Here is a 144,179-nt window from a genome sequence, read left to right on the forward strand (position 1 = left end):
GTGCACGGTAGCTCTGGATGTTTCTACTCCAGACTCAGTCCACTGCTTCCGCAGGTCCCCCAAGGTCTGGAATCGGCCCTTCTCCACAATCTTCCTCAGGGTCCGGTCACCTCTTCTCGTTGTGCAGTGTTTTCTGCCACACTTTTTCCTTCCCACAGACTTCCCACTGAGGTGCCTTGATACAGCACTCTGGGAACAGCCTATTGGTTCAGACATTTCTTTCTGTGTCTTACCCTCTTGCTTGAGGGTGTCAATAGTGGCCTTCTGGACAGCAGTCAGGTTGGCAGTCTTACCCATGATTGGGGTTTTGAGTGATGAACCAGGCTGGGAGTTTTAAAGGCCTCATGAATCTTTTGCAGGTGTTTAGAGTTAACTCGTTGATTCAGATGATTAGGTTCATAGCTCGTTTAGAGACCCTTTTAATGATATGCTAATTTTGTGAGATAGGAATTTTGGGTTTTCATGAGCTGTATGCCAAAATCATCCGTATTAAGACAATAAAAGACCTGAAATATTTTAGTCAGTGTGCAATGAATCTAAAATATATGAATGTTAAATTTTCATCATGACATTATGGAAAATAATGAACCTTATCACAATATGCAAATTTTTTGAGAAGGACCTGTATTATCTTCTTTTCTTCAAAGCAATTTCATTAATTGGGGCTTTGTGTTTTAGCAGATTGCGCTGCTCTCCACCCAAGCTCTCTTCTCCCTCTTTATTTGTCGGCAGCTCAGTTAAAGGACCACTGCCACTGAATGATGTCCAAATGTGCCCAGGGCTTTGATGGGCATTGACAGCCATTGTCATCCTACACACAGCACTGACCAGCTGCGTTGTGTGCGAAACAATGGCCCGAGTGTTACGGCGGAGGCCAAGTACTACATTGGACACAAGTCTCACCTCCTGCGCAATGGCCTGTAATCCATCAGTCCAATTTCTTTGCTGCTGCAGCAACTCCCGATGTATGTCATATCAATTGGAACGCCTTCGGGGCTCTGCTGAGGCTTTTGGTCTGAGCTGAGTTGAGGAGTGCGGTGGGGATTGTCATGACGAACAACTTACAAAAACAGTTTTGAAAAAATTTAAATTACGTTTTGTTTTTATTCTATATTCAATGAAACACACAAAGCATATTTATGTTGAATTAAATAAATGTATCCAAAATCTCCATGCTGACAGCCAGTACCACACTCAAAATCATTTAATTAGGGCGCTCTGCACCACTTTTGCACCTGTTATCAATTGCGCACGCAATCTTAGTAGATTACCCACAACACAGCCACTAATGGCACGTGAGCCTTTTGCCCACTGATAGCACGTGCAATTTTTTTTAGTTTGAACACGCTTTGAAGAAACGTCCACAGTCAACAAACTGTTAGCTTTCCGCTAACCTCCGTAGCTGTGGGGCGGTTGAAGGTGCGGCCGCTGTGTGAACAAAAGGGGTTAGCCTCCAGCTAACCTCCGTAGCTGTGGGTGAAAGACGGCTCATTGTGTCCGCCAACCACACTGCATGTTAACACGGTGATAGGGTCTCTGCTGTCTTCCTTCCAGACTGGGAGACCGCATCTCTGCAGGGGCTTCTCTGGAACACCGTTTCCTTCTGCAGGCCTCAGAGAGAAAGTCAGGCAATGCTTATACCTTAATTTTCCCTTTTTATGAATGAATACTGGGTACACAAACAGTTATTCACTCGTACTTAACTGGTGCATATTATCGCGTGATCTTATGAGACTCTTGGATCCAGTTGAAGAGTTATGTCTTTTTGCCAGCAAAGAGACATCAGCGCACTATGTCCCCCTCCTATCCCGATGAACACCGGTGTGGAAGAGATCGGACCATTGGAAAGGGGGTGCTTTTATTTGGCCAGTGATGTCACAGGAAGTCCGCTGCTACCCCCCTTTCCTCAGTTGCTGGAAGTCAGCTAAATGCAATTTATTGCACGGTGGCGCAGTTGGTAGCACTGTTGCCTTGCAGCAAGAAGGTCCTAGGTTCGATTCCCAACTGAGGGTCTTTCTGTTACACCACCATCAATCACTGTTACACCACCATCAGAGACGCTTATTACGCCGTCCCACGTGCTGCACTGGGCCAATCCGACCACATCATGGTCCACCTGATTCCTGCATACAGGCAGAAACTAAAGCTCTGCAAACCTGTTGTGAAGACGACAAGGAAGTGGAGCAGTGAGGGTGTGGAGAATCTCCAGGCGTGTTTAGGATGTACAGACTGGGATGTGTTCAGGACTACTACCAACAGTCTGGACGAGTACACAGAGGCTGTGACTTCCTACATCAGCTTCTGTGAGGACAGCTGTATACCATCATGCACCAGGGTGAGTTACAACAACGACAAACCCTGGTTCACAGCTAAACTCAGAAGGTTAAGACTGGATAAGGAAGAGGCCTTCAGGAGTGGGGACAAAGACATATACAAAGAGGCAAAGTACAAGTTTGGCAAGGCAGTGAAAGAGGCCAAACGACTGTACTCTGAGAAGCTCCAAAACCAGTTCTCAGCCAACGACTCTGCGTCTGTCTGGAAAGGGCTCAAGCAAATCACTACAAGCCGAAAACCCCCCACTCCATCAACGACCGACGCCTCGCCAACGACCTGAACGAGTTCTACTGCCGCTTTGAAAGACAAAGGGACAGTCCTGCAACCATCCCCCACGACGCCCCCCAACAGCTGCAGCCACAATCCACCACCCCCACCTCCCCAACCTCAAGAGGGGCCTTGGCACCTCCAACCCCCACCCTAAAGTTCCCCCCCACCAGCCCCCTACCCACGCTGAGGACGGCTCTTTCCATCCAGGAGAGGGACGTCAACAAACTCTTCAGGAGACAGAACCCCCGGAAAGCTGCTGGTCCGGATTCTGTCTCACCAGCCAGCCTGAAGCACTGCGCTGATCAGCTGTCTCCAGTCTTCACAGACATTTTTAACACCTCACTGGAGACATGTCATGTGCTAGCCTGCTTCAAGTCCTCCACCATCGTCCCTGTTCCCAAGAAGCCAAGGACCACAGGGCTTAATGACTTCAGACCCGTCGCCCTGATCTCTGTGGTGATGAAGTCCTTTGAGTGCCTTATGCTCTCACACCTAAAAGACATCACCGACCCCCTCCTGGACCCCCTGCAGTTTGCCTACAGAGCCAACAGGTCTGTAGATGATGCAGTCAACCTAGCCCTTCACTTCATCCTCCGGCACCTGGACTCCACAGGAACCTACGCCAGGATCCTGTTTGTGGATTTCAGCTCTGCCTTCAACACCATCGTCCCAGTTCTGCTACAGGAGAAGCTCTCCCAGCTGAGTGTGCCCGACTCCACCTGCAGGTGGATCACTGACTTTCTGTCTGACAGGAAGCAGCGCGTGAGGCTGGGGAAGCACGTCTCTGACTCCCTGACCATCAGCACCGGTTCCCCCCAAGGCTGTGTTCTCTCTCCTCTACTCTTCTCCCTGTACACCAACAGCTGCACCTCCAGTCACCAGTGTGTCAAGCTTCTGAAGTTTGCGGACGACACCACCCTGATCGGACTCATCTCTGATGGTGACGAGTCCGTGTACAGATGGGAGGTGGACCATCTGTTGGACTGGTGCAGCCAGAACAACCTTGAGCTCAACGCTCTAAAGACAGTGGAGATGGTTGTGGACTTCAGGCAGAACCCAGCCCCCACCTGCCCCCATCACCCTCTGTGACTCCACAATTGACACTGTGGAATCTTTCCGCTTCCTGGGAACCATCATCTCCCAGGATCTCAAGTGGGAGCCAAACATCAGCTCCCTCATCAAGAAAGCCCAGCAGAGGATGTTCTTCCTGCGGCAGCTGAAGAAATTCAACCTGCCAAAGACTATGATGGTGCACTTCTACACAGCCATCATTGAGTCCATCCTCACCCCCTCCATCACCATCTGGTACGCCGCTGCTACAGCCAAGTATAAGGGCAGGCTGCAGCGTGTCATTCGGCCTGCTGAGAAGGTGATTGGCTGCAGTCTACTGTCGCTCCAGGAACTGTACACCTCCAGGACCCTGAAGCGGGCAGGGAAGATTCTGGCTGATCCCTCCCACCCCGGTCACAGACTCTTTGAGACTCTCCCCTCTGGCAGGAGGCTGCGGTCCATCGGGACGCCACAGGAACAGTTTTTTCCCATCTGCCACCAGCCTGGTCAACAAAGCCCGGAAACCACCCTGACACTCTCCCCCATGACTCTCTCCCATTAACGCTCAGCATGGACTCCTGCTTTACTTGCACTGCCATACTTGCACAATGATCACCTGCACTGTTGTATTGCTCTTGCATCTTATACTGCTCTATATTTACTGTCACTCACTTAAAACTGTGCACATATATTTATATTATATTGTAGATATGTTTATACTGTTTAATTTGTACTGTATTGCACCGACTACGCCAAAACAAATTCCTTGTATGTCCAAAAACGTACTTGGCAATAAAGCTTTTCTGATTCTGATTCTGATTCGGTTTGCATGTTCTCCCCGTGCATGCGTGGGTTCTCACCGAGTACTCCGGCTTCCTCCCACAGTCCAAAGACATGCCTGGTAGGTTAATTGGTCACTCTAAATTGCCCTTAGGTGTATGAATGAGTGTGTGCGTGGTTTGTGTGTTGCCCTGCGATGGACTGGTGACCTGTCCAGGGTGTACCCCGCCTCTTGCCCATAGACTGCTGGAGATAGGCACCAGCTCCCCCATGACCCACTATGGAATAAGCGGTAGAAAATGACTGACTGACTTATTTTGAAAGTTCCAGAAAAGTTTGTACCGGAGTTTTAGTGTTGTTTCCATGGCTGGGTCCCAACAAGATGCATCAAGGGGTAGGCATGAACTAAATCTAAAGCTATAAAAGTGCGACTCAGGAGTTGCTTTTGTCAAGTGGCAAACTAAAAAATGAACAGGCTACCAGAACTAATTTGGTCAGCTGGTCTCTCAACACAATTGATCAAATTTTCTTGACGGGAAGACAGGGTAAAGGGGAACTGTCTTCTCCGGATACGCAATGGATTCCTGGCAGCAGTGGAAGATTGTGTGCCTGACAACAATGTCAGTCGAGGACGTGGAAGATTTGTACATAATTGGATTTCTGTTTTTTGGAGTTGGCGGTTACCTGGCTTATCGAACGATTTGTAACACATTGGCAGTTGTTCAAAGCACTCCAAAGCTGCCTGGGATGTTTGAAGGGATCTTTAGAGCTCTCAGCACTCTGACTGATATGTTAAGAGAGCAGAATCACAAGCCGGACGCGATCCTTCAACAGAATAGCAGGCTGGCTGCGTTTCCTGGACTCAAAGGTGATATGATTTAATCTTGGAGAAAGTTGTTTGCTCAGGATCAACTGAAAGTACCAGAAATTTGACTATTTGGATTTGAAATTGAGAATGCCAGTAAGACTTTGAAGGCAGGCAGAAAATCACAGCCGGCCTGAACCAAAACATTTATTGTTTGTCTAATTCAAGCGCCCCGATATGGCCTTCACAGGCTTCTTATCAAAATATTTCTCCTGGATGTTCTGTAAATACGACGCTCTGCCCCAGCAACCCCCCTCATCTGTGAACTGAACTGTATGGCCGTTTGATAAAACTTCCATCTCTTTTTCAAGGACAATGGCACCTTTGTCCGTGTTTACAGTCTAATTCTTTGCACACATGATCATACTTAATTATTGGCACCCTCACCAGTCCACCATGCCCCTGCAAAATCTTTGCTTATGTGTGTTGCTATCCCATGCTCCTTATTTTTACCTAAATGTGGATTTCATCTCTTTATTTCTTCTCCTTTTCATAGATTTTTAGATTCACCAGTGAAAGGAAAATAATACTAGTTTCTTAAGAATTTGAACAAAAGCTGTTTTTACACCAGTGACTCAGCTTCCTTTGTAGGAACTCAGTGATTGCTTAGTTAAATTTCAATGGATGCAAATGACTGCATCCACTGAATGACTGCATTTTACCAGCGAACCCAAGGATCATTCTCTCTTAGCAAAAGATGCTTTCCCCTACATAGAGGACTTAATAATATAATTACCTCTTTAGAAAGATTGGTTTAGAACCAGCTCTTACCAGTAAAACCCAAAGGATTATTGATGTTATCTGTATCATTGTAATGTTGGCCAGAGATTTTTAGATTTCTCAGAAGGATTCATAGATTTTTAGATTTCTTAGAAGGATTGTAGTATCATTTGATTAGTTTTTCTGTGTCTGTATCTGTGTTTATTTTCTTTGTGATTGTGTTGTAATTGTATGTACAGCGCTTTGAGTGTCTCGTTACTGAAAAGTGCTATATAAATAAACTTACCTTACCTTACCTAATGTTGGAATGAAGCTTAACACATTGATTTTATCAAGAGAGCGTCCAACACCTCAAAGATTGTGGTTCATTCTTTTAATATTTTTCAACTTTGTTTGGCATTTTTTTTATATATGTTAATACTCATTTTTATTTAACCATTTCTGACTGGACAGTTACTGTTTTGGACATGGGCGCTATGTGTTTATGGTAAAATACCTCCAAAGAACTGACACGGCACATGCATAGATTATAGATGTCATCTGAATCGCATTATGATCAAAGAAACACATTGAGTGTGTTGGGAGCTGAGGGGTTATGGATTCTAAGTATTGATGGACCTCTCTTCTCTGCCTATGCAGGTCCATTTAGCAGAACGCTATAAAGATGCAGGGTAAATTAAAATGCATGACTTAAGTTCCTGTTTCCTTTATTCAAGATCTGAGCTAACACCATCAGGAAGAGGAGAAATGCTAACAAAAATAGCAGCACAGTAAAAAAAAAGAGAGACAGCCCTGGACAAATGGTGGCCAGTTTACACCACTGACGGAAGCAGAAGATGCTGCTGGGAGCAGAGGGTTTACCCCTACCTCCATTACTCACATCTCACAAAAAAGCTCTGTTGATCAACATGCAGGAGACAATTTGTATATTTTCAACCTATCAAAAGCACCCTCATTTGCATGCCAGCGAGGTTTTTAGAGCTTCTAATTTCTTCAGCTGCAAATCCCCCAATGAGAACTATTATGAATTCAAACGCACAAGCATCTTACTGCTCAGATTGTAGGCCAGTTGCTACATGCATTACAAGAAGAGTGAGCCCAGAAACAAAGATGTGAAGGCGAACCCTAATAGGCACAATAGCACCCACTCTAAGTCTCTGTTTACAGGAACAGAGGGAGAACACACAATGAGGAAAAGCCTCTAGAAAAAGCAGCGATCTAAACATAGCTGAGCACATAATGTGTTTGAAAGCAGAGGCAATTTTACCGCTGAACTTTGGCGTGATTAGAACCAATCAAGTTTTATCCCTGAGTGAAGTGTCATCTCACACACACACACACACACACACACACACACACACACACACACACACACACACACACACGCACACACGCACACAAACACATGGCTTGACCAGACCCGCAGTGTTGTCAGTAACTGTATGTCAAATGTGTCCAGGCAAAGCTTGAATAAACATGCTGGAGCTCCTGTTTCACATGCAGTCCGCAATAAATGCCAGAGCTACACCACCGGGATCGTACATCTAGAACGGGGATTTTTATCATGCCTCCCAAAATTAAATACAGTGCCACACAACAACAAGAGGACTGCTGAACTCTCAGAGCCCATGCCAAAACAATTCTCTGAATTGAACCCTGCTTTTTTTTTTCCTTTCCTGCAGTGGCTGAAGTTAATCTTGGGAATTCAGAGTATACACATTATGCCTGGGCTGAGGGAGGGAGGGCAGAGTTAAAACTGATTCCTGTCATCTTGCAACTAAAACAAGAATTTTCTTACACATCCAAGTGAGCAAAGCTGTATATTCCCGATATTAGTGGTTAGATGATGTCTGTCCCACACAATGCTACAATCCTTAACCGCTCTGCTGGGAGTAGAGCCACTGATTATCATGTTGTGGTGGATGGTTTGATGCAAGGAAGTTTTCTAGATTCTGATTTCTAATTTTTGTGAAGCTCTGACCTGCTAATTCTCCTCTTAAACCTTGTTAATATTAAAAGTAAAAATTAATGCCTTGCCGAATCCTCTCTCTTCCCATAGAGGTCATAGAGGTCTATGTTACTATACATGCATACAACATTATTTGTACAAAAAAAGCCAACTATGAAAGAGTTCCTGTATATCTCCAATATAATCCAAAATAAAGGTCCTTATACAAGTACCAGTAAGTAAAATTTTAGTCTTTTAAAAACCAATATGATTTAGGTTTAGGACCTAAATGAATGCTGACGGTAACATGTAATAACTTCTAATTCACTTAAAACTTTCAGAATGTTAATAATTACTTCAGGTGTATTCACACCTGCCAATTTTGGTCTGTTTTAAACAGACCAGAGTTCATTTCCCCATTGGTCCGGACCTTTTGTGCAGGTGTGAATACACTCAAGCGAACCCTGGTCCGGACCAAACAACCAGAACGAGACCACCTCAAAAAGTGGGCTTCCTAATGGACTCTGGTGCGGTTCACTTATGGTCTGAATACAAACCGGCCCCGATCTGAACCAACTACAGAAAACGGACTTAACAAGCCACCGTAGCCGGTAGCAAAGGTACTGAAATCATAGCTGATAAGATGTATGTTGCTTAGCAACGCTACTGGCATGTTGTGGGACAAAAAACATACATTCTTCGACCCCGTTCCAATATTATAAATATAACTTCTCAAAATCTGTGTTGAATGAGCTGCTCTCACAGTAATATTGCAGCTGTAATAACGGCACAAATATATGAGGGGTCAAAGTAATAAAGATTAACTTGAAATAAACTAAAGGTGTGAAATACTGAACATGGTCAAATTGAGTCCCATAAAAACCAACATGATTAATTTCACCTCAGTGAAAATTAGAATCCATGAATTAGGAGGTCATTAAAATGATAACATGGCAAATATTAATGTTATAAATATTAAAGTTATCAAATTTGACGTTGCCTGTTTTAGTTTACTGGCATGATTTTAGCCCCTCCATTTTTACCACTTCAGTTTCATCATTCATCGCGTTCACAGCGTCATTTTTGTTACCTCCAGTAGATCGGAATACTGGAGCAGCCCCGGCGCGACAGCGGAATACTTGTACTGCCTGTGACCCATAATTTCCCATGATTCATTGTGGGTCGATTGGTTGCAAATGCATGCGAATGGCTATGGACTACAAGTAAATTTACCTTGTTTTCATGTTAATGACCTCATAATTCATGGATTGTAATTTTCACAGAGGCAAACTTAATCACATGTTGATTACTCAATTTTACCATGTTCAGTATTTCAAACCTTTAATTCTTTTCAAGTTAAGTTTTGTTATTCCAACCCCTCATAAGAAAATGGAGAACAGAGGTGCTGCACGCAGCACGTCCAGTTGTTTTCTTAAATTTCTGGGTCTGTGCTCTGTCCCGCCCCCGTCGTTTCTTTCCAATGGGAGCAATGATCGTCACCCGCGTGGCTTTGTTTACAAGTAATAGTTTGATTGCAAGAAGAGTGTTCAATACAAATGGAACCTAGATTGCTTTAAATCATCTATCCCTTTCTTTCAGTTCACAATTACTGTTAAAGTTATTGGCTTAATTTGGAGATTGTTTCATATGCTTTAATGGATGTTGCTTACACTTTACGGGAAAACTCTAAGTTACTGAGACATATCGGTACCTGCCTTAATCATTACCTTTTATTTTAATGTTTGAACACCTTACAGATAAAACATATAGCTAACTTTATTGTTCCACAATGAGGATATGTAATTAGGCTACTAGGAGATCTCCAAGGGACATGTCCAGCTGCTCCGGAAATCAGCCGATTCCAGTCAACTGATGAGCAATCTGTGCATTCCTTCATATAACCAGGTTTCCTATCAAGTCAGATTAGTTACTTGTTACTTTGTTAAAAAAAAAAAAAAACTCCACTACCTTCTTGCTGCACAGACAAATTCTACACAGAAGTCCAAAGCTGAGCAAAGAGATTGGAGACGGATTTTCATCATATATTGATCAGTTTATTCATTCAGTCGGGACATGATTTCTTTTTTTCTAGATGTCCCACAGTCTTACACAAAGAAACCATTGTGAGACATCCAATTGGACCGGAAAAATCAGAATGTGAGCATGAAAACAGACACACATTCAAAGACTGCTCGAGGACTGCCAATTTGACTTGCCGACCATCCGATTTCCTGAATAAATCCCAAAAGGTACCACATGTATAATTGTTTTTTTCACTTTTGATATCATTGTACCTAGAAAAGGGGAAGGTGTGGGAGTTGGGACACACTGAAAAGGTAAAAAAATAACAGCATTTTTAAGAGAAAAGTTCCTTCAAAGAGGGGTTCTGAAGTCACGTAGAGCAGAACCGGTTATTTGTACAGTAAATGCTTGCATGCACGTTGACACAGGCACTGATCTTGACTTGTCTCACTTTGTGGGTCCTACGCTGTGAGACAAAAAGCATTCTGGGAACTCTGAGCTCTCTCAAACAAGGCAGTCAACTTTAAAAAAAGAAATCTGTTTACAGATGACCTCACAGAACAACTATTTAGAAAGAAACAATCAAACTGAACGGAAAGAGCAAAAGACAAATTCAGTGAGACAGAGGCCACCATCAGCCTGTTTTTGTCCTATGGAAGAAATAAAAAAATGTATCAGTAACAAATATCTTAACACAGAAATAGTGGCTTTACTCCAGAACCTTCCAACAATACAATACGTTAACCGCAATACAGGCCGAACCTACTGTATACTGTGTCCAGAATGGCCCAGCAAACCAGTGCTGATTATTCTGCGTAGTGTAATAAAATCCACAAAATCCCAATCACGAGAAGCACTTATTTTAGCTTCTTTACAAACAAACAAAATTAAAAGTAATATACAAATAAAAAATTAACAGACAAGAACAAGATAAAAACCATGAAACAGTAAAACCAAGCACAAGTTTTATGCTCTATATTTAAGGCGAGTTAAAATATTGCAGAATGATTTGGCCCCTGTGTCTCAAACAGACTGCCACAACAGTCAGAGCTCCCGACTCTTAAACGCTGCAAGGTTCCAGAGAAGGGCAAGAATCAACTAAAATGAGAACAACAACAAAAAATGTGATCCTCTTTGGAAAGAAATTAACTTCTTTTGGTTTAGTTTGGTCTCAGGAGTTTCTTAAAGGGACAGCTGAGGACTTCCATTCTTTAATTAAATCAATTTCCTCAAACCATAAATTTAAAAAACTCAAATAAAGGAAAGCGTTTGATGACTGGTAACAAGGTGATACGGTTCTTGAAGGGGAGATTTGGGAAGTCCATCAAGGGAATAGAAAATTGCTGTTTTCCCAACAACCTGATATGAGAGATGACAATGCAGTGTCCTGTGGGAAGAGTATGTGTCCCCCTAAATGCCCTCCCTCTGACTGTAAGCAGATAGGGCAAAAAAATAAAAAAGGATGGGGTTAGGAAGTCAAGTTTCAGAGATACAAAGTGATGCTGACCCTCTTGCTTTGTCTTGTTCTTTTTTTCTGTGTTTTCTTTTTTTTTTTTTTTTGTCTGGGACCAAAGGTCTGTTCTGGCAAAGATCCCTCCGGCTCCCGTGTTGTTAAAAAGGCTGGGGGCTAACAAAGTCAGTGTTACGTTCTGGGATCCCCTGCATCACAGTCAGAATGTCTGGCTATTTCTGCAGGTCTGCACAAAAGAATCAGACCACCAGAGAGAAGGAGGCATGGCTGTGGTTTTTAATAAAGCGCTCCAGAGTCAGCTGCCCTCCTTTTATAAAAGTGACGGTAGTCCTGTTTTTTTTTTTCTCCTGGTAGCGTCTCATCTCGCCTTGCTCTCTTTAGTCTTTTTACAGCTCAGACCCATTCCTGCATGGAGCGTTTGCAGTACAGTATGTGGCGCGGTGTGCCCTTCCTTTTGAACTGCACTACAGTGTAGACCAGCACCAGCAGGCACAGCGCCAGCACGCACGGGATGACGATGGCTATGGCCTTCACTGTGCTGGCCTCGTTGTCCAACTCGATCACCACATCCGAGTTGCCGTCATCGGCTGGTGGACGGCCGGGGTCCCTGGGCATCCGGTCGCAACCCATGAAGTCCTTGACAAATGAGCGTGGGTATCCTGGCTCTACTCGTAGTAACTGGTTGTTGAACTTCCAGTACTCCTTTCCTTTATAGAAGTAGGTAAAACCTGAGGGGGAAAGGAAATAGAAAAAAACATAAGTGCCAGGAATCAAACGATTTTCAGGTTGTTCATTCCTGGCCAGTCTGATATCAAAAAATCCGTTTTTCTGATCTATGAACCCATCATACTGTATGTAAGTGCTTACAAGTTGTGGCAACAAAAACACTCTTTAGTGATGTTGCCTCTACTAGCAATATTAATAATTAATGACGGCTCATTCTTAAAGAGGAATCAGAATCATCTAAAATCGCTATCAGCATGCCAAGCTATACAAAAACCGGCAATCAAAAATCGGACAAAAATAAACTCTTAACTTCACAAAACAAATATATCTAAGACAGTTTCCAACACACATTGCATTGCTCTAACTTTGATCTGTTGTTTGTCTTCTAGCTTTTCTGCTCTGGCAAGAGGTTCTTACTGTCCCTAAGGTTTAATTAACTTGGTCATAGACCCTAATACATACTCAAGCAGGAGCCAGCACCCGGAGGAAGAAACACACAACAGTACACAAAATGCCGTGATTTACCCTTTACAGTTAAAAAATACACAAACTTTAGCAGACATTTCCAAAACATAATTGTTGCTGCTACATATCAACATATTGATAAAAGGTTGTGTGTTTTGGGCTGACATTAAACTTTGCTTCATCTCCTAAGTCCCTGAAATGCTTGAATGCTATTTATTAAAGCTGAGCCCAAAAGCATGGCTGAAATCTTAAGTTCTCCCCGTTCTCTCTGGCCTCCTTCACACTTTGTGCCTGTTCATTGATTATTCATGCACACATTTTCTTGGGGAAGATGAGGGGAGAAATGGCCTAAATTTCAAGCAGGGAAGGGCCTGGGCTTATTTAATCACTTGTTAGATGGAGATGTTCCTGCTGAAGGAGTGAAGAAACACAGGGTGAGCTTTTCAAAGATTTATCTTGGAGTAAGACAAAATGATCAAAAGGCACAAAGAAGAAGAAGAGCTACAGATACAACACTGGACATGTTTTATTTAACTGGCACAAAGCCTGTGCAACATTCAAGGCTAAACATGCTAACAGTGTTATAGTAGCCAGCGAACTGCCAAAACTTCCTGAGCAAAACTGGATCTCCAAACTTTGTTTCATGAGCCAAACGTGTAAGACATAAATCAACCACTCACAGTTATTGACGTAGCAAGGTCTATTTTAAACCAAACCAAACACCACGTACAAAACTATAGGAAGCAGTTAGCTTAGGTGAACAATTAGTCTAGAATGAGGAGTGGACTCAGGAAGGGAGCTACCCAGGCTAAACTGGGGGATTCTATTAAAATGTCAAAATAGTTCTCGTCTATTTCAAATCTGAGTACAAAGTGCAATTCATCTGGTAAGAATGACTTTTTCTTGGAAAGTATTAGCCCTGAATATCAGGGTGAGTGCTTTAACCTTAACCTGTATCTGTGTTTGACACTCGTATTGTTAGGTAAGATAGGAGGTGGTTTTTGTGTTGACTCAAGATTCAGACTTGTCATGGGGCTAGCTGCCAGCCATCCATTACATAAGCACTGAAGAAGCTACCATCAGTATAAAATTATCTGTATGGCAGCAGTTTGGGTACCCAGTTTAAAACTGAAGCATTGACAAAATGAAAGACAAGCACTGTGAGAATATCTAGACTAGCTAACCATTAGCCACTAACAAAGCCAAAGTTAGCATCTTCTTGCCATTTCCTTTTAGCACAAAACTAAACGGTTAGTTTAGTTTTTTCATGAGCTTGCACTTAATTTGGTCACCACTAGTTAAAGATCTAAAATATTAGCAAAATTTGAACAGAGATTTTGTAACACAGTCTTAGATCCATTAAAACTTTGTTCTTTTGGTGAAAACCTTCAATACAGACTAGATGCAAATATTTTGGAAGCACTTTGAGAATACCATGACAGGCTAACCATTTGTCGCTTACACCATTAAAATAACCAATGTAGTTTCCCATTGTTGCCAAAGTTAAGGCTCATTTCACAGTTTTTTAATGAGTCTAAAAACCTAAACCTGATGATTCTACACTAAACAGAAGGTCTTCAAAACATTTACAATTATTTCTATCCTGAAACCCCATTTACTGAGACTTTCAATGCTTTGTCATTAAGACCACGTTAGAATTAGAGAAACAACAAAATCTGCAATTTATAGACGCATTCCCCAGTAGAGATCACAGTTTTTAATTGGCTAAAACATTTACTTTATTTGTAAATACAGAAAAGTGGAGATTGGCGTTGGAAGAAGGGTTTGCTTTTAAAAGTTGCAGGATAGTGGCTACCAAGGACTGTACTTGGGAAGCTCTGCACTAATGTATCTCACATGAATGCAGTTCAGTATTCATACAAGATATTATCTGGCCAAAACAACTGTGCAATATAGCTAGGTCATCAATACCCTCAAGCGCTAAAAGCCTGCTGTCTCTCTCATGTTATCATTGGCTCCAGGATAGACATTATGTCTATCTGGGTCAACGCTGAGAACGTGATACTTGACACACAGAATCCGCAATCTGACAGACGGGCTAATAAACGCATTCTGACACAAAGACAAGCAAAAACGCACACATGTATAACCCTGCTGGATACGAATCCATCCTTCACGCTCCAATAGATACCTGCTCCATGACCTCGCTTGGACACACACAAAGCTACAAATCTGGCGGCAGATACTCGGCGCAGATGGGCAGAGCTTTCAACACCACCTGCCCTTCTTTTTCCAACTGTGTTGCTGCCAATGTCATACACCAAACACACCTGGCATAGCGTCTGAAGGCAAAAGCTTTTCCCGTTCCCTAACATTATCTCACTGGATTATAAGTGATTTCTGTGAGAGTTAGACTTTCCACCTCCTAACAGCTGAGGGCCAGTTGGCCTAAACCAGTGCCCAGCAGGAATCATGTCCTTTGTACTTTAGTTCTGCTCCAATTGGGTCTTACTGCATTATGGGCTAATTGTGAAACAGTTTCCTTTCAAAAATATTAACAAACAAAGCAAGATTTTGAGAATACACTTAAGCTAAACTGTTTGCAATGGGCAAATGCTCTCTATCTCCATTGATGTTACATGGAAGTATACCACCAGCTAAAAATCAGCAGATAACTGGGGCAAATTTCAATCAATTCTAGCCTGGTTTAGATCCCACAGAGAATGTGCTGGTGATCAACTAAAATCAATGCTGCCTTGAACATACTGGTGCTGTTATTGCCACCGAACAGTATTGGACAGGACAGATCGTACCATGGGCTTTGTCAACAAAGGCCCCCTGTGTTGAAGCAGGGACCCCCTTCCACACTGAGATGGGCTTTGGATACCCAGGGTCCATGGTTCTCTTCTCCTCATTGTAGCGCCAGTACCTAAACAGAAACAAATGATGAGCCACAGGAGGACAAAGCAGAAGCTGGCAAATATACAATTTAAACTGACAACAGATGGTGTAATATGGTGTCTTAACACATGTTGGGTTAAGTGGTTGTTCCATCGGAGAGCATTTCAAACCCAGTTTTGAATATGTTGGATCTTTACAAACACATATGTTCCAAATCTTTTTGTATCTCTGCTTTCTCCAGTGGTCCTCACCTGTCTCCTTTAAAGAAATAGGTCTTGGCCACATCCTCCCACCACACTGCCGTCTCGATGCTCTGGGACGGCATGCCATGGCTGAACTGGGTGATGTCTCTTGGGTAGTCAGGCTCCAACTTTGTGTCTTTATATACCCAGAACTGCTTTCCTGCATATCAGGAACAAACAGAAAGATTGAATAAATAAAACAAGGCAGACAAACTACAGTAAAAATCACTGTACAGCAACAAACACTAGACAAGAGCAGAGAAAGCTTCATAGCAAACATTAGGCAATAACCTGGTGCTTTGTGTTACTCTTTTGGATCTGGATATTTCCCTGATTTGAAACAGGACAAGAATATGTTAAAACGGTCTCTTTCCCTTGCTTAAAGCTACTCTGGATTAGGCATAGGCTGGTATGAGATTCTCCGAGGATGTTAACCTTGAGTAAAATGGCTTTGCTTCACAATCCTATCAAGGCTGTGTGTTGTGCACCTTTTTCCAAAACACTGTCCTTCCACTCAATTTTCCAATATTTTGTGTGGACACAGCGGTGAACAAGCAACTTTTTTAGCAATGACATTTTGTGGTTTAGCGTCCTTGTGGAGAGATTCAGTAACTACTGGACAACTGTCCATAGTCCCCCATTATTGTGTAGGCATGAATATAACATTTCTTTTTTAAAAGTACTTTTTGATTTGTCCTTTCTGATATTCACATTTTCTGAGAAACATAACTGGGTTTTCATGATTTGTAAGCGACTATAATCAAAACTAACAGAATGAAAAACTCTTGAGATGCATCACGTTGTATAAAGAATGTGTATATATATATACTGTATCTATATTTATAACTATATATCTATAGATATAGATATATAGATATATCTATATCTAGATATATCTATATGATTGTTTTTTTGATACAACAACTAAAATACATTTAAGTTTCCATGTTATTTTAATTGTTCATGTGCACCCAAGCCTAACCCTATCCTAGTGGAGGTGGCTCTTTAATTAAAACTCCCGTGACTTGTTTTTCATGATTTAAAAATCATGATCTTTAAGAAGCAAGTAAAATGAGTAATAGTTTGTTTTGACCCTCGCTTACTGCGGAACCTGTTCAGTGCTTGCAAACTGAACTAGTCACAAGTCAATTGTGATTTTAAAAAAAACAGCAGTGACACTGGAAGAAAAACCAATGACAAAACGGACACTTAAAGCCCTTTTTTGAGAGTTTTCAACTCCAACCAAACTCCCACCCAACCAAATTTCTCCATACATGTTCCAACCTAAAAATTGCAAGTGTTTCACCGACTCCTGTTGCCTGCTTTTCCATGTATTTGGTCTCCTTCCTGTGAAGTAATTGGGTTAAACAGCACATTTTGACACAGTGTGACCCCAGGAAATGCATTTCTGTATCACTGGAGGAGTTAAAGGGGTGGGCCAGGAAGAGGTGCTAGCGAGGGAGGTGGATGTTACAGGAGAAAAAGAAAAATCGAAGGCGAGATCACAAAGGAAAAGCACAATCCTGTCAACAAATTGATAATATTTAAAAACATTATATCTTTATTAGTCTCCTAGCGGTTTTGGTTTATCTCAGGTAGGGAAAAATCCACAAGGACTGATTTTTCTCCACGTTGTATCACTTAACCTGCTCCTTTTGGAGTATTTAGGTTAAAGGGAACACTTTGACAGCTGACTAGTTGTTTTTGTACCAATCTAAGCAAGGTCTTTCATTTGGCTTTTACAGTTTAATTAATATTTCAAGGCATAACATGTCTTTGCCAAAGAAAACACAGAATCATGCATTCAAAAGGAAAATATGAGAGTGCTAACTGAGGTTGTTGTATCTTTATTCATCCCAAGCTCAGCAATCAGATGCCCTGAGCTCCTTTCTTCAAAAAACATGGGAAATGGTTGGACAAAGTCAGGCAAAATCCTGGCCCTTTTCATAGCTGCTCTCTGCCATTGTAAAGTCCAGAAAAATGTAGATTTAACCAGAAAAACTAAATCTGCACTAACAGGGCTTAAATGAAGGAACTGTAGTACAGGGTGTTGGTTGAATATTAACAGGGATAGATAGCCTTCTGTTGGAAAGGAAATTCCTGTCATTTCATGTTTTTCTCATACAGTTCTCCGCTCATTGTGGGTCAGGCTTCCTCTGACATTAACAGACCACACCCTGGGATTTATCCAGTCTCCCAGCCCCCATAAAGCAGTAATTTTAAGATGATTCAAATACTTCCCCTAAACATACTGGATACCCTTTCTCTCTCAGTCAATTTAATGCAAAATATGACTTTTCTCCTTAATTTAGATATTTTTCGAAATGGCAGCCAACACGAACCAGCCTGCAGATTAAAACTGAGATTTGTCTAAAGAGCTGTGATGGTTGCTTTGATGTTTTGTTGGCCCAGGCCGCTGCTGAAGAGCAGAGAGCCGTTACAAATTCCCCCTGCTTGACCATAGCATTGTATGGAATGTCCTGTATGTAATGACAAAATACCCATACAAAATTATTAACACCCCTTGAACCATTCCATTCCCTTTCACATTACAACCACAAAATTCTCTGTATTTTAATTGGTATTATAGTAAAAACATAATAAAACATCCATCCATTATCACCCGCTCATCCATGCAGAGTCACGAGGCTGGGGGGCCTGTGCCTATCTTTAGTGTTATTGTACAAGAGGCAGGGTGCACCCTGGACAGGTCACCAGGATAAGCGACCATATATGCACATCCTAAGGGCAATTTAGAGAAACCAATCAACCCTAACAGCCATGATTTTGGACTGTGGTAGGAAGGCAGAGTTTCAGAAGAGAACCCACTAATGGACAGGGAGACCTAATTCCTTGCAGAAAGACCCCAGGCCGGGACTCGAACCAAGGACCTCCTTGTTGCAAGGCAACAGTGCTACCAACAGCATCAACATGCAGCCACACAATAAAACCAGTTTTTTTTTTTCTTAGAAAAGAATAACCCGAAATGGGTAATTTTATCTCAGTATATATCCAGTTGTTCTATGAAGGCCTCAGAGGTTTGTTAGAGAAGAAAACTGCATGATAAAGACGAAGGAACAGCAAACAACTGCTTTTCAGCTGTCTTTCAGGAAGACCGTTGTGGAGAATCCAAAGGCCTTGGTGATAAAACAGTCCAAGCTTTGAACATTTAAATGCACTATTCAAATCATCGAGGCAAAAACGGAAAAAGTATGGCGCACCTAACAAAATATATCCGTCCACCAAAACTGACAGACTGAGGAAGGAAAGCATTAATCAGAGAAGCAGCCAGGAGACCCATGGTAGCTCTGAAGGAACTCGGGATTCTTCCAGTGGAAGAAAGAATATGTTAACAGGACAACTATTTGTCCCACACTGCAAATCTAGTGTGGCGAGAAGAAAGCTGTCGTTGAAAGAAAGCCATAAGAAGTCCTGTTCACAGTTTGCCAACAACTACACAGGTGACAAAGCAAATGTGGAAGAACTGCTCCGGGTCAGGTGAGGGCAGATTTTAACTTTTTGGCCTACCTACAAAATGCTCTTTGTGTGGAAGTCTAATACCACACATCAACCTGAACCAACCCAGCATGAGGCTGCCACTACCTTGTGTCACTGCGGGGATGGTTTTCTTCAGCACAAACACAAGTCAGAGTTGATGGCAAGATGGGTGGAGCTGAATACAATTTTATTCTATAAAATATGTCCAAAAGATAAGGGAATAAGGATATTTGTACACCTGTAACCTCGTGGTAACATTTATTTACAATGTAAAAATATAGTTGAGCACTTTTATACTCAACTAACAAAATTCACTGGATTTTCCAATATACTTTAACCTACACCACACAGGGAGAAAATATTAGGTCTGTCAGTTTTCAAGTAAATATCCAAGCTGTTCCTCAGATTTAAAAAAGGCAGCACTCACCACCTTTGATCTCTGCTACATGTCCTTACTTTCTACTTTCTACAAATAGATCTACCCACCTAGCCTAAACATGTTCCTCTGCCCTACCGTTTGTCACCAACATTAGCATGTCAAGTCAATCAGCTTACAACACCCCAAGGGATGGACTTTTATTTCCTAGAACCAGAAACTTTTTGACTAAAGCTTAGACCACTGTGTTCACATACTTTATTGTACTTTTTCGTTCTACTTCAAGAAAAGGCTCTGTCTTAATACATTTTTATTTTCTACTGACAATACACAATCTATATATAAGTAATGGCAGCTAAGCTATCAGAAAACACTTTTATCTCAAAGGCACATCGCTGTTGTTAGTACAGGGCTACAAGAGGGAAGAGTACCCTGAACCTGCCCGTTATATAAAGTTTATCAGTTTTAAATTTTAACAGTTTCAAGTTTTAGTCTCTAAGAAACAATGTTTTACATGAAATAAAGTGGAGAAAGTAGGAAAAATAACTGAGGAAGTGATGTGGTGCTTTCAGGTATTAGTTTTAGCTAATATTAGCTAGTTAAAGCTAGTCATGGTCACGTGTGCCTTTGCTATCATCAACATAAGCAAATGCTCTTTGTTCACAAAAGTTACACAAAAGTTCTTTGTGACTTAAATATGCTACAGTGTTTTTTTCATACTAAGTACTATACAGTGGAATATGGCCAAATGGAACGTGAAGGGGAGTAAAAAAGTTGGATGGTTTCCTTCTAGTGCACTTTGGGGGATTTACCATGTGACTGGCTAGATAACCTGGATTAGATGGTGATGGAATTGTGTGCTACAAATGCAAGGAGCGATATCAATACAAAAGCATGACCCTTCCTGCACCACTGAATCGCAAGGGAGATATTAAAAGGTGTGATAGAGGTATTATGAAGGGCCAGCTGTATTAACAAAGCCTGGTTCTGCTGAATCAAATAATCTTCCACAGTTTAACATCAGGTGCCTGAGAAAATATAGAGGGAAACAATGACTAGACAACTGGCAGAGCACTTCCCTGTAGCAATGAACAACCCTTGCTGTCTCTAAGTTTAATGTACACCAGAGGTGTTAACATTTTGACTGTCTCTGGGATGGATTTAATGCACAAAGTTAATGAGTGCCACAGCCATGACCTCGGTGAAATCTAGACGTCACGGTTTCCATTTGTGCTTTCTTGGTTTTTGGGATCATTTATGGGACAGACAGTGCAGTACTGCATTTTCCTTTCATACCAACCTTCTTCCTGACTTGTTTTTCTTTTCTTGTTTCTCCAAAATATGGACAGACAGAATAAGACCTTCAGGCAAATCTGTTATGCAAGTTTAAATGAGAAATGGTATTCTGTTAATATGGATTTTCTAAATCCACCCAGTCTGGTTAGTAAGCAGAGTGTAAGAAAAGGCAGTGAAATCCAGGTTGCAGGGCTTGTGGCACACGCTGGAGCAGTAGTCTGCATTTCCAGGAATTGTTTGTGGTTGAAAATAGAAATGGCTTTGAGAGAGGATTTGTAGTTTTTATCCCAGCACACTTTCATGGCTTGCCTGCATCTACTTACATCACCCACCACTCTGCCTTCTTTCTACCTCTCCTTCCCTGTTTCTGTCTTCCTCTTTTCTTCTCTGAAGGATGTGCAAATACACAGACTGCCAAGTTTGTTTGACGTTTCTTTCAAGTGTCTTCTTGGCTCTCGACATGATTGGCTTCAAAGCTCTTTTACTGCTTGGTCTACATTTGAATATGTAAAAACAAAATCAAAAGCACAACAAAAATCTCTCAAATCATGCTTCATTAAAGCATAGCTTGCAGTAAAACGTCTTGCAATCAACAGTAATTTCCTAAAGCAATCCATACGAGAGATGTTTAGCTACGGTTGATGATTTATACTGAACATACAGTATATTGCCATAAGCAACACCAGAGCACATGTATTATTTAAAATCAGATCGGTTGGATTATATGGGATATTCCAACCGAGGAAAACACTTTTAATCTTTCCAAGATTTACACTAAAGTCCTACACAGATAAGATCAAGGCAGTGCTTTGAGTGAGCAGATAAAAACATATTTCTTATAAGCATTCATTGAAAATGCATGCAGGATATTGGAAGAAGCATGAGCATACAAGCTTATGAAAAAGAACACCACACTCCCATGTAAACAGATCTCGAGGTAAAGATTGCTGTGGCTAAACAAGACACAAGAGAGATCGCATAAACCAGGATTACACAAACACAATATCTGCGTCAAGGTTTAGGATCAAAGCTGTCTGAGGACTGGTCCCCGATGGAGAAGCTACACAATAAAGGCAGAGATGAGTGGTGCTGGTAAACAATGGCTTACCTTTGAAGAAGACAAACTTGCCCTCGCTGTTCTCGTAGACAGCATCTATCTTTGATGGCAGCCCCTTCCAGAACACGCTGATGAGCATGGGGAATCCCGGCAACACAGAGTTGTCTCTCATCCGCCAAACCCAGTGATCCTGAGATGGATGAAAATGTCATTAGAAAACAATAAAATACATTTTTAGGAATGGTAACTTTTTATTTGAAGGTGGAAAAGGTAAAGGTAACATTTGTCAAAGAGGTTCAGCAGATGTCTTGTTGAAAATGGGATAAACTCGCCTCTGCCCCTTGTGACATAGGCAAAACACCAACAAATATCTTCAGGACTCTTGCTGAGGTCAGGGAGTTTTGTGGCAAATTTTGGCTCATTGTACATAAACAAAATTTTTGAAAGGAGATGCTTATGTAAAATAAGTGCACTAAACACAAACTAGTTCCCAAACACACTGGATTCATGTTTGCAGTTTTGGTCACTTCACACCAAGCTTGATCGCTACAAAAAGAAGCCCTCTGCCACAAGACATTTTGTACCAATCAATCCTCAGTTCAGTCCACCACTGGGGCATTTTGTCTCCAGTTTGACAGTCCACAATTTAAAGTAATTTTCTGTAATATACAGTACTTAGCATCTAAGTACTGTATATTACAGTTTTATGCCGTATGATTCAAAAAAGCACTGTCTATCAGATTTCTCTTATAGTTGTTTTAGTTTAATCAGTTATCATAATAAGAGTTATCTGGGCCAAACTGGGATCAGAGAAGAAAAATTAGTACAAGTTGTACAAGTTATGATACAAAGTCTTCAGGAAATAATTCGAAATATTAGAAAAATTCATATGCAAAATTTGACCATTTTTCTGATTTATTATTTTCATAGTTTGCAAAAACGTAACTACTGGAGGTTTGACAATATATTCAGTTGATGATACAAGATGATAAGTGACGTATTTTTCGCATGAATATCCAACAGATTTACAGAATCTTTGTACAATAAATGTTCCATTTAGAAGGTTATAAAGGTTTCATAAATTTCTGTTATTTCATCATTGAACTAGAGATCTACAGCTGCAGTCTAGATTCCTTAAAAAATGTGTTTATTAATTTCATAGGCTCTGAAGCAGGTGCCGACTTTGGCGTCATTAGCGGCTAATGGTTAGCCAGTATGTTTTATAGCAGTGCTCATAAATAGTTTGTATCTTGGCTGTCATACTGTGGCTGTTTTATTCTGTTGGGTATTCCAAAAATAGTGGACACTTCTTCAATGGCTCAATGCAACTCAAAAAGTCTTTGCTGTATTACTTCAAAATAACAGTCTTAAACAGAGATACAGGGTGTCATACTTAAGGTACTCATCTTCAAATCTGTGGACAATATTTACAGCCAGGTGCTGATTCATACTTCGCTTTGAAAGGAATATTGTGCCATTAAATGCCATCACACCCTGCTTAACTACAAAAGCATGTGAGCAACTGTGATTAGACCTAATTAGGAAACAGTAAGAAATCTGAATATTACATATAAAAAGCAGAGCATAACCAAATCCCTATGTCTCTTAGCTAGAACCAGCTTGTTCTATCTTGCACTGGTCCTGTCACTATCGTAGTATATATGAGTTCATAAACGTGAAGCCAGCATGTTGAACTTCATCTGGGAAATATACAGAAATCTCTTATTTTTAAGTTTCTATCACACATTGATATCACTGTACACACTGCCCTGATGTAACAATAAACAAAAAAACTGTAATTCTGTGTACTGTAACCTTATTGGCACTAAATTCTTCCATCTGACACTACTGAGTTTAAGACAAGTGCTTGCTTTGCTGCTCAAACAACAGAGCCTGCAGTCACTGATCAACTCTGGCTGCTGTTTTGACAGCTGTTATGCCTCAAAGACACACTTTCTCAGGTTTCCTGGGAAGTCTCTGCTATACAGGCAGAATTTGAAGGACACACTGGGAAAACCATCACGTACTGAGGGGGCAAAGTGATAGCCAGGAGCTTTATGAGAAACCAAGGGTCTGATTTCCTATGGGTGGGAGGTAAGGGAGGACATGAGAGTGGCCAAGTGGAAGGTGTGTCCTTTTGATGTTGGGTGAAACTTGATGACAGAAGGCGCTGGGGGAGACCCAGCTGCGAAAGCCATTAGAGCCCAGCGAGATGTCCCACCCTTTGGCGATGAACGGCCAATTGCGCCTCCTGAATGTGCTTAGCTTGGCCCAAACAGTCTGACCTCGTACATAGTGAGGGATATAGAGCGAGAGAGGAGACGACTTATCCTTACCCCTTGACTTTTTCACAGTCAAAGCTAAACTGACTATTTATGAAACACCCTTTATCTTACTCTTTTTCTCTCTTCGCCTAATCCAATTGTTTCACTGGGACTCCACTCTCCCTGGACAGTGTCTCCTGTTCCTTTTTCATTTCCCCTTTGTCTCTCAGGCCCCCCGATCTTCCTCTCCCACTCACGCTCTCTATACCTGCTGTCTCCATAGATTTAAACAGTGCAGCACATTCCTCTTTGCAAAGTCTGTCCAGTAATTGAAAACAGTTCAAACTGAGAAATCTAACCCCTTTGAATGCTTCTGACTGTAGAAAAGACACACTCCCTCTCTGAAAATAAAGCTCAGACACACTTGCAGAAAGGTTTCTACAAGCATTTTGCAATTACTCACAGCTTTAGTTTCATGTTTTCTATTTTGTAAAATAGGGTGTTGAAGGGCTGAATTATTACATGTTCTTTATCAGACTATGAATTCTACACTGATCTTTGAGATAAATTAACTTTATCCACCAGTGCGGAAAATATGCAAAGAAAAACAAACTGTAGAAGACCTCAGCATTTTGTAAAAGTCAAAATCAATACAGCACAGGTCCAGGAAACAGTATTTTCTACACCATGTTGAGACATTTCTAAAGTTCAGTCAGACAGCAAGAGAATGAGAAAGAGAGAGCAAAACCTTCAGTAGATAGCAGGAAGGTTGTATCAAATACAGCAATCCTTTTGAGCTTTCAGCTCTCTTTTGGAACATACTGGATTTAGAAATCTTGACAGTCTCTTGCAAATCTCAGAGTTAAGGTATAAATAGTATATTTTCTAAAGAATACACACAGAGGCTGTTGGTTTTTGTAACAATAACTACTAATATTAGATGCTAAACCAAGGAAGGAAATAAATATTTTCAATCCCATTGTAATAGCTTTCTAATGTTATGAATATATTATTTAACATTAATACTTAAATATTTTATTAAAAAAATATGTTGGTCTGTTAAGGGTTGTCCTGTGAATACCAGCCCAATAAGGTATTAGGACAACATTGAAAGGGATGAGCCAAGCTCTAACATTATTGAACAGCAAAACACAGAATGAATTCACACAATTTCTTAAAATACAAGAATTTATTAACAAAAATAAGTCAACTTATATGTCAAACATATTTCAATCAACAAACTCTTTACTGTGCTAAAACAACCCAACTAAACTACCAAGCAGAATGAAAGAATAAGGATGATATGTACAATATAAACAAGTGAACCACAGATGGTTGAAAACTATGATCGAAAGAGTGTTTCAACATTACCATGCAATATTTATGTTTGTGTATATATGCATGTATGTGGATTATCTTGAAGAATGTGGAAATGAAGTTAAGTTAGTCTTGGAACCAACTTAGGTAATAATTGGTACACCTTCAAACAACCATTCACAATGCAAGATGAGATAAAACATTTTAATAAAATAACATTTTAAAGAATGATTTGCTGAATCAAACCAACCTTCTGGATGACCAATTCTCAACAATGTTTAATTAGCTGCATTTATTTATTAAAATAATATTTAAGGAAATATCATTTTTAACAAGAACCAAATCGTTTGGATAAATGGGTCTTAATGGTGTTTAATTAGTTATCACATTTAGTAAAATAAAATTTTGCGAAATATTATTTCCTAGATTGGAAACTAACAACCCTTCTGGGTAAATGATCTTCAGCTGACTCATAAAGTGGGCGAGCATGTTTTCTTAGCTGTTAGCAGTTGGAGCTAACAAAAGAAGCTTATATCTGGTTACCAGAATCAAACACATACCTTTAAAATACCACTGATAAATGGGTTAAGCATGGACGGCGTGTTATGGCGGATCTTCTGTGTTTAAAAACCACCCTTTAAATAAAGTTTGTCTTAACTTTAAAAACACAACACAGAACACATCATTAGCTGAGTGCTAGTCTGCTACCACTTACTGTAGCGGAGTATCTGCACACAAACAAAACAAATGTCATTAAATGAACATTATTTAGATTATTTAACACTAAGCTAATCTTCTCTGCCCAAACATTACTTCTTACATGAACCGTGCTGAGGAGGAGTTGTCCTGGATGTTGGAAAAAAAAAACATCCGCTTGTGGGTAAATAAAAGGGTTAACTTGCAGCTAACCTCCTTAGCTGTGGAGTAGGGCGGCTTGTTCTGCCAGTCCGGCTGAACCGTATGACAAAGACACGTTCCACTCCTTAAGTGGCCGCGATGCGGCGGGGTAGCTCTCGCTACCTGGACGTGCACACAGGAAGGCGTGCGAAGCGGTCCCGGCCTTCTTTTCCAGGCCGTGTGGAAATCCACTTCAATTAGGGTTCCTTCTGGAGCCCTCAGAAGAAAAGCCAAGTCAAGCTTGTCTCATTACACCCTTTATATTGAATGAATGCCGGATCCTCAAACAGCAAATCATTACTTAACTTTGTTGTGATTGTAGTCACTCTGGATCCAAGTTGAAGAGTAATGTCTGTTTGCCAGCAAGGAGACATTAGCGTCTCTCCTTCCAGTTCCACTGGGGATCTTTGTGGAAGAGGTCTGTTTGTTGGAATGCTTGGTTTTTATTTAAACAGTGACGTCATGGGAAGTCCGCTGTTACCCCTCTTGTTCCTGTTCCTGGCTGTGCTGGAGGAAGGTTACTGTGATTTATTTAGAAAATCCTGAAAAATCAAACTGGGCTTTAAATGTTGAAATCCATGGCTGGGGTCCCAACACTAACTTATAGCTCTTAAAGTTGGCTAAAATAATCTCTTTCAATGATTATATGCAGAACTTGGATCAAAACTATTTAATCCTCACATTAGATTTTGTAGTTGTCATTGTGAAAATCACTGTTACAACTTTCCAACCTCAAAGGTAGCTTTACAGCTGATCCATGTGGGACATGTTTTGGTCTGACTAACCCAACACAGGGGCATTTTAATCAGAAATGTAACCATCCTTACCCAAATTGCACAGAATGCTGTTCAGCAACTAAAGTATTGGTGAACAGCCAAAATTCTTATGCTTAAAGTACAGACGTTTAAGTTAGAATTAACACCACGGAATATTTAACATCAGGAGAAAATTGGGTATTTGTAGATAAAAAACAGAGACCAATCTCATTTGTGTATGCTATACCCCAGAGACAGTTTAGCCAAGAATAGTGGGAAAAATCAAGGGAAATGGTCAGTTTTTCTATTTCGCCATTTGGCACAGACTAAAAAATCATCTTTGAACCCTGATGATTTATAGACAAGATAAGCTGGCATATGCAGAAAAACATGCAAATGAGTGATTCACCTACTAGCTGTCATATGAATCCTTCAGCCATGACTGCACTGATTACATCCAACCTGCTTTCTCTTAAAACTCTTTGCAAAACTGTGAAATAATTTGGGTCTAAATTGTTACAACTCACTCAGCAACAGCTAGAGTTGATTATCACAGTCTAAAATTGGTAAACACATATGTTATAGATATGGTTCAAAATACCTAATAGGAGGCCCTGCTTTATCTTGGCTATCCATCTGTCTTTCTAGACCTGAAAAAGAGAAACATAAAGTGCTACTGTGTTCTCATTATTGGATGTGGGAGTCAGAGCATGTCTCAGACATCAGCAATCCTAAACTGCAAGGGACCCTCTGGCCTCCCAGAATCCCCTGCTCTATAGCTGTCCTTATAAATGAGTGCTGAGAATATATAATGTACGTCCTTATATGGTCTGAAGTATCAACTCAGGGTCACACTTAAGGTATTTTAAGCTTGATCGAAACCTGGGTCACTGAGTGCAACCTCAACTCTCAGTCTCTGATGGTTTATGTTAGCAGCAGCAGCAGCAGCAACAGCATAACATTATTACAACATGCATCAGTGGATGAATATTACAAAAGTTATCTATAAGCCACTAAAACTGTAGCCTTTATTATCTTCGCTTTTTTAGTACTAAAACCACTGGCAGGAAATGAGGAGATTGGTGACAGTATAGATATACAGTATATGTACACTCACTGGCCACTTTATTAGGTACACCTTGCTAGTACCGGGTTGGACCCCCTCTTGCCTTCAGAACTGCCTTAATCCTTCGTGGCATAGATTCAACAAGGTACTGGAAACATTCCTCAGAGAGTTTGGTCCATATTGACATGATAGCATCACACAGATGCTACAGATTTGTTGGCTGGACATCCATGATGCGAATCTCCCGTTCCACCACATCCCAAAGGTGCTCTATTGGATTGTGAACCGTTGATACAAGGCAGGATGGATCCATGCTTTCATGTTGTTGAAGCCAAATTCTGACCCTACCATCCGAATGTCGCAGCAGAAATTGAGACTCATCAGACCAGGCAACGTTTTTCCAATCTTCTATTGTCTAATTTTGGTGAGCCTTTGTGAATTGTAGCCTCAGTTTCCTGTTCTTAGCTGACAGGAGTGGCACCCGGTGTGGTCTTCTGCTGCTGTAGCTCATCCGCCTCAAGGTTTGACGTGTTGTGCGTTCAGAGATGCTCTTCTGCTTGCCTTGGTTGTAACGAGTGGTTATTTGAGTTACTGTTGCCTTTCTATCAGCTCGAACCAGTCTGGCCATTCTCCTCTGACCTCTGGCATCAACAAGGCATTTGCGACCACAGAACTGCCGCTCACTGGATATTTTCTCTTTTTCGGACCCTTCTCTGTAAACCCTAGAGATGGTAGTGTCTGAAAATCCCAGTAGATCAGCAGTTTCTGAAATACTCAGACCAGCCCGTCTGGCACCAACAACCATCCCACTTTCAAAGTCACTTAAATCACCTTTCTTCCCCAATTCTGATGCTCAGTTTGAACTGCAGCAGATTGTCTTGACCATGTTTACATGCCTAAATGCATCGTGTTGCTGCCATGTGATTGGCTGATTAGAAATTTGCGTTAACGAGCAATTGGACAGGTGTACCAAATAAAATGTATATACATAGAGAGAGATAGATTTAGATATATTTACATTCAGTCTCGGGGGGGGGGGGCAGTTTCCTGCGTCCTTATGGCACTGGTCCCAAGCCCAGATAAATACAGAGGGTTGTATCAGAAAAGGCACCTGCCATAAAACGTTTTCCACATCTACCATGCAAGCCACGAACAATGATTTCCATACCAGATGGGTCAAGGCCTGGGTTAACAATGACCGCCAATGGTGCTGGTGACCGACGGCGGTACCGGTGGAAATTGGGCTACTGTTGGTCAACAAATAAGAAGAAGAAGAAGAGGGGTAGAAAGAGAAGTTGGTAGAAAGAGAAGAGGAAAGGCAATGGTCTAGGAATGAGAGTAGGGAAGTGGAATGTTGGGACTATGGCAGGAAAAGCTAGAGTGTTGGCTGATATAATGCAGAGGAAGGTGGACATCCTGTGTGTTCAGAAGAACAGGTGGAAAGGCAGCAGGGCTAGAAGCTTAGCAGTAGGGATCAAGCTGTTCTACCATGGTGTGGATGGAAAGAGAAATGGTTATCTTGAAGGAAGAGTTTTCCAGGAATTTTCTGCAGTTAAAAAGAGTGTCAGATAAGATGATGAGTCTGAAGCTAGAAATTGAAGGTGTGATGTTCATTGTTGTTAGTGGTTATGCCCCATATGTAGGATATGAGTTTGATGAAAAGGAGAAACTCTGGAGCGAGTGAGTGAGTGCTGATTGGTGCAGACTTCAATGAAAATGTTGGATCAGGGAACAGATGTAATGAGGAAGTGATGGGCTGGTTTGGTATCCAGAACAGGAATGCAGGACAGATGGTGGTAGACTTTAAAAAGACGACGGAAATGGCTGTAGTGAATACTTTCTCCCAGAAGAGACAGAAACACAGAGTGGTTTAATAAGAACCGAGGTATGAGCACACAGGTAGATTACATCTTGTGTAGACGATGAAGTGGGACACTGAGAGAACTGAATACAGTCACCAGGAGTACAGGGAGACTCAGCGTAAAGATAGGTAGATGGGCATATAGTAATTGGTATGATAACTTGGACAATAAGGAGGGAGAGAAGGGTTTATACATGTGGGGAGAGAAACAGTGAGATGTTCAGCAGGATTGGTGATTAGGAAGCGAGATGGAAATGTACTAACAAGTGCAACATGTGTGATAGGAAGATGGACAGGGTACTTTGAAGAGGTGAAGAACGAGGAAAATGAGAGAGAACAAAGAGCATTTTGTGTCTATAACTATATTTTTAGTCTGTTAAAGTATCAAAAAGCATGTCTGCTGAGGAGTTTATTGTTTTGAGTTTAGTAAAAACCTGAAGAATGTTTTTGTGACCGGGAATTGCCAGGCAAAAAAACCTTTTCCAGGTTAATTAAACCCGTCAAAACTAACAATTCTCAACGTTTTTTCATCTGGTAATGCATCAACAAATACCATGTTCACTGATGCTAATTAGTTTTGAGTTTAGTAAAAACTTGATGAATTTTAAGGACATATACACTGGCAATAATGTTTTAATACCATAATTTCCTGTTATATTCAGAACTTCTAACTCTACAAAGAAACCTACTGCACCCTTTTATCTTTAATGGACGTTTAATTGTTGAATAAAAACTGAGTTTAAAATAATAATTGTTATGTTTGTGTTACAGTCCTTATAAAACAAAGATTTTTTAAACGACAGTATCTCCAAATTTTACACCTGCAATGCTACAGTACTTGTATAAAAGTAAAAAATGGCAGCATTATTTGGTTTATACTGCAATTAGATTAATGTGGTTTATTTTAATTGTTAGTTTTATGTAGCACCCTGGAAATAAATTGTTACTCAGTACAGTTTTTGTGTTTTAGTCTTATATGATTAGGTAAACTTATGTCTAGGATATCCCTTATAAATTTACATCAAATCTGTGTATTATCTTCCAGCTTCCTCCAGTTTTCATCAAAAGAATGACAATTTTCTGATTACTGAAAGCAGAGGTTAATTGGGCAAAATGAGTAAAGCTGTCAACAATCATCTACCAGCTGATTCATCACTTTCAACTTTTATGCATAGAGAATAAAGAGAAACAGTTGAGTTTTTATGAAAAATCAGCTTTGAGAATATAACAAAATCAATAAATAGTGACATTTTAATGTCACTTTCTGTAATGCTGTGTTTGTCTTGCCGAACCATCAAGAAAATATTAAAGCTTAGCGGAAAGTATGTTGTAGCAAATGTTTGACCTAAATTCCAAATCCCCGTATGGATTTTCTGGCTCTACAAACTGACAAGATATCAGTGAGCTATAAACTCAAAATCCAAACTCTAATAATACTATCTGAGACTGTACGTCCAAATTTTACAGCAAAAAAAACCCTGATAGAGTCCTGGAAACTTTGTGTCTGGTTGCAGTCAGACTGCATACCACGGTCTAGCACATCTGTGGAACAGCTGCAGAGAGCTGGTTGCAATTAATGCTGAAGAAAAGCACCAGTCATGTATGAATCCATGCATATGGATGAATGTGTGTTCTACCCCTGATTCCATTGGGAAGCCATATGGTTTGGGAGTTCACTGTGAGTTGAAACTGGAGTAACTGTAGCGATAAACCTGGTGACTTTGTAATTTTAATGGGACATTAACTGGTGACACTGAATCCAGGCTGTCATCAGTGAACCTTCACTGACCCCGTGTCACCTCACTACAAAGAAAAATAGGTGACCATAAAACTACAACCTACACAAGCATGACTGCCAGCCTGTAAGTTCAGATTCACACACCAGGTGTAAATTAGGCCTGAGCACAGTTAGATGGAAGAGTCAGACCCCACATTTCATCCAGTAACATACCTACAGGACCTTGCAAGTATACTTATACCCTATACATATTTCCACAATTCATCAGGTTACAATCACAAGCTTGAATATATTTTATTGGAATTTAATATGATAGACCAGTGTAAAGTAGTGCATCAGAAAATATAAAAGAACACTGTTTCTAAAATCTTTTGCATTTAAAAATCTGAAGAATGTGCCATGCCTTCAGCCCAATTTGCCCTGATACCCCTAAATACAATCCACTGCAACCAATTAGAGTCCAATTCTTCTGAAAAAGCACAGGGAGGGCACATTAATACACGTGGGTCACTTGGTGCCTTTAACACACACTGAAGTGGGCCAGGAAAGACCAGATTACAGGACCTCAGCCGTGGTTAATTTTAAGTGTTGATGCTCCTGAGCAGAACATGTTTGAAAACGATTGTTGGAGAATAAGCTGCCAACCACTGTGAACGTTGATGTATTTTTTTATGTCTGTATGACGCAGGCAGTGTACAAGTTAGTAAACAAGCTGCATCATAAAAGACAAAGAAACAAACCTGCAACTTTAATGGCAGCGAAGGATGGTTATATAAAGCATTATCGTGTGGGGGCTAAATACAAATGCATTCCACACTTTTCCGATTGTTAGGAGGAAAATTTGAAAACCAAGTATGTTTTTCCCTGCACTTCACAATGATGCGCTACTTTATTAAATAAAATTAGATTTTTTGACATTTTGAAATGTTAACAAGTTCCGTGAATGTGAAAAGTGCAAGCCACTGTATTCACATGGCTGTAGTTCTGATATCTTGGAAAACATTTATCCTAATCTTTCTTTTCAGGACGTACACTAAGTGCCAATGAATGATAAGGGTTAAGCTTGTAAAATCAACGCATCATAACAGAATAAACATCTAAAGGAATCAGGCTAACCTCTTCAACTTTTGGCAGGTTTTTTGGTGTGTATGTCCACGGCCTTTATCCAATCCATAACTTTTCATGCTATCACACTGCTGATTATAATCGCCTACTAAGTCCTGCTGTGGTAAAGAACCCTCCACGTTGCGGCTGCATGTGTATCTGTTTTTCCTACACCTCTATACGTGGATCATTTGAATATATTGAAAAAAACAACGCAACCTCCGTCTCCAAAATGGCAGAGAACAATCTCCGGTCTCCCTATCTTCCAGAGCCGAGGGGCCGCTTCAGGTGCAAATTGCTGATATATCTAACTCTGAAAGGTTCACATGCCGAAGCACAAGGAAAACTGGCTCACCATCCTGAAGTATATACAGCTATTATCCCAGCACATTAGGAGGAAATGTTCTATTTACGTGTAAATGACAGTAATGTTAATAGGCTCTGATGTGCGTTCAAAGAGAGAAAACAATCAAGTGAAAATAACACCCACAGTTACGAGTCAATACAGCTGTATTCATTAGAGCTACACTGTGAACAAAGCACTTCTGTAAGCGTGGTGGAAATTTACACTTTCTTTTTGCCTTATTTGTTCCTCTCAAAGTGCAATAGAGCACATTTAAATGAATCTACAACTCAACAGTGTCGCTCCCAATATAACACAAAGTCAAATATGACTCATACATAAATATGGTAAGAGTAAAAGTAAAACCACCATATATATCAGGTTGAGTCAAAACATTACATTCAACATCTTAAAAGCATCTTTTGCCACTAAGAAAAACTTTACAGCTTTCACAGTACTTACACCAGATGAACTTTACTCTAAATGTTCCCCAGCATCTGCAGTCTGCACCGAATGCTTAGATCTCTGCTGTAATGACTTGGCATAGACGGTACTCCAGCCTTATAAAACCATCAAGTAGCATGGTGAGTAAAGCCGAGTGGTGCAGGCCAAATGGCTCGAAAAACCATCGCAACCAAGCAAATAATTCATGGAACTACCAAGCACTGAAGAAATTACTGTTATAAATGACTGTAAAGCAACACAACATAAGCAAAAATGATACTGCACATCATTTCTGAAATGTAAGCCATCAGTTTAACCAGTCTTTATGTCTCATTTGTAGGTCTTGGCAGGTTCTGAAGGGAAATTTATCAGGGTCTGGAGTAATACAAACATCTCTAATTATGATTCCAGATAAACTCTTTTATAGTTGGACAACTTCCTCTGCAAGGGGAAAAAAGATGTTAACACGAAATGTCAGTCATATAGGAGAAACCTGGCCAAACTTTCTCTGAGGGTGAAGAAACACAAGGACCACCTGCTCCTCTAGGGGGAACACACTAGCATTTTGAATCCAAGTGAAACTCCTGATGTTTTGATGATTTCGTGTTGAGAAACAGGTCTGAAAGTCTGAGTTGTTGATTGCACTAAACAAGTGAGCAAATCTTTGATTTTTTATGTTACTGGTGGTCCTAATGAAGTAAAGGCAGTGGCTTTACAGCTACATTTACACAAGTTCTGCCACAATTCATCGCTGTCCTCCAGTTTCCCAGAAGATTTTGCTTGGACCTTTGGGAAAATGTGAGCTGGTGCTGCGGAAACATTTGAAACTTTGTTAGTAACTTAAGCCAAGCAGTAGCTCCAACTGCTTTCTAAACTGGTTTGCTGACATTTGCAGCTGTAAATGCTTGAGGGGTGTTGTTTTGGCACTTTCTACATTACATTACATTACCTCTACTTTACTATATAAAGTGTAGAGCTTAAAAATTCACACACTAAAACTATGTGTAGGTCAGAAGTAGGTAAGAAGGTTGAAAACCAAAAAATAAGCAACGCCTCAATATCTGCTTCAATGTATTCATAGTTTCATCTACCGTGATTGTTTCAACGATACATTGTTATTGTTTGAGGTTCTATATTTTGCATTTCTGGAAATGATGTGCTTGTCATGATTAGGGGTTGTTTGGTTTTTGCTTTCGGGTTTTTCCTTATGTTTTTCACTGTTCCAAGTTTTGAATCATGTTTCTGTTTATTTTCCTGGTTTTGTTTTGTCGTCTTGTTCATGTTTTGTCAAATTTGGTTTTTGGATCTGGTTATGCTTTTGCTTCATGTTTTTCTAGTTTGTGTTCAACAGTCTCTGTTTTGCTCCAGTCACGTTTTGTTCTGTTAATTAAGTTTATTCGGTTCACCTGCTTCAAGTTAATCTGTCTCCTTGCTCCACCTGGTTTTCACGCCATATATTCACACCTGTTTTGTTAGTCGTCGCGGAAACATCTCTCATTCTCATGACTTGTTCTCTAACCAAGTCTTGTCTTTTTGATCATGCCATGCCTGTCTTGCCTGCCCTTTTGTTTTGTTCCTGCCTCTTGCTGAGTGTGAGTTTTTGTAATAAAACCTTTTCTTCACTTACCATCACGCTGCCTGCTCGTCTGCATTGTGGGGTCCAATATCAAGTAAACCGTGACAGTGCTACTTTAAAACTGCAGTATTTTCTCACAAATAATATCATTCTGACCACAGTTCAGGCCAGACAAGTAGTAAATTCAGAAATCAGAACTGGTCCCCAAAACTGTTACCAGTGCATCTCTAATTTCACATATTTTAATTATTGTCTTCTTGACTTCCTAAACTCAAAATAGCCCGATGATAGCTGAACATTATGTCTGTCTTGACATTTCCTCTTAGAGCTGGATAAGTCCCACGAGCCTCATCACCTGGGGCCTGAAAGTAATAAAGGCTGCCAACATCATGTGAAAGAGACAGGCAGAGACTTTAGGCTATTGTGAAAAAAAATGAAAATAAACACAAAGTGGGCTTTGAGTCTAATTTTGGTTAAATGCTTTCACGCGTACCAGTTACGTCTCAAAGCTAGATTTATCTTTTTCGGGGGGTTTAGATCAAAACCTTGGTGTCTGGAGGGGAGAGCAAAGATATCAAGAGGGTTTTCCATGCCTCCCCTTCACAAGCCTCCTATTTAACCAGTGAATGGGATCTATTTATATCTGCAGAAAAACCCACTCTCACGTAAAGCAAACTCACAACTTCTCCACTTGGTGAAAAACACAGGACAGCTTTGTGCTGGCTTAAGGTTAGTCTCTGTTTCGAAGCCTTGTGTTCATAAGCTTCCACCGTGGATAAATGTTGTTTTTTTTCTCATTCACTAGAGAAAAGCTTTGCACTGTTAATTGGGTCGTCTTGGTTAGATTTCCACTTTATCCAAATTTCTGATCTGTGGGGCCCCAGATAACCTGCAAAGGGCTCCTTCAGACAGAAAAGCTTCCTATTTTAGTAGCTTTTACCATTTTTCTACAAGCAACGCCAGGCAACTTTCCAACTAAATGTTTGATATTACCTGTCTCCACACTATGTGCTCTATGCCCGTGATAAATCTGAAGAAAAGATCACACCCTGTGTATTTATGCAATCCTTCAAGGTCTCAACAATTCATTCTTCATTCACCTCCAGTCGGCAGAATCTGTTTTTCTCCAGGCAAACCTCAAACCAACAGACCATTCAAACAGTTTTGCATTAAATTTGTTGTGGTTGTTTCAGGCAATAACTAATACATTTTTTTGCCAGAAAAGTCAAGGAGGAGAAAACTATCTTGAGGCATGAAGTGCTGTTTTGGACTGTAAAGAGTGATTGCTCTCATCGCTAAGAGATCCCGACTTCAGCTGCATGGTTGAAACGGTAAAAATGTGAGAAAAGGCCCCGGGTTTGTTTTGCCACAACAAACTGTCTATTTACCTTAAAGACGAACATCTCTCTCCTCAGTATAGCCACAGTGTTGAAGCCTCCGTCGCAGATGTTTGGTATGGCGTTAGGGTGGGATGGCCTGTCTCCTGGGGGGAGCCTCGGAGGTCGCGTCTGCCTGTCGGGTTTGCGGGGGTCCGAGGGAGGATGGGAGCGTGGAGGGGGTGCAGTGGGTAGAGGCTTGGTGGGCTGGGGATTCCTATCAGGGGGTCCTGCAGAAAGTTGGAGAAAATAAATCTCATTTTTCTCATATCTGCAGCATGTTGATTTTTGCCCAAACCAATTTATCTGTAGGGGGGGTGAGGGGGGGAGCGGTGTAATAAATCACTCCTCAACAGATTATAAGGTAAAGATAACGTTCTGATGTTGTAGAGACATTACCAATACTTTATCCGTCAATAGCACAAAAGCTGACATTGAGGAAAATTACAGTTCAGGCAACATTTATGCGATGTGTAAGAAGTCTAACAATAAACAATATTTTATTGCACAATTTCATGCATATTCTTTCATTTTCATTTCACCTCATAGGAGGTGGAAAAATTCCTCTTTTAGAGCATAATTGCTTTTAACAAAATCTCTGGTGGGACAATTACTGATTACTGACAATTACCTCTAAAAAAACTCTTTAAAATAAACACAAATTTTGAATTTTGTAAATGTATCCTAAACTTTATTTGGGTTTATCACTGTATGTAGGAACGTCTAATTCTTAATCCATAACTCCCTGTTTCCCTGGGGTACAAATATGAAGTGACACAGCAGCCCATATCTTTCAGCTATATGGTAAAATCAATATAGAAACGGTTAACCAGACACAAAATCAATGTTCTTCCATGGCCAGTGCCAGTCCCTACACCCAGAACCAATAGAAAACAGTTCTAGCCTTACAAATGTTTTATTATTCCTTTAATTTGGCATTTATTTTCTCACTGAATAAATGTGGGTGAAATAGAGGAAGATTTTCCTTTCATAGTGACATTATATAAAACAAATGCTTGTCAGACATTATGACCAGGGCATATCATAAAAGGCAGCCAAGACTGCATGTGCCCATCTATTCCTAAATTAAACGCCGCTTTAAACCAACCTTCTAAAGCTTTCATCTTCACAGATGCATTCTCTATGATGGTTAGAAATGAAAAAAAATCTAACTCCTTCCTCATTGGATGCCTGAACAAGGCTGAGTGCTACTTTACATTGATGAGGTACATGGGAGAAGGAGTTTGGCGTGTTCATGGGAAAAACAGAGAAAGGTAAAGGAGGCAGAAGGAACGCAAACAAGTGGGTCGTGTGGATGAATAATTGAGCAAATGATGACGCATGAATAACACACTCTGTAACTGTGATATGAGTTGCCATGTGTTGATTGGGGTGACATGGAGTGCCATGTATTAATGCAGGAATAGATGACCGTAATATGAAAGTTGCAAATCAGCATCAGGTTTATTTGCCAAGTTTGTGCACACAAACGAGGAATTTGAATTCAGTTCCACTTTGCTCTCAATGACAACATTTTAAATATAAATATATAAACAAGCAAATAAAAATAAAAGTTTTTGGTAAAAATGTATATTTACTGTGTTTTTACTGAAGAGAAAGAAATGGTTGAATTAGTGTAAAAATGCATGGGATCGATCTGGACACACTGACTGTTAAGTGTTCATCAGCGAAGACACTTATCCGGGATAAGTGGAAGCTAATTTCAGCCGCTTGTAATAATACAATTTATTTCATGGGACCTTTCTCACCACCATAAGAAAACCGTACAATAATACACAATAAAAGAAGCAACAATAAAAAACGATAAAACCATAACGTAAAACAGACAAAACAAAAAAAAAAGACAAAACATTGAAATAGACAGAGCAATAGCCATCAGACGGAATATGCAGTCATAAACAGATGTGTTTTAGAGTTGTGATTTGAAATGAGGAAGTGAATCAATGTTTCTGAGTTGGGATGGTAATGGATTCCAGAAACAAGGAGCAGAGAGAATGAATGCTCTGCTCCCAATGGTGGTGAGACGGGCGGAGGGAACAGACAAGTGTATGGAGGAGGAGAATCCAAGGAAGCGTGAGAGGATGGAAACATGAAGGAGGTTGGACAGTTATGGAGGGGCAAGGCTTGTATCCAGGATCTAGTTCTTTCAGTCATGACCCAGAGCTTACAACCAAAGATGAGGGTAGGAAGGTAGACCAACCAGTAAATTGAGAGCTTCGCCTTTCGGCTCAGCTCTCTTCTCACCACAACAGAACAGCATTGTGTCCACATTACTGCGGCAGCCACATCAATCTGTCTGTCAAATCTCGCTCCATTCTCCCCTTACTCTTCAACAAAACTCCAAGATACTTTAAGATACTGGCATAAGCTTTCCTAGGGAGACTCAGGAGTGTGATCCCCCTGTAATTGGAACACACCCTCCGGTCTCCCTTCTCATGTTCAGGGGCATTGTCCCAGACAGCCACACGACGTTGACGAGGCCACAACTGCCCCACAACATCCAAAGACATGAGTTACTCAGGGCTGATCTCATCCACCTCCAAAGCCTTGCCACCATGGAGTTTTAACCACTTTGGTGAATTCAGCCTGGGTGATGAACGAGTCCGTCTCCAAGTCCTCAGTCTCTGCTTCCACCAGGGAAGGCATGTCAGCAGGGTTGAGGAGACTTCCTTAGCTTGACAGCATCCCTGGATTGCTGCCGCAACAGGCACCTGATCCATCACCTGACTCATCACTGTCCTGGATTAGACCAAGGGGTCCAGCAGAGGGGCTGTGATGACCTTCAGATACTTCAACATCAGCGGATATAAGGACCACAAAAATAAGGGTGACAGGCCTATAGTGATTTAACCCCATGATGGTGCGTTTGCAACAAACAACTCCAGTGACACCCTGTCCTGAAAACACCCCAAACAGTTTAAATGTAGAAGTGTTTTGAAAAAGGAAAGAAACTATTTAACGCCAACAAATGAGGACAATATAAAAATGTACTAAATGGGTCAATCAATACAGAGCAATCATCAACAACAAATAAAACAATTTAAACATTAATTTAGCTGAATTAAGATTCTGCCCAGTTTGTAAAACCCATCAGCTGACCCATGTGATACTGATTCTATTCACTCACTGAGTCAAATCCCCTGAAACACATCCCCGGATTAGTGGGGACAAAGTACTGTGCAGTCATGTAAGCGTGCAGAGATTCAGGGCCTGATAGACATGTCGACAAACTCGCAAATATGCACACATGGTAACATGTTGGCTCAGAGCTGTGGTGACCATGCTGATTCACAGATAACACATGAAAACAGAGGGCAGGAATCTGATCGGTGAACTCAGATAGCTTGCCGTACGGATTACACAGAGAATCTGTGAAATTATGTTTGGATACTGCATATTTGTTCAGCTAAATAAGCCAAGAAAAGGCATGAATGGCTTATAAAGAAAGTAGGACATTACACTCAAAGCATAACAAGGGAAGAATTACCAAAATTCACACTGAGGACCCTTGGCACCCGAACGCAATCCTGCAAAAAAAGTGTTATAAAAAACTTTTTTTTTGTGTGTTGCACTTTAAAAGCTTATACTGTATCTTTTAATCAGCTTTAATTCTAATCAGAACTGGCAATATTTATAATTTTCTTAAATGCCATTCTGTATTTTAAGTAGAAAAATGATAAATATAATTTATGAAGTGCTGTGGAATATTTGGATTGTTTAGAGTGTGTCTCTGTGTGGTTCATCTGGACTATTTCATTTCTATGCAATGATGTCAGAGGTTAGAACAGAAGGGTTCAAATTTAGAGTCCTACACCAGCTCTGTTGTCAAGGCTGGTTATATATGTCCTTTCATGAACATTTTCTACATTAAAATGTCAACCCAGAAGCTAAGATTGAAAAGATCATGCTTGTCTCATTCTAAAATGTTTCTAAAGCCGTAGAAAAGCACTTTATTTACAAATTAAACTAAGATTTTATAAATCCCAAAATGTTTTAAGAAATCTCTGTTTGGTTCATAATTATTTATTTCAGGTTTGACTAGTCAAAGTATTTTAGATGATCCAGACTAAAAAAAAAATATTTTTCTTTAGTGGTGATAGATTATAAATACAGTCAATGTTTATTGTTTTATTTTAAACTCAGGTCCTACCATAGTGTCACACAGATGATTTAAAAGTGATAGGAACTTCTTCAATCATGCGTGGTCAGTTTTAGTGCAATGATAAAATTCAAAATTGTGAAAATCCATCACAGCTTTTGGCACCACATACTGTCTGCACCTCCCAAAAACCTGCTGCTCCGAAAATAAAATTAGGCCATTACATGTTCAGGCACATTCTGTGCTAAAACTCTACTGTGAAACATCACAGAATAATACTACTGAATTATATATTGAAACATAAACACAGCGTCGTGTTTACGATTTACAATTTCATCATGAAACCGATGGTAGAAAAACAGCTCAAACAACCAAGTAACAATCTGAAACAAACAGTTTTTGGTATTTGTAAGAACAGTAAGTTAGAGTTTATCAACATAATCAAAGGATGACTAATTCCTTATTTATAACAATAAATGCTACCATTAATTGCTCGTACCTACCTAACTACTACTTCACGCATGTTTGATGAGGCACTTTAATATCACATGCAATCGCACCCAAAGTGGATCATGGGAAATAAATGTTCACGACTAGGATTCCAAACTCAGAACTTAGCTGTACTGACTCAAGCCTCTCTCAATGATAACTTTAAAAGAACACTGATCTAGTTCTTAATTTGGCAACATCACGATGTATCCTTGTAATCTGAGGATATGGGCAGAAATAGTTTTTAAAAGGGCAGGAGTATGAGAAAAACATTAATTGTCCATGAATTAAAAAAGGAAATATTTTGCTTTAGATCTTTGTATAATCTATGGTAGTGAGTTGAATTTATGAATTTGTTTGTTACTTTTTAATAATTGTGTTCATCAGAGTTTGTAAGAGAAAAATAACTGATCTAGAGAATAAAAAGAACCAAGCGGCAGAGTAGACATAATCTCTGGAATAATAAACACTTCCACAACTTGCAATCTCTCCTCATCATTAGGCAAATCTAACTGGTGTCTAAAATCCCAGAATTGCTTGTTTCACTCTCCACACTCCCACTGACTACAAATAAAAAGACCCCCCATCACTCCCTCATTCTACAACTCTGTCTTCATCTGGACCTTCACCTAGTCAAGTCTTCTGTTTGTAATCCATCTTTACACCTGCCACCTTGTCCCTGTTTTGTTCCATCAGTTGATCAGTGTTGCCACAAGGAAGAAAACCAGGCCATCTGCAGCAGGGTAGAAACAAGGCTGAGGAGCTGCCATCACTCATTCTGCCCTTCAGCTCTTGGAAAAACGGAGGAGGAGGGAGGAGAGGAGACAAGTAAAACATGAGAGGGATGAGATGAGATTTGATCGCTTGCCCGGGTCAGTCATTCCCACATGGGCCTGCCCATATAGGCAGATGGCAGGTTGTTTTCTGTGAGTGTGTGTTCCCTGAGTTGTCTCAGCAGAGTGGGACTAGTTTACAACAACGACAGCTGTAACTGACAACACCGTCACTTTCCATCAACTGGGTTCCACAAGTCAGACAGATTGGCGGTCGAGACGGGATAAACACTCGAGTTAAAACAAATATTCAAATAAGTACTTTATCTTTCACGTTAGATTAAAAGAAAACATCTAGTCAGAGGTTATGTGCCAAAAATAAGGAACTTTGCTGGTGCTTACATAAATCCTTCACCATTTAATTGAATTTCACACTTCTGCCCTCTAGTTCTATCAGCTTTATGATTAGACAAAGCTCTCTGCAATCACTGTCAATTCAAAATGGGTATCAGCAAAGAGTGTGTACTGTAGGCACTGCAGTAATGAAGAAGCCTGGGGTATTAAAGTTAGATATTCATCTTTGATGTAATCTGTGTGTGAAGAGATTTTCCGATCTAATGGTTGGAAACCAGCAACGTCTTTTTCAGCACTAAGGAGCAAGTTAAGGTATTGTGGCCTCTTACAAATTACTGTGACAGAAAAGCAGTAGCTTATCATATTACAGGTAATAATAGTAATTCATTTTTTATTTGCCATTTCATATACATCAAACATATATGATAAAACATAATTGCTTTTCTCCTGCTTAGAGGATAATAGGTAAGTAGTACCTTTAGATGTATGAGATTAAACAGCTTAAGAGTGAAGCTGAAATTCTCCAGTCTCTTAAGGTTTAAGTATCACAGAAATGTATCTAAGAAATCTGAAATTGGAAAGCAATGTCTCTACAGCAGGCTGCTCCCAGTCCCCATGGGAATCAGCTGCTCTACTGCTATTTGGGAGGCGGGAGTCCCAACCAATATCTTTAAAGTTTTCCGATTTCATCTCGGAGATGCACACACATGAGGACACGCAGACGCAGGCTATACAGCAGGTGCACCACTATATCACCCGTATGTAAAGATGTTAGCTGCTGGCACGTTAGCATCAGGCAGGCCCACAACACAGTTACAAAGGCACTGAAGTAGCCTCCACAACTTTCAATTTGTTTTTATGACCACATGTTGGGTTTACGGAGTGACATACAGATAAGATACAAACCAGCATGAGAATGAACCTTTTAGACACTAAAGTTAGATTCTAGGACTGTAATTGATGATCCCATCTCTGGAGTGGTTTAGCACCTAGTTATCAGGAAAGAGCGTTTCTATCCGTGTTGAAACTGATGAGTCCTCTATAGCGCCTCACACGTATGGAGTCCCTCAAATATTTATTGTAGGTCCTCTTCTATCTTCCCTGTACTTATCTCCGCTTGGATTCAATCTTTAAAAAATGGTATTGCGTTCCATGTTTATTCTGATGATAGCCAAATTTATATGTCACTGAAGTGAGAAAATTGATATTCTACAAGTCCACTGCATGTGTGCATTAAATAAACTAAGGCATGGAAATCAATTTATTTTCCGGACTTTAATGACAGTAAGACCTTCCCATCATGTTTGGACTTATGGATACCTCCAGACTTGCTGTTGTTGAGTCAACATTTAAAACCAGTTGCAACAAACTCCGGTATAAGGCTTAAGATCAGTTTTAATCTTGATACACAGGTTAGCTCAGTGGTCAAGTCCAGTTTCTATCAACTCAAGACGACTTACAAAAGCTGCACTGTTTCTTTCTTGGCATCACTTTGAGATTTTATTCAAGCCGTTTCTTACAACTTTGACTACAGTACTTGTTTGTCTACAGCTAGTGCAAATTGCTAAAGCTTGGTTGCTAAATTGTCCAGAAAAATGCGAGCACATAATCCCAGTTTTGCCATCACTTCACTGGCTTATGTTTTGTTTATAAAGTTGATTTTAAAATTCTTCTTTTTATTTTTAAATGTCTTTGTGCTTCAACCCTGTGGTCCTTAAAGTTTTCTCAGGTCAACGGATCAGCAATTGTTGGTCGTTTGTAAAGCAAAGAGAAAACTTAGAGGTGATCGTGCTTTCTCTGTCACTGCCTCTAAACTGTGGAATAAATCACAGTTGCACATCAGACAGGCATCTGACTCATTTAATGTTTTGACTCTTAAAAACATATATTTTTTCCCATGTTGTTTGGTGTTGACTTTTACTGTGGATTTCTTTGGATTTATGTCATAATTTATCATGTTGAATTGTCAACTGTGCTGTTTCTAAGCACTATACAAGTAAAATCTCTCTGGATCTCTAGTTCAAAATCTAAAATTACTCAAACTGATAAAACTTGGACAGAAGGTTGTTGTTTTTATTACCAGCCAGGGTCTTTCTGCATGGAGTTTGCATGTTTCACCTGTGCATGTGTGGGTTCTCTGTAGGTACTCTGGCTTTCTCTCACCAACCAAATGTATGCATGTTAGTTTAATTGGCCATCCCAAATTGACTAGGGTGTCCTGGGTGTACCCCACACCTCGCCTGATGACCGCTGGGGATAAGCAAGATTTACTGCATTGTGTTAAAAATCCCTGAAGCTAAAAGGATCTGGAGAGAAATCATGACACTAGTCAGTATGCTGTTGGCTCCCTCGTACATTATCTGCAGTTTGCCAAGTCCTTCAATTCAATGTGTCATCACACACCTACTCCTTTATTCATATCAACATGCAGATAAAGTTTCAAAGTCTGTTGTGTCAGTGGTTGGCAGGTTTACTTTTTTAATTATAATCAAGCTGGATGGGGGACCCTTACCGTAAATCTTCTGGATTCCCATCAGGTCATCCATGGGAAGTTTGAAGTTGTCCGTGTCCATGTACTGATAAAACGGAGCCATGATGGCTGTGGGATCATTGGAGTGCTCGAGGCCCAGTGCGTGGCCAAGCTCATGGACGGCTACCAGGAACAAATCGTTACCTGGGAACAGAAATGAGAGGTGGGAGTGAGCAGAAAAATGGAGTAGCTCTGTGTTCAGTGGTGCTTTTGCTGCTGCTGGCAGTGAATTGTTTTGAAGCATCTTATGTCTCTCACATGCAAATGTAGATGAATAAAAATCTTGGCTGGCCTTAGGGGCTCTTTTTTTTGGTCACCTTACAGCTGGTCAGGTTGCACCTGTTCTGATTGGCAGTGCCAGAGTAGCTGGTGGAAATTCAGTCAACTTTTCCAAGTTCTGTACTGACTGCTGAAAAAAAGATGCCATAACAAGAATAGTTTTTTGTATTTCACATTTAGAAGGTAAAGCAGTCCCTGTATGGCTCTAAAGTGACCAAGGACAGATGCTCTACTTTCACTGCACTGAATTCCTAAACCTTTATTAGACCCGTATATGAATACATCCAAAACTCCGCATTACTGGGCACAGAAAATTTTTTACTCGGTCATTAGCCTTAAGCAGAGGTACACCAATGACATTTTGAGACAGAGAAAGTGGATTTTATTGGGATCTAATATGATAGATCGACACAAAGTAGTCTTTTATTTTACAAATAAAAATTTTAAAAGAGTGGCACCCACTTACATTCAGACCCACTAATTCTGATACCCCTAAATAAAATCTAGTTTAACCTTTACAGTCACTTATTTAATAAATCAGCAAATGAATAAAACAGTTGAACTAGATTTGTTTAGGTGTACCAGAGTAGTCTTTTCTCAGTGTCATAAGCCAAAACCTCCTTGTTTCCATTTTGCATCTAACATATTGAATAATATTTACTGTGATGGTCAAATGTGGGAAATGTGATTTAGCTTTTTAACATTAAAATGCTGCCCCATCTGTGCTCCCTAGCTCCCACCTTGCCTTATTTTAACCAATATCTCTCTTTCTTATCACACTAGACAGGGATGGAAAAAAAGCATCACTTATTTATGGCAATTCCTAGTAAAGCGAGGCACTTATCGGCTGCAAATCTGTCACATGAATAACACATCAGCAAATGGACCCACCAATTCAGATCACTTCCAAGCAGGAACAGAATTTATGAACTGGGCCAGCTCACGCAAATGGCTTTAATTAGGACACTCTGAGTGATACTTGACTCCATAAATGTCAGTGAGTCTTTACAGGCTTGATGGGAAGTCCTCCACAGCCAAAAAGTAGAAAATTTACACAAGCTTGTAACCAGGAACAAGCACCTGGAGACGTGCTTTATGTCAAACAAAGAGAGGCGGAGACTTTTAATATCTGTGGAGGCAGGAAAATAAAAGTGTTCAATGAAGTTTTGAACATCAAAACATCTGTCTTACAGAGAGACTGTAATTCATAGCTAGCACACTGGGACAGATGACTGGCTCAATAACTGTGTATAAAAGTGCAGAGTCTTATCTGAGGCTGTAGACTTTTTATACAGAAAAAATACATTTTGTCCTCCACACTCAGATAGGGTTGCAAAGGATCTTAGTTGTAATTTCATGAAGGTTAGAGACAAGATCTATATATTATAAAATGTGAAATCATTTTGACTTTATAATCACACCTGGGCATGGGTCAGTTTCAGGTATCAACAAAGCACAGCCATGGTTTTTAAAATATCAAAAATATACCTTCTACTGTTCCTGAGGTAGCCCAAGTTTTTTCAGTAGTAGGAGAATAGAGCACCCTCCCCCACCTATTGCTGAAATATTTTAGCTTGCTAAAAACAGGGACTGTCTTAGGTTTGGTATTAAAGGATCACAATTCATTTATCATTTTAAGCTAACTCTATTTTGAAGCTAAATTTAGCAACAAACTATGAGTCAGCATGTGTGTAATGTTAACAGCACGATGTAAGGCTCACTAACTTTACTAATCGACAATTTCACATCAGCCTGCCTGGCACTCAAAATTATTTTTAAACAAAGAGAATGTTGGGAAAAAAGTAATAACAGGCGCATTTACTGTACAAAAGGGCTGCAAGATATCAGAAAACTTAAAATAGCAATATTACTGATGGGTTTTGCAAGGTCGATGTTAAGTAACGCTCATTTTTCTGAAGGCTTTCCTTTCTTTACCATCACCCACGGCCCCACCACTCACCTTGAGCTTTAGCATCTTTGTCACAAAGATTCATATCAGGTAAATCTTTTCTAAAATTAAGTATTAATGTGTTCATCAAAATAAAATAAAAAAACAGATTTTGTTATAGCTGTTACAACCAATTATGTCGATATCTGCTACACTTTTTCCAAAAATATTAAAAATATTGGGTTCTTATTTTTTTAAACAAACGAAAATAGATGCTCTTAAACATTTTTGTTCAAATAGAATATGAAACAATTGTATTTTGTCCTTGGTGTATCATACTGTCAGAATCTCCTAATAACCCATGCCCAATCATACATAAACAAAAATGAAATGAACTGCTAGAACAGTTCATCTTTAAATGGCTTATGAAACTATAATGTTGATTGTTTAGCCTCACTGGTGTGTTCAGTCAAGCTAAAATGTTTTTATAAAATATATTTTCCAGGTTGCATTTCAACATAGTGCAGGAGGTACCATCCACATTTTTTGTGCTTTTTGCTTTAAGCATCAAATTTATATTCCACTCCTGCAGTTACAGGCTTGGTCATGTTTTTGTTTCCGGCTTAGGTATTGCATACATTTTCTGATGTGATTGTTTACTTAATTTATTATTTATTACTATCCACAAACAGTACAGACAACAAAGAAAATGTACACACTAAACATGGCCTGGTAACCGGTATAAAAATATACAAAAGGTTTTCATACAGTTTGAAATGTGTAATGTAAGATCCTGTCCCCCTACCTTTTGCTGCACACTGCCAATCAGATGGCTGAAGTCCACTACATTTCTTTTTTTTTTTTTTACCACAAATTCAAATTTGGCATTTTTGGCCATGTTTGATAAACGTATATTACAAAGAGCAGACAAATAAAAAGGTATATTATTTTGTCCTAAAAAGGAAATTTGAGGTTTTTATTTGGTAAAGTCTGTGTCAAAATTACAATACATATATATGCCATAGATTATTCTAACTAATAATTAATATGCTATGTTATTCTGGAATAGGAGGGAACAATTGTTGCTTTTGTGTTTCAAATAACAACAGTAACATCTTGTCATACAGCTTCGATTTAAATGTAGGGTAAATACAGCGTTAATTCAAGGCTAGGTTACAATGAGAATCTCATAAGGCCTATGCCTATTGCACACAATACATTTATCAATGCAAATAGCTGTAGAGGCCATTAATAAGACCTGTTTTGTATATTTTTTTCCCTTTTAAAAAACAAATTAGGTAAAAAATACATGCCAGCACTGTGAAGTCAGATTCAACACTTGCTCGTGTCACATCAGGGGCCCAAAACGATTGATGGGCTGCCTCTGTCGTTCTCCATCTCAGTCTCCTGTCAGCCTCAATGTGTCATGGTTCAGCTTTGAGGTCAGCTTTGTCACTTTGTTTCAGTCACTTATGTAGCTCAAAGTGTAGACAGGATGTCACATCGGCCCCCCGGGGCCATAAGTACAACTAATTATCGACTGATGGGTTTACTACATGGACATGAAAAGCACAGAAGGGTGGGTAGAAGATGATGCGGATTAAGGAGGATAAAAGACACAAAGAGTAAGGGGAGTGTAAACAAGAGAGATGAAAAAAGTGGAAAAAGGTTTGGCCACGAAGAGGCAGATGAGTGGGAGGAAAAGATTCTGGAGTGGATGAACTAAGTGATAAAAAGGTGGGGTAAACTAAGGAGAAAGGGCGTTAGGAGTGATATCTATGTGAGGAAAAGTGGGTAAAAAACCCTGAAAAAATTGAGACAAGGAAAATGATGAGGCTCGGCTCAATTTATCTTGTACAAGGTTCTTGTGTTGGTGCGATCACAAAAGATAGAGAAGATGAATTATACAACTCTAACCTTTGACCGAAGCATTTATAACATCATCCACCAGTCAGGGAACCCAAACACAAACGTAAGGCAGAAAATAGAGGCTACATAAACAATGCATGACATGAAATGCATCACAGAGATACCCAGGTCCTGTGTGGCAACCCAGTCAACAACATTTCGTCTCATTTTTGTTTTCTTGTCGTTCAGAAGCAAGAGCGCTTGTCAAACGGTGATTCATCATCCATATATCTACTGGTTTAGCATAAAATAAGCTCCTATTTAAAGCATGAAAGCTATTTTTGAAGAGGAAAAATTGTGAAAAATTACCACTGGCTAAATTATTATTATGCGGTTTATTTTTTGTTATGTAAAGTGGGCAATGATCACAGTGGCAGCCTGAGGCAGCCGCAGTCTAGCTGACACTCAGCTTAGGATAGGTCAAGGTTGCTGCTAATGAGATAGTGTAGCTGAGAAGATAGAAAAAAAGAGTGATAAAGAGGAAGGAAGATGGAGTTGAAGAGGAAAGAGGCTGGAGATTTATGATCACATGTACCTTGCTCTGCCTTTCCCCACCGGCCTCACAGGAAAGTAAACAGGACTTTTGATTAGAAACCTGAACCCTCTGGCTGGCTGTTCTCCATTATTTACCTGCTCCCAGTGCGTGCTACTGCTGCTGCAAACCTTCAGCTGGTTGGAGCCGCGAACCTGACATGGCAAGACTGGATATGAGACATAACCACACAAATAACAACAAAGGGGCTCACAAATCACATGCCGGGGCTCTTGTCGATGCCGTTAGGTGGCAGTAATAACCCAGGCTGTCAGCAGGTGCCTTCAGGAGCCCGTAACGCTGCCTAAGCGGCCCCCTTGGTTCACCTCATACATGACATGCAACAAAAGAAAAAAACACAGGTTGCCCAGCAGGCTGCCTCTGAACTTGCTATGTTTCTCTTTTAAATACTCAATGCACACATTTATCTTTTTTTGTCTCATGTGAGCAAATCTACCAAGCTACCAAGTTTCCAACAACACTTCCCCATGTGGGATTACCATCATTCTAAAGATAAAAAACAGTAACTACAGCTGTTCCTCGTATATCTGTTGTGAAGAGGGCATCTAGCAGAGATGAGAAATGTCAAATTCCTCCACGCTTTTTGTAGAAAAACAACTTCTGCTGTTAGTCTGTTTCATGCCGGCCAAGAGTTAGCAAACATAAGCACTCCCTTTGTCCAAGAGGAGCTCAGATGTTTTCCCCATTGTTTAGCTCCCACAAGTCCCCACTGCGGCTGACACTGCACTTTCAGGAAAGGACATGGAAAAGGCGTCCAGCATAAATTGATTTTATTTTTCCAAATGTTTCTGCTGGTTTGGTTAGGTACTGCATTTTCTGACATACAACCTCTTACATTTCTTGTAATTCCATTGCAAAGCAAGTAGAATACCACAAAAGGATAATCTGCTTCACTGGGATTAGTCAACAGAAAACTGTCAAAAAAACAACAAAACGCTAAATAGAAGAAGAGTATTATTGTTAGATATTGAGTAGATTATACAAGTTGTGATAAATTCACTTTTTCCTCCATCTGGCTCTTCTGTCATCATGACGCCTCCAACACTTCATGGACCTTTAGTATCTTTAGTATCTATCAACTGAGTGAAATATTAGCATCTACTGCAGGAAAGGTCAATCCATCAAGCTCAATATATCATTAACATTAATTTCTGATACTTGGAATGTTAATATTACACACACTAATATTGCGATATTGCCCCGCCTCCCGCCCATAGACTGCTGGAGATAGGCACCAGCTCCAAGAGTACAGAGTCAGTGGCCCTTTATTAGGGGCCATCCGCTCTGTGTACTAGCGGAGCAGGAGATTGGTCCGCATTGCCGGCACCAAGTCGGACCTGTTCCCGGTGCATGTTGGATGCCAGGGTATTGGAGAGGAGAGTCCGGCTGATAGTCGAACCTCGGCTTCAGGAGGAGCAGTGTGGTTTTCGTCCCGGCTGTGGAACACTGGACCAGCTCTATACCCTCTACAGGGTACTCGAGGGTTCATGGGAGTTTGCCCAACCGGTCCACATGTATTTTGTGGACCTGGAGAAAGCATTTGACTGTGTCCCTCGTGATGCCCTGTGAGGGGTGCTCCAGGAGTATGGAATTGGGGGCCCTTTACTAGAGGCCATCCGATCTCTGTACAAGCGGAGCAGGAGTTTGGTTCGCATTGCCGGCACTAAGTCGGACCTGTTCCCGGTGCATGTTGGACTCCGGCAGGGCTGCCCTTCGTCAGCGGTCCTGTTCATAACTTTTATGGACAGGATTTCTAGGTGCAGTCAAGGGCCGGAGGGGGTCTCGTTTGGGGACCAGTGGATTTCGTCTCTTCTTTTTGCAGATGACGTGGTCCTGCTTGCCCCTCTAGCAACAACCTACAGCATGCACTGGGGCGGTTCGCAGCCAAGTGTGAAGCGGCTGGGATGAAGATCAGCTACTCCTAGTCCGAGGTCACGGTTCTTGACTGGAGAAGGGTGGCTTGTCCTCTTCAGGTTGGAAGGAAAGGACTCCCTCAAGTGTAAGAGTTCAAGTATCTCGGGGTCTTGTTCACGAGTGAGGGGAGAATGGAGCGTGAGATCAACATACAGATCGGTGCAGCTGCCGCAGTAATGTTGACGCTGTGCTGGAAAGCAAAGCTCTTTACCGGTCGGTCAATGTTCCTACCCTCACCTATGGGCAGGAACTTTGGGGAGGAGCTCAGAGTAAAGCCTCTACTCCTCCACATTGAGAGGAGTCAGTTAAGGAGGCCTGCTAGGAGGCATCTGGTACCAAACGCCTTCCTCAGGAGGTGTTCCAGGCACATCTCACTGGGAGGAGGCCCAGAGGATGGCCCACAACACGTCGGAGGGACTATGTCTCTTGGCTGGCCTGTGAACGCCTTGGGCTCCCCCTGGAGGAGCTGGAGGAGGTTGTCTGAGGAGAGGGAAATCTGGGCGTCTTTACTGACTATGCTGCCCCCACGACCCCATCCTGGATGAAGCGGAAGACAACGAGTACAAGTACAAGCTTGAGAACTCTTTTAATAAGAATGACCCTTTATTGACAAGTAGTGTGTAGATTAAGTTTATGTTTTATTTCTTTAGTATTTAGTACATTGGTAGCAAATAGACATTAGCTGATCATTGGTAGAATTGGTTTGTGTCACATTACATATTTCCTTTAAAATCCTTAGTTAAAAGTGTTATATTCCATGTTACTTTTTTTCACTTTAATATATAAAAATCCTGAGAAAGGTTAGGGATTGACAAAGTATGATATCGTTTATGAGACCAATTTATTTATTTACATTATTAGAGTGTAATGTAGATTGATTATAATCTGGTGAAGCTCCTACAATCACATATGATTGTATAATTTGCTGACTGAGAGCTCAACAGCATGGCAGGAAAAGGAAAATGAAGAACCCGGAGAAGGAATACTAAAACAAGGTGCTTGTTCAGGGCCGGATGTCATAAAATGTCAAGCAACCTTGACCATGAGGCAAGCCTGAGATACAGTTTTTCAAGTAAGAGGTAAAATCAGATTCTAAAAGTGGCAGCCCAAACAATGAACCACACAGGGAAGTCTGTGTGGAGAGTGCTCGGCTGTCCAGGAGTGCTGCGCTGTACTGAAAAGAAGCCAGAGGATCTCAGTTCAGTGGTCTGGTGCCTGGCTCAAAGGGGCCCGAGGCACGCACTCTGCTCGCTGTCCAACCAGAGCTGTGTGCCTGATTTGACAGAGTGACCATTGTTAGGGATTTAACCAAAGCACAATGGTTACATTCTGCTCCTTTTATTATTACACTCTCTCTGCTTCTAAAAACCCTCACAGGACATAAACATAACACGCAGAATGCCATTTGGTGTATTTTCCCAACTTTGAACACTACCAGTGATAACACAGGCTTTCAGAGATGATCTTCCTCCTAAAAATATCTTTAAAAATCTTCTTACCTTCTGAACTAGTGAAAAGAAATCAGAATTGGTTTCAAAAAAGGCTTGTTCTATTATTTTAACATAGGAAAAACTGTATTTATCTGCATGCATATTAAGTATGTGAAGAAAAAGGCAATCTGTTGTTCCTTTTTCTTCTCTTTGCCCGTCGTGTTGACACTGATCGAGCGACACTTGTGCTGCCGAATCTATTACACTTAATTCTCACGAGCTTGTCAGAGAACAAAACGCCCACAGACGAGAGCCCCATATGCACATCGGAGTAATTATTTATTTACAAAGACTTCTGCGGAATGAAATCCGGTGAATGGAAGGCCGCCGTTCACCGTGGTAAACTAATTTAAAGAAAAGAGTGACACAATGCTACAAGGCTACAGGAAACTTTTACTTTGGCAGACTTGTCTTTGAGGAGCACCCAAGACAGGCATGACTGTGTAGGTTTTCGTTGGACCATTTTTCTTTATTAATTCATTTGTTATGGTAAGTCAACAGATGGTTGATGCATTTATGCATATTAACGTCAGATGGTGCCTAGTAACCTCATCACAAAAATGCTGGAATAAATGTTCTGGATAGACTTAGTATCACTGTTTCATAAAATAATTGCTGTCAAACTTTTAGATAAAGTTACAAAAATTTTAAAAACAAGCGAGTTCTGATAGAGGGAGCTAAAGACTAAGAGGCCTTCCAATCTCAAAGACTTGGAGGCTATCACCAAAGATAAATTATCAGTACCAGTAGAAACATGCAAAAAGCTGGTCAGCAATTATCTGAGGGGCTTTACTGCTGCAATGCCAATAGAGATTTGTTCATTAATTATTGGGAGGAGGTTTAATATTATTATTGGCAAATGCAAACTGGATATTTGTGTAATATTTGCTCAGGTCAACATAACTGACGAATTAACTGGAATCACAAGTGGTGTTCCAGGAAACATTTGTAGACATTTAACTGCAGTGCAGACATAAAGTTTCTGCAGCAAACAAGTCAGAATTAGGTAAGTTTTCCTCAAGAAGCTGTGCACTCCTTGGCTGTTACTTAAAATCAATATAGGTACATGCAACCACTGCAAAATATATGGGACTCTCTTTTCTGCATTCATAAACACACTTAAAATAGAGCCGGTCTCTTGAAAGGCTTCCACTTCAGCTGTCGCTTTCAGTTTGTTCAATGATGTTAACACATCTGATGCTTTTAGCACTCCCAGAACAACTGATGTTTTATATTTCTACAGCTACCCCAAAGGTTTCAACTACAACACTTAGCCTCTCTCCTTCTTAAGCTTCTTATTCAGTTAAGCAAAGTGTTTGTTCCTTCTTAAACACAATTGTACATGTTTTCAGACTGGATAAATAAACGTTTCAACTGTACCATCCTTAGAGTTTGCAGAAAGTCTAACTTGGCTGCTTAAATCTTTAAAATGCAAATAAAGGGCTTAACATACTGCAAATAGAATCCAAAGTGATACTCCTTCAAGAGTGAGAAAACTATATTCACATAAAAACACCTACTCTCGGTGGGGTTGTTTATACTTTTTGTTTTGCTAAGCATAACACTCATGAGGTTCAGACAGCATCTGAATGACTAGTGGGAGGTCTCCCCGGGTGCCTGAAATGTGCACCTCTAACACTGTATACATGCGTTTATGTGTGTGTATATTCATGTGCGGGGGCGGAAGAGAGTTTCACCGCCCACGTGGAAAGTTGATGCCGCTGCCAGTGGGCGGCCATCTATTTCTAGTGGCGGCCTGGTGGGCAGGAGCGCATGGTGATATCTTTGCTTTTGTTTCTCCTCACTTCATCTCATTTTCAGCGGGGTAAAGTGTGAAAGTATTGGTCTAAATCCATTTAGTCTCTCCAAAACCGGCAGTCGGAAACACGGTTATGTAACTCCTGAAGATATACTCTGCCACAATAAACAAGGTGTTAAAAACACCAGTATCTGGCAAATCCAACTGAAAGGATGATAGAACTGATGAGAATGAAAGAGTATTATCAAACGCAGCCAGACTTATCAGCTCACTATTCCTAAATCTATGTCAGTCAGTCATTTTCTACCGCTTATTCCATAGTGGGTCACGGGGGAGCTGGTGCCTATCTCCAGCAGTCTATGAGCGAAAGGCAGGGTTCACCCTGGACAGGTCGCCAGTCCATCGCAGGGCAACACACATACAACCATACTCATTCATACACCTAAGGGCAATTTAGAGTTACCAATTAACCTAACAGGCATGTTTTTGGACTGTGGGAGGAAGCCGGAGTACCCGGTGAGAACCCACGCATGCACGGGGAGAACATGCAAACTCCATGCAGAAAGACCCCAGGCTGAGAATTGAACCCAGGACCTTCTTGCTGCAAGGCAACAGTGCTACCAACTGCGCCACCATGCAGCCCGCAACCTAAATCTATGTATTCACCTGAAATATTACTAGAAAAACCTACGATAGCTTTCCACAGTTGATTAGTACTCAACTCATACTGTATAAATTCATAGAAATTAGAGTTAACACATTGTGATTGTGCCACCAAACTTTTTTCAGGTTTTATTTATTACAGTAGAACTGTTTTCCCCAAATAGAAACGTGTTGCCTGACAGGTTTTATACTTTGCTAAATATTCTGTAGAGCTGCACCAATCAGGACATTTCTGCTTTAAATACAGTGACACTGTGAAGCTCTTATGTTCACCCATAGAATCGCATCCTGGCCCATTCCCAGTCCCTGACCTTGATCTGCTTTTTATCAAATTCAAAAAAGTGCATCAACTTGCATGTTGTTGGTTTATGTGTTTTTAGACCAAAATGTTGAAAAGCACACAACATTATGGGTGACATACCAGAGTTCAAAAGAGGATAAATTGTTGGTGCACGTCTTGCTGGCGCATCTGTGACCAAGACAGCAAGTCTTTGTGATGTATCAAGAGCCACGATATCCAGGGTAATGTCAGCATACCACCAAGAAGGACGAACCACATCCAACAGGATTAACTGTGGACGCAAGAGGAAGCTGTCTGAAAGGGATGTTCGGGTGCTAACCCAGATTGTATCCAAAAAACATAAAACCACGGCTGCCCAAATCACGGCAGAATTGAATGTGCACCTCAACTCTCCTGTTTCCACCAGAACTGTCCATCAGGAGCTCCACAGGGTCAATATACACGGCCGGGCTGCTATAGCCAAACCTTTGGTCACTCATGCCAATGCCAAACGTTGGTTTCAATGGTGCAAGGAGCGCAAATCTTGGGCAAGATTCCCAAGACGAATTGACGCTGTATTGGCCGCAAAAGGAGGCCCTACACCATACTAAGAAATGATTGTGGTCTAAAACCAGGTCTTTCAGTTTCATTGTCCGACCCCTGTATATGTCTAGTGCTTTCCCACTTACAGAAACTAAGCCACAAGAACTGCTTCAACTGCCATGCTGGATGTTGTCGGGTCTATACATATGTTTTCACTCAAAGATGTAGATCCACCCTCGTAGTGAGAAAAATGTTTGATTCCCTGAGTTCATTTCCTCTGAAAGGTAGAGAAGCAGAGACAAAGAGGAAAAGATTGAGACAAAGATAGAGAGTGAAACAAATAAGCAAGATTAAAAAAACTTTACTGTAGCTGCCAAATGATGAGTCTTTCCAAGTCACACAACCTGAAAAGAATGAGGACTTATTGTCTCTGCAAAGGAGGTGATTATGTTGGGTGACTGCTGAACTGAAGGACGAATTTGTGTGAATTCATTCCTTGACTTGATCACACCCAGATGTAGGACTTTATTTCTTTAGCTTTGCCAGAGGAAGGTTTTAAATATAAGTTAACAAATACATTTTTATTTGGTGGTTTTAACTAAAAATTCCAGGATACATACAGTAAATTTACAGATGAAAAGCTAATTTTTTATCAATGAATAGTCTGAAAAAGAGTTTTAAGTTAAAAAGACATATTAGGAATTATATTCATCGAATGGGGAAAGGCCTGCACACTTGAATTTTCACTTTATTTTATTGACAGTGCTTTGATCAAAATACTGTAAAAATCAAGTTAGTTTTTCCCTATGGACATATTTAAAGTTTTTACAGGCCTCCACCTTTATCTAATGATATGCTTGCAACTTTCTTTAATTCTCAAATTTCTAAGAAGACACACATATGCTGTTGTTTGGTTTACATTATTAGCAAATTATAAAAAAGGCTTTTGCTGATATTTTCAGTGTTTTGCCTGGTCCCACTAAAATATTATTGTAATCCATAACCAATGCCAAGTAGTGTACCAAAAAACATTAAGGCGCAAAACTGAATAACACTCTAAATAGACCGTGACAGCCACTTCCAGTTATTAAAATAACATGAAGCTCTATTAGTGCAATGTTCTGCAAGTATTTTCAACAGAAATTTCCTCAATATTTAAAACATCTAAAGTCAGTCAAAAATGTTGACGGTTTAACGTTATCAAGCTATTTCCTCCTCCGTGTCGACACAAAAATAAAGTCCCTGACGTGAATTCTGACACCATAAAACTGTAGACAGTCACAAAACACAGAAAGAATGTAACTATTTGAACCAAATTATACCTGAAAAAAGAACCATTACTTACTGGAATGGAATGAAAAGCCCAAACACCATTTGAACTCATTTGCAGACACACTGGCTAAAAAAAGAAAAAAAGTATAGGAAATTTGAATGTATGACGATGCACAGGCTTGGTGACCGTAGTCGGACTGCAGACAGCGGTACCTCACTCTCCAGACACGCTCAACATCCTGAAGCTTTGTCCAAACAACATACAGACGCGTTCTTTCCAGCACTTATACAAACATATGCTGCAATTCCAACATCTGGACAACAACGCAAAGTTACTCACTCCTAAGTGAGTTGCAACATGCAGCTAAAAAAGTTTATTTCAGTCATTTACCTCAACAAGTGCAAGGCAGTCCTTCCAAAGATTGCAAAGATTTATTTCTGTTTATTTTAATGATTATAGCTTATAGTTAATGAAAATCCTAAATTCTGTTTCTCGGAAAATCTGAATTATACAGAAGGCCAATAAAATAGGTTTTTTAAATAGAGATGTTATGTTATGGCCTACACAATTATGGGGAAGACTGCTTGCAGTTATCCAGTTGACATCCTTCACAAACTGGGTAAGCCACAAAACCTCACTGACACAGATGGCTATTCACAGAATGCATACGAAAGGAAAGTTGAGTGGAAGGAAAACAAGTGGGGTTGAAAAAGGTGCACAAGCATCCATTAAAAAATCCAGCTTCAAAAAAGCAGTGAAGCAAAGGCCGTTTAAAGGTTTGGGACTGATACAGTAACTGATGCAAAAGGGCATTCAAACAACTATTGATTGCATATTCTATTCAGTCAGACATACTTTCAGTAGCTGGCATTTCTTTATTTAAAAACACACTATTTAATATTCAAGTTTTTTAATTGGCGGAATTTCAGGTTTTTGTTAGCTGTAAGCCACAATGATACAAATCAACAGAAATAAACATTTAAAATATCTTGCCTAGTGTAAATCAATATATATGTAATGTTTCAAATTAAATTACAAAAAAATGAACTTTTCAATGATCTGACCAACCAAATATCCAGGAAGAAGTTTCCTAGTCATTTTATCAGATAAATCTGGGTAAGCAATCATTTCCATATCTAAATTGAATACATTTTTATAGTTTTAAAAGGATGGAGGTGCATCAAATGTAATTCCATCTAAAGGCACCAAACTCAGGGAGAAGAAATTAAGCAAGGAGGACTGAGAAATAACAGAAAAACAGAAACAGGAAGGAAAAGACAGAGTGCACTGCTGCCTCCTCATCGCTCAGTAGGAGAAGCAAACTAAAAATAAACCTGCAAGGACACCATATGCTCCTCTATTTCTCAACAACTCTTTATCTTTTCTGTCTTGTACTCTTCCTACTCTAGTATCTATCATTTCCATTGCACTCCTCTCTGTCCCTCTTCTTCTTTTCTTTTTATTTCTTGACTCCACAGAACACGGAATATCTGCCCTGCTAAGAAGCTGAAAATTGATCTCCTTTCATTGTTGGAGGGTACAAACATCCAAAATGACAGGTGCTTTGAATGTGCCATCTAGTAACGGGATTGGACATCAATGATAAACCGTTCTGCCAATCGACGTCTGGGGAGACAAGCTTTCTCCTGCGACCATCAATCAATCAGCTGATGCCGACGCTGTTCCAGCTTCCTCTCGGTCGGCCAATCCCGACTCTGTTCTCTGGTGCCCCAGCAACCGAGCTCCTGCAGTCTAATCCTGGTACCTGGGAACATAAATTATTCTTTTCTTTCTCCACATGGTGACTACTTGTTTTTCTAACCACTTTGGTTCATTTTGAAAGCATGGCTGAGGAACTTAATAAAACGCTTAAATCTCTTATTTCCTGTGTAGAGATATTGCTCACATGCCTAGTTGCTACAACGTTTCCTGTGATGCTGCTGGAGGCCGAAGGACCTTCCAGACATACCAGGTCTTAATCTGGATGAAACTGGGTGTTTGTGTGCAGTCATGCTAAGCTATTTTGTCTGAATGTCTGAATAAAAACTAGCTTATCTATTCCTACATGAATTGCTTTGATTGTGCAGACAAGCACAGATGCCTTTTACCCAAAGATGACCTTGTGATAAGGCACAGATCAGTGCTGGCTTGTTTGCGTTTTATAACTAGCAGGAATCAAAAACTGAAAAGAAAAAAAAAAGCTTTCGCAAATCGCTGTCTTTCAAAAATGGACTGACACATTTGAGATCCAGTGGAAAGACAATCTAATCATCTCCGTGTCCAGTTCCAATTCTTTGTTTCTGCCTTATCCCTAGTTCCCTCTAAATCCCCCCACAATCCTCTCCTTTCCGCCCTTCAGCGCTTCTGCCTCAGCATACCAATTTCATTTATGTCGTGATGTTTCGAGCAATTATACCCCATCCTCTTACTCTATTAAATCTATCCCCCTTATTGTAGCCTATAAATTTAATCTTCCATTCATCTATTGATCCCTGAAAGCGATTCCACTGTAGGCCTCTAAAAGCAATAGTTGAAGGGCTCTGAAAAGCTTCTAGAGTTGCGGGAAGCATCTTTTTAATGTTGTTTTTGCTGAATGTGAAGTTACATTTTGTTTGCTATGTTATGCAAGTTATTCCTTCATGATATAACAAACATTTTAATACACCTAAAATGATAGACTCTAACAAAGATAATCTAGGCATCAAAAAAAATAAACATGCATAAAAATGAATTTGGATGTCATGACTGGTTTGCATTTGTTAAACCAAATAAAAAGGAGACACATTTACGAAAATGTTAGATTTCAGAACCAGATTGATTTGGCAATGAACACATTTTGCACTAAATCAATAGATTCATGATTTTCTGAGCACTTTGGACTTTTTAAAGGTGAAATCCCCAATAAATGGTGCATGAGTTCCCTCAAGTGTTCTTAAAATTAATCAAAAAAAGGTCGAGATGCCAGTAGTTTGATGCCCATGTGGTCGGATCGGTTCCTTTCTACTGTCAGCAGATGCTTGTTCAGGATGAGGGATTGCTGCAAGGACAATGAATCAATCCAATTTGCTATGATACCATAGGTAGCGCGGTTGGTAGCACTGTTGCCTTGCAGCAAGAAGGTCCTGGGTTCAATTCCTGGCCTGGGGTCTTTCTGCATGGAGTTTGCATGTTCTCCCCGTGCATGTGTGGGTTCTCACCGGGTACTCCGGCTTCCTCCCACAGTCCAAAGACATGCCTGTTAGGTTATTTAGTAACTCTAAAATTTCCCTTAGGTGTATGAATGAGTGTGTGCATGGTTGTATGTGTGTTGCCCTGCGATGGACTGGTGACCTGTCCAGGGTGTACCCCGCCTCTCGCCCATAGACTGCTGGAGATAGGCACCAGCTCCCCCGTGACCCACTATGGAATAAGCGGTAGAAAATGACTGACTGACTGACCATAGGTAGATAATTTTGACCAATTAGCATTAATTGGTCAAAATTGATCAACTGAATTTGTCTGTATTGCATTTTTATTTGAAGTTAAAACATAAAATAATCTGAATCGGATGATATGATTAGATTAGATTAGATTAGACTGAAATGAATTTAGTTAAATTTGATTTGAAATGGAATGAATGCATACAGTTTGATATAGTTTGGACCTGTTTGTCTTTTTGAGTTCCCTGAAAATTGGCGATGTAAAAACTGAAACTAATTAAGCTGAATTCCTTCAGTGAAAAAAAAAACCCTCACTGAAAAATACAAAATAATAATAAAAGATTATTAAGCCTTAAATATACGTTTTATATATATTGAGACTAGCTACTGGTGTCAGCATTTTTATAGCAGCACCAGAAACACATTTATTCCTTTCACAAACATGTTTTTAATGTGTGGTATATCAGAATCAGAATCAGCTTTATTGCCATGTTCGTACATACAAACAAGGAATTATAATGCGTTATAAAAAAAATTATTAAAACTATTATAATAAACATATTTGTGGTGTAATGAGAGAGGCTAACTGATGATTTCAAATTCAATACTGGAAAGTCTTGTTCATTTACTGTACGTATTGATCAAACAAAGCCTCTTTTCCTGAACGCAAGCTCATACCAAACGTTCACGCACTCTTTGTAGTAAGCAAAAAGAGGCAGAAAGTAAAGTATTTTCTCAGCCCCGACACACATATAATGCCACTGTTGCCGTTCAAAAAAATTAAGTGGTCCTTTAAATCTAATAAGATGTTATTAGCAGACACAGCTGATAAACTGCTGGAAGTAGAGTCTTGACAGATGCTCAGCACCAGCTATGTTATGTTTACATGCATCAAAAGACTACAGCTGGTACTCATTCTTAATTAATCCGTCGAACATTTGAATTTATAATTACATAAAGCCCTGGAGAAAAATGCATAGAAAAGCTTTTTTTCTTGATCAGTGCTTCTCTGCCATTGCCTTTTTTGGTGCCTTTAATCTCTGCATGTGTGGTATGCAGCTCCTGTGCTCAGCATATCCAAGTCTCCGAGAATGCCATTAGTTAATCCTAATAACTACAACCATCATCCTGTTCAGTGTGCTAAAAATCCCTTTCCATGTAACTTTGGTTTAATCCTCTATCCTCAAAGGGCCTCAGCATGAGGGAAGGTGCAGAGAAAATATTGCTCTCAGATATGTGCGGGCGCTTCTTCAGGACCTGCACGCATTTGGTCATCTCCACGCAGACAGGAAATAATCCTCCAGTGTGCACTAGTGACATCACCATTAACAACAACAACATCTACGGAGTTACGCTGGCAACGGACACCCTGCTGACTGATCCTTCTTGACAACAGCATACGCAGGATTAGGAAGGACAGACAGGGGGAGGCTTGCCAGACAGAAACTCATTCCCCTTTGGGTATCTAAAAAAAACAAAAAAAAAAAAACAACAACAACAAAACGAGGTAAACGAGAGCCAAAGAGAGATGAGGGAGAGACAGACAATGTGTGCTGCTCTGAGCTAAAATTACATCACACCCAGCTGTTACCTACAGAGCTCTGATACTGACAGAGGGTGAAACAGAATTATCGTACACTAAGGTATAAAAAAAGCACCTTAAAGCATGAAATATATTTAATTTTAAAATAAAATATAATGAATTATGTTTTTGGTGGAAGTTTTGAATTTTCACAGCTCAGCCAATTGTAAATGTATCCTGCTGTTTCCTGTTTAACAGAAATTCTGCTTGTAGCTTGTCTGTCAAGATTTAAAACATTGTTACCTTAATAGTAGTGATGGGTGCGACTCTTTAAGTTTCCACACATTAACAGTCAATTTCTTTCGTGACTGGAAATATACCCAAATACCCATGTTTGTCTTTCTCTTAAGTGAGGCAAACGTGTAGGAAACCTCTTCCAGCCAGCTGACTTGCAGTGCCCAGCAACAGCTGAGTGAGGGGAAGCACTGCATTACCCTAAACTGTGCGTGGTCATTTTGCCTTTTTGCCATTTTGTACCTTTGAAATTTTGGCTCCAGTTCATGCTCAAGAAGGTCGACAACGAAAGGGAACCGTCTGCTGCGGAGCATTTCCTACCAACTATTAATTCCTACCTTCCAGGGGAATTTGACACCTGCCTTGACAACCACCAGTTTAAAAGCAAGCTTCTATAATCTGCTTACAGTCTACTGTAAGGAAACGAGGTTATATGAGGCCAATAACACATGAGGCCTGGTAGACTCTAGTAAATTTTTTGTCGTTTTACATTTTGCACTTCATGCCTTTGTGGTTTTGATCTTTTTTTTTGCCCTTTTTTGTGTACAATGGTGCTATCCAATGTAGGATGTTTTTTACAGACAATACCTCAATTTGAACCTGTTCGGCAGATTTTTTAGCTAAAAACAATTTAAAACAATTGTTTATGTTCTACAAATAGCTTAGTGTAGGGACATGAATCATATCTACTACTAGAAGGACAGTTGTAAAGCAACAACTGTGGCCAGATGCAGGTTGGTAAAAAATGTAATGTAAAAATAATGATTTTAACTTTTCCTGCTTATGGATCTAGTGCAACTTAAGGAATAATGGAACAAATTAATTAACTGTCTAACTCTAAAGCTGCTCATCATCTTCTATTATTACAGTTGAAACAAAACAAATATTTATCAGCTAAGAGTCTTTTAAAGGGAGTAAAGGAGTAATGCCATCCATTGGACTGAAAGTGTATTGCAGCTTTCTTTACAACTTCCCCATATGTCATTAGGGTGAACGAGTAAATGTGGCTGCAATGTTAGGTGCTTTGATTGCCAGGCCGATTACAAATTATTACTTCCTCTGTTCAGTTTTCAGTATGCAAATTGAATTTCTGCTTTTCAGTGTGGTAATACCACTCTATGACTAGCTTTAATCAGAGTTTTTAATAGGGAGCAGGAATGCATTGCTATATAAGGATATTAGCTTGCATTCATTAATACTAATTAATATCTTTCACTCAGACACTTCTTGACAATTTGATGTTTGTTGTATAATGAATAAAAGCCCCTCATACTAGCACCGCAATATTCTACATTGTTTATATGTTATATGTTACTATTAATCTAGGTTACATAAATCAAAACACAAAAGTAAAACCTTGAATGTAAAGTTTTTAAAGGATTAAACAAGCGAAAGCCAGAGGTGGCTGAATGAAAAGACCAACCCTGTAGCTGATATACTGCTGCTGTGCCGAGAAAGAAAAAAATTATAATCCAGCAGGAAAACATAATATCTGTATCAGATTCTTGGCACTAAGTCTCAGCATAAAACACTGGTATAACCAGCTTCTCTATGTAACACTGGTTATTATGTAGGAAAATGGCTATATGCAACAGTGAACAGTAAGAATACAGCAAGAGTATGTTCGCAGTTGGCAATGGAGGCCAGGCATAAAAGAACTGCATGCATTATGGGAGGTTTTCACAGGAGAGTGGGCTGTAGAAGCGCTGTTTTAATATTGCATAGGAAAGTCGGTAAAGAGGTTTACTGTGTGTTCATTGGAATGCACTGAAAGGAATGGAGAGAATCTTAGCTCTCAATGGCAGCTGCTCATCCTTCCTTAAAGACATCAACAACAGTAAGAGCCATACAATGGCAGAAATTAGAGGCAACTCTCTTTTTATTTTGAGTGGTAGTAGTTTAAAGCTCATTTAACATAAAAGATCACAACAAAATATGTTGTGATCTCTTATTAGACCTAACAGCCATCAAATGCAAGTTCTGAAAATGGTCCTGTAGGTGTAACTATATAAAATCCTTATCCATAGCATTTTTTAGCTTGATAACTTTGATCATCTCAGATTTTAAAAAGTTACAGCAAATATCACAACAGCAGAAAGAAATCATGTCCTCACACTGTAGCTTATAAGCTCCGGGATGTGTTGTGTGATAGGTGTTAGCAGTATGCCTGAAAAATGAACACAGCTAATACCTTCCTCTACATTACATGTGCAGTTACTTCAGCACTAATCGTTACCCTGCTACCAGACACTTTTCGGGGAACTTCCTTTAAATACCCTCAATTTTTTTAAGGCAAATTCAGTCATCAAATGTTGGGTGTTTTTGGAGGGAAAGAAAACAATGAAGGTTCTCCAAAGAGATTCAACAAAACGCAATGGAGTCCCTGCAGAGGGAGGACTGCTAGGGTCACACGAGTCAGTGACCCTACCCTCCATTTCAATTCAATAGTTAGGTCGTTCTCACTTGACGATCCAAACAGGTGAAAGATCCTCAAAAGCAGAGAAGCTCAGTTGCTTCCTATTTAAGCACTTACCAATGCATGATAGTGGTGGCTTTGGTTTATATTGAGGAAAGGAAAGCACCTTATGCCTTATAAAAGGGATGATGTTAGTAGGTGTGTTGACTGTGTGACAAATTTTATCATAATGGTCTGAAGTACACCTCTAATAACTGGGACAGGTTGCTCCATCGCTTTGCCTTTCCACGTTATTACAGTCTGAACAGGACACAGTAGCCTTTGGCGCACAAAGTAAATGACATACGCTATAAGTAAGAGATGAAAAGTGGTTAGGTCTTACTGTACTTCATTTATTTGCAACATTAATGTCCATATATGATACCTGTTGGTATGATAAATTTATGCTAAATTGTACGATCCTATTGCCTCACGCTGCCTGTCCAAATGGTCCAGTTTAAAATTCTGTCTTCAAGTTCCTCACTTCTAATTCCACGGCCTTTTATTCAACAGCTCCCCTCTTATCTCTCCTCTCCTACTCCAAAATCTTTACTCCCTGCTATGCTGCTCGTTCAGTCTTCCCCTTTCCGTCTGTCTCTCCTGTGAGCTCTTCAAGCTCCAATGTTTGTCCAGAGATACTCTGCCATTGTCTCTTGCTGTCTCTTACACTCTCTTATCCCGGCTGCTTCCTGCTAGTCAACTCATCTGTTTTTTTTTGCTTTTCAGCTTCTGTCCCCGTTTCGTTATGAGCCACAGCTCTGTCATAGATTTGAGTAATGACTCTGTAATGGGCATGCTTCCCCCTCAGTTGCCTCTGAACTGTGGCCAAGGATGGCTCCCTTAATTTCTTACTGAATGCAAAAATATAAATAGAAACCCACCATGTTTTTAAAATCTGAAAGAGGATTAACTTTAAATTGAACATGATACGACACACATTTTGATGTTCTTTGTTTGATCACAGGGCTTTACAGGTGCTTCTTTATATCTTGCTTTTTTTTCTCCTTACTCTTTAGATGAATCATAGGCCTGCCACGCTTTACATAAATTCACACACACATTCAGGGATGTGTTGGACATCTGCCACAACAAGCTGCTCAACCTTCTATTTAGACCTCTCCTAAGGCACCCTGACAAGCTGAAATGCACTGAGGACAAGCGGTTTGTCAGAGCAGAGGTCATTTTATAGTGAGAGGTAATAAGTTTAGCCCAGGAAAGAAGCAGACCAGCACAACCAGTTCAGAGTTCAGTACGCCTACCCCTTGCTATGTCATCTTATATCTTAATATAACATATTAATATAACAAAGCTTCAAGTACAGTGAGAGCTATTAGACTACACAAAACACAATAGAGATACATTTATCAGTGTTTTTGGCTGACTTCTGATCGATGGTTCTTTTGGATTTTGGAAAATAATATAATATAAGCAGCTATGAGAATAGCATTAAAATACTTTTCCTTAACTTCCTGCCTTGAGTGGTCGTTATTTTTTTATATTAAGAGTAGAGGCAACGTCTTCAGCATCTCTTGTTAGCGATTAGCATTGTTATCACAGCTAGCATGACTAAAACAACAGCCTCCACATGTTTTCCCTTGAGAATGTAGTTATTTTCCTAAACAGAGGTTTCCAAGAGGAAACTAGCAGACAGTGGTTGAAAGCTTAAAGATATAAAACAGAGCACACCTGCTATAATAAATTCAGCCTTCCTGTTATGTGCTGGAAGTCTTCTCTTTTGTTCTCTTGCAGCCTGGTTGATCAGGGAGCATGTCTCGACATGCTGTAGAAAATACAGTTTACTTTTAAATAGCTTCTTACATCAGTGTACTTATTCTGACTTTATTTTAAATATATCATTGATACTAAAAATAGCTAAACCAAAGTTTGTTGTTATCTCAACCTGGGGTGTAGTCTGTTTAGAAAAAAATCTGATTGCTTAATTTCCAGCGAGCTGCACTCTGGTCAGGGCTCATCCAATTAGAGTTTCTCGATGCATTCTATTTCTAAATTAACCTAATTTTCAAAATATTTTGCAACAGACAATCAAAATGTTGCATCATTTCCAGGTGAATTACTTGATTTAAATAAAATTCAACAGTCTAATGTACTCAGAAGTGTCCCATGCCTACCATCATGGTTGGGGTTGCCCAGCGTCCATGGTTCATCAGAGTCAAAGTGAGTGTCACCTCCTATTCCTGGCCCCGGGAAGTATGCGTGGGCAAGGAAGCCTCCCTCTCCGTCAAAAGGAGAGCTGTCCCCATGGAAACCCGAAGCAAAGATGATGGTGATATCTACGTCTTTCTTGGTCCTCTCCAGCTCGCTGTAGGGCACAGCCTCGAAGCGCAGGGGCGTCACGCTCTGCCACACGTCGAATGCTCGCCGGATGGCATCGTGGGTCTCTTCTGCGCCCACTTTGGGTGTGACGTTCTTTATGCTGCCAAGACATGAAATAAGAACATGACCTTAGTATGGAAAACACTACAATGTTATAATCATGTACCCAGGCTAGGAAACTTAGACTAGAATACAACGCCAATAGCTCACTGCTAACAGAACATTGGCTGGTATCAGCATCAAGATACACTTTTAAAGTATACATATTTCATTACACTGTTCTCATGGTTTCAAATTCTTTTAATGAGATGCCAGATAAAATGTTAGTAACCACCCGTTGCTATGCACTGCCAGTCAGTTGGCTGAAAGAAGGCTGCTACAGTTTTCCCTTCTGCTGTAGAGAGAAATTCCTGTGGTGAAAAACAGACAGTCAAGGTGTAGAAAATAAGCGGCAATCACCAGCCCATGCCTACTTCTAACACTTCAGTTTATCATTAGACAAGGACTAAAAAAGGAGAACACCACTGCTTGTCAATGCGATGTACTTCAACCTCATTTCATGATTCAGAAGAATCTAAAAAAAGTACTGTCGTTATCCCTGCTTGGTGCTATTTCACGCTCATCCGGCTCGCCAACAGAGAGCTAAATGGACCGATTTGTGAAAGAACAGCTGAGCTCTCCCCTGCCGGCTTTGAGTTGCTGCAGGTGCGCTAAGGACGAGACAATTTCCTGCCACTGGAATTTATTTTCTAATTAAGGATTATCAACAGCCCACTGCCTGCTGTGAGCTCCAGTCTGGTTTTGGCAATCAGGAAAAGTTTTCACCAGTTTATTTGCTGTGAAATATCCCAGTGTCACGCTCCATTAAATGGAGTTTTTTCCCCCAAAGATATATAGATAGACATAGTTTACATCACAGGCCTATTTTGTGTCCTATTACACGGCGGACGTCTAAGAAAAGAGGGTTGCTGATGTTCAGCCGATAAGCGCAGCGGGTATAATAAGGTGTTCAACAGCACTGTGCCAGATGCTCTCTCCCACCAAACTCCTTACATTAGAGCCTTTCAAGTTCATTCAAGATCTCGCCGTTTTTCTCTTTCCATCCCACAGGTTTCCTTTGTGTACACTCTGCTACCTCCTTGCTTTTGTTCCTTTTTTTTTGTTTCAGCTCTTCTGGTGTTTGCCTGTCAAGCTGTCATTTCCCATGATAGGAGTAAATACTATCAGAAAGTCTTTGTCTACTGCTGGAAGGCACATCTAGATTAGCTGCATATTTGCACGTCATGTTACCTGATGTTCTTCTCTTGGCTTCAACCCTGAATAGGGAAACATAACGAATGATTATTAAACTTAAACAGCTTATTGATGAATCAGCAGCAATGTCAACTGAAAATGCCCTTGTTGTTAAGTCCAAATGGAGATGCTCACACTCAGGTTATCATCACACCATCAAACCGTTTTTGGAGAACTAGTGAATGAATAAATTATTCAGATACAGGGGAATTAATTTTCAGTCACAAAAGTCTGGGTTCTATTTGCTTCTGTCTTCTTTCAAACTGGTGAAAAAAAAAACAAATCAGTAGCTTTTTTCCTGCCATTTGTTAACTCACAATTTATGCAAAGAAACGAATATTTTTAAGACAGCCAATAATTTGTATGCTTTACCATTACATAATAGGGAACATGTAAAGTGAAGAATAACTTTCTCGCTTTATATTCATACGTCAGTAAAAACAAAATTAGGGTTTATAATGCCAAGACACGGGGAGTAACAGTGCTTGTAAGCATACTGAACTGTCTTAATACAGACGTCATGCATGGGTACAGGTGAGTTATTTCCAGCCTGAGATGATTACAGCGCTCATCCAGGAGCGGACACACATCAGCCAGGACTGTATCTAAGCACTACCAGGTCACGATCACAGCAGAAGACTAAACAATTTTTATTTTTAGTATCAGTTAGTCTTAAGAGAGCAAAACCTTCAGAGATAACAGGAAGGCAGAACAACGTACAGCAATGTTACTCTGTTTTATCTTTTGAGCTTTGAACTGTTATTAAACATGCTGGATTTGGATATGCTGGCAGCCTTTAGGAAATCTGATTTATTAATCACATTGGATGCCACATAAATGTCATGAAGCATTTAAATAACCCCCACCTGATGGTGTCTGGTCAGTTGTTTGGTTGTTTAGCTCTATATTCCCTAATATTTTTCACAATGTTAGGGCAAAATGAATGAAAACATTTGTGATTTTGTATTTTTTTTTTTTATTCATGGAATGATGATTGGCATAGAATGGCAAGCAATGGCAGAAAAGTATTAGGTTCAAATTTCATGGAAACTATATAAGTGTTATTAAAAATTATAGGCAAATAGGGCTCTTTATTTAAAGTATTGCAGAAGGGAAATGGGCAGATGTATGGAGGACCAATGCTGCCATAATTAAGAATGTATAACAAAATAAATGCTCAATGAATAATTAGGCATATCATTAAATACACAAAAAATGTAGTAACTAAATAAACGTAGGCAGTAATTACATTATTCAATGAGACATACATGTATATATCTAATTTAATCTTCTTCTTAATTTATTCACCTTTGTAACAATTACATTATTTATTTATTATCCATTACAATTTTCAAATTTAATTAATAATGACTTTTTAAATGTATTTATTTATGTGTATGTTTAAATATTCTGTTTGTTTTAATTGTTTTTGTATTTTTTTACTCTATTTGTTCAGTGGTATTTATTTATGCGAATCTCCCGTTCCACCACATCCCAGAGGTGCTCTATTGGATTGAGATCTGGTGACTGTGGAGGTCATTTGAGTCCAGTGAACTTATTGTCATGTTCAAGAACCCAGTCTGAGATGATTTGTGCTTTATGACATGGTGAGTTATCCTGCTGGAAGTAACCATCAGAAGATGGGTACACTGTGGTCATAAAGGGATGGACATGGTCAGCAACAATACTCAGGTAGACTGTGGCGTTGACACGATGCTCAATTGGTACTAAGGGGCCCAAACTGTGCCAAGAAAATATCCCCCATACCATTACACCACCACCACCAGCCTGAACCGTTGATACAAGGCAGGATGGATCCATGCTTTCATGTTGTTGACGCCAAATTCTGATCCTACCATCTGAATGTCACAGTAGAAATCGAGACTCGGACCAGGCAACGTTTTTCCAATCTTCTATTGTCCAATTTTGGTGAGCCTGTATGAATTGAAGCCTCAGTTGCCTGTTTTTAGCTGACAGGAGTGGCACCCGGTCTGGTCTTCTGCTGCTGTAGCTCATCCGCCTCAAGGTTCAACGTGTTGTGTGTTCAGAGATGCTGTTCTGCATGCCTTGGTTGTAACGAGTGGTTATTTGAGTTACTGTTGCCTTTCTATCAGCTCGAACCAGTCTGGCCATTCTCCTCTGACCTCTGGCATCAACAAGGCATTTGCGACCACAGAACTGCTGCTCACTGGATATTTTCTCTTTTTCGGACCATTCTCTGTAAACCCTAGAGATGGTAGTGTCTGAAAAGCCCAGTAGATCAGCAGTTTCTGAAATACTCAGACCAGCCCGTCTGGCACCAACAACCATGCCACGTTCAAAGTCACTTAAATCACCTTTCTTCCCCCATTCTGATGCTCAGTTTGAACTGCAGCAGATCGTCTTGACCATGTTTACATGTCTACATACATTGAGTTGCAGCCATGTGATTGGCTGATTAGAAAATTGAGTTAATGAGCAGTTGGACAGGTGTACCTAATAAAGTGGCCGGTGTGTGCACATATTGGTGCATGGCTGGTATGAAACTTTCCATTAATGACGACTCAGTTTTGTACCCGACAAAGTCTGGTAGGAAAGGACCAACAGCAAAAGTGTGAAATGAAGTGCTACGACAAGCGTCGTAAATTTCACAGTCACAAGTATAAGATGGTTTGAGCAACTGCAAATCATCTCCACCTGATCCAGACCACATGGGGAGTCACAACAAATGTCTGCTTTCTTTTTTCATGGAGGTTTTTACAGCAAATAGAAATGCAGGTGTGATAAAGAGATGAAATAGTCTTCAAAGCAATACATCTTGACCGTTACAATCTTGGTAAATGGTACAAATTAGTTTCCTGACATGAATATTAATAATAACAATAAAATTACATTTTATCTATAGGGACCTTTCAGGACACTCAAGGTCACCGCACAGAAGCATGAAAAGGAAGAAAGGTTTTTGAGAACCTCTAGTGCTCGCCATAAACACATGACCCTGTACTGCTCTGTTTAAGAGCTCTCAACAACAACAACTGCGGCCCCTTGAGGATTAAAAAAGCTGATTTCATTTGAGTCTGTGACCGTACTCGCTGCATGCATGTCCTTTTATAAAGGTAAGGCGGATAAAGAGAGAACTGCATGCAGAGAGAAGCTGCAAAACACAAATGAGAAGATTCCCAGGCTGAGTCGGGCCCATAAAAGATATTAAAACTCCACGTTGTGAAGTGATGATGCTCCCGGATGAAACTCATGTGTTGTAATAGCACCTGCACGCAGGGACAACAGTAGGGAGGCCAAAGCTAATTAGTGCCTCCACACTGTGAGTACTGTATGTGGCTGCATAGAAACTAGCACACACCCGGGGCGATCATGCATTTGTTATGCTTTCCAAATGCCAGCAATGTTATTTAAGATTATTTTAAGCCTAAGAGTCTGAAACAGCAAGACAGAAGTTTTAAGAGAGACTTTATGAAGGAAAATTGCTTCCATGCAACAGTCAACACAGGGAGTGTCTTAACAGGGTCCAATATTTCTCTTTATTCCAACTTTGGTTCATTTTCTGTAGAGATTAACATTAAAACAATTTACAAGTCAATCATAAAAACAGCGTGGAACAACAAAACAATCCTGCTGAACATAACAAAAGTACTGATGGAGGAGAGGACAGAAAGAAGAAAGGACACAAGCAGGAAAGGAAGGACATGAAGAATTAAAAAATTTAAACACATGTAATAGGGAATGAAGTCTGAAAAATTAAATACTTTTTTCCATACTCCATTTATCTTTTTCCATGCTTATCCAGGCCTTGAAAATATAGAAATAAAATCCATACTTTCTTGACCTTTCCAGACCACATATGTTCCCTGTTCGCACATTTAAAGAGAAATGTTTTTGCCCATTTTTTTTTTTTTTGCAAATTAGCTCAATCAGACTGGATGGAGAACATCTGTGAACAAATTCAACGTCTTGCCAAAAACTGCTTAATTAGATTTAGGTCTGGACTTTGACTGGGCCATTCTAACACATACATGTGCATCATATAGTCTAAACAATTCCATTGTAGCTCTGCTTGTCTATTTCGGGTCCTAATGGAAGTTCACCCTGCACACCAGTCTAAAATCATTTGCAGCCTCAAACTGGTTTTCTTTTCCAGGATTGCCCTGTATTTAGCTCCATCCATCTTCCCAACAACTCTAACCTGCTTCCCTGTCCATGGTGAAGAAAAACCTATGATGTTGCCCCCACAAGTTTCACTCCATGGATGGTGCATTCAGGGTATTATGCAGTAAGAGTTTTCTACCAGCTCTAGCATTTGGCATGTAGGTCAAAAAGTTCATCTTCTGTTGACTGCTCAACATGTTTTATAAAAATGCACATAGCATTTTTCAGATTTTCAAAAAATTGCAATCATTTATGATTGTACGTCCGCTTTATTACTATCTGGTGTTGTTCTATCAAATAACCCAAAACAACTAAAGTCTGTGGTTTTTATTTGGCAAGACCTGAAAGTTCAAGGGGTTTGAATGCTTCTGAGAGTCACTGTAATTGGAGATCTAATACAATTGGTAAGATTTTTCTTTGAGTTGTTACATCAAAGTCTGAAATTTTAAAAACATTACAGGAATCCAAAGATGAATCTGCTTCATTACCCTTTGCACCAATTTGAGATAAAAGGAGCAGCTGCAGGCGCGTCCAGCGCCCGACAACACGCCGGGCTTTTGTCCATGTACAACAGAAACACACAAACGTACATACGTGCAGATTCAAGATGCTTCAAACTTATTAGATAACTCAGCTTCAGAGAGCCCTCTTTGGCCTTCAACCAGTATTCCCTCCTCATCCTTCCTCTCCTAATGCCTTTCTTCCTGCAGCTGCTTCTTCTCCACACTTTCCTCCCTCCACATTTTACAGTCCTCCGCTCTTCATCAAGCCTGCTCATTTGCTTCCTTTCATTTGGGTGCCGACGCAGATGTGCCGCTTGCTCTCAGGACTAATTTTAAACCCAGTCCCAGCTGAGTTTCCCAAAAAGAAAAAGGAACATGGGCAGTTGTACATCCAAGATGTAAAGTTCGACTTGGACTGTAGGTTATAATACATAGATTAGATTTAGTGTGTAATACTGGTTATACAGTGATCTCCAAGGCAGGGAAAAAAGAAAAATGCCCAAACAAGATCAATTGTAGAGGATTATTAGATGAAACATGGAGCTGGGGGCAAGCGACCCTCTAGCAGGAAAAAAGAAATTACAAACTGTGAGCTACTGCCATCACTAAATCAACAGAGCAATATTATATAATCACAGCATGCAGTCCTATACATTACTGTTCAAAGTGCTGGGTGTTGGGGGGGTGGGTGAATTATGAAACTGGTGATGAGCTCTCTGTCTTGGTTTTAGAGACAATCAGGGATAAAGCGGGCTCTTTCACAGACTGAGGTCCTAGTTGACCCTCAGTTCTGTAAATCTTGAGTTAAAAAAATCGGTTTATTCTGTTTGGTTGGTGCTGATTTGCTCTTTAAGTTGGAGGATTTCACACTAATAATTGACAGAGACACGTAGGAAAGTTTCTAAATACAATATTTTTCCCACCACTGAACGAATCATATCAAAATGCTACCAGTTCATGCAGACCACACGCTTCAGTGTGGACGCTGTTACTGAAGAAGGAAAACTCAGTGTTTTCAGTGTCAGTGAGGTGTTAAAAATGAAGTCATAAGAAGCACAGAGATATAAATGGAAACTGTATTTCCTACACCATGTGGAGACGTGTCTGTGGTTCATTCAGGCTGCGGGGAAGAGCAAGACGTCAGCATATAACAGGAAGGATGGAAAGAGTACAGCATATTTGCTCTGTTTTTCCCTTTGAGCTTTACAGCTCCACCTGTCATGGAAAATGCTAGATTTCGAAATGCCTGCAGCCTTTTGGGAATCTCGGAGTTAGGTTCATCACTAATATTTGACGTTAGTGGTGATTGAAAATGTCATCTTAGTCATCATCTTGCCACATGCTCCTAAGATAAATAGGTAATATCTACTCACAGCAGGAAGATATACAATTTCAAAGGCTTCTAGAAAAGAACCTCGATTTGGCTAAAATTTGTACCAACAGGTTGAAGCTTTACAAAAATTGGAGAATGGAAATTGGCTAAAAAATTGAGATCGGTAAATCTTTAGTTAGACACACATACTCATTGGATTTGGCAATGGACAAAATCGAAATAGCCAGATCAGGCCGTGGGGAAAAAAAACAAAAGACAAACATGCAAAACAAACTAGATCTACTCTATAAAACCTTGGGAAATCCAAATGTACCCACCTGTATGTGATATGTTTATGTTGCCACTTCTGGCCTGTGAGGGCATATCGTCTTTTCCTGACACTCAATCTGGACGCACCGCCAAGCTCGTCAGGAACCCCACACCTGGGCCTCTTCATCCACCTGCAGGGTGAAGGTAAGAAAACCATGGATCAAAACTCAACCGACATTTTCTCAATTTGTACTAAGCTGTGCAAGCTGACAACAGCAAATTCCAATCCACGGTAGGACATAATGAACCAAAACAACAAAACACAATCTGATGACGTTAGAGACATTTAACTGTAATGCATCTACGTTCATGTATTAACACATAAGAGGCACCTCACCTTATGGTGTTATCCCTATATCAAGTCAGAGAAGCAGCAGGGGGAAAAAAAGCAGACAAACTGTTAGCTTATTGTATTTTATTGTATTTTACTCTGTTTCAGTTGTTAGTCCGCTAGCCACCACATTGCAATCTTATAGTTCAGTTGCCAATCCGAGCTCGTTTGCTTTTTGTAACACAGATGGTATTTTACTGTCGGTCAGGAAAAATATCAGTGAACGCTGTTTGCAGGTAAAACAAACCAAAAAAAAAACCAAGTAGAGTGCCCCAGTTGAGGGTAAGGTGATGTTTAGATCACAGTAATTATCTATTTTGTGTTACTACAGCTACTCTCATAAAACAACTGTGATAATGAATAGTTTAAAATACCACGTCATAGATTTCATTGATTTGAGGGAGCATTAGATGGGTTCCTCTCAACTGCACACCATTTTTATTATTTAAAAGAAGACTTGTAGCCCATTTCCAGAGGTCTGACTGATTGAAAAAGGAGAAAGCAATCACTGTCCCTTTACTTATTTTTCCTATGCTGTGCATTATTACCGAGGCACTTAGGACCCTTTGATCTGACATCAGAGATGAACTATTAGCAGAAGGTCCGTTTGATCAAATTAAAACACCCCACTTAATCTATGTCTCGCAGAATCCCTTGCCTTCAGAATGAAGAATGCAGTAATAATTCGCAGCCCAGCTTGAATATGAACTCTCATCTTATTCAAAGACAAGAAAATACTTCTACTGAACAGTTATGAAATGCTTAACCCGGTTGGTTTTTACTCTTTGTGCAAAACATTTATTTATGTTTGAGGGCCTGCATAATTTTATATATGTCCTAATCTGTATATTCTACTTTCAAAATGAAGAAAAGCATTGACATTAATTTAGTTGGAGCCTACATCTTAACACATGTCACAACCATGACTGTTTTGTGACTAAAGTTTTCCAAATTTTGAAGGCCCAGCAGTCCAGCAGTTACATTTTACTCACCCATTTCTACATTTATGGTCATTTGATGCATGACAAAAAATTAAGCCATCTGACTCAATGTTAAGTGGAAGCACTATTGCAAGTGTTACTATGTCTGATTTATTAGGTGGTGTTTGACCAACTTTTCGAGCCGGTCGAATAACGGGCTCAACTCGCCAGCAGGTTGAGCGGGTTCGTCAAGATAACAGGTAAATGAAAGCAAAAATAAAATGTCTATATATCTGTATAATTCATACAAATACTTAACTACAAGGATGAATAATGTTTAAGTACATGGGTATAAAATGTCAGAGGGAAGGGACAAAATGGCAAACAGCAGAGATGATTATGGGTGTAGAAACAGGCAAAGCTTAAAATTAACCCAATGTAACTTTATATGAATTCTAAGGGATTGTTCAGGAGTCAGGAAAAGGTGTATTACTCACTCTATAGTGTTGCTGTCCAGACTCCCTGTGACATTTAGGCCATAGCGGCGCTGCATGGCAGCGATAGCAGAATGCATGACTCTGGCAGAACGCAGCACTGACATTCTGGGGTCTGCTGGAGGTAGGTAGCCATACCTCTGGAGCCACGCCTGGAAACACAGAGGAAAGCATTAGACAAAAGCAATACACATATATAGATGCAAGTGTCCAAAAGGCTTAAGACATTGTAGAAATACATTTGTTTTTGTGAAGATGTAACATACTGGCAAAGAAAAGCTAACACTGATGCTAAAACTAAGAGTTAATTAGCTTTTGCTTAACATTGGTGCAAAGAGAAACAAGGAGGACGGTTCTCCCAAAGTTAAAAAAGCTAAACTTTACAAACATTCCTAACTTCCTGGCAGGGGGAAGGGGTATCTCAACTGTTTTTGTTATTTAAGCTGAAGATGAATAGGTGGCACACTTAAAATGAAGCGGTGTTTTTTGTACAAGCAAAAGCAATTACCCTCTGATCCAAATATTTTAGATACAATAATTACAGTAATATCTAATTTAATATGACATTGATTGTTTACTGTTACTCTTCCTGAATATGACTAAAAAGCAGTTTTTCCAATGAAATATATCATGCTTTGGTAAAAACAAAGATAAAAACATTAACATATGTTAGTCAGTTGAAGGCTTTCTTATAAGATTTAACCTGACAAAACAAGTAGTGATGCAGATTAGATCTGTATTAACACCGGTATTAACACCGGTATTGGCTATGTGGTTTTTGTTTGGCTGGGTAACAGTGATAGTGATGCAGCGCAGGACTGTGGGGTGTCAAAATGGTACAGAATCTATATAATTAACATAATATATCAAATAAATAAATATCAGCCATAACTTCAATATTAATATCAGACAGCAATATAGGCTCAAATTTTCATATCGGTGCATTCCTAATAATACAGGTAGCCTGGCATAGCATCTTTTTTTATGGAAAAGAGATATAACAACTGATGGTGTGTTGGCTTATTGAGGGGTTTCTCATTGGTTAGTGAAATATTCTCATTCCAGTACCCTTAGGACTTTGAATTAGGGGGCAAGAAGTAGGGTTACATATAGGTCTGGGCAAAGGGTACCACCAAGATCCAGATCCAGTCTTATCACTTCTTTGCCCTAAGAGAAAATAACACAATTTCATCTAAATTTAAAAACATATGCTTAATATTTCTTTATTTAAAAAAAAAAATAAAGTTAATTAATTAATAAACAACTAAGTGCTGGTGGCAATTCGAGTTTCACATCATAACATTAAAATCTAAAAAAACCATCTCAAACAGACTGATCTGCTACTGGTGGATGATCAACTTCGAGGGCTTAATCAGGCTCCGTCTGTCCTTTAATCTATTTTTAGATGACAAATTTACATAAAGAATAGCAACAAACAAAATTCCATTTATTCCCCAGAGACCATAAATTAGTTTCAATTTGCAAAACCAGCAGTGTACAAACATGAAATTTAATCAGATAGAGATGGCAACAATGTCAATTTGTGCTCCATACATTGAAAAAACAGCACAAGACTGCCAAATGTTTATTCTCTAGTACTAGTTGTAAACAACCAGTATGCGATTTATGAGTGAATTAAGTGAAAATACATATGCAGCCTTTATTATTAGTAGAAAAACATTCAAATATGGTCAGCTAGGGATGTAACAATACAATCAGCTTTTAAAATAAGAGGATACATGATGACTGATCATGGGAACAATAGATACACTTTTAACAATAATTTTTAGACACTAAAACCCTGCTCCTTTGGTTTTTGTCGTAATAAAAAAAGTGTTTTAAAAGAAACATTCATTGCAGGTTTGAATTCTCAAAGCACTGTGACTGTCAAGCGCCATCCTTTCTAACAAGGCTGCAGGGGAAATTACTGAATTGCAATATTACTGTTGAATACCTGTGATGGGCTGGGGACATGTCCAGAGTGTATCCCATCTCCTGCCCAGTGACAGCTGGAGATATTTTTATACTTGTTCAATATAAAGTTATTCTATTCAGGTTTGATTAGTGTCAGTATTTTAGATTTTGGACCACAGGTGATAGCAAAGTGTATATAGCCACTTTGTCTGTTTAGCACCTAATTGGAAGATTCAGGCCAGATGGTGAGCGTGGCACCACAGGCTTGGAAGAAAGCACTGAAATCATTCCTTTTTTGAGTTTTCACCAAGAGAATACAGGCTTGACGGATTTCTGATAGTTTTAAATCATTTGTAGCATAAAAAAAATTTATCAATTCAGATTTGACCAGTGTAAGATGGACCAGACAAAAGAGAAATATCAAGACGTTTTAATATCTCACATGGAATTAGTTCATTTGTGACGCAACAAATGTAAAGACTAAATACAAAAGCATGTTTATAAGGATAAAAGAAACATATATGGAATTTTATTGGTTATCATGTCATTTGCCCAATCTGATGATCCGAGCAGATTTTAGCACTGGAGAGCACTAGGGATTTGGATAGACTAAGCTGTTTTCAGTCCTCATCATACAAACACTAAACAGATTCTCTCGATTCTGCCCAAAGAAAACAAAGCCAACAAGTTTATCTTGGCGTTGTGTACAAAACAAGAAACAACATCATCTCAGAGAGCCAACAAACCCAGACCATTTTACTCCTAAATTCAGCAGAGCAGAACTGACATCTGAGCACTATTTTTCTAGACAATGTTGTTGAGCTGTTTCTGTTCTCAAGGTGGCCTGCTGTTTGGGATGGCGCAGAATAAACAAGAAACTCAATAAACAGGGTGGGAAACACGGCGTGAGAGTGAGCGATGAGAGGGTAGGGAAGGGAAGGAAAAAGCATTACTCAACTTGAGAAGAAATGTGAGTCTACGGCTTCAGTTACACTGAGTGAGCCTGGAGTAAAAAAACAAGCCGCAAAAAGCAACACTTAGCAAGCTCGTTGTATGGTACTGTGTTGATACTTGTAAAATGCGACAATTCATATCTGTTATTTTATAGTTGGATAGTAGGTCTGCAAATATTTAAATAGGACATTAATTAAAAGTTAATTTTTTTTGTGAACATTAAATGATTACTGTATGTTTCTTATCCAGGAGATGAGATGCTACTTGTTAATATCTTATCCACTACATATGGTAAAATGAGTACTACATGATCTGATTGCTAAAAAGTATGGGAATTACACATTTGTATCATTTTATGGCAAGGTTATGTCATTCACCTTTTGCAGTCTCGGACTACAACAAAATGCGTAACAGGCCCAAAGCATGACATACCCACTGCCGTACTTTGCAGTGAGTCTTTTTTCATTACATTTTGCAAACCTAATTGCACCTCATTCAAATCCCTAAAAGGTGGTGTTCTAGATGCAGATGTACACTCCAAATGTTTACAGTAAACCCAGTCAGGGTATTTTTCTTAAAAATAATCCAACAGTTTCATTAGCTTTTGAACAGATACGTGAATTTTAGATTTGTATTCATCATATAAAACCTAAACTGTTTCACACATCAACTACTTAATACTTAATGAACACAAAAAATAATAGACAGTAAATACAGTAAAAGAAAGGATACACTGATTGTGCTTTTACTGTCTAATACAAACTTCCAATCATCTAAGGTCTGACTGCTGATTGCGATTCCTTTCCTGAGAGCTGAAACATACAAAAGAAAAAAAAATGTGATGCAGGTTCCTTTAACAGAGACTGTAGCTTTAAATGCAACAGTAAATTAAGAAATAAGATTGTCCCTATTTATACATCAAAGTATATGTTGTCATTTTGTCATTTCATTTTTATTAAACTCAAAACAACCTAAATGAAATTTCATACCAATACTGAGCTTTAAGATTTAATACAATTAATGATGGGGGAATAGTTCTAGTGTTTAAGTATTTGAGTTGCTTATCAAGAGAAAAATGTGTATCTCTTCAAAAAAATAAACCAATTTACTTTTGCTGACTACTTTTAAAAAAAACTTTCCATAATATGGCATATTCCCATATTACAATAAGACAACAGGCTATTAATTAATTGCTTTGATGGAAACTGACCAGCAGAACCAAACATTTCTAGTACTGGTTTATGTGTTTTGACAGGCACAGAGAGAACAAAAATGGTTGCATTCGGATTACTGCAACAGACAGTCAACATATACTTTGGTCCACACTTCCTCCCATGTTGTTTTGCCATCTAAAATAACGCTCCCTCATATTTTTGTCTTTCCTCACACATTTCTCTGTTTCCTCGCTGTTTCTGTCTCCTCTCCTGTCAGCTGAGCAATCAGAACATTACAATGTGTGTCAGATTCATGGGTGCAATTTTTATTCAGCATGCAAAGGCCCGAACGAAGTCGCAAACACATTCAACGTGAGACACTTGTAAACGAGATGTGCAATTTTGATGTTTAAATGCGAGTCCACGGTAAAGATATTGTTCAAACAAGATGAAGGCAAACATGGTTTGAGCGTATATTTGCCAGTTAGGCATAACATTATGACCACTGCCAAATGAAGGGAGTGACACCGATGAAAACCTATTAGTAGGTTTGACATATATGACAGTAAGTCAACATTATTATCTGACAGTGGAAGGGTTAGAAGTAGAAAAAAAAAAAACAAGGACCATACTGGGATGTCTAGATGACTGGGTAAGAGCATGTCCAAACCGCAGCTCTTGTGGGTTTTTCCCAGTCTACAGGGGTTAGTATCCAAGGTCAGGATCAAACGTGATCGAAAGAAAGGGAAGTGTTGAACTGGTAACAGGGGATAATGGTTGTCAAGGCTCACTAAAGCGTGCAGAGAGCAAAGGAGGCCCGTGTGGTTCGAATGAACAGACGGGCTGCTGTAGCTCAAAGTGTTGAGAAGGTATGCTGGTTCTGATAGAAAGGCATCAGAGTACACAGATGGTTTGTTAAGTATGTGGCTGCATAGCTGCAGACCCCTGCTGGTCATACTATTATGCCTGACCCCTGTGTTTACATCTCAAAACATAAATCTTCATTTCAAACATCCACATCCTATTTTTACTATAGGAAATCAAGAAATATCAGCTACAAGATAATCTGTATGGTAATTTAGCTTTCTTCTCTAATCTAGTTTGTCCAAAGTTAAGTGTACCTCTGATGCCAAAATATTTTAAACCATTTAGAAACGGATTTAATATGATTTATGCACACAGATATTCCGCAGTAAAGCTATTACGTGAAAAAAGCTGCAAAAGGCAATACTTCCAGCCAGTGCAGCTTTTATCAGGTACAGAGATGTATTAAAGCCATCAGGGAAACTATGAGTCAATCTAGACTGACAGTTGTTGTGTCTGATGCTCTGACACTGACAGGATATTGGACAGTGTCTGTGTGCACACAGGAGGTGAGGTGCTGTTCAGGGTCCCACGTGAGAGTCAGACAGATAGATGGAAGTAGGATGTGCGTAGTGTAGCCGTCATGCTGGTTCTATATACACAACGCCATGGGGAAACAACCAGGCAGAGCAGGGGATGAACATACCAGAAGAGGGCTGGCGGTTATTCCAAGAAAACATTCTGCACTGGCAGCAACTGCAGTAAAGCTACTCCCTCTGGTCACTGTTTCTTCCTGCAAATGTTCTAAGAATTATGAAGAGATCTGACCCCTGACACTGAAATCTGCTAAATCAATGTAGTTTTACACCAAAATCAGTTTGGTGATCAACAGGTCATATAACCCAAAATACAACTACTCTTTACATTTCATTAAATGCATCAAAACTAGAAACCTCCTTCCTTTTTCAGTCTACAAGTACACCAACCAATGGCATTTATTTTGATGCCCTTCATAAGCTGAATAAGCTTTGGTGCATCAATGAAAAACCAAAGAACCAGTCATTTTATTCTCTTTTACATGGTAAAGCCCTTTCGAAGAAAAAAAAAACCCAAAGTTGTCAAATTTGGACAGCACATCAAACCTCATAAAAAATCAGAAGTCGGTATCTGCCAGGAAAGTCTGATCAGTGCAAATTTATAAGGTGTTACACTTGATTATATTATAAAAGAACAGCTAAGATTAACAGAAGCTGATAAATAAAATGCATATTTTTCTATAATATCAATTTCAAATGAAACAAATGTTTCATATTTGTATACCAATGTCATCCCTATCTCATCAGTGGTGGTTACTATTATATTGGTGTTTGCTGCAATCTACCTAAATTAAATCAAATTATTAAAAAAATATGGGGCTGCACAGTGGAGCAGTTGATAGCACTATTGCCTGGCAGAAAGAAGGTACTGGCTTCAAATCTCATCCTGGGTTCTTTCCTCATTTACCCACATGAGCTGAGCTGAGAACCCACAATAAACCTAACGTGACTGTTAGGTTATTTGGCCTCTTTAATTTGCCCATAGGTATGATTGTGTGCATTAATGTCCAAAGGGTGTCCTACCTCTCGCCGAATGACTGCCCTCCCAGTCAATGGATATATTAAAAAGCTGGTGCAAACATTTCATTTTGGCGCTCAGTGGTTGAGCACCTCATTTACGCATCTCGGATCACTCAGAAGCTCTAGAAAAATAGCAACTGGTGCAGCTTTCTTTTTCCTACAAACCTATGCTTATCTATGGCTAAAGCATGCACACTTTCAAATTGCAAGAGCTGCACCAAAGCCCTCCAGCTCCAATGTAAAAATAAAAGAGAGTTCCAACTCAAGGATCAAAGATTTTAACATGGTGCAAACTTTCAAAGATTAAATCTGAGACTTTGATCTTTTTTTCTTCATCATGACAATGATTACAGGTCATGTTTCGAGTTATACTTGATTAGCATCTTGTGACCTCATTGTGATAGAGTCCACAAAGAATGCATACCATTGTGAAAACCTCAACCCATGTATTTTGTCAAAACAGGATTACATTGAGAAGCTAATGTGAAAGAAAGTTATAGTCTTAATGAATAAAATGCCACAGATCTGCTTTGCACAATCAGAGTTGAGCATTTCTTACGATTTTTTTAGTCACCTATCTCTTCTTATCTGTTGGTTTTCCTCCTAAATACTCTTTAAATATTCTTTGCTGTCCACCTGTCCTGCTCATTGATTCACTCTTTCACACAGTGATCCATGGTTGCCAGCATTCTGCAGATGTGAGGTTTCCAGAGAGCAGAAGGCTTCGGCTCGATAGCCTCATTCATTCAATAGGACAGAAATTCCTCCCCATCCTTGCTCTGCAAATGAATGGAAATGAGAGAGGGGGAGAAAGAGAGAGCACTTGTCGAGCATGTATTGGGCTGGGCTCCTCGGAAATGTATTGACAGTGACAGCAAACGGTAAAACATCAAGGCTGTTTTGAGCAGAAAGGGGTTACAATTGCAGAAATTGTAAATGTCAACACATGTTAATTTTATTCTCTAGCCTTTGCAACCACAGTAATCCAACAAAGCCCACAAAACACCTATGGATCTTCTCAATGCAATTAAACTGGGTTATTTTAGGAAGTTTGGGTACTCTTTGATTTTAAACCCGGGTACTGTTGAAGAGCAAATAAAAAGTCCACCAATGATGCCCTGGTGAAAGCTAAACTCCCTGAAATGTATCTGCATCTACTTCAGGGGGGTATCTGCAGTTCATTTCACACCACTTTGAAGTGGATTTCTCTCACAGACCTTGTGAAAGCTGATGCAGGTTAACCAAAGAAGATGACATTAGAACCAAGGATTGAAAGTAACTCATGGTGGACATGGTAAGATGCCATGTCCACCTCCCAATGTCTCATACCATCACTGAACCAAGACGAACTTCAAGACTTCACTTCCCTAGGGTCCCTCTTTCTGTCAGCAAGCTGGTTGGCCCCACTACCCGACAAATAGAAAGTGATCCATTTTGCCTATATGTGCCACAAACAAGACAGGAGGATCACTTTATTATAAATGAGATCTGGCTTAAGAAGTCTGGTCAGCATGGCACAAGCAGACATGTGGTAGCTGGACGTCGTTGGCATTTGTGACCAATCTGCTGATAACAGGTCAAGTCAACTCGAGTTACAAGGGACACGTGTGCATTAATAGTTCATGGTGAGTCGAGTGCATGAGTTAAGTTTCATAAGATCATGTGACGATCTTGTGAAGATCTTCAGGCACACGTCTAAACAACCCTTTTTGAAAAGAACTATATAAAAGATTGAATTGTTGCTGTCCCACATGTGTGGTAATTTGAAGGTTAAAAAACCCAAACTACTTACAAATTACTATGTAAAAGAAATAGTGGTTTGAAATAAAATATGTCAATAGACACGCAACCCTGATTTTGTGGAATACATATACTCTTGAAGTTAGGAGGTACAATGACAAGTCGTTTATTGACTGGAACTAGGCGATTTACAGCTAAAGTGGCCATGATCAGTAATCGGTTGGTCACAAACTCAAAAATCCATTCTATACTATATTGGCTAAAGTATTTGCTCACCTGCCTTGATTCACTTATGAACTTAAGTGACATCCTATTCTTAATCCATATGGTTCAAGGTGACGTTGGTCCACCCTTTTCAGCTATAACTGCTTCAAGTCTTCTGGGAAGGCCGTCCACCAGGTTTAGGAGCATGTTAATGGATTTCGGTCTATGCAGGAATGCTGACAGAATATAGTTAGCTCCCTGCTAGGCTAGAAAATCAGAAGTTAAAGACTTTGCTCCAAGTCTTTTTTATTCCCCAACAAAAGGTAAACCAAATACTCAATGCTCTATTCTGCCATTACTGGTCAAGCACATGCAGCCGTTATATATTACACATTCATTTAGCAGAACTATGACAGTAATTCAATTCAAAAATACTTTATTAATCCCAAAGGGAAATTAAATGTTGTTGTAGCTCATTATGAAGGTTTCTTCAAAGAGCCGTTGTAGATGCTGATGGCTGTGGGCAGGAAGGATCTCCTGTTGCGCTCCGTCTTACAGCAGATCTGAAGAAGCCTCTGACTGAAGATGCTCTGTTGTTGTAGGACAGTCTCATGAAGAGGATGCTCAGGGTTCTCCATAATGTTCTTCATTTTATGAAGAATCCGTCTTTGCACAATGATCTCCAGAGGTTCCAGAGGAGTCCCCAGAACACAGCCAGCCTTCTTTATCAGCTTGTTGAGCTTTTTTAAGTCCCTGGCATAAATGTCATATAATAATATAATATAATAAAATGTCAAATAAATGTCCAGTGATTCTGCAATGCTGCTCTGGATTAACCTTCCTGTCACACAGCAGGTGCTAACAGATTTAAGACAGAACTGTAAAGTGACCGAGTTTTTAGGCACAGGTGAATGGTCGAAACGTGATCCCATCCTCCTAGAGTTGCTTTTACCGCCTCTAACCAAACTGAATTATTTATCCTGTACACGGCAGACCGCTGGCAAGTGTGCCAGGGTCGTCAAGGCAACCGCTGCCTTTTTTCTGCCCACACTGATAAACCACAAACCCACACACATGTACGCATTAATTCAAGCCGCTGTACTTAAATTCCTACTATGGAATTTCAGCAGCAAGAAACATGACTTTTAATGAGGCTAAACTATCATATGCACCTTGTGACCTCGGGTGTGGTGTGATTATTACAGAGGCTGAACAGGACATTGCTGCATCTTAAGCACCGAATGCCTACAGACTCACAAAACACACACATTTGTTTTATGCATGCCATGTCTGCTATCTTGGTGGCCCCATTAGGATAAAATGCCACAAAAATGTCACCCAAAAATGTCAGGGTGTGATCATACATACTGAACAGTCACTCAACAGTAGACAGTCTTTGGAGGTTTTATGGGCTTCAAATAGAGATTAGAACCTTGTGAGCCAATCTCTAGTTTTTTAATGCTTTGATCTGTGGTTACAGATTTCTCTATATGAACTTTAATAAAGAAAGATATAAGAACATCAAATCTTTTGATTTTAATGGTCATTGCTGATTTACATTAGTAAAAAGATGTGACATCCCGCCTTGCCTTTGACACAGCAGTGGTTTTAAAACAAAGGTAAAGTGTTGACATTCTGAAATGCCTCTGGCATCCTATATTAACACTAGCTGTCTGTGTATTTTCTAGCGAACGCAGATCCTTACAATGACTGTCAGATTTTTAAAAGGCTGCCAAAATTTTAAGATCCAGCATGGTCCATGACAAAGGTTGAAAGCTCAAGAGGATAAAAAAGATAAGCTCAGTGTATCCCACCTGCTTTTAGTGATCCCAGGACTTTTTGGGGGCTTGTTGTAAAGTGTGGGGATTGCTCTGTCCCGGGTATGAAAGCCGTGGTTCTCAATGACTAAATAGGTTGACAAATCCCTGACATCACTTACTTGATGATTCCATGGTTTTTGATAGCCAATAAGATCAGCTGCACTCATTACTCTGTTGCATTCATCATAAACTGTACAGGTGCTGCACTGACGCACTTCCAGGCTCTGCCTTTTGTATTCTTACAAATTAGGTTACCAATTATCTCTAGAATTGAGTTTTAACAATTGTTAATCAATTCAAAATACAACAATGTCTTACATTTCTGTGCATCCTTTGACCTTACTGAGACTGAAAATGGCTAACTTTGAGAATTCTTCACAAAGTGAAGTGTCCACTGGCGAGTGTTGTAAGCATCGTAGCACTTAGTATGGTGAGTTCACTGACTGAGAAAAAAGATTTTTGAGTTTCTGACAGGCCAGTCATCAGGTGGGGCCAATAAAGCTAAAAATGGTTTTGTCACCAACTGATTTATTGTTGCATCTCCAACTTCATATTGGTGGAAAACAACAGGTAAAAAAAAAAATCTTGACTAAGGCATCAGATTGACAGTTGTATGATGACTGTTGTAGTTATCCTGTTTAAAGTTATAGGATGAACAGATCGCAACAGTTCATCATGGCTCATACAACACTGTGTGAAAAAAATCCGCACTCAAACTTGAGTTTTAGTATTTCTTTCAAAAGCTACATTTACAGCCCCACATAGGGCGCCCCATGGGCAACACGCAGTGTTGTGATCATCGGCCACATTAAAGATTTAACACCCCAATAAGCTGACTATAGACATGTCTCAGAAAGGGAGTGAACGTCTGTTTGCCCACAGAAAGGACGACATAAAACAATACAAAACAGTAAGAAGTAAGGGTTTGTGCACATATGTGCTGATAAATCATTTAGGTCAGTGAAAGTGTTTTTGTGTTTGTATCTGGGTGAACAGACTGACACAGACACCCCAGTGGTCCTGAAATCTGCTATCCTACTAAAGCCAAATGACGCAATCCATATGACCACTCGAGGGTGAGACAAGCCGATAAAAATACACCAATCAGTGAGTCTACGTGCGCTCAAGACACTGGAGGTAGGCTTGTACATTTGCACTGTACTGTATGTACGGAGGAAATGTGGGTGAATGCAAACAGCAACAACAATGTAATATATCTGGTTTGTTAAAGATGAGAAAAGTACAACTGATCACAGCTTCATGCAAATAAAAGCCCAGCTGCATCTGTGATTGATGGGACACAAAGGTAAATATAATTGTTATTACATTAACTGCCCAGGGAAAAAACGCCTCAGCTGTAAATGAAGTGATGCATTTTCAATTTAGGCTCTTTTGCTGAATTGTGTAGAGTAGATAAGAAGTTAATACCAATGCCGATAACCACAGTGCCACAGGGAGGGAAAGAAACATTCAAACTTCATTAACAGAAAGTTTAAGGAAAAACACACTGAAGTACAAAAGTACACTGACCGGCTGCCAAACGATTTCTGGGAAATGGCAGAGGAAAAACATACAGCCGGCAAGCGCCTATCATTAAAAATAGCATGCAAGATCTATTAGCCCGGTTATCTTTTTTCTGTAGTTATATTCTAGCCTGAATTAAAATGTCTCGTTTGGTCCAGTGAACTCCAGGACTTAGACTCCGCGCAGCCAAATGAACTCACCCACCCAACAGTAGCTTCAAACCAACAGATGCATGAGACATTACACAAAATCCCTAGAAGCTGGAGATCCCACACATGTTTCAAAAAATCTCGCACACACTCATTTACATTAGTTGCTTTCCACTGTTCAGGTGCCACTTCATGTGGTGAACATGCCGACTGGGAACAGGAGCTGAGGTAATGAAATGCTGCCGTTTTTACATTGTGACGGCAGTTCTGTGTTGTCTGCTCAGTACAGCACTAAGCTTCCCAAAAGCAATGTTTTCAGGATTTTTTCAGCTATATTTATATAAACAACTATGGCACGTCCTAGCTATAGTAGTGGTTTCTGCAAGGTTTCAAAAATTCATAGCAAGTAAACACACCAATAATTGTGAAACTAGGCCGTTAATATTTAGAAATGTCTAAAATGTGTACATTTGCTTATTTACGGGTTGTTGTTTTTTCTGTTTTGCTTTGCTCAGTTGCTAAAATTAGCTTATTATAAGTTTAGACAATTAATATCCAAAAAGTCATGTTACATTTTGCAGTACTACCAGCTCCTACAAGGTTTAGACTGAAAACAGGTCATTTAATACCTGTTAAAACTTGTTGTCAACACCTTTTATAAAGCTTTCTACTTGCTTTAGGAAGTTAAGTTGGGTAGCCCTGGTGTAAAAACACCTCACTATAAATGATATTTACCTTCTTTAAGAGAGGTAAATATATGTTATTAAGTATGTTTATATTATTTATTTATCTTTCATAGCTCATGTATGGCTTCAATAAATGCTGATTTAAAAATGGCATCTTTAAAGTCCTAAATTTAACTTGTGTAAATTTGAAAAAACCCTGAAGTTAGGATTAAATTATATAAAATATAACGATGAGGATCATATTGCATGTTAAATGACCAAATTAACTTTTGTATTTAATTAATCTTTTCACACCTAAACTATGGCCTTTCAGGGCACCAAGTAATTGCCATTGTGTGTGTTCTTTCTTCCATTATGGAGCTAAATAGTCATGAGAATGCCTCAAATACTAGATATAGTGTAATTTTCTTTTCTGTTGTTATCTGAGGCCGGCATTACATCATGTTGTCATTTCCAAATCAATGTGTAGTCGGTAGGAAATGGCCCGTGGCACAGTTCTGTGTGATACCCAACTTTTTTTGGGTGTGGGGCTAAAACTGTAAATGCATAAAACCATGAAGATATAAAGTCACCAGAACTAAGATCTTTTTTGAAAGAAAACAGGAGGATTTAAGGGTCTCGGCTTTATTATCAGTTTAAAGGACATTGACAAAAAAATAGATGTTGGTCAATGTTTCTTTTCAATTTAACAAGCAACTAATAAAGCAACTTACTGAAGATGTTAATGTTGTCTGATGACTAAAAGTCAATGTTTTTTTTCTAAATTGAGCTGACACCTCAGGATTATCTCCTTTATGTTTAGTTTCACCCATCTGGGACATTTTTATGTAAATCTGTTTTCATGTAAAATTTTTCTAAAAGAAAACAATTACCACCAACTTGCGAACAAGGTTTACCTGAACCATAAATTCACTCATGCATTCATCTGAGACGAGATGTGTCAACAGATGGGAGAGCAATTTTGCACTCTCTTTGTTGTACAGCAGATTATCTCTGACTAAGCAACTCCACTCAGTCTCTGGTGAGCACAGAGGCATGACTCAAACGCTTAATGTTAGTCAGAGCGCAGCCCTGCACCTGATGCCTCTCTGAACAGAATCAAGGCGGTGGGATGCTCAGGAGGCTTTCACGCATCTACATTGTGTTCCTTAAGGACTTCATTCTTGAGCGAGACAAACAATAACTCATTAAGTAAGTGGATCAAATGTGAAAAATCTCAACTGGACAAAATGAGGACTGAAGTAAGGCCGAGAAAACTTTTTCCTTTCCTGTGCACAAATTTAGAGTACCAAGTACAAATATTAAGGTATACCAAAGTGTAAAACAATTATGGCCTCAGGACAGCAAAAATCTTACTGTTAAATGAAATTTTAATGTTGAGCCACAGAATATGGTGAAGTGACCAGTTTTCTCCAGCTGTGTAAAAATGCCCCTCGCCCACCTAGACTGTTGGTCACATGGCAAGAAAGAAGAACATTATAGATAACATTATTACGGGTGTGTTCAGGTATTGAACTGATAATAGGAATGACTGCTTCTATACTTTAAATTAGCACAGAGATGCACAAAGAAATTATCTGTTGATTTACAATTACCTGCCTGCAAGTAGAACACTCAAAAATTAAATTATTTCCAATCAGGGAACGCACCATATGTAAGCAAAGAAAGAAAGTGGTTCCTACTTAAATTTAAATCCAAGCTAGTGAGTCAGAAGACAAATAGTGATATAGAAACATTTTTGTGATTCGCTCAGGCTACATTTTGTTTAGATCATAATAATAATAATTGAGTTAATTTGAAGGCACCTTTCTGGACACTCAAGGACACGATTCAAACACAATCAATTAAAAATAAGCAATATAAATAAAACAAGGAAACTAGACATTGCAATAGAAATAGAATTAGGACAATTAAAACCAGATGGATGTTAAATGTAATAACCAATTCCAAAAAGGTGTGTCTTAAGTCTGAATCTGATGGCTGAAGTGATAGAATGTTACAGAGGTCATGGGGGAGTTTGTTCCAAAGATGGGAAGCAGAGCGGCTGAAGGGCCCTACTCCTTATGGTGCTAAGACTGGACCATGAGATGGTTGGAAGAAGAGGAGCAGGAGTGTGTGGTGACATGAAGAAGTTCTGAGAGATGAGGAGCCAGTGTATCAATTGACATGAAAGTGAGAAGCAGGAATCAAGACCTGTGGTAGCAAGGCTATTGACAAGGATGGCAGCCGTATGAGGGGAGAGAGATGGACGAAGACAGTTGATGTTTCTGAGGTGAAAGTAAGCAGTGTGTGTGTGATATTATTAATATGTATGTAAGATAATAGGGTTGAAGAGAACACAACAAATGACCAAATTTGATAGCTACAACAGAGAACCAAACATCATTTTACTACTTGGCCACATGGTGCCCGATTTTTGTGTACAAAAAGAAGTGATAGAACATCAATTCAGTCCCTTCTTGGGGACGTTTTGTTGATTTAGCAAAGTAGCAAATTGACCATCTTTACCAGATACCAGGCTGAATGTTTTCCTGCAAGTTCTTCTTCTACTGTTTTATTCTTTTGAGCTTTCAACTTCTGCCAACCTGTCCAGGGTGTACCCCGCCTCTCACCCATAGACTGCTGGAGATAGGCACCAGCTCTCCCGCAACCCACTATGGAATAAGCGGTAGAAAATGACTGACTGACTGACTGACTTCTGCCAACTATGGTACATACTGGATTTGGAAATGTTGCCACCCTTTTGGAAACTTCTAAGTCAAAAAAAGGGTCTACTTTCAAAGACTGATGTCTACAGTGGTCATATTTTGATTATTTTAATTATAATAGTTAAAATCAGTATCGACATGTCAAAGCTTTAGAAAAACAGAACATCAGAAATTGGACACAAAACTCTTGTCGGTGCAACTCAACATGAAACCAAGGTATTATTACTCGTGGTTAGGGCTGCACCATATTAGGAAACTTTGTGATGGCAATAATATCAGTAAATATTGCAATTTAGATATATGTTACGATATTACGATATTTGCCTCTTTTCCTTTTTCCACTCTTTCACATTTGTGCTTCCATCACTCCGTGAACTATGAGCAATGTCATTCGTGTCCAGTGTGAGCATCTTCTTCCATGACACTGTGTCAAACTGGCTAAATATGACAATTAGCATGTAAATGCAATTTCATAACACTTGGAATATATTAGCCAACATTTTTTGTTCACCAAACAGGCCCATGCAATAGTGATACTGCACACACTGATATTGCGATGACGATATATTCGCCCTATTCATCATTATCATATTGTAAAAATCTTTACTGGCATTTTCTCAGTAAATACCACATTTAATCAAAGGAAAAGCAGCTAAAAACTATTTCAGCTGTCTGCTTTTTATTGCGTAAAGAAAATTTTGTGGTGAAAATTCTTCTCACCTTCTAACAGTGCCAACCCAAATTGTAAAATAGAAACGCTGAGATAAATCTACCGGCATTGTTAATAACATCACATTTCCAAAGTTTTTGAGGGGGAAACAATCGGATAACCAGGAGCTCATTACGATTCAAGCACAGACGGACAGAACTATAGTGTTAATGTAAGTGTTAGAAGTTGGTACAAATTACCATTTTATCACTCTCTGATATGCTGCATGTGCTGTAAAAATGTATTTCAGGGGAAGGGAAAAGGAAAAAGCATTGAGAATTGAGTGTGGCATTCTACATTAATTAGTCCACAAAGCTGTCACTGAAGCTGCCACTCAAAGGGGTAATGTTTTCTAAAAGACAGCAGCCAGGCCAGCAATTACAGGGCAGCGGTGAGATGAACTCAAACCACTCCTGTTATTTAGAAGAAATGCTCACCTCTGTCTACGTTATTACCCTCTACAACCTGTGCGGCACACGTGGAAGACAAATGCATCTATCCACGCCGTCATAACAAGCACACAAAGTGGCTCCAGAGAAACTACCTGAGTCTCCACAGGTTCTTTTTACAGACAGCAACTGTTCATAAGACAACATACTGACAGGGAGATGCTGGTGATTCCAGACAACCTGAAGCTAAGCTCTGTAAAAATGTACTATAACAATGAGACAATGCAATATGCTGTAAATCATTCTATTTAGAAATGCGCGAATCAAGCCCTCTTGATTATACCTATTTCCAGTCTTCTTTAAGTTAGATTCTGATTTTGACAGCTTTTTTTCCTAAGGAGTACAACATATAAAGGAAATATGTTTTCCAGGCTCTAGCACCCTTGAATCCAACAGATAATGAAAAACCCACAATAAAATCCCCATTTATGTGCTGAAGCACTCGTAAAATGCATACTGTTGGATGATGAGGGTGAAAACGATGGAAGACCTAAAGCTGCCGCAACAATGTTCCCTATTTTGCCATGTATGTTGGCTTATTGGAATGTGTGTCATGCAGATCTGAATGAGAGAAAAAGAAGCGGATTATATAACAGCTCCTGTTGGGTCATTGAAGTATATGTGTCATGTTTTATTCATGCCCGTATTGAATACTGCATGTGTATTAGGACCAAGGGTGTGGAATTCACAGTGTTCTGCTTCAGCAAAACAGGGCATATTACTTTTTCTGTTATGTGGCAGTCTTGTATTTTTTATGTGTTTTATTCTGGACTTTATTATCAACTGACTTTATGAAAATTTAATTTCAATGGATGGCCTCAAGAGGTCAGATAAATGTTAGGTGAATTAAAAGCAAAGTAGGTAATCCTGTCAGTTTCACTTTTATTTTCTATCATTCCGTTATCAGTAAAATTCATTAGCACTGAAATAAAATGTTTTCATAGTGTTGCATGAGATTAACCTATGTATTATTAGGTAATTCCTGCAATGTTTGAGTAACAGTTATGTCAGTCATGTAGTAATGGTGCAAATGTGCATTAATCATTGCGTGTGATTGCTGCAGCAATCATGGATTTTTCGTCATGGCCAAAAAAATCATTTCAGAATGGCTTAGCTGGTCATCAAATTATATATGCTACAGTGTCATTCTCCTGCAAGCTGGATGTTGTTCTATTGTATCGAAACACAATGAAAATATTCAATATTGTGATGGGGTAAAGATGATTTACATGTGTAAGAAAAATAACTCTATTCAGTAACTGATCTGCTAATCACTGATAAGAGCCAATTAGGGAGTACTGGATGATTTGTTGTTGCATCTCTAATTTTATTCTCCGATTTTGCAAGATAGTGGTTAAATCACTGTTATTTTTGTCCCATTTTTCCCTTTAAAAATCATCCATCAATACTTTTCGGGACAATTACCCAATGTAAAAAAAACAATCTTCACACAAATCCCAAGGTAGCAGATACTGAACTTTAAAAATCAGCTAGCATTTCAGAGCTGGATGTCTTTTAAATGAGAGATAAAATCAGGGGCAGCAAAAACAAAGCACCATTTCTCCCCAATGAGGGAAGGTCCATGTGTGTGGAGGCTTTGAAGTCCTGCACACACACTGTGATGTCAGGAAGCTCTGAGGTATCAAACTACTGAAACCATATTTACCCAACAAAGGAACATGAATACTCTGACAAGCGTGTGCTCAGCATTTTCTTTACATGACAGGTACGCAATCTGTATCGTTCAGTATGATTATAGTCTTACTTGTTCGCTTGCAGAAACATCGTGTTCTCATGTGTCTTCCCTTGTTTCTTCATATGAAAACTTAGAGCTAGTGTGTCTGTGACTAGATGCATTCATCAGAATATAGGCACACATAAGTCATGTGGAGGCTGCAAACTGATTTACTACATGTTTGAGATTTCTAAGCAACACGTCACAGCACCATGGCTGTGTTCATACAAAAGCATGTCAAGGATGCGAGGGCTGGGTGGAGGACATTGCAACTCAAGGAGGGTGAGGAGGACGGTGTGGGAGAAGGGAATGCTCTGAAGCACCACAGAGATGTTAATGTGAAAAATACACATTTTTTAATTACTTTGTGAATTGTGCAGCGGGGTAGCTTGGGTAGAATATTTCTAAACAGGATGGTTTCTCCTTTTTAACATAAGACAGAGCAAACTATGTCCTGGTCAAACAGAGAGAACAGTCAAGCATCTCAATCCAAATCAGAGTTTCCGAGAATTATGAAGGATTCTCGTTCCAAAGCCCTCCCCCCTTTTACATCATGTGAGCATGAGGTATTTAAACTAAATATTTCATAGCATTGGAGTTACATCTGTTGCCAAACAGTACTGGTTTATCAAGCCTGTAAAATGTGGATATGTGAATGTGGGGCTTGAATGACCTTCATTAAACAACATCCCCAGACAATCTCATTTCGTGTTAAGATGATCGATGAGATGATAATTCTTAAAGTTGGATGTGAAATGGGCAGATCAGTTTGTTCTTTATCCTTTGCCCACCTAAAATCTCATGAAGGTGCCTTTGCTTTAGCCTCAAGGGATCTCTTTCTGCTGAGCATATAGAGTGGCTGCTGGAAAAATACAAACATCTGGCATCCATCCAGCTCAAATATTTGCTCCAATGACCTCTGTGACATCTTTGCTGATGCTGAAATCCCCAAGTTGTGCAATTTTCAAATGAGGCAGGTCAGAATGGGAATTGCCATTCATGGACATGACGTTAAACACAAGGATATCCCAAATTGGAGAAGTTTTTTTAGATGATCTTTCTAAGAAAATCAATAACTGTTGTCAGTTTTTGCCTTGTGTGTATGTTGCTGACCTCATCATTATTCCCCTAACAGTACTTGCTTGCAACAGTTGCTTAGGGTTTATACAGTTCTTTATTGTAATCTATTTAATCCAAAAAAGATTGCTGATTGCAACAACTACAACAGATCAGATTCCTTCTTTTCATCTTTCCAACCAAGTGTTAGATGTGGTGAGCAAACTAAAATATTTAGGCCATATTATAGGAAGTGATTTATGTGATGATGACAATGTGCAGAAGTAGTGCTCTAGGGTTCTGCATGCAAGCTAATATGTTACCACTTAAATTTTACATGCGGTCAGACAATGTCACAGTAGCTCTGTTTTACAGCCTATTGTACTTCCTTTTCATGCAGCTCACTTGTAGTGCAATTACAGTAAACCCAAACTGAAAACCTTCCAGCTGGCTTTTTAGGATGTGGTATAAACGAAATGCATGACCTGATGGAAATGCTTTTATTTAAAACAGAAAAGCAATAATTATTGCTGTTGCTGGTGAAATAAGTTAACATATCGATTTATTTATTGTTCTTTTAAATGTTGATCAACTGAAGCAAAGGTTTAGAATAAACCAGCTGAATTTATTCACAGTTCTTAAGAACGTCTTGCACAAAATATTATCTGTTTTTGCCGTTCTGCTTTTATTATTATAACACAAGCACAGCAAGCTGATAATTTGTTTATTTGTGCTGCCTGCTCAGATAGACAGCCTGCTTTACAGTCGCATGTAGCTTGCCGACTGCAGTTTTACAGCGTTACTTTAATGAAAGCAATAGTTGGAGCTCATTTAGCATACACGACATCACCTTCTGTGTTTTTGACAAACAATAATATTTCCAAACATCTAAATGTGTCTTCCTTGTAAGAGAGGAAAAATATTGTAATCTTCTTTCAGCCAGCTGAGTGGCAGTGTGTAGCACTGGGGGTGGTGAAGGGGCGAATGTATAATCTATGCTATACACAGTTAGAAAAAACTGGTTACTCTCTGACATCTCGTTAGAAGGGAAACTCTTGGAAAATATATTTTTAATAAACGGTTGTAAAAAAACGTAACTTAAGCAGCCTCGCTATGCCTTGATACAGGCACATGCATGATTTCAAATAGGTGTATAGTAAAGAGACACTACATCAGTTTACAATTAAAAAGACTTTAAATCAAAGAAAGGATACAACAAGAAATTGAGATCAATAAACTATAACTTTCCAAAACATTGGCAAACCTAAATATTCGTAACATATCCCTTGACTGATAAGAGTGTGTGGCATTTACATAGATTGTTTTGTTTGATTACTTTTCTATTGTTTCATTCTTTGTATTTTATTTTTTGCTTTTTATGCCTTTAACCAAAGTGAGGGAATTGGTAAAGTAGAGCTACAAACCAGCTGGGCTTTTCACAAAGACCCTGTTGTTGTTATTGTGGGAACAGGAGCTACACTCTGCCTCTAATACTTTATTCATTTGGCGTTATTATAGGCATAATAAGCTACACAAAGGAGCAGGCTCGCTTTAGTGTAGAAATGCGTCTTTTTTAACAGATACTGGTCCAGTTCTTACCTCCACACTGAACGGCTGCTCCTCTCCGTTCACGGCACATAAAATCCACAGCAACAACTGCAAGCATAACGTCCCCATACAGCGACTATTAAGACATCTCCTGCTGCGGAGAGCCAATAAAACCATAGTGAAGCCCGTTGTTGTTGTTGTAGCTCACTATCCGTGCTCAGCCTTATTCACAGTCGATGCACACACACACGCGGGAACAAATCCTACACGTTTAGCAGCAACATCGCGGGTGTCTCCGTGCTTTTCTCCTCCTAGCGGGGCTGAAATTAAAAAGGAGATGTCTGAGATGGAGAGAGAGAGAGAGAAACCGGAGAAGAAGCGGATTTGTGTACAGGGCGCTCTCCTCCTCCTCTTCCTCGACCGCGGTTTTCAGGGAGGAGGTTATCCCCGGGGAAGCGGTCGCCTGTCAGCAGCCTCCCGGTGCAGCGGTCCCCGGGTCGGTCCTCCGGTGCAGCAGCCGTTGCTCTAAGTGGACGCGTCCAGCTCGTTCTCTGCAAGCGCGCGGCATAGCTGGCCGTTTTCAACTGCGACTCCCACCAACTGCGCATGCGCGCACTGGCACCAGCACCCCTCCTTCCATCCTTTATCCAAAGTCTCCAATAAAAACAAGTCTCATCCCGGCAGCTCTCTTTGCCATGTTTGACACAAGCTGAACAGTCGCAGGCGTTTTCATTTTTTACTGTACTTCATTTGGATGTAAATAAACACTTACATAAACTGAATACAAATGGAGTTCCGCCCTCATTTTTTTCCAGATGACAACAACCATTGTTAGGGTAATTTTTGTACTACCACAGACCATCGATATTACAAAATGTTCCAAATTTGTTAATATCTCCTCCTCCTCCCTTTTCTGTCGACTTTAAATGTTACAGTAATAAAGATGTACAAAGAGGAATGTAACAACAACAAAAAAACGCCAGTGGGTCTAAAGCAAACGTTAGTCCTATTAAAAAAAAAAAAAAAAAAACTACTTAAAATGTATTTGACAGATTCTGATTTTTTATTTGTTTGTTAGATTTAGTTCATGTTTAAACATTTTTAATGTAAAGTGTCGTTGTGTATGTGTGGGTGTTATATACTGTACATATGTAATAAACTCTTCACAAAGCCAGTAGAGGGCGGTGAGAGGACCAATGCTTTTTAAGATCTTCCCATTTTTCAGCAGAAGTCTTTGTGGACGATGCTGTTACTCACTGTAAAAGAAAATTAAGCCAGCTAAACAGTTGTTACAGCACGAAGAATAACAATTCTGGATGTTATTCAGGTTCACTTTAATATATTAATATAGGAATATAAGGTCTCTTATTTAGTAAGTATAATTATGTTAAAAACAAAATTAAAAAAATATAAGTAATATTTTAATTTTATGAATATTTAGCTAATAAAAAACCCAAAAATAGTTTTGATCAGAAATTAGAATATTGCAGGGGAGTAATAAAACAGATTTTTATTAAAGAGATATTATGTTAATTCCTACACATTCATGGACAGTCTGACACCCTGCACAAAAAGGATGATCCACAAAGTGGCAGAAAAAGTGTAGAAGGTTCACAAGTAAAAGGGATAACATGCACCTTTAGAGGAGAGGGGAATAAAGTATATTATGTAGCTCTTCTTCAAGAGCCAGAATACACAGATAAAGGACATCGGTTACAACTGTTGTATTCCTTGTAGTAAGCTACTGTTCTGCCTTCTTCAGCACATTTTTAACAAGTTTAAAGATGCCTCATATCATTGCTACACAGATGTTATTCAGTTATACATCTCTTTTAGGACTTGTAAGGTATCAATTTTGTATGTCTTACATAAGTGCCTAGACTGTGGAAAAAGTCAGTCAGTCATTTTCTACCACTTATTCCATAGTGGGTCACAGGGGAGCTGGTGCCTATCTCCAGCAGTCTATGGGTGAGAGGCAGGGTACACCCTGGACAAGTTGCCAGTCCATCACAGGGCAACACACAAACAACCATGCACACACTCATTCATACACCTAAGGGCAATTTAGAGTGACCAATTAACCTAACAGACATGTCTTTGGGAGGAAGCCAGAGTACCTGGTGAGAATCCACGCATGCACGGGGAGAACATGCAAACTCCATGCAGAAAGACCCCCGGTTGGGAATTGAACCCAGGACCTTCTTGCTGCAAGGCAACAGTGCTACCAACTGCGCCACCGTGCAGCCTAACATGCACCTTTAGAGGAGAGGGGAATAAAGTATATTATGTAGCTCTTCTTCAGGAGCCAGAATACACAGATAAAGGACATCGGTTACAACTGTTGTATTCCTTGTAGTAAGCTACTGTTCTGCCTTCTTCAGCACATTTTTAACAAGTTTAAAGATGCCTCATATCATTGCTACACAGATGTTATTCAGTTATACATCTCTTTTAGGACTTGTAAGGTATCAATTTTGTATGTCTTACATAAGTGCCTAGACTGTGGAAAAAGTTGTATGGCTAAACATTTTCTCCAAGTAGAAGAAGATGAAACTGGAATTTTTGTTTGTGCTCAAGAAAAGCATACAACTCAAATAATGGAAACTCTTGGTCTTTTAGCCTCTAATTCTAGCAGATGTTACTTTATATGGTCAAGATCAGTCTGTGGTTCGCTCAAGTTTTTATCACTTATCAAATAATGCTAAGCTAGAATTATCTCGTGAACAGATCTGGAAATTCTTATAAATGTATTTGTTTCATTTGCATTTGTTTCTGCCTAAACAAAGCATCACTGAACCACCTGCAGGTTGTACAGATGGCATGGCCTTCTCTGCAGTATCCCCAGGACTTTGAAACACCCCTTTAGTTTGAGGTCAGTGGACTCTGAATATTCTTCTCCATGCCACGTCCCATTAATGCAGTAGTTGGTGTAAAAGGAGCCCTGACCAAGAATTGAGTTCATTCACAGTACAGTACACAGACTTACTTTTCAGTAGGTTTTCTCATTGTTTGTTTTTATTAATGTTATTTGAATTTTCTACAAAACTGAGCTCTGGGGTTTTATTAGCTGTAGCCCATAATCATCAAAATGAACAGAAATATACATCCCACTGTGTGTAATAAGCATTCTAACATGTATGTTTCACTTTTGAATTAAATAGATGAACTTTTCAGTGATATTCTAACTTATTGAGATGCACATGAGAATGACCTTTTGATAATTCTGGATATTGTCTGATCCGTAACATTGCTGCAGAAAGCCTTGTTGTCATGTAGCAATAACATTCTCTCCCTCACTCACAGCTTAGACATTTTTATGTGAAATTCTTCCATTTCAGTTTAGTTTCCTCTGAGAATAACAAAAAGTTAAATCTGATGACCCAGATCAATGTTTTTTTCAATTAGACTAATTCCAAGGGAAGGTCTAGTGAAAGGGTGCGTCATTGAGTGTTAAAACAAAGTTAGGTGGACTGCAGCACCAGCTCATCATTGAGTTTTATATGTACTCAAACATACACACATTACCTCCCATCTTCTTTTGATAAATTTAGCCTTTCAAAGCTAAACTAAAATCAGAAAAAATGGGTCAAATCTGTTGCAGCCTCTAACAGCTTTTGTTCTAGGATTATCTGTATTTAACTTGATGCTGACAGCGCTATGTTCCAGCAGGAGCAATGTATGCGGAGGGTTATGTGCTGTGTTAGGTTATCACATATAGCGTTTTGCATGTAGGCACAAAGTTCCATTTTAAACTTATTTGACCAGAGCACCTTTACCCACATCTTTGCTGTGTCCCCCTCATGGCTTGTGGCAAACTGCAAACAGGACTCCTTATAGCTTTCATTCAGCAACTGCTCTTTTCTTACCTCTTTTCTATAATGGCTAGACTAGTGGACAACTAGTAGTTGTCCTGTTGATAGATTCTCCCAACTGAGTTGTGGATCTCTGCAGCTGGCCCAGAGTTACCACAGGTCTCGTGGCTCCTTGTCAGTTTTGGTGGAGGGCCATATCCTGAGAGCTTTGCAGCTGTGACATAATCTTTTCAGAGGATGGATCAAACAGTGCTCGGTGAGTTGTTTAATCATTTTGATATAGTTTTATAACCTAACTGTGCATTAAACATCTGAGGCCTTCACAGAACAGCTGGATTTTTACGTTTTACCAAAATTAAATTACACACAATTTAGAAATTTGATGACTTCTGAAGGCAGATGGTTCCACAGGGTTTTACTGTGGGATATCAGAGTACAGGGGAGTGTTACACAGTTTAAATGTTTACTTAAAACAAATCTGGCATTTTCTTCCACTTTAAAGTTTTGCACTACTTACAGTAGCGTTGGTCTATCAACAAAACCCCCACTAACATGCATTTAAATTTGTGGTTGTAATAAGACAACAGTTCAAGAGACATGGACATTATTTTATGTCTCTGTACCTTTAAACTTTCACATATTTTGGCTGCAAGTGTCATCCATGCATCTGTCTATAGCAGCTCTCTAAGTCCTGTGTAAGCCAAATGCTCAAATTTTATGACGTTCACAGTGACAGGGGGCCTTGAATTTATGCACTACAAAATTGACAATAATGCACACTCTCAGCTGCAGCCAATTTGGAATCACCAGCTAACATTCATATCTAGAAAACAGGCAGACATTACAGAGATAGGCTCCAGCTGGTCGATAAGGTTTAAACTGTCCTGCTCGAATGGCTTTTAAGCATAATCCTCAAATTTGCAGTGGGATTGAGACCAGGGTCCAAACCTGAGCCTTGCTGGTTCATTGTGTCTTTCTGAGCATCCTAACCAGTTTCCTGGGTGACAGTTGGAGTAAGATCATTGAAACGTCAGCAGAATTAGGTGTTCACACTGGACAATGATCCCACAAACAAACAGGTTCTGAAATGGACAAATCATGCTTCTGGAATGGCCTTCCCAAAGTCCCAACCTCAAGCCTAATGAAAAAAGTTTGGACAATGCTTAAAGGCCAGGTTCATACCAGGAAATCAGTTAGTTTAAGTTAACTCTACCAATTCTGCTAAGAGTAGTCAAGTATCCAGCCACAATGACAAAATGTATGTGGTTCAGGTGTGACTCTAACTGAGAGAGAGGGTGTCTAAACACAGAATGGGAAACACTTGGATGTTGCATCTCATTGTGACCACTTAAGCATAAATAACGTGTTTGTGTTCTGAGTTTACCACCAAAGTCTGTACTTAACACCCATTATTTGTTAATGCCTCCTAAAGTGCTGAGTTTCTTGTTGAGAACAGAGGGCAATGAGGGAAAACAAAGATAGCGGATATATTTAATCAGTATACGCAGCAGACCATAAATTCATGTGACAATTTATTACGAAGGAGATGATGATATTGTGTTCCTGTCACTCAGATTAGTGGGTTCTTGTGTGAAGGGTCTTCCTGTATTTATAACTGTGTAGCAGGGGGTACAAGACTCAGCTTAAACGTGCATTTTCAGTCCAAAAAGACACGTTAGGGCTTATAAACGATTTCAGTGTTGCATGTTTTATCAAAATTCCCTGCTTCAGAAACTAACCTTAATTAGGCTAATCTGTTTTGTGATTTATGTACTGTTTACAATTAATAACCATGTTATTAGGATAATATTATCCTAAAACAATTTATTAAATGACTGAAGACATGGGAAAAACAAAATAAATAAAACTAAAACAAGGGTAAATGATAACACTAGGATGTGTCAAAGGGAAGAATTGGCAGAGATTCAGTTTGAGCTGTGTTTCTGCCATTCTCTTTAACATTTTTGTTTATGAGAAGTTCAGATGTTCTTCACTGGTGCTTCTCTGCAACATGGGCCATCCCATCTTGCATCAAACTGTGACCCCATATGACTCATTGCTAGAGGAATTTGTATCATGATGACTAATAATCCACAGTATTAAGGCAATGTCCTCAGGAATAAGTTAAATTACAGAACAAATCACAACCCTTACCCATCCCAAAAATGATTTTGCTTTCACTTGCCTCATCCATCCGTCCGTCCGTCCGAGAGTGGGTCTCAGGGGTAACAGACATCACTCTGCCAAAGCACATCCTCCAAAATGAGACCCTTTGGAGGCATTCTCAATAGATGCCCAAACCACCTCACGTAATTGCTTTTGATGCAGAAAAGCAGCAGCTGGACTCTGACCTCCACCAGGATGACAGAGCTCCTCACCCTATCTCCAAAGCTGAGTCCAACCACCACACCTGGGAAGCTCATTTGAGCCAGTTATATCCAGGATCCCATTCTTCTGGTCATGTTCTATTTTTCATGACCATATGTGAGAGTTGGTATGTAGCTTCTGTTTTCAGCACAGATCCTCTTCACCGTGACAGACCAAGGCAACGCCTGCATTATTACAGACAAGCCCCTAGTCCTTCTCTACTTCCTAAAATTTTCCAAAGAGTTATTTCACCCTATATTAGCTATAAGCAAGGTTTCCAATCATACAACAAGACTAAATAGATGCTATTATCTCAGTGTTTCCTGTACTAAAGGATCCTTTATTGCTTGTCAGAAAAAATTTGTTGTTCTAACAGACAACAAGGCAGAGGAACAACTGTGATGGACGTCCAGAAGAGAAAATGAAATGACGTCATTTTTAGCAGTTTCCTTTTACATATTTAGGGAGGATATTAAATCAAGCATTTAATCACACTGTAAAAATTTAGTGAGCCAAACTCAGGCTAGTTTAAGTGGTCAGCAAGTGTTTTTTTGTTTCTCCAAACATGTATAAATCTTAATTTTAGTGCAGAGATGGTTTTTACTTTAAATCAATTACTATCAATCCTTGTAAAAGATCTATTTTATACAATATAAGATCATGTAAATTCACAGTGAAGACATATAATGTAATTTTGGACTGGGTACAGTAAAAACAATCCTTTAATTTAAAATAAACACCTTACTAAAACACTAAAAGATCATTTTAGAACTACTTTAATTTGCTCATACAGATACATGCTATCATTTTGATTCACCAACTGCCCCCATAATAACTGAACAGATATAAAAATGAAGGTGTGTACCTACTCTCTATTTGTGTGATTTAACTTTTACTTGCAAAGATAGCTAGCACAACACTCATTTATTTTCAAGCTTATTTTTAGTTAAATATTTTTTTATATAATTTTGAATTCCCTTCTTTCTCTTTACTATCCCTTTCTTAAACCCCTATTCCTATCTTTTCCCTAATGACTTCCTCTCTTACTTTACAACGTGCTGGTCTGCTCCAAGTTGTCCTACCATTAGTGCATTGTGTTGCCTGGACTCTCAAATCCTATCTCTACAAACGCAGCTCGGTCTCTTCGCTGCTGCATCTGCTCCCAGTCAGACATACTGGATTTCCTAGCAGCATAAACCAAAATCATTCTGTCTGTCTCCTTCTCTCCAGCAGCAAAAGATTAGCGCAAAAGATATGATGAGGAGAGGCCTGCAATCTGCAGAGGATAAATTGCTGCTATTTTAAATTCAGAGTTCCAGTGATGGAATATACTGCACTGTGTTTTGAAGATTAACAAGTCTGCTTTATTTCTAAATTGGTTGGACTTATACAATTTCTACAATGCCTTTGAAAAAGATTCATAACTCTTAAACCCCTTTACCTTTTGTCACATAATAACTACAAACATCCAATTTTATTGGGATTTTATGAGATGGAGCTAACAGAAAGCAGTGAAGTGAAACAAAAAGAACACATGATTTTCAACATGTTATACAATAATCTGCAGTGTTAATATTTCTCTGCTTTGCACATCTACAATATAAAACTGTTGCCTATTCCTCTGTGCGAAATAGCTCAAGTTTAGGCAGATTAGATGAAGTACATTTGTGAACATCAATGTTCAGGTCTTACCACAGGTTCTCAATCAGATTTAAGTCTGGACTTTGACTGGGCCATTTTAATGCATGAATATGCTTTGATTTAAGGTCTTTCCATTGTAGCTGTGACTGTATATTTAGGGTTGCTGTCCTCCTGGAAGGTGAACATCCATTGCAGAGTGAAGTGTTTTGAACCAGTTTGCAGTATTGACCTGTATATAGCTACGTCCATCTATCCCATCAGCTCAGCTTCCCTGAACCTGCTAAAGACAAGAATCACCTCAGCATTATTCTGCTACCACCATGTTTCCCCATGGAGATGGATGATCTGCAATGTTAATTTGTGTCCCACATAGAATTTTGCATGCAAGTACAAAAATGTAGATTTAGGCCTTTTATATAACTTGATATATCGTTTTTTTAAGCTAACTCTGCTTTAATCTTCTTCACAACTTTACCCCTGACCCATCTGCTGTGTTCATTGGTCTTCAGGATGCTGTTGTTCTAATAAACAGTCCTTTACAGAACAGCTCAGGTGAGCTGCATTTAGTAAAATGGTTGCACTGAATTTTACTTAGGGGGTATCACAGCAAACAGGGCTGAATACAAAGCATATCACACTTTTTTTTGTAAAAAAAAGCAACAACATGTAAGTTTACAGTTAACCCTCAGTGCTATGCTTAAAAATTAAAAGATTAATTCTTTTACTTTGTTGGGTGAGAGAATCCCAGCGTAGGAGGCTTTGTATCCAATGTCACTCCTGAGTTTGGGTGGGATAACAAGCAGATCATATTTCCTCTCCAGATGTTGCTTTGGGTTCCACTTGGAACTACATTGAGAAGCAACCTTTTCAATAAGGCCTCACTCTGATTGATGTTTGATGAGCCTACTGAGTCCAACTAAAGAGATGAAAAAGCTCAAGAAAGGGAAGCATCGCTTTGTATTCCAACAACGTGTTTTTCATATTTGGACCTTTTTATTTGGGTCTAAATCCATAGTCTACGCAAAGTGGTTTAAACTATGCAGTTTGTGTAAAATTCTTACATGCATGACCCAATTTTGTTTTCTCTATTTAGTATTATTTGAAGTGAATCAGAGAGTCTAATTTGGCTTTATAATGAAACTTTCTGAGCAGCGGTTAAAATGCCGCCAGCACACATTCAATCATAGAGTTCAAAAATAGATGGAAATGATATGCTTTGTTTCCCAACTTGTACAGTAGCCTCCTACATATTTGGAACAGCTTTGGCAAAAACTGTGTAAAGAAGTCCCACTGTGGATTTCACAAGCATGCATCCCAACTCAAGAAACCATCCAGCTTTGAATCCTCTCAGAACCTTTAATTTTGTCATTTTCAATCATGCCTTGGCTGAGCTCTTGGGACCAAATGACACAGGAAATCCACACATCTGGGGACCCTGGCTCTAATCCCTTGCCCATCAGTGATGTAATTGAGCTTGCTTCCTGGACGTTTTAACACAAGGCAGAGAGCTGCTCTCTATTAACCCAACTGTAGTGCCCTGCCATGTGAAGCTGTGCACTGGCTTGTTTAAAACGTTGGACACACACACACATCCAGCAGAAATTGGCCTGTTTGTATTAAATTGGTCTGATTATGTCCTGCACATTGCCTTCACTGGAAAAAGAAGGAATATTTATATAATTGCTTAACTTCACCTGTCTGGAGTGAAGGAGGTCTCTCAGACTTGGGTTTTGGTTAGGAATTTAACCAACTTGTAAAACGCAATTCTGTTTACTGCGACTGAGGGCATAAAGAAATTAATGTAATGAAGCTGCTCAGTTTGTAGAATATTTGGTGGAATTTGTGGTTAAATGAACCGAGAAAACATAGGGATGAATACGGATTTATTGGGCTTTGGAAACAGGCTGGAAGTCTTTACTATTATAAACAGGAACATTAAAAACATTACATGGACAGCTCAAAAGAGAGATGCAGCTATAAAAATAATTATTGGACTTAACTACATCTTCATAAGCTTTATTTTAAACATATAAAAAAGAAATGTTTACACTTTTTTCCTTTATTTCCCAGTACCAGAGATTATGTTGAATCATCTAGGCTGATCTTTAGAAAGGTCTCAAAGTACCTCTGACTAATGTTCCACCTTTTACATTCATATTCAGTAAATTAGAATATCCCTTCCGATGAGGCTTGTTGGTCTCATTAAAAGTGCCTTTTGAAAATAACCTTTAAGCATGTATTAAGCCCACATTTCTGCATAATTTATTTTTGTTGGTCTGATGTGATATTCTAATCTGAAATGTTGTGTTGAAAATCATCATAATTAACAGAAATAAAGGCTGTGTGTGTAATTAATCTATATAATGTGTTTCAACTAGTGAATTGAGTTTATGGAATCAATTAAGTTTTCAATAACATTCTAGTTTATTGTATGGGTCTGTATATACTAGATGTTACAGTGATTCTTGAGATGTTTTAAAAGGTCATCTAAACCTTTTAACAATTTGCCATGACTATGATATTTAAATGCCACAATATTTGTTGTCAAAGTAAGGTCTGACTCATGAAGCTGTCATGATCCTTCAGTGTTTCTGATGTTTTGGTTCTCATTTGTGCTTGTTTTCATTATTTTACTGTTAATTATGCTCTCTTGTTGTCATTTTAGTTCTTTGTATTAGATTATTAGTATTAGATAGACCCTACTTTCTGGGAACTAGTGTCAGTTGATGCTGTTATTATGAACCCTGAATGTGTTGAGTCTGCAGATTTGACAAAAAAGAGTGATTGTAGTGCTAACTGACAAGATTCAGATAGGGCATTTATGTAGCTGCATTGTGGGTACATGATAGATAGACGTCTTCTTTACTACGTTATTACTGATAACTAAATAATTGGAAATCTTAGTTTTCAAAAATAAATTGCTAAAATCCTGCCTTGATCTTGTGGACCCAATTTGGTGTATAGTCTAAGAGAAAAATTTAAGAAGTAATGTTGTAGGGTCCTTACCAGAGGAGATGGCCAACTTTTTGTGTGATTTTTCTCCTCTGTTTAAGTTGTGCTGCCAACACAAGCGTGTAGTACAGTTTTCTTGACTGAATGACAGATATTCTTTATCCAAAATGTATAGCATAAGGATAGGACTGTAACAGAGTCTGTGTTGTACAAAAACAATCTAGATCCCAATGCAAGCATTCCTTCAATCTGTTGAAGGTCTCTGAGAGGTTATGGGTTTGGTTCTGCTTATTTTAGCCTGCAAGTGTACAAACTAAACAAATTGGCTGTTTCTGTGTGAAGTTTCCATGTTCTCCCTGGGTGTGTGATTCTATTCTGGGAGCTTCCGTTTCAAGGATGTAGGTGTTATAGATCAATATAATTTAAAACTTACAGTAAATGTGACTTTGCAGTGGCATCGGTCTTTCTGTGTTAGCACTTTTATGCCCCTGTCACACTAAGGCATAGTTGTCTTTCAGTGTAGAAACGTGTCCCTATGCATATCAGAGCTCATAGGAAAACTCATCGCCTTACATTGTATTTGACACTGTGGCACAAATATTTTGATCCCTAGATAAAGCAGGTCACCATACACTTTTTGATCATGTTAAAAAAGTCCACTGCATGAGCACCTCAGCTCTCACAAGGAATGCATACAACACCTGTGACCAACTGTTACAGAATCAACATAACTGCAACTCAACTAACACAGTAACAGTGCAATTACAACATTACTTTATCTGACACTATGCCATTAAGATGAATCACTCACCTCGGCTTGCTGGATGGTTACATTTTAAAGTGAATCTGCTGCATGACCTACTTTGTGATTAATGGCTAATTACTATCTAACCACTTTGAGGCAATTCTGATAAGTCATAAAAGTTTTCTTCCCAGACAGTCAGTTGAACCTTAAACATGAAAAACATAAAGGCAAAAGTAACAGACCCCAGCCTAAAGTAGCATCTCAATGTAAATTACACAACTTTGATCCTTATACACACACAATTTTCAAACCAGTAGCATTTTAGAAGTGACACATGTACTTTATAGACGAGGCAGGACTTGATGTTCCACATAAATATTTTCACTACCTCATGGTTTGACCTATGTAAAGCACACATTTCTATAACACCATACGAAGTGTAACAGCTGTTAAACTTATTCTGAATATTTATACATTTCAAATGGGTACAAATCACTGCTCTCTCTATGTAAAACTGCTTTCAGTTTCATACTAATCACAACAGTGTACAAATTGCCGATACCGTAGTTTGAGAACATCTATCTGAGTTTCCTTCCTTTTAAATCCTGTCATCTCTTCAAACATTTCTCTCTCATTTAAAGATTCACATTAGACCCCTTGGTAGAAAATAACGACAGTCTAAAGCTTAGGGATTACTTCCAATCATCTTCCTAAAGTCTTGAGTAAAGCAATAAATCTGCATGGATCATAAGTTAATCGCGTTTCTTCCTCCTAGGCTTAACATACTGTCATTACCACAGTAGCATCTTCCCACCAACTCTTGCTAGACAGAGCACTGAAATTGCGTGATTAAGGGAAAATTTCCTGTAGCATGGCATCATTTTATGTGAAGGTATTTGTGATTATACTATATGAAAATACTTATTCCCTGGAATGCTCCTCAGACAGGACTTATTTCTTAATAGTCACATTGTGAATTATTGGTTCTAATAAAGGCAAAGTATCAAAATTCTTCTAAAGCTCCTGACTAATTTCAAATAAATATGCCTGAATGTAAAACTTTTAAAGATGAACAGAAAAATGTGTTGTATTGGCATAGTATCTTGATTGTATCTTCATTTGCTTCTTGAAGAAGATGCTTTTTTTCCCTGGATTTTCACTGAAACAGTGAACGTCCTGTAAAATGACATCAATCTGACAGATACAGGGATTGGACAAAGAAACTGAAACACCTGGTTTTAGACCACAATAATTTATTAGTATGGCGTAGGGCCTCCTTTTGCAGCCAATACAGCGTCAATTTGACTTGGGAATGACATATACAAGTCCTGCACAGTGGTCAGAGGGATTTTAAGCCATTCTTCTTGCAGGATAGTGGCCAGGTCACTACGTGATACTGGTGGAGGAAAACGTTTCCTGACTCACTCCTCCAAAACACCCCAAAGTGGCTCAATAATATTTAGATCTGGTGACTGTGCAGGCCATGGGAGATGTTCAACTTCACTTTCATGTTCATCAAACCAATCTTTCACCAGTCTTGCTGTGTGTATTGGTGCATTGTCATCCTGATACACGGCACCGCCTTCAGGATACAATGTTTAAACCATTGGATGCACATGGTCTTCAAGAATGGTTCGGTAGTCCTTGGCAGTGACGCGCCCATCTAGCACAAGTAATGGGCCAAGGGAATGCCATGATATGGCAGCCCAAACCATCACTGATCCACCCCCATGCTTCACTCTGGGAATGCAACAGTCTGGGTGGTACGCTTCTTTGGGGCTTCTCCACACCGTAACTCTCCCGGATGTGGGGAAAACAGTAAAGGTGGACTCATCAGAGAACAATACATGTTTCACATTGTCCACAGCCCAAGATTTGCGCTCCTTGCACCATTGAAACCCACGTTTGGCATTGGCATGAGTGACCAAAGGTTTGGCTATAGCAGCCCGGCCGTGTATATTAACCCTGTGGAGCTCCCGATGGACAGTTCTGGTGGAAACAGGAGAGTTGAGGTGCACATTTAATTCTGCCGTGATTTGGGCAGCCGTGGTTTTATGTTTTTTGGATACAATGTGGGTTAGTACCCGAACGTCCCTTTCAGACAGCTTGCTCTTGCGTCCACAGTTAATCCTGTTGGATGTGGTTCGTCCTTCTTGGTGATATGCTGACATTACCCTGGATATCGTGGCTCTTGATACATCACAAAGACTTGCTGTCTTGGTCACAGATGCGCCAGCAAGATGTGCACCAACAATTTGTCCTCTTTTAAACTCTGGTATGTCACCCATAATGTTGTGTGCATTTCAATATTTTGAGCAAAACTGTGCTCTTACCCTGCTAATTGAACCTTCACACTCTGCTCTTACTGGTGCAATGTGCAATCAATGAAGACTGGCTACCAGGCTGGTCCAATATAGCCATGAAACTTCCCACACTAAAATGACAGGTGTTTCAGTTTTATTGTCCAACCCCTGTATGTATTAATGTGTATCAGGCAGTATATTGAGTTTAGATAGTTCCTGTAATAGCTCATCAGGGAGACTTCCCATAAGCCTGGAAACTGTGAGCTTCAAAGATGGAACAGGGAAAAGTAATTCACCACACTCACACACAAACAACCTCGGGGGAGATTTTCCTTCTTATTGGATGTGGCGACAGTATCACAGAAAACTAGAGTGTCCCCTCTGCACCAGAAATGTTTATAATATTTCCTGTACGGGGCTAACATTTATACACTGTACGGTGCCACAACCATTTGGCTTCAAATCTGCAAGTGAACGCAAATTGGAAGTGGGTCAGATGGTGCTTCTGGCAAACTCTCTTTTTGTCTGGCTAAGGGATCAGGCAACCGTTTATTCCTTTTCCAGCTTGTGCTTGTGGGACTACAGCAGATCCTAACAGAACAGTCAATAATTATAGTGGGAGAAAGTTTCAGAGGGCATGATATTGAACTTATAGTTTGCATACATGCAGGGCATCTGTTACCAAAAATTAGGCATTAGTATATAAATTAGTACCACAATGGAAAGTCACGGTTTTGTTTCCACTAAAATCTTTGATTTAACTTCTCAAGCTATAGCAGTGAATGTGTTCAGTTTTCAGATTTGTGTAATTTTCTTTTGCAAACAGTGTGGACTATTTCTACTGCTGAGGTAGTTGCAACCATTTCCGAAGAGAGCAAGAATCAGTCATTGCAGATAAGGCTCCAGTACCATACAACTAAATCAAAGACCATGGCCTTCAACCTTAGTTTCAGTTCTCTTAATCAGTTGCTCACCCATACCTTCAACAGTGTTCCATAACATGGTTAGAGACAGAAGATCCTTAAAAAACCAAATTTTGCCTTCAGGCATAAAAAAGGCAACTGTGTGAATCTTAAAATGATTCCCTTGATGGGTATAGTTGTTTGGTGTGATAGATAGTTCATCTTAACCTTTAAGGCGCTGATTGGGGTGGTATTGAATTTCTGAAGTCACATTCTTTTAAAAGGTCTTCATTTTGTATAAATCCAGAGAAGATCCCAGTGGTTGAAGCTAATGGCTAGTGAGTTGATACTGTCTTGCTATGGGATCAGCGGGTCAGGTTTTGATATGGGACTTGGCTGTTAACAAAACTGGGGGAACAAAAATCGCCTTTTCATTAGATTGTCGTGTAAACAGGGCCTCAGTCTAAATCTGTATCTAATACTTGTTCTTAAAAAAAAACTGAAAACCTGTAAAGTATTTGCCCCATGAAAACATCAAAACATTATGTATGGAACATAATGTTAGACTGCAGGATGGTGCTTTAACACAGATATTGTTAGGGTGGAATGCTGTGCTGAACAGAAGCAGAAAGGTTCAAATTCAGCAGAGAGAGGAGAGCCGCTGCAGCAAGGTGAGCAATACCCTTAACACCCTTCTATGAGCCAGTATAATTGATTATAGTTTCCGGAAACAGTTATTAAACTGGTCCTCACTGATTGCTGAACTGGTTTTTTGCTCTAGGCAACACACCATGTTCCTTAGAACCAATTTGAAGCTGCCTGTGGCCCGGAAAAGTGGGTTAGCCAAAACCAGTCACAGGAAGAGCATGAATTAATTCTGTGATTCACTAGATGAGTTTTATTCTTATTCTAAGAGCGACTGCAGTAACCCAGCTGTCAGCACAGATTAGACTTCAGTGTGAATTGGCTGAACAGTGAACACCTTAAGTGTCTGAATTATTGCACACACTCAGGGCCAGTCAGGCACCCAAATGATTTTTCAAACGTGTCTGAATTGTAGCACAGACTGGCCTGGTTCATAAAGTATGAAGCAGAACAAGACTTCACAGACTCAACTTTTTTTTTTTTCTTTTGTCAGTTCAGCTCAAATGTTGGAGAAGAAAATGAACTGTACAGGAGCTGAAGTCATTTTTATCTAACCTCAGGTCAGACTCCATCTGCTTCAATTCAAATATAAAATGCGCAAAGTAGAGAAAAAGGTTAAACAACATCATTCTCACTATGCATAAAATATTTGAGAGAGAAGGTATTTTTCCTAGTGTTACTTATTCCTATCAGGAATTTATAGATCTGCAAAGTCTTTATTTGAGATACTTAAAACAAAGATAATCTTTTCCACAATATTTCATTTATTGTAGCTGTAAACCACATACTGTGTTTCTTGATTTATTTAAAAATGTGAACAAAATAACCATATCATTTCCTATATGAAACTCATTAGATTACATGTGGTACCTATGAAAATCTCTTTTGATTACATTTCAAAGGGTGTGACTTTGAAGGGTGCTTTTTCTAGTCATACTGACTACTCAAAGCACTGAAACATTACAAGCCCCATTCACCCAGCTGCACTAATTTAACATTCATACAATTAGTCCAGATCAGTGGGTAACCTGGCTTTCAGTGCTCTACACAGGACACATGGACATGTAGTGGGGGAGCTTGGAGTCAATATCACAACCTGCTGATCACCAGCTGACTCCTCATCCACTGAGCCACATCCTTTCCCTGTGGCGACCATGGGATAACAATGACGTTAGGCAAACCCCACTAAACAGCGAAGCGTCTGTAACTCCTGGAAATGTCATCTTTCAGAACTGACCTTTGATGAAATAGTGTTATGACACAAAATTGCTGTTTAAATTGTGGTTCTTACTCATCCCTGAGATGATTTCTCAGATAAAAAATAAAAAAAACTAAAACAGGGTTTTAACATGTGGGTTTAACTATATGTGGGAACACTTGTATTATGCAGCGGCATGTGAACCACATCTGTTAAAACCCTCCCACAAACTTTTTCCACGTGTTTCACATGTGGAAAAAGGTATTGTATTATGTAGTGACGTGAATCATTTCTAGAAGTGAAATGTTTTCCCACATAAACAGTCATGTTTTGGACTTTGGGAGGAAGCCGGAGTACCAGGACCGAACCTACATAGGGCCAGGGAGAACACAAACTCCATGCAGAAAGACCCCAGGCCCAGATTCAAACTCATGACCTTCTTGTTCAGAAAACAGTGTTAAGCACACCACACAGTACAATCGTTGTTTTCTGATAGAACATAAAATAACGTGGGAAATCTTTTGAAAACTGAATGTTGTCTTGTTTCACATGTGGGAAATTGTACAATGTATTGCAAAAGGATTTTATTGCCATTTAATGTGACATATCAACACAACATAGTGCAAACTTGTACAGTGGAAGAAAAACTATATGTGGATTCAAAAAAGGTTTATAAGACAACAAAATTAAAATGTGTGGGGCTGAGTCAATACTTTGTAGAACCACCTTTCATGGTAAAAAGTATTTGGGGTATGTCGCAATTAGTTTTGCACATCTAGAGACTGATGTTTTTGTATCCTCTTAATTTCCAAAAAAGCTTAAGCTCAGTCAGATTGGATGGAGAATATTTGTGAACAGCAGTTTTTCCAAGTCGTGCTGCAGATTTTCAGTTGGGATTTGACTAGACTATTCTAACACATCATAGTGCTTTGATCAATTCTATTGTACACACACACACACACACACACACACACACACACACACACACACAGTGCTTCAATTGACTTCTTTCACCCTCTTTCACTGTAACTAAAACATAGTGTAGTTTAAACCTTTATTTAAATTATTGACCTCTGAAACTTCATGTGCCCTCTCTGAAATGGAGGCTTCCTGCAACTGCCTATCCTATACCAGAATGGCGCAGTGGTAAAGATTGGGCCCAAAGTGAGTGAAATACTTTATGGCTCAGTTTACACAAAAAAGCTTAATATTAAAATAATGCAGCAATATTACACTGACAGGATATCTCTTGAAATAGCTGTCAATCTTCTCTTGCCTTATTATTTTCTGCATCTTAATTATACTAAGTGACAAAAAGACAATTGAAAGCTTGACAGTCTCATGAATCTGACAGACATGACAAAGAGACTGCTCTTTCTGGCTAACATTATTCTAGCGCATCCACAGAAACAATATGCATTAAGCCACCTCTGTGTTGATACATGCACAAGACAGGCGGGACTTAAGGTGGGAAAGCCAGTCAGCAGCCAATCAGCAGCCGATGTCAGGTTTCAACAGGAGAAGGAAAGGGAGAGGAACATGGAGGTTAATTTGTCTCAATATTATTCAATAAACAAAAAACTAATTTCAATCCAAAAAAAAAATAATCTCAATCAAAAAATATTAAGTTGTGAACAAAACTTTCAGAGTTGTAACAATAATTTTTTTTTAAATGGAAAATTTTATTTTGGGGAGAAAAAAAATTGTTTGATAAAACTTTTTTTTGATTAAAATGACTCATTTTTTCTCACGAAGAAAAAAAAGTTATTTGCAAAATATAAACTTTTATTTGCGCAGGTCAAAAATCTTTGGTTACAAGTCTCGCTTTTTTGGTTTTGACGCGCTCTGTTTTTGGTTGAACTCAACGAATTTTGAGTTCTGGGAACATGAACATCCTGGGCGGGGCCTAAAGACGAACGCTGTAAGACGTTTCCCTATTGGTTAGCGCTGACTAAAGCGGCAGACTCTGATCCCCTCCACCTCTGAACTTCTGCTCGAACTGCAGGGCTTGCAGTGAGGAGACATCAACTGTACACAAGAAAACTGCGGTCAAGTGAGCCGACAGTCAGAAATACGCGGTCACGCCAGCTGACACTAGCTCTCTCTTAAAGATTAGCGTCGCGCATACAAGGCGCATTACGGTAATGGAGCAGAAAGGACGCTGATCCTGGCAACGGTTGAGAAAATAAGAGGAAAACAGAAAAGTAACCTACAGAACATTTATATTAATTACATTTTTACAACTTTCACATTCATGTTTTATGTAAAAGAATAAATATTTAATATTTTACAGTACAGTTTTGGAGAAATATCTTGTCAAAATACCTCAAAATGCTCAACCATTATATGCATTTGTCCCACTTTCAGGAATTTATTTCTCCAAAACCATGAGAGGTGACAACACAATCTCTTCAGATTATATTAGAGGGTCATCTATATTATAACCAGAATTAGTATTTCATAATTTTACTGTAAAAGTTTGGAGAAATACACAACTACCCCAAGTGTTGTATAAAACAGAGTCCATGTCGGGCAGATGGCATCCCATAATCCTGTGTGTTGTCCTCACAACCCGTGATACTTCCTTCCTCTCCTGTGCAGTTCCCTCACCACACTGTCATGCTGAGACACAGAGTGCTTTCCACCGTGGCCCTGTAGATATCTGTAAGCAGCTGAGGAGATGAAGAAGAGCTGTTGTTGTACCTTCTTCAACAGGAGAGTGCTGATTCCGGTCCAGGAGAGGTCAGAGGAGATCTGGATGCTCTTGCACTTTAAGCTGTCCAGACCACTTCCCACAGGACCTCATCGACCTCACCAAAAAGAAGCGTTTGTGGTACTTTGTTGGGGTAGTTGTGTATTTCTCCAGAAACCTACAGTGAAATTATGAAATACTAATTCTGGTTATAATATAGATGACCCTCTAATATAATCTGAAGAGATTGTGTTGTCACCTCTCTTGGTTTTGGAGAAATAAATTCCTGAAAGTGGGACAAATGCATATAATGGTTTAGCATTTTGAGGTATTTTGACAAGATATTTCTCCAAAACTGTACAGTAAAATATAAAATATTTATTCTTTTACATAAAACATGAATGTGAAAGTTGTAAAAATGTAATTAATATAAATGTTCTGTAGGTTACTTTTCTGTTTTCCTCTTATTTTCTCAACCGTTGCCAGGATCGGCATCCTTTCTGCTCCATTACCGTAATGCACTTTGTATGCCGGACGCTAATCTTTATGAGAGAGCTGGTGTCGACTGTCGGCTCACTTGACCGCAGTTTTCTTCTGTACAGTTGATGTCTCCTCACTGAAGCGACGCTGCAAGCCCTGCAGTTTGAGCAGAAGTTCAGAGGTGGAGGGGATCAGAGTCTGCCGCTTTAGTCAGCGCTAACCAATAGGGAAACGTCTTACATCGTTCGTCTTTAGGCCCCGCCCAGGATGTTCATGTTTCCAGCACTCAAAATTCGTTGAGTTCAACCAAAAACAGAGAGCGTCAAAACCAAAAAAGCGAGACTTGTAACGAAAGAGTTTTGACCTGCGCAAATAAAAGTTTATGTTTTGCAAATAACTTTTTTCTCTTCGTGAGAAAAAATGAGTCATTTTAATCAAAAAAAAGTTTTATCAAACAATTTTTTTTCTCCCCAAAATAAAATATTCCATTAAAAAAAAAAAATAATCGTTACAACTCAGAAAGTTTTGATTACAACTTAATATTTTTTGATTGAGATTAGTTTTTTTTGATTGAATATTCCAAAGGTTTTGACTACAATTTATTTTTTTGATTGAGATGAGTTTTTTGTGTGATTGAATAATATTGAGACAAATTTACCTCCATAGAGGAACAGGATGAATGAGGAAATACAGCCAGTGCAATACGGAGGAAAGAGGCTGAAAGACCTGTGTGAAAACTTAGGGTGTTCAACCATTTCACAAGGAAAAGTGTAGGAGTCAAAACACCCACATCCCCCATGGTTGGGACGCCCATGACTCGGGATATTGTTGCATAACACAAAACTGTTGTGTTCATTTTGTGATCATTTTGTGGGTTGGGTTACTCTTGGCTATTTATGTATTGGATAAGATTCTTTTCTAAATTATAGAAACAGTTTTCCTCTGTTTTATTTTTGTGATCGTTGACCCTTGGAACACTGTGGTCCATTCACATCTGTTATTCCTCTTATTGAAGCATTTTTTTTTTTATCACCTTTTGGTTGGTGTTGTGATTCCATCTTGTCTTGGGTGGTGTTCGCACTCTTTTCTTGTTTCTCTTTGTTAGTTTCCCTACATCCCTATGTATTCATGTTGTTATTATTTAGTTTCCCTTAGTTTTCCCTTTTTGATTGATTCCCTTGTTGATCACTCCATTTTAGTAGAGCGGCTGGAAAACTGGGTCGGCCTTTCTGGTACAGCACTCAACTGGTTTAAATCTTACTTGAAGGACAGGGACTTCTTTGTGTCAGTAGGTAACTTTACATCAGAGAGCACAAAAATCACATGTGGCGTTCCCCAAGGGTCCATCTTAGGGCCCCTCTTATTAAATATCTACATGCTCTTCCTGACTCAGATTTTAATAAACAACAACGTAAGTTATCATAACTATGCAGACGACACACAGCTATACGTTACGATGTCACCAGGTGACCATGAACCCATTCAAGCGCTGGGTAAATGCTTAGAAGAAATCAATGCATTGATGGGCCTAAATTTTCTTCAGCTGAATCAAAACAAAACTGAAGTAATAATCTTTGGACCAAAGCAAGAGCGTTTAAAAGTTAGCACACAGCTTCAGTTAATACAGCTAGAAGCCACCAGTCAGGCTCGAAACCTGGGTGTAGTGATGGACTCAGACCTGAACCTTGAGAGGCACATAAAGACAGTAACAAGGTCGGCCTTCTATCACCTAAAGAACATCTCCAGGATTAAAGGACTGTCTCAGCAGGACCTTGAAAAACGAATTCATGCGTTCATCTTTAGTAGAATTGATTACTACAACGGTATCTTCATAGGTCTGCCTAAAAAGATGATCAGACAGCTGCAGTTCATCCAGAACGCTGCTGCCTGCGTCCTCACTAGAACTAAGAAAGTGAAGCACATCACCCCGGTTCTAAAGTCCCTACACTGGCTCCCTGTAGCTCAGAGAATAGTCTTTAAAATACTTCTGTTAGTCTATAAATCACTGAATGGCTTAGCACCAAAATACATTACAGACTTGTTGTCAGTGTATCAACCACCCAGACCTCTCAGGTCATCTCGCTCAAATCTACTCTGCACACCCAAAACCAAAACCAGAACTAAACATGGAGAAGCAGTTTTTAGTTCTTATGCTCCACTAATCTGGAATAAACTGCTAGAAAACTGTAAAAGTGCCGAAACCCTAAGTTGCTTTAAATCAAGATTAAAAACTTATTTGTTTAGAGTGGCCTTTGACTGTGCCATTTAGGCATGATTAGTTGCGTTTTCAGTCCAATTTTCCTTTCATTTTCTTGTCCATCATTCTATTCTCTTTATTTTATTTAACTTTTTTAAATTACCTCTGTTGTTTGATTTTATCATTTGATTTGTTTTTCTGTGTCTGTATCTGTGTTTATTTGTTTTGTGATTGTATTGTAATTGTATGTACAGCGCTTTGAGTGTCTCGTTGCTGAAAGGCGTTATATAAATAAACTTACCTTACCTTATCCTCACATAATATTACTCCCCCCCACTAAGGCATCCAAGTAAATACTCCTCCTCAGTATTTAAGCATTTGATTTTGTGTCATTTGTTGCTTTACTAACATGGTCCCTGTTGCCTCTCATGTTTGTTCTGTCTTTAAGTTCGTGGTATCCATACATTCTGAAATTTTCATTCTTGATTGCAATTTATATACCTTTCACAAGACTACCTCTCTCCTTCCTGCATTGGATACTTCCAACCACAACCAAAATATGACAAGCTCTACTTTAAACCTCTCCACAACTGTATACCTTATCTGTCTGCTTCGTTCCTTGATCTTCATGCTGTCTCTTCACCAATCTTCTCTAACAAACCTCTGAGGGCTTCACAGAACAGCTGGATTTGTATTAACATTATATTGCACTCAGGTAGATTCTATTTACTAATTGGATGGCATCTGAAGGCAATTGCTAGCACTGGATTTTACGTAGGTGTATCAGAGTAAAAGGGGATGAAATACATATTCTTGTTCTGCTTACTGGTATTTTAAAATGAAATCATGAGCTAAGACATGGTTTCCTAAAATGATTTCTTAGAGAAGTACAGTACAGACCAAAAGTTTGGACACACCTTCTCATTCAAAGAGTTTTTTTTATTTTCATGACTGAATATTGTAGCTTCACACTGAAGGCATCAAAACTATGAATTAACACATGTGGAATTATATACTGAACAAAAAAGTGTGAAACAACTTAAAATATGTCTTATATTCTAGGTTCTTCAAAGTAGCACCTTTTGCTTTGATTACTGCTCCGCACACTCTTGGCATTCTGTTGATGAGCTTCAAGAGGTAGTCACCTGAAATGGTTTTCACTTCACAGGTGTGCCCTGTCAGGTTTAATAAATGGGATTTCAAGCCTTATAAATGGGGTTGGGACCATCAGTTGTGTTGTGCAGGAGGTGGATACAGTACACAGCTGATAGTCCTACTGAATAAACTGTTAGAATTTGTATTATGGCAAGAAAAAAGCAGCTAAGTAAAGAAAAACGAGTGGCCATCATTACTTTAAGAAATGAAGGTCAGTCAGTCCGAACAATTGGGAAAACTTTGAAAGTATACCCAAGTGCAGTAGCAAAAACCATCAAGCGCTCCAAAGAAACTGGCTCACATGAGGACTGTCCCAGGAAAGGAAGACCAAGAGTCACCTCTGCTGCGGACAATAAGTTCATCCGAGTCACCAGCCTCAGAAATCGCAGGTTAACAGCAGCTCAGATTAGAGAACAGGTCAATGCCACACAGAGTTCTAGCAGCAGACACATCTCTAGAACAACTGTTAAGAGGAGACTGTGTGAATCAGGCCTTCATGGTAAAATAGCTGCTAGGAAATCACTGCCGAGGACAGGCAACAAGCAGAAGAGACTTGTTTGGGCTAAAGAACTCAAGGAATGGACATTAGACCAGTGGAAATCGGTGCTTTGGTCTGATGAGTCCAATTTTGAGATCTTTGGTTCCAACCACCGTGTCTTTGTGCGGCGCAGAAGAGGTGAACGGATGGACTCTACATGCCTGGTTCCCAGCGTGAAGCATGGAGGAGGTGTGATGGTGTGGGGGTGCTTTGCTGGTGACACTGTTGGGGATTTATTCAACATTGAAGGTATAATAACCCAGCATGGCTACCACAGCATCTTGCAGCGGCATGCTATTCTATCCGGTTTGCATTTAGTTGGACCATCATTTATTTTTCAACAGGACAATGAGCCCAAACACACCTCCAGGCTGCGTAAGGGCTATTTGACCAAGAAGGAGAGTGATGGGGTGCTGCGCCAGATGACCTGGCCTCCACAGTCACAGTCACTGGACCCGAACCCAATCGAGATGGTTTGGTGTGAGCTGGACCAACAAGTGCCAAGTATCTCTGGGAACTCCTTCAAGACTGTTGGAAAGCCATTTCAGCTAACTACCTCTTGAAGCTCATCAACAGAATGCCAAGAGTGTGCGGAGCAGTAATCAAAGCAAAAGGTGGCTACTTTGAAGAACCTATAATGTAAGAAATATTTTCAGTTGTTTCACACTTTTTTGTTCAGTATATAATTCCACATGTATTAATTCATAGTTTTGATGCCTTCAGTGTGAAGCTACAATATTCATAGTCATGAAAATAAAGACAAGTCTTTGAATGAGAAGGTGTGTCCAAACCTTTGGTCTGTACTATACGTACCAGATGACTCTAGACACGAGTGGCATTCATAAAACACTGAAATGTAAATCAGGATAACAAATTCTTTAATTTGTCTTTTCTTCATCATGTTTTACTGACTGGCAATTTTAAGGAATGCTTTGGTTGGATGGCACATTTTTATCAATGTTTAGATATGACACCTTCCTGCTTCAGTGTTAAAGTGGCGAAGCTACAGCTATCAGATTTCACCAGGCGTCTAAAATGTAAATGCTAAAAATGCCATGAACTAAATGAGCTCAGGGCTGGGAATGATCGTGAGCTGTGATGTGCCACAGGAAAACCTGTTAGCCTGCAGTTGCTTCTCACTTGAATGATCAAGATAAAATAAAGGTGTTATGACAGTAGAGGCCTTTTAAAATGTTAATTGTAAGCAAAAGGCCCAGGGCTGTCGATGGCAAATTGGCTTCATCAGCTAAGAAGCACTTTGGAGGAGGCTATGTTGCAGATGTTAAGTGGATATAAATTGAAGTCAGAGGGACATTTTCATTTTAAATGTTATAGGAAATATGCCTGTTAAAAGGCTGGGGGTGCATACTGATGGGGATATGGTAAGTGTAACTGAACTGTAGATACAAGAACATGTTTCCACTTTCAGTGTGCGGAAAAGATTGGGAATTTCGGTTCTACTTAATACCAGGTTACATAACCTCATTTAAATATTTTTCTGAGAGTGCATCTGAAGCTTGGGTATTAAACTATAAAGCCACAAATTACTGCATGTATGGCTTTTAATAGCCTTTTTTAGCTAACCTAAATGTACTGCCTATGTTTTTTTTTTTAGATAAGATCCCACATAAGCCCACTATTTTGTGACAACCTTTGATTAGCTTACCCACTGTGTTGCCACAACAAATAATTATATAATATTTACATATCTGCAATAATTATAGGCAGCTTGGCATATTTACGTGGATGCCATTGTTTTACCAATAAGAACATTTTGTGTGGGGGGAAAAAAAGTTTTTAGCCAAACAAGCTCATAAATGTGACCACAATGGCTGGATTGTCAAGTAACAACTATAGCTCAAACTTGCAGGTGCACGTTTATAAAATGCCTCTCTCAGGGAACCAATAAAATCATTGCATACCATTGACAACAAAGAAGACTTAATTTGGAAAGTAGAGATGTTGACACATGTGGGAAACACTGGTAAAGACGTGTATAAAGCCTTAAAAGCAGTGGTCTAGTCTAATGCTGAATAATTGAGAAAAATTCAACCTTAAGTTGAAGGCAACCAGATGTCTTCTGTTTGTTTCTGTGTCTCATCCAGTTGCATTTTACATAAAGCACTTAGGGGTACATGGCATCTTGAACACTTTGAAATAACAGGACAGAAAAAAAAGAAAACTGAAAATGGGTTGTCACTAGGTCCTTCAGCAGAATAATGATCTTGTACATATGGCCAGTTCAACACAAATTGTTTACCAGACAGATAATCAACCTTTCTGTATGGAAATGTCTCTCCACAGACCTAAATCCACTAGAGATGAAAAGAAGAGTACATGAAGAAGAACCCAGCACCTTGGACACTCATTCTCCCACCCTGTGAAAGGTTAAAGGAGAAGACTAAGTACTGTCCTGTTAGCAAAATGTAGTTGTGCCAACCACTGAAAACAGATACCAACCAGTGGGCCACTTGTAATTTTGTTTAAAAAAATGACTTAATACTGGATTTTCTCCACTGAAATAAAATTAAAATGACCTTTGCGAGATTTGTGCAAATGAAATAAAAGATTAATTAATTTTAAGACTCTTTAGACATATTTAATGGGAGCCAATAAATGTGGCCTGCACTATAAAATACTAATAAATAATGCAGTACAGCATTCAATTCCCAGTTCTCCACAAGTTTGTCAAATTTGTGACAAGGAAAGGAGTACATCAAAACTAATGTTAAGACACTTTACTGAACTCCATAACAATCAACAGAAATTCAGACAAAACATGGGCTGCAGATATGATTAAGAAACAAATGGAAATCTGACAAATGCAGTTACAAACAAACTGATAAAGTGTGTCTGTCTGTGCAGCCATGCCTTTGTCCAAGACCACATCCTGGCAGCTTTGTCGATGAGACATGTCTTTCCTGGCTGGGCCCTACCCCCCCCTCCAAACATAAGTTACAGCATCACAGGAAGTGTACCTGCTGCTTTGGACCCTGACTCATAAACCACACTGCCAACTAGGGTGAGGATGATGTATAATGTGTCTATGTGTGCCGCACCAGCCTTTTTTTTTACCTGCACAGAGGATGTAATAGGTCAGAAAGGTTTAAAATGTAACATTTTCCATCATGCAGCATCAATGACTGCTCCAATTGAAATACCACCAACCTTTCCAATGGTGAGTTTGTGCAGAAATAGCTATAAACCTTCATCTTCTAAGATTTTCACTATATATCCCCACACATACTAATAGAAAAGGGGAACACTTATGGCTGCCGGTGGGACAGCAGATTTATGTTAAATTTTATCCAGAGAGCATAGGTCAGCAGTCTGCTCTGTCAGGGTAAAAAGCCAAGTGCTTTGCAAATGTATTAGGCCCTTTTCAACTTTTTCACATTTTGTCACCTTACAAACACAGATTTCATTGTATCTTATTGGGATTTTATTTAATAGACTAACACTAGTGTGTCACTGTGAAATGGAAGCAAAAAATAAGACATACTTTTATTTTGTTTACTTCATCAAAATCTGAAAAGTTTGTTATGACTGAGCATTTCTAAAACATGGATTTTCTTTGATCTAACCACTGCAGCTCTGACTGTATGTTGGGGTCGTTGCTCTGGTAAATGGTGAGTCTACAGCCAAGTATTTTGGACCTGATAACAGGTTTTCTCACATGTATGTCCTGTAGTTAGTTGTATCTATAATCACATCAACTCTGGTTATCTTCCCCGTCACTGCCAATTAAAATAATCACCAAAGCAGGATTCTTCCGCCACTGTGTTTCGAGTTAGAGTTTCACATAGTGTGTTATGGGTGAGGTGCAGTGTTAGTGATCTGCTAATAACACTATTTTGCATGTGGGCCAAAAGTTCAGTTTTGGTTTCATCTGACCAGAGCACCTTCAGTCACAGTTCAACACACGGCTTGTGGCGAATTGCAGATTGTAGATTTTCTTTAAACATTAACCCCAGGATTTGTTTAATCTTGGTAATAGAATTTCCAAGGATGTACTTTCTTTTTCCATTGCCTAGAGAAGCCACAGACCATTTATTTAAATCAGCCCAATGATGGATGGGGAAGTTGTTAGGAAAACTGCAATAAACCTTATTTCCAGCTGTTGTAAATATGAATCTGAGAATATTATTTAATATTAATATTTTAATATTAATATTTCAATATTTTATCAAATAATATTTCGGTCTGTTAAGGATTGTCCTGTGAATACCAGCCCCATTAAGGCGATGGTATTAGGACAGAATAGAAAGGTGTGAGACGAGCTCTGACATTATTGAACAGCATAAACTCTGCACACATATGGAATGAATTCACACAATTTCTTAAAATACCAGAATTTATTAACAAAAACAAGTCAACTCAAAGTCAAACATATTTCAATCAACAAACTCTTTACTATGCTAAAACAATCCAACTAAACTACCAAGCAGAATTAAAGAATAATCAAGACTAATGGGCTATGTACAATATAAACAGGTTGATTAAAGATGATTGGAAATCATGACCAAAACGAGTGATGCAAGATTACCATGTAATATTTATGTTTGAGAACCAAGGATTATCTTGAAGAATCTGGAAGTGAAGTTAAGTTAGTCTTGGAACTAACTTCAGAAATAATCAGCAAACGTTTAGACAACCATTCACAATGCAAGATCAGGTAAAATATTATTTTAATAAAATAATGTTTTAAATAATGATCTGCCGAATAAAACCAACCTCCTGGATGACTAATTCTCAACGGTGTCTAATTAACTGCCTTTATTTATTGAAATAATATTTGAAGAAATATTATTGAGTATTTTGGAAAGAGCCAAATCTTTCTGGAGAAATGGGGCTTAATGGTGTTTACTTAGTTATCAACTCTAGTAAATGATGTTCAGGGACTATTATTCACTAGCTTGAAAACCAACAACCTTTCTGTTGACTAGCCTTAATGCTAGCACACGTGTTCTTACCGTTAGCAGTTAAGCTAGCAAGAAGCGGATAGCTTAGCACCAGAATCAACACATACCTTTAAAATACCAGGGTTAATAAAAGGGTTAAAATGCATAAGCGCGGACAGCGCGTTATGAGCGATCTTCTGTTTAAAATCACCCTTTAAATAAAGCTTATCTTAACTTTACAACATACAAAGAACACAGAACCGGCGCGTGCCGTAGCTAGCCTTCTAGCGCTAAAGATAGCCAGGTTCCACAAAACAAAACTTCATAACATGAAAACGTTTGGATCATTTCATCCTAAACCTATCTTCTAGTCTGCCCAAACCTAACATCTGACCATGTTGAGGGAATGTTGTCCAAGGGAGAAGTTTGAAGAAGGTATCCGGTCAACAAGCGGTTGGCTCGGTAGCTAACCTCTGCGTTCGCTCTGTGAACAAAAGAGTTAGCTCCGGAGAGCTGGCGGCTCGGCCTGTCCGCTGCCCAGCTGTTCGTTACCGTAACACGGTTGTGCAGGCCGTAGTAACTTCCTTCAGACTGGGCTTGTAGAAACAGCTTCTCCACCGGGGTCTCTCCTCGACACAGGTTTGCTTCTGTGGGGCCTCGAAGAGAAAATGTAAGCAACTCTTACACCTTAATTTCCCCGTTCATGAATGAAAATACCGGATCCACAGACAGTATTTCATTCTACTTAACCTTGCATATGAATTGATCGTATGGCTTTGGATCCAGTTGAATTTATGTCTTTTTGCCAGCAAAAGACATCAGCGCGCTTTCCTCTCCTATCCGGTCTCTCTGCAAGGCCGCATGGAAGAGAGCAATACGTGGGAAGGGTGGGGGTCTTATACGGGCAGTGGCATCACTGGGACGTCCTCTGCTACCCACCTTCCCCCTTCGGAGTTGTGCTTTTATTTGGGTAATGGCGCCACAGGAGGTCCGCAGTTGTCCCCTTTTCTGGCTGTGCCGGAAGAAGGTTAATGCACTTTATTTTGAAAAGTTCCAGGAATGTCCGTACCAGAGTTTTAGTTGAAATCCATGGCTGTATGGTCCCAACACAGCAGATGGCATTACTACTTAATTCTGTCTCTCGTCTCGTCGTCTTCCGCTTCTCCGAGACCGGGTCGCGGGGGCAGCAGACTCAACAGAGACGCCCAGACGTCCCTCTCTCCAGACACCTCCTCCAGTTCGTCCAGGGGGAGCCCAAGGTGTTCCCAGGCCAGCCGAGAGACATAGTCCCTCCAGCATGTCCTGGGTCGTCCCCTGGGCCTCCTCCCGGTGGGACGTGCCTGGAACACCTCCCGAGGAAGACGTCCAGGAGGCATCCGGTATAGATGCCCGAGCCAGCTCAACTGGCTCCTCTCAATGTGGAGGAGCAGCGGCTCTCCTCCGAGCCCCTCCCGGATGGCCGAGCTCCTCACCCTATCTCTAAGGGAGTGCCCAGCCACCCTACGGAGGAAACTCATTTCAGCCGCTTGTATCCGGGATCTCATTCTTTCGGTCATGACCCAAAGTTCATGGCCATAGGTGAGGGTAGGAACGTAGACCGACCAGTAAATTGAGAGCTTTGCTTTACGGCTCAGCTCTCTCTTCACCACAAGGAACCGGCACATCGCCCCCATTACTGTGGCAGCCGCACCGATCCGTCTGTTGATCTCCCGCTCCATTCTTCCCTCACTCGTGAACAAGACCCCGAGATACTTAATTCCGTTTAAAAGTCTATTAGCTAATGAGTATTTTTTGTTGTTGAAACTGATAAATTACATATAATAAGCAGCTTTAGAGTCATACAGTAGATGAATTCCTTCCATCATTCCTAAGTTGCACTGGGTTCATAAGCAGGAAAAGTTGAAATCATTATTTTACATTTACTTTTTTACCAACCATCTGACCAGAGTTTCTGCTTTACAACTGCATGATTCATTTAAAATACCTAGTAAACATTGAAAAAATTGGAATTGATACCTTGACTTGTATAATCATAACTAAACATTTATAAAGTACAAGATGCGTGGACAGTGAAGTAGAGCATGACAGTATCACGGAGCTTCTGGGAGACTTCATCCAAACCTGGAACTGTGGTTTCTCCTCCTGCTGAGCCGTCTGCATAAAACTATGAAAAATTAAAAATATTAAATTATTTTCACTCCTCCATAAATGCCAGATTTGTGAGGTGAACAGTATAAGTTGTCTTGTAGGTCCTGAAGGTCCTCCTGATTGAACATGCCCGTCTTGTAAAAGCTTGGGTATTGCTTTGTAATCAAACTCCGCTTTAAAATCTCTCTGCAACTTTCTCCCTGACATGTCTGCTTTGTTCCTTTGTTATAATGATGCTATTTGTTCACTAATGTTCTCTAACAAACGTCTGTCCTTCACACAAGAGGGATTTACAATTAGAACAAGTTACACACAGGTATACTCTTTTGACCAATTGGGTGAATTATGAAGATGGTTGTTCTGGACTTTATTTAAGGGTATCAGAGTAAAAGTGGATGAATACAAATGCATGTGACTCTTACAAAATGTTGTTTCATTTTCCTTACACTTTGTTCCAATTTAAGTGCTAATTTCAGTTAATTTGGGGATTTTCATAAAAGTCTTGTGTTCCAATAAAATAAATTGCAGTTTGTGGTTGTACCATGAAAAACTTTGAAAATTCATTACCATTCTGCGACCTGAAGGTGTCCAAAAGACGATCAAGCATATGCCATCTCAACTGATCAATGGCTAAGGTACACAGATGCAGCAGTAGTTTGTAAAAACACAGTTTATTTCCTCAGAGGAAAGCAGGACAATATACATAACAATATGCAGATAACTTGTACTGTCTGCAATACCCTGAACAGGTTCCCGTCTGATACAGATTTTCTTAGGTCTCATCCTTTCTAATTAGCACGTGGATGGCTCACATCATCAATATGCAGTCATTTCCCACCAGTTTGTTGTTGAATGTGATTATACAGTGACTTCTGTATGAGTTTGTGTGTCTCTGCGTGCACTCTTGAAGGACTAATAAAACCTTCTGTGTTCTTCATCACCATTAAGCCATATTAAACATGCAAACATTGCTCAACTGCTCCCATTCTGTTTCGCATTGAATTAATTTAGTGTCATCCACCACATTATTGGCCAGCTGCCGATCCAAACAGCTCTTGGCATCAACTTGCTGTCTTCCTGTCATCCGTGCATGTTGCGATCAGCATTATCATTCCTTTGACCCAGTAAAGCCTTGGAGCACACCGGTGCTAAAAGCGTTATCTAAAGCTGTGATAGGCGATATGTGCAAGCTGTAATCAACAGCTAATAACCATCCGGGCAGCTCAGCCAATTGTTTAGACAGCCAAGTTGAATTGGATTAGCTGATTGGGTTGTTCACAATTTGCCTGGGAGGCTGCATAGTTAAAAGCTCCAAGAGGGAACATTACAATCACTCTGCTGGAGCCACTGGAACACATGGATGCTGGTAAGACAAAGTGTCATAAACTCAGGAACATACAACCACAGATGCAATTGTTGACTGAAGAAATGTGTTTAATTTGAATTGTGTTTTTTAGTATTTGGATGCCAAGCTAAATTGTAGTGAGTGTGAGAATGACTGCAGCTTCGGTCATCAAAAGGTAGGGAGAAAATGCATTATATGTAGCCCTTCTGGCATGCATAAATTTGATTCTATACTGCTTTGATTTGTGTATTTGATAGACTTGCAAACAGGAAAGAAAGTAGTGTTCTGTTGCATTGGTAATGCACTAAGAAGCAACATTTATATGGTCAGTCTTGTGCATATCCTTGGGTGGCATTTGCCTCAAATCTAAAATGATATTAAATCATTTTCCTATAAGCTTCCAATTAGAGGTAAATATGCACCTACAATCTAACAGAAAACAGGGAAAGTTGTGAGGCCAAAAAAAAAGAGGGAAGGAAGTAACGATTTGCATGCTGCAGGGCTCCAATATACTTCTGTTGCTGGTGCGTGTCGATGCTGACCTATAAGTATTTTGCAATCACAACATGCATTTTCTCTTGATCAAAGGTGATCAGGTCTATTTGAAGGCATTTGACACACAGATCTGCTGCAGTAACACAACATGCTCTAGTGAGCCCATTTCAGGTCCCTAAATACCCTGTTAAAAAAGAAAACCATTCACCCAACTGGCTCATTGTTATGCACCAGATGAATTCTCTCTGTGTACCCCAACTTCTTTCCACAACACAAAAACATACATGGAAGATTAATTGACCACTGTAAATGGTCCCTAGGTGCTAATGTGACCTAATGTGAATAACTCTCTGCCTATGACTCCTGGAGATAGACACCCCAAACCCCCACTGTCATTTTTCATGTAACAAACATAAACTTCAATTGATTTTTATTGTGACTTGATGTTACAGACCAACCTGCATAATTAAGAAGTGGAATGGAATGATATACGGTTTTTAATGGATTGAATTGTCTACTTTGGGATATCCAAAAATCATTAATCAGCATAGAGTAATTCAGGCTGGGTTTTTATTGCTGTTTTTATGCTGCTCTCTAACTAAGGCGGCCATAAAGAAGAAATAAGTTATTTTTATTTGAGCAATTCCACAAGTAAAATCTTAGTTTCATAAATCTCAAACTCTGTTTTAAAAAGCCTGTGTTGATTGTTTAAATAATCAGTTCAGTTCAGGCTTGACCAGTTTTGTTATTTTCTACTTTGAGCAAGAGATGATCAGGTGCAGGTTAGACTTCTTCTAATAACCTTAATTTAGTGCCGTACCAGAAGCTGAGAAACAGATACATCTTTTAGCTACATTAGACACCCTTAATATACAGCAGTACTCAGACTGTGGGCAACACAGTGCCTCCACTCTCTATTGACCAAACATGTAAATAAGCAACAGTAGAAGTGGTTTGTATATATTTTTTAATGCTAGTGCTGCTCCCAATGGAATGCCTCCCTTGGCTGTTAGATGTCGGCTTTATCAAAACCCTCCAATCTAAGCTTGATGCAGGCTATGAAAGATGCTCTTCACAGGATTTAGTTAGTTCAGCTATCCTGTTCACAAAATAGACATTTTGCCACCACTGTGACCAGGGTTTCAGGAATTAGGATGTCTTGTGGTACATTTGAAGGCCTACTGTAGGCCACAGAAGCCCTGAGCAAAGCCGAATTAGACTGACAATAATTAAAGTGGCTTGCAAACTGGGCTAACTAGCTTTTACATGAAACGTAGAAACTAATTAGCCCTGCTTTTTAGTTTGTGTTTTATGTGGTACATTAAAGCAGAGCAATACAGTACAAAAATCAAGTGAGGTATTTCCAAATGTGAGGGAGAGGGTAGCTATGTTCTGAAACTCGGCTGGAGCATGTGTGAGCAGGACACATGCTGTAGGAGCAAGAGGTGATGCTCAGAAATCAGTCAGCAGAGAGATTTAAAAAAACAGAGTTGAGCAAGAGTCTGAAATACAGCATAAAAACCACCAGCAGCAGCAGCTCTCAAGCTGTCAGTCAGCAGCTGCAGAGTGAAACCCACAATGGGTCAAAGTTTGAGCAGCTTGTATAAACAAATCCTAAGATTGTTGTTCTCTCTTTTGTAAAATAAAAATTTGCTCATAACAGCTGCTGAACCTGTTTAATGGATTGAAGGTTTGCAAAGCAGGTGCCGAAATTAATCCCATTCCAGCAAGCTGCTTTCTTCCCTAAGTGTGAGTTGGTGTGTCTAGGGTCTTACAGTGGGATCTTTGACTCAGTGTCTTTCCTACTGTCTGTCTGTCCACGACTGACAGCCTCTTTGATTAAAACCCGGCTGTCATCTGCTTTTGTTGTTACTCACCCTCAGAAATGGGACATGTCCCTCCCCCTTCAATCTGTCTTCGTTACATAGACGACATCAGGGAAGGACTGTGCTCACTTCACACACACTTTCTCTTTTCCTTACACACCCACTTGTCGTTTGGTGCCCAGATGGAGCCCATACAGGAGAAGGAAGCTAACTGTGCACCCTACGTTTTACAGAATAATCTGCTTCAGGGCATGGATGGTAAAAAAAAACCACCATAAATGAATAACAGTGGCTCTATTCTATTTCCAGTAAAGAAAGCAACTAGGTGCCAAAACTAGAGTTTCTTTAAAAAGTAAGCGAAACCACCAAAAATAACCTTTTCAATTAAATTTATACAGACTTCTAAAGGGATGTCTCACAGAAATCTATTAAAAGTTATCCCCAAAGTTTTCACACCTCATGTTAAAATGCTTGTTTTTAGTGAAACTTTTTCCACTTTTAAATTGATGTTAAAATGCTTGTTAAAATGCTTGTTTTTTGTGAAACAATTTCCACTTTTAAATTGTTAACTATCTTGTACAGTTCAACCAGAAAAAACAAACACACTAATTTAACCAAGGGAAAAAGAAAGCTTCAAAAATAACCAGCTTGTCAGGAAAGGTGGTGGCTTTCGGAACAGGACCCATGTGCAGACAGGCAGGAGGAGCATGGTGAGATGAAAAAAGTTTTAATAGAAAAACCTAAAGGAAACTCACAGCAGGCTGGATGAAGCAGATGCACGTTGAGGACATGAGCAGGCTTGGCAAAAACAAATAGTCGTGGACAGACTTGGCACAAACAACAGTCAAAAACATGAACAGTATTATGAACCAGCGAGGAGCAAACAACAACAGAGTATATAAGGTGGATGGCACAGATGAAAGCAATAAGACTGATGGCGTGAGGCAGGTGGACCAGATCAAGCTGATTACTATGGCGGCAGTGGCTGAGAATAGAAACAAAACATGACAGGAACTGAACAGAGAAACAATGACAGTAAAACGAAAGGATAAATTAAATGCATCATGAACAGAATACAAGAATTATTTAGGAACTAAAGCTGAGGAATGAACTAAAGCACCAACTGGAAAACTATCATGATCAGAGGGAAAACTCTAAACAGAATTCAAACACCTTCAAATCCTTAGACTGCTTGCATAAGTGCACTCACCCTTGGACTAATACATTTGATTCAAAAACAGCATTCAGTCTTTTTTGGCAGTCCACCAGCCTCCCACATCCTGACTTGGCAGTATTTGCCCTCTCTGGCTTGCAGAAATTCTCTGAATCTGTTAGATAGTGAGTATATCTCTTGTCCACACAGATGTTCTGTCAGGTTTAGACTAGACTCTAGCTAGGCTAATCAAAAACTCTTATTCATCTTCTGGTGAAGCCCTTACATTATATTCTTCACTGGGATGTATGCTTGGCTCACAGAAAAAAACCCTCTTCATATTACTTGCAGACCTGAAGTTTTTGGACCAAATCTTTCTGGCATTTGGAACTGTTCACAATTTAATTCACCATGACATAGACCCCAATTTAGTCTGAAGACTATCTACTCCAGATGCTGATGGTACTACCACCATGTGTCACTGTGGTTGCGGTGTTTCTTTGTGTGTCCAACTTACCTGTTGGAAAGGTGGCCCAAAACCTTTAATTTAGTTTCAATGTAAGTGAGAGTGATTAATCTTAAGTGTGCTGTTACACCACATAAAATTTCCAGAAAAGGTCAAACACATTAAACAGTTAAAAATCATTTGGGCACAGAAGGGTAGTGCTGTGTATTAGAACTGAATTGGACTATGTTTCTAGATTAGCATAAAATATTTCTTAGCTGTTTATGAACTGCATGCACTTACACAGTGAACCCTGTAACTTTTAGGTTAAACTCTTCGGTGTTAAACAAGGTCACTTATGAACAATTCAAATAAAACATATTCAGAATTTGAACACTGGAATGTGAATAACCAAGGTCCCCCCTCTTTTTGTTTTTTGTTTTTTATTACTTATGTAATAATATGGATATTAAATATGAATTCAAATATTTTGGAGTAATTCAAATAAAATACATATTAAAAAATATATTTTCTTCTTTAAAAATGCAAGTTCGATTTGGAATTAAAGTACTACTTAAAATAACAAAAATTATCCACAGGTGTATCACATCAGGTGTACATGATGAGAAAATAAATACTTAACATTTTAAAGGAGTTTTGCTTTCTTTAAACCTCGGACATTTACTTTGCTGTGCTCCTGACTGTTGAAGTTAGAGTGATCACATTGGTGAGGTCTAAACAGCTGACTGAGACCTTCAGACAGAAGAGTGTAGCAGCTTATGGGTCAGGTAAGGGATGTAAGAGGTCTAAAAAGAATTTCAAATCAGTCATTCCACTGTATGGAAGATGGTGCACAACTGGGGAACAGTCAAAGTAACTATAAAACACGCCCAGATGTGGTTGACCAAGCAAGTTTTGCCTGAAAGCTGACGGCCATATGCCAAAAGAAGGTTTCAAAAACCCTAAAATGCCATCTCAGGGCCTACTGCAGTTTCTTGCTACTGTGGCTAAGAAAGTAAATGTCTGTACAATCTGAGGGAGACTGTTAAAGTTCAACTTTCATAAGAGGTGTGCAAGAAGGAAACCCTTGCTTTCTAAAAAAACACAAGAGACTAACGTTTGCCAGAAAACAACTTAGACAATGACCAAATTTAATTCAACCTGGAAAGACTCACAAAGAGAAGGGATGCAATTAAAAAAGTTTATTAGTGAATGTTTATTTCTTTGGCGCTCGGAACCCTGTGGAAGACGTGAACGCTGAGAATGACATGTACTTGAATGAACATCTTAGGGTTAGAATTAGAGATGTCTTCCCCCCTGGGATCCGATCCTGGTGGTGGAGTGGAGGCCTGCGGAGATTTGGAAGGAGTTTGGAAGCCAAATGGTGGAGATGGGGTGGAGGAGGGTCAAAGTTCAGCTGCAGAACGGAGGGTTCCATGGATGAAGATCTTTTAAAGCGGAGCCTTGAAGGATGATTGGCCGGGGAGAAATGCAGACGACACTGATTGGTGGAGCAGAGCCCCAAGAAGGAGTAAGTAACTGAAGCTGGAGGTGATGGTGAGTCTTCCATGTTGAATTTTCGTTTAAACTCCAAAACAACAGAATTTTTAATGGGCATCTTATCCCCTGAGTTTGTTTTTTCCCTGACCTTAAAATTGACAAGTATAGTGTCCTAGTTTTTGCTTTTTGATTTAGAAGTATAATCAGAGAGCAAACACTCTGGCTCTTTGCAGTCCAGTCCATCAGGCCCGTTGTTGTAAGACTGCCACACAGAGGATTCATGTTTTCCTTTGCATGAGCACACCATCAGCATCGATACCACATGTGCTACTTGATACTGGCGGGGAGGTGAGTCTCTGTAGAGATAAAATGCATTTCAGCATGTTGTCAAAAAGTGAAAACACCAGAGGTTTGGCACTGGACTCCCATCAGTCAGGAATTGGGGAGCTCGGCTTGGATAACAGGTTATCCTAAAAATATATCCTCCTTCATGGTCTGTAGAGACATCAGCTGCACGTTCAAGCTTCTTCTGAAAACTAGTGATGTACAGCCTTATTTTCTCACTCAACAACTTGCTGGCAGATACTGAGAAAAAAAAATCTGGATTCTTTGGAGGAATTACAACTCAGCTTGATAAAAAAAAGTCCTGAGGCTTTTACAGCCACATGTAGGTATTCTAGAAAATATGTGCAAAGGTAAAACGATTTTGAAATAATGTTTCAAGCGAAATCTCAGTTGTTTCAGTCATAAACATCATAGTAGATTTAATAAAATAAATAGAAAACACTTTTGAATGCATTTACCTATATTTTCTATGCTCTTGTGTTCGTTTTGCTTAGCAATGGTTTTGGTCTTGGAACACTCCCTAGATGCCTTATTCCCCTTTGTCTTTCTGATTACAGGATCATGAACACTGACCTTAACGGAGGCAAGAAAGGCCTGCAGAGCTGTGTGACCTCCTGGATTAGTTGTTGATGTACTCTTAGTGTAATCTAAGTCAGCTGGTCACTCCTGGAAGGGTTCACTATGTTTACATGTCTTTTCAACTTGTGGATAATGGATCTCACTGTGTTCTGCAGCAGTCCTTAAGCCTTAAAAAGCCAGGTTGTGGAGAATGAAATTTAACCTAAATGACTAGGTTGATCACATTGATTTCATAATTTAGTAAGGGGACAACTTCATTGGGACAATGTCACTCGGAAGTAGTTTTTGTGGTTGTATTTAGTGGGTCCTATTTCATTAGTCTGTCCTGAAAAAGATTTTTGTTTTTGTTTTAGGAAACATGAAAAGGACAATAACACAACAGGTTGCACTTATGTATTTTTATACCCCCTCAGGAAAACTGTCCGAAGTGCATTTTTATGCAGCACTCTTGCAGATATCACTCCTGCTTGTTCGTCATTATTGGACAAACTTTTACGATGACAGTGCACCTACAACAGCCATAACAATAAACCTGATCTTAATACGTGGAGAGACATTTCATAAAGACATTATCCCCTTATTTGTGCCGTAGGCGGAAGCCATGAAAGTGGCTAGAAGACAGGAAAATCACCTAATCATCTGCCTCTATAAAAACCTAATACGGTTTTGCTTGTCTAGCAATGCCATTTATGGAAGGACATGAAGGTTTTATGGAGTTAGAAATGACTGGGGCATAAAAATCAAGCTGGTATGATTGCCTTGGGGAGGGTTTTTATGTCCAAACTCTATGAAACTTTGAGAAATTGGATAGTTGGATGGTGATGGGTGTTATCTACCTCAGACACTCCAGGGAACGCTGTCAAAGTTTCATCGTCCTCCTTTGTTTCAATCTTTGCTGTACTATTTATTGTCACCCAGCTCGCATCACACCAAGATGAAAATGTGATGGATAAATGTTGATTGAACCAGCATGGCAGTTCCTGGCCAGTGTCTTAGAGAGAGATCACAGAAAGAAAGATTAGCTCAATAGTGCCACTGGAGCTTTCTTGAAAAATGTCTTTCACTGAAACCCCTCATTTGGTCTACCTGCAACATATTCAGACTCAGCTCGTAGCAATCTTCTGTGTATCTCAAGGCTGGTTTGTCAAGGGCAATCTAGCTGTAAATCTAATTGAGAGAGTTGGATTGCAGAGCCTGAAACTTAGTCCTGCCAGCAGCCGTGTCCTGTCTTTGACTTATATTCAACATAATTCTGATGAGTGGATATGACCTGTCCTCTACATTTAATCTTCCTCTTCTCTCTTTATGTCTCCTTGCCTTTATTCATATCAGCTAAATCAAAGGAAAGATGTCAAATATCCAATCACAACATCACATCTTATCCAAACTTTGATACAGTAAATCATATACATTGGTTCATCTTGAAAGTAATCTCTGGATTATGAAACACCAATTTTATTAGGGCATTTATAACGAACGGCCCAGTGGAGTAATTGTGCTAATCAGTGTATATCTGTTTCCTGAGACAGCCTTGGCACATGATTAAATAATGTGTTGGCTATTTAATTCAAGGTTTTATAAAAGTATTTTCAACAGGTCAAGGGTGGACCTCAAAAACTGATATAGCATATATCCAAGGTTGATCAAACTGTAGTATAAGTACCACTTGTGGTACTTTGCCAGCATTGTGGGGTTCTCAGTAGAAACCTGGTGTCAACCATTTAGAACACAAAGCTAAATAACAGGCATTAGGATGATTTGCTTTTAAGGGAAACTACAGAAAAGAGCCAATTTTTAGAGAACCGTCTGAGGCCTCCCAGTGTAAACTGAACCAGGCAACAGTGAACCAAGGATAGGTGTTAGTGGCTATTTATTCACATCTGAAGTCAGAACATAGATCTGGGAATGACCCCAACCCTAACTTAACCTTTTTCCAGATGCAAGGCAGTGACTAAATGGTGCTAAATGATGTGCTTAGTGACAAGCTAGCTACTATTAGCAATACACGTTTATAAGAGTATTTGTGTGTGTTTTGTGTATTCAAACATGAAAAGAACTTGGTCACTTACAAAGGTTGCACATTACTATGTGTGAAAAAAATTTGATAGGATACAAACTGTCAGAAATCTAAATAAGCACTTTATTACTACAAATAGCTCTGCATTTTAAATGGGCAGCAGCCAAATTGGATTTCAAGATTTGGCGAGAAACCTCTATCTTTCCTTCTTTGACATCAGGGAACTTATGATGTAGTTTATTTCAAATTTGAACTTACAAATTTAAGCATTCAAGTCAAAATTGAGGCACAATAAACCTACAACCTTCAGTCAAATATGCAATGCCATTGGAAAAGAATGGTATTTCTTTTTCATGTTGTGTTACCTTTACTTTTCTTTATCTCAAGTAGCTGAGATGAATAGGCTTTTGATTCTCCCATACAGACTAAGATCCATCTGGAACAATCCTGGAAAATAAAAGAGCTCTTAGCTTTTCAACATGAAATAGTAAAGGACAAATCTTTAAAAAGATAATTTATGATGAGAAAGATCATTTAATGTTTTCAGTTGATTCATAATGCATTGACAAAAATTTATTTTTGAATATCTTAGGCTAAAATTTATCATCCTGTCCAAATTTATATATCTATACATATATGTAACATTTTCTTCAAACTTAGAACTTTGATCTTTAATGCATGTATACTTCTGACTTTGTTAGGGAATATGATTTTTAAGAATAAAACTCATGTATCTAGTTTAAAATAAGCAAATGGGTGAAAATATTCAGCTGTTTTTTCTCACAAGCTTGTACATATCTTTCCCTTTTCCTGTCTGAAAAGTCTTTGTCCATTTGATGCTGAAGTCTAAGCCCAAATGGCTGATGGTGACATACTGCATGAACACTTCATGAGTGCCAAAAAAGCATAAATAGGATAAAGTAGGTGGGTGACCTTTGGCCTTTTCTGTAGTAAATTAGTAGTTTATAAGGACGTTTTAAGTGAGAACTCTGTAGATGAATTTGAGTGCCTTGAGATGACATTTGTTGTGAATGTCTGGTATAAACTAAATTGAATTGACTTCCTGAATAATCAGCTCCACCATCAGCAAACCAAAATGGTACTTGTAACGACAAAAACAACAGATATTCATAATTTCATGTCCAGTCCAGAGTTACCATGGGATTCTTGGCTGCTTCTCTAATTAATCCTTTTCTGGCCCATTATGACCCTTTCCACAGGCTCTTTTTATGTGGCACAACTCCACTCCACTCGGTCTCGCTCCACTCGACACTGAACCTGTTCTGTTTTCATGGACCCACTGATGGCTGGAGTTATGGCTTGATGTCCCGCCTCCAGCCATCAGTGTAGTGCTCTGTGCCGCTATTAAAGTTACTGTGTACAGTGCTGGTCTTTCAAGGAGGGGAAGCTCAATTTCAAGATCGCTGATTCGCTGATTAGCTCATTTCGCTGTCAATCAAAAAGGGATTCAGCCTCAGACAGATCATCCAATCATCATGCAGAAGCTATACGTCCAGGCCAGCCGAGGCCAGCCCACTGCCCCATAGATCCCCAGAGACGCTGAGCATCCGATGGGCGGGACAGAGCTCAGCATTTTTGCTTCGCTATTGAACTCACTGTTTAAAGCACTGTGAAGCTGCGGGAATGAGTGAGAGGAAAGTTGCGTCGTTACCAGTGATAAGAAGCTGACTCTTAGCGCGTTGTAGCGCATATTTAGTCAATGACTTGTACACACAACAGTATATATTTGATCACTTATTTTTTTGACATTTTAGGGGAAGCTGAGCTTCCCTTGCAGTCTTAGAGCAATCGCCACTGACTGTGTAACATAGTCACATTAATGTAATCTGTGTGAAACGGTAAACAATAGATAAATAAATAGATAATAAAACATAAATAAACAAAATATATACAATATTTATATTACTGTATATGCCAGAATGTCCTATATTTTGTTTTTTTATGCATAAAATAATCCACTGGGATAATTATCTGGACCAAGCCCAGTCAGAACAAAAAAATAAATAAGGGTGTTTTCACACCAAGTCCTTTAGTACGCTTGTTTGTTCTGGTGTGGCAGGAGAAGCAGAGAGGAGACACGTCGCTGTCATGATGGTGAAGCTCCAGCGTTTGCCTAAAGAGGTTACAGTTTTGGGCTTTATGAGGAAGTTTTTGTCTCAGCCATGGCAATGACAAGGACAAGGACTTTAAAGTGCAAAACCGCAGACTTTTGATGCTGGTGAAGTAAGTTTTAGGTTGGATATTGGACATTCATACTCTGCTGATAAACCCGCGACTTCCTCCTGTTTGATCCGCTGCAGGCAGTCTGATTATGGGCAGCTGTTCTCTGCCTGCTCCCTCCTTCTGCACACACTGGGTCACTTAAGGATGTTCAATAAATTTCTGAACCAAACGCTGTTTTATGGTGGTATTGTTTTGGGTGTTTGGAGGGAAACATGCGTGTCTAAACAGCTGATTTAGGATGTCATTAAATATTGCACCCTCCTGGTGTGTAATTCAGACAGCTGATTTTTCTTTTTTTTTCAGCCTTCAGGCATGGTTTATCATTTGTAAATAGTAAAATTATATTTCAAATTGGCCCGCTCTGGACATTGTGGTCCTTTATATCATTATAGTTGGTCTAGAGTTTTATTAACATTTCCCTGCACTACCTTGGCACATACTTTCTCATTTCTCCTGGTCCCATGGCTAATAAAAGTAATTGCTGGCAAGGAAACAACAGTAATGGAAATGCTTGCGAAGCGGGTTGAGTGGAGTGGACCCGGGCTAAATGGAGTAAGTGGAAAAGGAGCAATAGTTTAGGTGCATGTCTGTGTCTTGGTAGGCTCGCAGTTAGTGCAGCCATATTCTTTCCATTTTGAGATGATGGATTCAGCCATGCTTTGTGAGATGTTCATAGCTTGGGGTTTCGTTCTATACCCTATAATTAATTTCATGCCCAGCTTTACACATTATACACTGACTCCAGTAGGAGTTGAGTCAGATTTGTTTGATACTTTACTGCTGGGTATTAATGCAAATATTTCATGGTGCAGATACCTTTTTTATTGCTCATTTTCAGTCACTATGTACACATGGATGCAAAGCAACAAGAATCACCAACTATGGAAAAAAAAAAACAGTACAGTTTGTAGGGTGTTTGTTGTTTTAGATGATGAAAAGGCACTAATTTTGTGGCTCTAAACTTGTTCTGGATGCCTTGGAGATTCTCTAACCTGAGATTTTGCTGCCAAACTGAAAAACCTGGTTACCCCTTGGTGTGGCTCAAAACCTTTCAGCTTGGTTTGATTAAGATCTGTATCTGTACGTAGGATCTGGCCTTGTTCAGGATAAACAGCGCATGTGTTTGATTCTATCAGCATTGCAATATTTTACAAGGAATGTTGTAGGATTTTTCTTCATGTTCAGGATAGAGATATTTTATAGCATGTGCCTTTCAGCTGTTTTCTACACGCTTCACCACAAACATTCATTCATACTGTTAGCCAGCCATGACTTTCTGAACATTAAGCGTGCATGGAGTCTTTTAATCAGTCTCTGCTTAGCTGAATAAATTAACACAATATGTTCAAGGTTTTTGAATTTCAGATAGGCAGGAAACATACACATTCCACTGTAATAAGGATTGATAGCTTAAGAATACTGTATTGTTATCCTGCAATCTCTAGACAGGTTACAACTTTTGCAAGAGCTTTTGGCTCAGGCTGACAAAGCACCGTCTTTCTAAGATAACGCAAAAAGCATGGAGCTCAGAGAGAACTGCTTTTGACAATTCATAAACCCAGAGTAACAATTAAGTCAATATTACCAGAGTTGGCTATAAAGTTATTTTAAATTAATAATTGAAACATAACCATGTGGGTTCAACAGGAATATGCAAATTCTGTTTTCTTTTTCCTTGAAGAGTTGAAAGTTCAGAAGAATATTATTAAACTAATTCATCCAAATTTGTAGGTTTTTTTGTAATTCTATGAATTCCTTACCATAGCAATCTCTTCCTGTTGATTCCAAAAGACAGATATTATATTTTATATGAATGATGTAATTTCTTGAACAGATTTTAACATTTAGATATGTATCTCATAGTATTTATTAATGATCTATTTTAAACTTAGAAACACCTCAGATTTAACTTTCACCTACAAAAACAGTTTTTCTCTATGTCTCTACAGTATTTCCTCACTGAATCTCTAACCAAATAGCCTCATATGCCATCCAGTTATTGTTTATAAAGATCTAAAGATATGGGGAGCTGTCAAGAAAGTGGTGGCTTTCGGAATAGGAACTAAATGCAGAAAGGCAGACGGGAGCTGTTCAGTGATTTAAAGATTTTTCAATGAACAAAAAGGCAAAATTTTACAGGAGGCAATGGGGTGGGCAAAACATGGAGCAATGGCAAAAATCCAGGCATGAACAAGTGCTGACTTGCCATGAAATGGTTTTAAAGTCTAACAGCTGCTGGGAGGAAAGACCAGCGATAACGCTACTTTGTGCATCTTGGATGCAGCAATCTTTCACTAAATGATCTCTCCAGCTCTGCAACAGCTTCATGGATGGGGTGGCAGACATTGCTCAAGGGTGATGTTATTTTTGGTAGTCTTTCTGTCTCCCACCACTTTCATTGGGTTGAGGGGGCATCCTAGGACAGAGCTGGACTTCCAGATGAGCTTATCTATTCTTCCTCACATATAAGCTACTGCTCTAACATACTACTCCACAGATGGTTTATGCCACCAGAAAAGGTCTTAAGGAGCACCCCTTGCACTCTAAAAGATCTTACTCTCCTCAGCAGGTATTCTTCTCTGACCCTTCCTGTTAAGAGCATCATTGTTGTGACTTCAGTCCAGTTTACTGTTTAGGTGAACACCTACAGGCGTTGGACAATGAAACTGAGACACTTGTCATTTTAGTGTGGGAGGTTTCATGGCTAAATTGGACCAGCCTGGTAGCCAGTCTTCATTGATTGCACATTGCACTAGTAAGAGCAGAGTGTGAAGGTTCAATTAGCAGGGTAAGAGGTTTCATGGCTATATTGGACCAGCCTGGTAGCCAGTCTTCATTGATTGCACATTGCACCAGTAAGAGCAGAGTGTGAAGGTTCAATTAGCAGGGTAAGAGCACAGTGTTGCTCAAAATATTGAAATGCACACAACATTATGGGTGACATACCAGAGTTCAAAAGAGGACAAATTGTTGGTGCACGTCTTGCTGGCGCATCTGTGACCAAGACAGCAAGTCTTTGTGATGTATCAAGAGCCACGGTATCCAGAGTAATGTCACCAAGAAGGACGAACCACATCCAACAGGATTAACTGTGGACGCAAGAGGAAGCTGTTTGAAAGGGATGTTCGGGTGCTAACCCGGATTGTATCCAAAAAACATAAAACCACGGCTGCCCAAATCACGGCAGAATTAAATGTGCACCTCAACTCTCCTGTTTCCACCAGAACTGTCCGTTGGGAGCTCCACAGGGTCAATATACACGGCCGGGCTGCTATAGCCAAACCTTTGGTCACTCATGCCAATGCCAAACGTCGGTTTCAATGGTGCATGGAGCGCAAATCTTGGGCTGTGGACAATGTGAAACATGTATTGTTCTCTGATGAGTCCACCTTTACTGTTTTCCCCACATCTGGAAGAGTTACAGTGTGGAGAAGCCCCAAAGAAGCGTACCACCCAGACTGTTGCATGCCCAGAGTGAAGCATGGGGGTGGATCAGGTTTGGGCTGCCATATCATGGCATTCCCTTGGCCCAATACTTGTGCTAGATGGGTGCATCACTGCCAAGGACTACCGAACCATTCTTGAGGACCGGGTGCATCCAATGGTTCAAACATTGAATCCTGAAGGCGGTGCCGTGTATCAGGATGACAATGCACCAATACACACAGCGAGACTGGTGAAAGATTGTTTTGATGAACATGAAAGTAAAGTTGAACATCTCCCATGGCCTGCACAGTCACAGATCTAAATATTATTGAGCCACTTTGGGGTGTTTTGGAGGAGCGAGTCAGGAAACATTTTCCTCCACCAGTATCACGTAGTGACCTGGCCACTATCCTGCAAGAAGAATGGCTTAAAATCCCTTTGACCACTGTGCAGGACTTGTATATGTCAT

General features: G+C 39.5%; 1 protein-coding gene across 2 annotated transcripts; it reads right to left on the reverse strand.

Moving 5' to 3' along the window:
* Positions 1-11,300: 11,300 nt before the first annotated feature.
* LOC124857944 (matrix metalloproteinase-16-like) lies at positions 11,301-98,266 on the reverse strand. Of its 2 annotated transcripts, XM_047349549.1 has the most exons (11): positions 97,711-98,266; positions 76,893-77,041; positions 75,482-75,496; positions 75,153-75,275; positions 67,359-67,663; positions 44,972-45,133; positions 36,736-36,953; positions 22,034-22,172; positions 15,765-15,915; positions 15,426-15,541; positions 11,301-12,188 (listed from the first exon to the last, which is right to left on the reverse strand). In XM_047349549.1, exons 1-11 carry the CDS (start codon positions 97,834-97,836, stop codon positions 11,854-11,856), a joined length of 1,839 nt encoding a protein of 612 aa, XP_047205505.1. In that variant the 5' UTR covers positions 97,837-98,266; the 3' UTR covers positions 11,301-11,853. The 2 variants fall into 2 exon arrangements, with proteins under 2 accessions (XP_047205505.1, XP_047205506.1); XM_047349550.1 differs by lacking the exon at positions 75,482-75,496 and having other exon boundaries at positions 97,711-98,265.
* Positions 98,267-144,179: the final 45,913 nt, after the last annotated feature.

This window comes from Girardinichthys multiradiatus, chromosome 21 (genome assembly GCF_021462225.1).
Source record: "Girardinichthys multiradiatus isolate DD_20200921_A chromosome 21, DD_fGirMul_XY1, whole genome shotgun sequence".
Classification (NCBI taxonomy): domain Eukaryota; kingdom Metazoa; phylum Chordata; class Actinopteri; order Cyprinodontiformes; family Goodeidae; genus Girardinichthys; species Girardinichthys multiradiatus.

Coding starts and splice junctions, on each gene's coding strand:
- LOC124857944 (XM_047349549.1), bottom strand. CDS start 97,836: ATGGTTTTATTGGCTCTCCGCAGCAGGAGATGTCTTAATAGTCGCTGT. Junction 45,134..67,358: donor GGGCAACCCCAACCATGATG/GTAGGCATGGGA, acceptor TTCTGTTCCCAG/GTAACGATTTGTTCCTGGTA. Junction 15,916..22,033: donor CAAGTTTGTCTTCTTCAAAG/GTAAGCCATTGT, acceptor CCTGATATGCAG/GAAAGCAGTTCTGGGTATAT.